This window comes from Neolamprologus multifasciatus, chromosome 6 (genome assembly GCF_963576455.1).
Source record: "Neolamprologus multifasciatus chromosome 6, fNeoMul1.2, whole genome shotgun sequence".
Lineage (NCBI taxonomy): Eukaryota > Metazoa > Chordata > Actinopteri > Cichliformes > Cichlidae > Neolamprologus > Neolamprologus multifasciatus.
Window position 1 is genome coordinate 36,321,670 of NC_140444.1, and position 142,320 is coordinate 36,463,989.

Here is a 142,320-nt window from a genome sequence, read left to right on the forward strand (position 1 = left end):
CACACCACATTTAAGGAAAACAAGATATTTCCTTTCCCTTTTTAGTTCAGTAACTTCTGTTAATTTATCCTATTTATCTCAAAACCTTTTATTTGGCTTTAAAAGGATGTTATTTTCAACCTAGGTTACTGTTTTATTTATTTTAAGGTCTAAGTTCGAGTTTATACTTTAATCTATTTGAATTAACACTGTGTTATTTTAAATCAAGTTTAGTTCTTTAGGCCCAAGATTTAATTTAATCTTGGTCTAGTTCACCCTTAGATTTCAACCATTTCTTATGTTGTTTTAACCCAACAAAATTATTTACATTTCCGTTAACACCATTACAGTGTTAAAATATGAGGTTGACCAAAGTTAAATTACAAAGAACAAAAAAATGTAAAAAACTGAAAACAATTCAGCAAAAGGCTGAATAACCCCTTAAACAAACAAACAAACAAAAAGAAAAGTTGTCTCTGTGTCCTTTAACTATTAATCCCGGAATCACTCTGAATGGTTTTCCAGTGCTTTGAGAGTCCACTGTTCTTTTGCAGAGGTGTATGGATTATGGATTGTGTTGTAACTGCACATGATCTATGTTGTGTCCACTTGCTTGTGCTTCGACCAGCTAGGTCAGGTGTTGGGTTCGTTATTGAACAGGTACCACAATGGTTCTGGTGCGTACAGCAATCAGGGCAACTCTAACATTAAACCCCTTCTGCTGTTACTTTGGGTGTTAACGTTAAATCTCTGAGCTCTCTTGCTTTTATCACTCAAGAAATATTTCCAAGTCGCACTTTAGTGTGTCATGCTCAGAATTACTGTTATTCATGCCTTTATTTCATCATGTCTGAATTATTGTAATTCATTGTTCACTTGTCTTTAAAAAAAAACCAAAAACCTTGGGATGTCTGCAGGCTTCTGACTAAGTCTTCTGCTCACATCTCCCTGTTGCAAATGCAGTTGCTAGTTCAACTGATTCAACTGAAAGTACAGTACTGTGCAAAAGTCTCAGACTATCCTCATTTCTTTATATTTTGCTTCCAAGGAGCCAGACCTACTTCTAGGACTTCCTTCTTTCAAAATTTTCTTTGAACTCTGGCTGTTTTTCCACTTATTTTCAGACGAGTCCTTGTGCCTGAGCAGTTTCAGTGGAATGGTTTTATTTGTTAGGGCAATTTACGCTGACATATTAATCATTCGAGCATTTAAGAAAAAAAACTAACTTGTCAAGAGATTTATTCTAAAGACACTTCTTCAGCTAAGAATCTAAAGGTAGAAACACACAGACGCTGCAGTTTTTACTTGCAAGGGCGATCACAGAACGCTCACACCAGAGTGGGGGCCCTGTGATGTGCGCTTTGTTCCTGCACTTGCCTTTATTTATATACAAAAGTAATACAACAGTGAATACGTCTATTCATTAACAGAGGAATGTTAGTATGTAGGGAGTGAAGATAAAAGTGGTTCAGGTGTATGTGTGTGTGTGTGTGTTATTCTGAAGGACGTTGCCCCTCTTCTTGAAGATAAGAGCTTCCAGCTCCCCTCATCCTGGCAGGAGTGAAATGATAACAGCTTGCTCAGCTATTATCACTGTGAGAAAGAATTTATAAAGCAAGTCTTGATTCCAACAACAGTAATAAAAGGGTCATCATGTAGTATTCTATAATATGCAAACTTATATATCACAAAAAGATTATACTGACTACTAAGTACAATTTTATATTGACATAACTCAAGAGAGGAACCAGTTAACTTATCTTTAGGCACTTTGTTATTTGCAGCTTGTTCCAGAAAAAAATAATTTGTTCCCATTTATTTTGTTAAATCTATGAAAAATGACAAAAAAGCACTGTTTGACATACATAAATCAATATTTTTGCACCAGAAGGTGATTTCCAATGAGCTGTTAGTCAAAAAGCTGGTATAACTTAGTATAATCTACAGTTCTTAAAAAAATGAAGAAACTGAACAACAAGTGATTGGCAGACCTAAAGAAAAAACAACAACAACAACAAAATAAAAAACAACCTACAAACAGATTAACTGTATCTGAAAGCATTGCCCTTCAGAAATGAGAAAAAATATCCAGAAAAAACCCTGACACAGCCGGTCCATCTACCGTTTACCATTTTCAAGGAAAGCTGAAATATGTAAAGTTACACAAGAACTGCACTGAATATCAGTGGCCACAGGTCTTATGGAGAGATGAATCCAAATTTGAAGTTTTTGGTTCAAACAATTCTCAACTTCTTACTGAACAATATTATAGTTATATTATAGACACAATGTGTAGACTCTCATCTTTCATTTGAGGGTATCCACATTCAAATTGGATGAACGCTTTAGGAGTTTCAGCTACTTAACATATGCCACCCTCTTTTTAAAAGAACTACAAGTAATTGGACAATTGACTCAAACGCTATGTGCTATGCAGATGTGGGCAATTCCTTCATTATGTCATTATCAATCAAGCAGATAAATGGCCTGGAGCTGATTTGAGGCGTGGTGCTTGCATTTGGAATATTTTGCTGTGAACAGTAGTGTTGTGCAGATCAATATTGAAGTTTTTGGTTCAAATATCGATTCCTCCAGTAACAGGTATTAATGTGCTAGAATCAATTCTCATATTAAAATATCAATTTTTTAGAGTAAATTTGTAGTTTATCACTAACTAGAGATGGCACGATACCACTTTTTTATGTCCGATACCGATACCGATATCATAAATTTGGATATCTGCCGATACCGATATGAATCCGATATAGTGTGTTTTTTAATCAATAAAACTGTTTTTTTAATATCTTGCTGCTTTTTGTATAAGTTCATACTCAAGTTAAAAAACAACAACACTAAAGCTATTCTGTTATACCTGTATGTAAAAAAACAAAACAAAACACACTGCACCCAAAATATTTCATAGTTTAGCAACACTGATCAATCTAATAAACTTAAACCTACTCCATCCTCCCTACTCTGATATTTTAAAGAGTACTTAGCAGAAATATTAAGCAACCTAACTAATAGGGTTGCAAACTCCCAGCAAAAGAAAATAGGGAACCACCCTCTTCCTCATGATGCTTAATCAATGTAATCAACTTTAATTTGATGCAGGGTGAAAAAAAATCACAGAAAAAAATTATTTTTCAAGAATAATTAAATAGATTCAACATCTTTCTTCAACAGAATCGCAGAATTCACAGATGGTATTTTCCCAAAGGAAAAAGTACTACATACAGCTTACTAGGGTATATTAGACTTAACAGTTACTATATACAGTAATGGACTTCTATACATTTTACATCAGATTAAAACTTTGGGTGTAAGATTCAGATAATTATTAAATAATTAAAAGCAAGATATTTTAAATGAGAATAAGAAAGAAAAGTATGTCTTTGTGCCCCCTTTTCCCTGTTCATGCCCTATCGGCCCCCCTGGCTAAACTTTGCTAGATCCGCCCCTGCACAGTTACCAGCCGTCAGCTGTAGAAAAAGATCCTGGTCTAGAAAGTAATATTAAATAAATTCTAACAACAGCTTATCAAGCTTAATAGTGCTGCTGTTGTTCAGCCGCTGGTTTCCTCTTTCTGGTGCAAAGTGAGCCAAAAACAAAGAAGAGAGACGGACTCGCGACAGAAAAGCCGATCAGCTGATCATTAAGCAGTTTCACGATTGAAGTAGCAGCAGGAAGGTGAGGGAGAGAGAGAGAGGCAGTTGCTCTATATATCGGTTAAGCTTAACGTGGGAATGTTTTACAAACATTCAGAGATGAACTTACACACTTGCTTTACTTCTCTCTGAGATAACTTCCTCGGAGATGAAATGTTTGCTAGCAGGCTACAAATACACACAGCTGCTCTATCACGTGACCACACTGCTCCGACGTGCTACGGTTATGAGCCGAGTTACGCCTTGTCGCAAATTGTGTGAGGTGCTTTTTTGATATTTAATGGATCGGATTACATTTTTTATTTCTCTCCGATATCCGATCCAGTAATTTACGTCAGTATCGGACCGATACCGATACGTAATATCGGATCGGTCCATCTCTATCACTAACAGGAACATGGTGGAAAGAAACTATATTATTTGGATCATCTAACTTGGAAGATGATTATATGGAGGTATTCCAATAATTGTTTTCTTGTACTCACAACAGTCATATGCAAAATACGGCTGTATAAATGTGTCGCAACCCTTTGGCGTGCACACTCAACAATGGCCAAGCATAAATGGAGTCATGTGTGGATGTATTTTACCTCCACAAACAGCCAAGACATGGTTTGCGATACATGTGGCAAGACAGTGAGGTGTTGTGGCAACACCACTAACCTCATCAAACACCTCAGAGTAAATCATATCACAGACTATGACGAGCTTATGTTGAGGGGAACTGAAGATGTAAGTGTCACGGAAATGGCTTATGTATAAAGAAGTTTAATAATGGTTCCAGCAGTTAAAATGTTCTTGCTTGTACATTTCTGTGGTCAATATTGTAAAGGTGTGTTTATCTTGTCACAAGAACAAGTTTTGTTACACCGCTATTATCGCGAGGTTTGGGCGTGATAGTATAGGCTGTGAGCCCACGTTTAATAATCACGCTAAGGAGTTCAGCGAGCTATCTGCAAAGGCCTGGTTAGTCTACCAGCTGTATAAGGTATTTGCTATTTGCCATAACTGTATTGTAATATTGTGAAAATTTGTAATGTATGGTGTTCTAATTATTTTATGTTTTAATTTAGAATGAACAAGACTGTAAAGGTATTCTTCTAGGACCTCCGAAGTGGCAGGCGGCCACAAGGTAATTTTTTGTTGTTAAGCACGAGTGTTACTTTTGATAGACTGAAGCGCTTAAAGCCTTTGTGTTTTATGTTTGTAGTTTTCACGGCGTTCAATAAATGCAGCGATGCACCCATCTTGAAGAAGCCGTGCCTGTGTTGTCATTTCGGAGTTACAGAAGATGAGGAGAGGACAGGGAAGGTGCAGCTAGGGCGAGACAGACATCTTCATCTTGTAAGAGTCCTTTAGAGCTGCAGGAAAGCAAGTGTTCAAATAGCACACAACTTCAGGGTTGTTGTTTTTTTATTTCTATATAATTCTGCATTATTAAGCAATAAGAACAAGTAGTCTGATGTCCTGTAATCATTATGAAGCTATAATATAAAATACAATAAAACATTACATTTTTGTACAAAGTATCGGATCAATATTGTGGATGCCACCCTGAATTTTACTTAGTATTGGATCGGAAAGGAAATCAGTAGTATCGCACATCACTAGTGAATAGACAACGTGCAGTCAAAGCAGCTCTCCGTGTAGGTGGAACAAGCCATCCTCAAGCTCTGAAAATGGGAAAATCCCATCCAAGAAATTGCTACAATATTAGGAGTGGCAAAATGTACAGTTTGGTACATCCTGAGAAAGAAACAAAGGATTGGTGAACTCAGCAATGCAAAAAAGACCTGAATGTCAAAGAAAGACAACGGGGGTGGATGATCGGAGAATCATTTCCATGGTCATGAGAAAACCCCTTTACAACAACCAGATGGCTTTGTTTTTCAGTGAGCCGATGATCCCAAACACACCGCCAGAGCGATGTCTCAATACTGCTGGGTTACAGCACAGACTATAGATGTCTCTGTCACAGCTAGACGGTCCTCACCGGTCGCCTTGCCAATTTTTGTTGTGTTTGTGTGTACTTTGTGGTGTTCTCCTCTCCATCCTGTGCGTGTGTGTTTGTATGCGGGAACACGTACTTCCGGAAGCCGTGGCACGGAACGGCAGCTGACCCGGGGGGAGTATCCTGAGCTGGAATCGCCACACCTGTGCTTGATCACGTCGCCGGCTGCTACTAATCTGAAGCAGACCTATTTAACGGCGCGGTTGGGTCACAACCAACGCTGGAACGATGAGCTAAACCGGGTAGCGTAGTCGCGATTAGCATACCTAGTTTGTGAAGGAGAGAGAACGTTTAAATTACCGTGCGTGTGTTTTTCTCATCTGCCTCCAGGATCCAGGGATCGGAGGAGGAGCAGGCACAAGAAGTAGTTTTGGATAATCACTGCACTGTCACCGAGGGGAGAAGTCACCCTATCAATGCACTGCCCTTTTGGATTACAGACTCGAACTGTTGGCTTATTTTTTTTCACTGTGAATAAATTCACTGTCACTCTGCAAGAAGTCTCGCACCTGAGTCCTTTAACCCAATTCACCATGACAGTCTCACTATTTTACAGCTCTTTTTAAAGCATAATGTTTATTTCAAACGTATTATCTGCTTCACTATGGACAAAAGTAGATGTTTTATTTACTTCTTTGAAACTGCGCTGGTTATCCTTGCTATTCTGATGGCATCTCTGAAGTGAGTCACATAAGTGGTGAATTGTGAGTCAGTTCAATTCCCCAACCAATCACATACTTTAAAAATAGCCCCTATGACCACAGAATGTATCTTACAATTACACACACACACACAGAAAAAAAAAATTCTGCTTTATTTATTTACCCACCTCGTATTTAACTGATCTAGTTTGTCTTATTTCCATTATCCTCAGTATGTTATTATATGGAAACAAGGAAAGCTTTCCCCTCATGAAGAGGCAGGTTATTAATGAATTACAATGAGACTACTGTGGGCACTGATGCTTTGGCTGGTTCGTTCTCCCATTAGAAGTACGCAATAGTGTCATGTTGACTCTTGGGGTGCTGCAGTCTGGTCAGCTGGAGCGTTCCTCCATAAGCCGGGAGTTTCTTGTAAACACGAAGGTGAACATATTCGCCTCCTCCCACATGGACCTGCAAGGAAATACAAGGAAACTTAAAGGAGATGCTTAATGTGCACATAGAAGTAATCCTGATCATTTTATCACAGCTGTGGTAAAGTAAGCCACAGCTGTGAGCCAAACAACATGCCAAGATGTGAAAAGGAGAATCCACGTCTTCATCTATATAGAGTGCACGATGTTTCTAGTGTTCACAAACTAAGATGAAGGAGGGCATTACACAGCAGTTTTGTTTGCTATCAATTTTGACAGCCCTATTAAAGATTAATATCAGTTTGTACACGCTCCAGATAGCTTTTCTTCAAATTCTTTCATTCTCACTCACTTTTGCAACTTTGTACTTTTGTGTTACTCGCAGCAATAACTCCACCTCATTGTTAGTCCATTTAAAAAACTCGGTGCTTTTCCTCAACATTTTACTGCGAAGTTTTAAAGAGCTGTTAAGTAAATAAACCATCTTACAATGTGGAAAAGTGGCATCCACTTCTTTGGCTACATAGTGCATGATGGCTAGTGTTCACAAACAGAACATTTTTTGAGCTCTGTTATGGCTGTGACAGTTTTAACCATAACAGTTTAAGTTTTGTATGAACCTCCATATAAATTACCACATAAACGCTTGAATTACAAACATTACCTTAATAAAGTAGTTGGTCCCAGCTACGAGCTGCGTTTTGTAGCTCTCTGCAGTGAAAAGTGAAAAGTTTCTCCCGGTTTTCTGCTCTGCGAGAGGCTTCATCTGAAGAACAATAACAGCAACACCAACATGAAGCACAGGCCCCGTGTGTGCGAGTGTCAAATCTCACTTTTCTACTCACTGCATCACAGATCTTCTGAACTGCTTCATCAGCCTGCTTCTCCTCGGTCAACCCTCCGATCATTTTTACTCCGACAACATTTTGTTGGTAAAAAACAACCGAAAAGGTTATAAACACACTCCAATTCACAAGACTCCACATTTTGGACCAGCGCACGGAAAGAGATGCGTCTGTTTGTAGGCTAAAAAACCCCCCCACATAAACACATTTTGGACCGTACCATCATCTTAGGAAGAAGGGGGTTGTGGGCGGGGCGGTATTTGCAAAAATTATGAAAAAAAAGAGAAGCACACTTACATACGGAAATAATTACTTTTGTCAATTTTTTGTCTGTTTTTTACTGCATGTGTGGGTTAGTCTGAGCTGACGCTCGAGTCTGCCGGTGTTGTACCAAAGAATGATCGTCTGCCAAAAACTGATTTCCTGTATTTACTAGAAACTGATTACTGTACTGCTATAAATTGTTGCTCTATGCAAAACATATGTCAAACGTATCCCTCACGCATCAGTGTAACTTTGTGCTGAACATTGCCCTCACGAATAATATCAAGTCATCTTGAGCCACAAACAACATTTCTGTAACAAGGTAGAATCCGCAATCAGTTTTTGGCACTGACTTTTATATATCCTTTATTTATCTAGTTAAAAATAATCTCGCGTTGACATTAAAATTGTCTTTTTTAAGAGTAATCTGGCCAAGAGGACAGCAGAAACTGCAACAAATATAACAATAGTTCTGTAAACATAGTTTAAGTGGACACATACGGACCTGATTGGTTACCATGTAAATACAATAACACAGAGTTATACAGATACCTGAAAAACAGGCCATTTTTACATTTTATATATAACCCCTATGTAAACCAGGTCTCTCTTGAAAATGAGATTTTTAATCTCAATGTACGGTGGCCCTGAGAGGCCAAACGGACTGCAACTTCAGAAAACACTTGCAAAAAGAAAAATGCTGCAAAAAGAAAAACGCTGCAAAAAGAAAAATGCTGCAAAAGCACACACAACACAATGGAAATAGGAAAAAAGACGGAAATGTTTCTGGGGAGACAATAACCGGACGGACCAGTTGCACGAACCAAAACATGTATGTATGGCTGTATCCCAATTCAGGGACTGTTTCCCAATTCAGGGTCTGCAGCCTTAAGGTAAGCAGCCTTAACGGTCCTCAAGGGCCGCGTACTCAAAGATCGCTGCGGCCGGAAGTGCGAGGCTTGTAGGCTTGTGAGATGGGACGGTCTAGCCTCCATCGCGCTGCCCAGGTTGCCTAGCAACCACGATACTAACAGCTGGAAACGTTTCATACAGCTTTGTTTGACAGAAATGAAGAAGAACATATTTTGTACATTTGTTTCTACACGAGCTCTGTGTGATTTAATAAGTATCTGAGGCTGAGACCACAGGACTGTAAAACATGATTGTTGGGCTTCATTTCTGTACTGAACAGTTATTTAAGATTAGCTAGTAAATAACAATTAGTTAATGTTGTTCATGAGACTAAAGTCATCTCACTTTGGTAATGTAAATATAATATGGCCAATATTATATTAATCATTATTAGTTATTACAGCAGTGAACATGAACTCTGTGCCAAACACTGAGCTTCAGTAAAGATTCAAGTTGCATTTATTTATATTTCCTATCACCTTAAATCTTCACTTAAAGACAAGTATCTGTGAGTGTGTATATATATATATGTATTATATATAAGAGACAAATATTGTTCTTTTAATATGTTGGCATTACTAAATTTGGCTCAATGCTTACATATATGTGTAAAAAGCAAATGTACGAGCTGTGATAACTGTTTCTGATAAAATGAAGAGTAGACTGATATATTAAATATTCCTTTATTGGGCGAGAAAATCAGACCATGTCATAACTGCTTTAAGTCATACAGAATAGATATCAGAGCCTTAAACAGGCTGACTTCTGCTAAATGGGTCAAACTGGGCAGAAAGTCTACAAACACATAACATCCTTATAGAATATGATGTAACACTATAGATCAACTTACCTCAGAATATATAAAGCATATAAACAATTACAGCAATATGATGCAACAAACACAGCAGTGCTACTAATCCAAAATACTCAAAGCTTCATTGAACTGAAACAAACATTTATTTTTAGCTCCATTCTGCTGCTGATACATACTTTAGGTTTCTGAATATTAAACTTGTTTCTGCCTTTCATAGTGTGTAACTTGAAGGCCCTGAGTACTTTCTCCCACACTGAAAACACTGGGATGATCAAATTATTTGAACATTACCTAATAACACTGATTCAGGACAGACAATTAGTTATGTTAAACTTTTCTAGCAGTCCTTCACAAACAGGGAACAGTCTGTCTATTCTCTCCATCTGTCAGCTGCTGCTGGCTCTTCCTCCTCCTCTTCCTCACACACTGCTGAGTTTGTCCTGGTGGATCATCGGGGGTGCAAAGCCTCACAGATGATGTGCAGCAGTGGGTCCCTCAGTCTGTCCTCACTCTGGACACTTGCAGTCGTCACACATGGAAATCAAATGTGTGATAAGCTGCAGGATTCAAACACAAGTGTAACTTATAAACACATGTTCATACTTTTATTCCACAATCAGAGAGAAAGAAACAGAGAGAGAGTGCAGGACAGACACACAGGTGACAGTCTCAGGTGTACACACTGCTACAAACAGAAGTATTTAGTGTTATTACGAGTCTTAAACAAGAAGAGTTCCCAGCTGGTACAGTGGACACATGTGTGACTGCTGTGATTAAAGCATCTTTCTTTCAGCTTAATGAGTGTAGGAGCCATAATTAAATGTATTGAATTTTTTGATGATCACTGGGTTTTCATTTGTTTGGTTGCTATGGTGATGTGTAATGGGAGTCACAGGGGTGCTAGCGGTGACATTAAGAGGGCGTTGTCAGTCTGTCATTCACTGGTTTTGATTTTGACAGAGAGGAGGGCTGGGTAGCCGTAGTTTTTGTTGACCGCTGCACAACATGTTTCGTCTTGTTACATTAGAGCCTGTGACGTTGTAAGAGTCCAAATCTCGAGATGACATTACTCTGTAAACACTTTAATAAACAAGCAAACAATTCCACCTCTGGCATTATTGCGTAAAGTTGACAGCGCGTCAGGCAAATAGGCGGGCTCCATCCCCGGCCTCTAGCGACGAAGTCGCTACAATGAGTGAACCGTCAGCTCGTTCAAACACACGTTAAAGTCCGTTTGGCTCAACACCACCGAACAGAGGCAGCAATATAACTTAGCTAACATTAACAGTGCAGTGAATCCTGCTTGTGCCGTGATATTCAGGAATGCAAACCAAGGTTATTATCGTTAACGAAAACTAACGAAATAACAAAAACTAGAAATGAAAAAACATTTTCGTTAACGGAAATAAAAATAAAAACAAAAAAAGGAAAACTAACTAAAACTATAATGAGTGTTCACAAAACTAACTAAAATTACCTGAATTTATAGCAAAAATGTGTTTAGTTTTCATTGATGTGTGCGTGTCATACAAGAGACAAGAGTCAACTAAAATGGAGTTTAGTTTACAGATTTTTTTCTTGCTGTGTCTCATTATGCCAGCAGGTGGCAGTACGTTAGTCGAGTCGTCTGTGTTGCTGCTCCGTCCACGCACAGAATCATGTCAGAAAAAGTCGGGAGCCAGAGTCCAATTTGGGATAACTTTGAATATGAATGTGTTTTGGATAAAGCAAGTGTGTTGTAGTGGAAAGAGATAAATTATGAGGGACATTTCTAAAGGGAAAAAATCCCACAAACCTTAAAGTGCACTTGAAAAGCTCAAACAAGAAGGCTAACCTAGCTTACCTTGAGAAGGTAAGGGAGCACACTCAACCCTCATCCCCAGAAAACAGAAGCTAACCCCAGGCAAGGCAGCGTGATGCATCCCGAGACAACAGGACGGGGATATCTACACAACTGTGTGAGTCAATTGCCTTCAAAAAGTTTATCAATTCACTTGAACCAAAATTACGAACACCCGGTGCTGCAAGAGTTAATAGTCTCATTGGGGCCAAGATATACATTTTATAGTTGCCTGGTATCAATGGTTGTTCATCTGCCTTTATTTATTTATTTATTTAAAGAACCCATAGGTGGGAATGTGAGTTGTCTGTCTTTGCGTGTTAGCCCTGCGACAGACAGGCGACCTGTCCAGGGTGCAGTATGGTAGCTGGAATAGCAACATACCCAAGGATGAGCAGAATGACTGATATGATGAAACTGGGATTTTGTTACACTTAATTATTGCAAACACAACTAAAACTATAACTGAAACTAATCAAAACTAAACTGAAACTAAGGATTTTCAAAAAAATAAAAACTAAACTAGCAAACAATTGGTAAAAACTAATTAAAACTGATATAAAATTGAAAATCTGAAGTCAAAACTAAATAAAAATAAAAACTAATGAAAATTGCAAAACTATTAAAACCCTGCTGCAAACCGAGCAGCATCACTGACTTTCAGCCTGTTGTGTTTGTGGATATATGACTGACTTTAATTATCCACAAAATCATCACATTCTCTGTAAGATTAAGGTCGACTATCGAACGGCGTATAAAGTAAAGACTTTAAAACAAAGTAAACTCTGAAAGTACAAACATCGCTAATGTCACATAACTTTGCCAGCATGTGGCCAACAGTAATGTTTTAATGTTCCTCATTATTAAACATTTGCACATAAATAAGTGACATAATATTCAGAACTTACTTTTGAAAATTTACTCTTTGGCCGCTCCGCTGCCACTTTGTTGAAGTGTCTCCCAGTCCCAGTGCACTTGTTAGCATGTTTTGGTTCGTGCAACTGGTCCGTCCGGTTATTGTCTCCCCAGAAACATTTCCGTTGTCTTTTTTCCTATTTCCATTGTGTTGTGTGTGCTTTTGCAGCATTTTTCTTTTTGCAGCATTTTCTTTTTGCAGCATTTTTCTTTTTGCAAGTGTTTTTCTTTTTGCAGCATTTTTCTTTTTGCAAGTGTTTTTCTTTTTGCAGCATTTTTCTTTTTGCAAGTGTTTTTTCTTTTTGCAGCATTTTTCTTTTTGCAGCATTTTTCTTTTTGCAGCGTTTCTCTTTTTGCAGCGTTTTTCTTTTTGCAAGTGTTTTTCTTTTGCAGCATTTTTCTTTTTGGAAGTGTTTTTCTTTTTGCAGCATTTTTCTTTTTGCAAGTGTTTTCTTTTTGCAGCATTTTTCTTTTTGCAAGTGTTTTTCTTTTGCAGCATTTTTCTTTTTGCAAGTGTTTTCTGAAGTTGCAGTCTGTTTGGCCTCTCAGGGCCACCGTAGTTTTCCTTATAAGACGCTGTTTTTACCGTTTCTTCCCGCAGTAAATATAAACAACGATAGAATTCAGGAAGAAAACCAAAAATTGCAGATATTTTTATCATAACTCTGGTTTTACGTGACCTATCAACACAATTTAAAAACTGGTATAAAGTCCACACTTTTTCTGTCAATTGTTCCGTCTGTCCTCCTCACATCTCCAGTGGTTGTACACGTTGTCATTAACGTCAGCCATGCCGCTTTGCTCGCTAAAACACCGGTGTCGGCACATAAGGACGCTGTCATAGCCTGTCAACGACGTTGATTAGCTGCGTATATACGAGTGTGAATCGCATTATTGGCTGGACTATGGGATAAGGTGGCATCGTTCTAATCCCATACGGGAGCAGCCAGTCACTTACTGACTAACACTGCAAAACAGAATTGTTATCGTTTTAATTTTATTTTCAATTCAGGTTAGATTTTTTTTTGTACGCAACGCAGATTTTCTGTGTGCAGAGACCGTGCCAGCAGTGCGCAATTGCACATGCGCGCAGCTTAGAGGGAACATTGGTCAAAACCCATATGGTGCTTTTTCTTACTTTCTTACTTTACCTTTAGATTTACCTTACTTTACCTTAAGATTACTTTGCGAATTCCTTTTATTAAAAATGTTTTTCGTGCCCTTAATAGAGGAACGCCTTGGATTAAGGGAAATGAAACACAATGAGCTAAATTAAAAGGTTGGGCTAGATCGAATATACCCTATTATAAAATTCTTTTTGGTGTCATTACTGAGTAATGGAATGATCTAAATATTAACTGGACACAAACATGCACTAAACAAGTATATAATGTGATTAATAAAAGATTAATGAGGAAAAAATAAAATATAAAGATGCAGCATAGAATATCCTATGATAGTTGAAAATATCTATGATAAACTAATATCAGAAAATATGAGAGACACAGTTGGGTTGATCTCCGTCAGGCGTCTTTTGGTTAAAGCAGTAGTTCAGTGGAGCTGCTATGTCACCAATAAGGAATGCCCAATGTCACACTGTGTCGAAGATGAAACCAGGGAACACCTCCTGTTATCCTGCTATAGAATGGTAGAGATTAAACAGCAAATGGTTAGAGTGGGCTTTGATATTGACAATAATATAAAAGCTATAATATATGGACTGTTTAAGGAAAAAATGTATGATAATAAAAGAAGCCTTTTTTGCCTAATCATGTGCATTATCAACACCCACATTTGGAAAACAAGAACGAAGATGGTCATCGAACAAAAGACGATCGATTGTGTGGCGGTTTGTAACCGGTTCTTGCAGATTTGAGGAGGAGGAAAACTCTTGAACAGAAGAATAATAGCCCTTTAGTTTGGGATCTTTGAAAGATATGATTAATTTTAAAAGTTGGTGTTATTAATTGATATTTACTTCTGTGTACTTTGTTGTAAATTACCACGTTTGTCTGCATGTATTTTGATGGAAAGTACTGTGTTGTTTTTGATATGATTTGTCATGAGTTTTGAAAATTAAGGCTAAAAAAAAAAACAATGAAGCAACTCCTAGTTTATCCTTGCCCTCTGCTGGTATTGCTCCACTAACAGAGCCTATAATGCCCCCCTATGCCCCTACACCGTATGCCTTGAAGTTTGGTAATTTGTGGGTAAGATTGAAATATGTTGGAGACAGAGATCCCCCTACACGCAAGTATGTCGCTGAGGAATTGTTAATCCAGTCTTTCTGGCTCAATCCTCATGATATCTACTCCTTCATCTCCCAGCCAAAGAGAAGAGATTTTGAATTGTGCTTCTGTCAGGAAGCTCCACTTCGCTAAGGTGGAACATGCACCCACAATGTCTGACAGGAAGTTTTGATTTTGTAATGCTTTTGTTTTGAAGTTCATATACCACTCTCTCTCTCTCTTTTGACGTCAACTTCCTGAAGGCCTAAATCATGGAGTGCACACATGATTACAGCCTAATGATGTTCACCTGAAAGGAGTTCTCCAATTATCCACCAATAGTGGGTTAAACCAACAGATGAGAGCTGAGGGTGGGAGTGGGCTGAAGTTAGTTAGTTTGTATATTATTTAGCTGGGGTGTGTTTGTAATCAGATATATGTGAGGTGTGTTAGAATAACTGCAGTATTTCACTGTATATGTTTTTTGTAGCTGGACTTATTATTGTAGGGTCTACCTTACAATTAGGGATGGGTATTGATAAGATTTTCACGATTCCGATTCCATTTTCGATTCTGTTTAACGATTCGATTCTTTATCGATTCTCTTATCGATTATTTTTTTTTTAAAAAAAGGAGAACACTAAGGTCAATTAGCTTAGATCTTTGTTTTATATCTTCTCTTTGAACAAGATAGAAATTTAGGAGTAACATGGCCTTACAAACCCAACAGTGAGATCTTAACAGATCCAACCTACGGCTCTTCAATGGGGTGTCACAGGGTCCCCAGGAAAAAAAATTGTGAATGTAAAATAATAAAATAAATATTCTTCTGTAGCAATTACACAAGAATATCCAATAATGTCCCTGCCTACAATTAAACACATTCACTTACCGAAAATCGGGGGCATCTGCTGTGGCAAATGGGTGCAAGCCTTTTACCACAAACTTATTCACTGCTCGGTGACATTCGTCTATCCTGGCCTGAAAGGAGACGCTACCGGTAGACTGTAGCAAGAACTGCCAGCATCTGAGCCAGACTGTCTGTCTCTCTCATCATGGTCACCTAAACGCACAGTAATGGCAGGTTTTGTAATAAGGCAGATCGCACTAACATAATCTGCACTGTTAGTTGATTATTTACCTGCCGCATTAACAGGAGAGGACGTGCAAACGTTACCGCTGCTGCTGGGTTGAGATTCACGAGTCCGGAGCGGAATTAAAAACACGACATTCATTTAAGGTCATCGTGTGTTTTGTGAGCAAATGCTTTTGCATATTCGTAGTGTTTCCTCCCTTAAATGAAATATCTACTTTTCAAGTATTGCAAGTTGCCCTGTTGTCATCCGTTCTCGTAAAGTATAACCAAACTTTTTAGCGTTTGAGCCGCCGTGTTTCCTGCCAGGTAAATGACGCTCCGCAACGTGGTGACGTCATTCGGGGCGACTGGAATCGATAAGGGAATCGTTTGCAAAAATGGCAAACGATTCCAAGGAATTGAAACAGTGGGAACCGGTTCTCAACAAGAACCGGTTTTCGATACCCATCCCTACTTACAATATAAAGCGCTTTGAGGTGACTGTTGTTGTAATTTGGCACTATATAAATAAAATTGAATTGAAGTGAATTGAATTGACTGTGTCGAAGGGGAAGTCTTTTAAATTTTGGGGGGTTCATTTTTAGATGTGTCGCTGGTGAGCATGTTAAACTTCTGTATGTGGAAAAAAGAATGTTTTCCCATCTGGTCCCCTTCACATTACCTTGCGACCGCGTACATTTTGGTGTCAGAAGTGGGATGTGGTGTTTCGTGAGTGGAAGTAGACAATATTAATAGCTGCAACATGGGTCCAAAATCGCAGTGCAGTGCAGCGCAAAATTAACAGATAATCTCTGTTGCCAAAATCATAGCGACTGTAACTGACAGTAAATTACTTTGATGTTAGTCACTGTATTTGTTAGAAGCATTTTTGTAATTTTCCTTTCTGAGAAAAAAGTCGGAATTCTGAGAAAAAAGTCAGAATTCTGAGAAAAAAAAGTCAGAATTCTGATTTTTTTTCTCAGAATCCAGTGGCCCTAATCCTCTTCCGTAGAAGTGACATCCAATTTAGTAACCTACCTTTTAAATGAAGTGCAGCTGCGGCAAACTCTATGGCAGGCAATAAGCTGCGTTTATTGTGTCTCTGTTAATTTGAGTTTCTATGAAGGTCCATAAAGGCTGAAACAAAGAACTTGTCCACGTGGTGGCTGACGTGAGTAAACGTAACTCCTGAGATAATTAACTAAAAAAAATAGGTCTATATTTGTACAGTCAATAGGGGACTAGAACATTGTTTTGCTCATAACAAATAACTTGGATATGGATGAATCCGTAGGAGTTTTTGGAAAGGGAAACAGGACACAATGTTATACAGTGGATTGAGGAAAAATGAGAGGTGTTCATTTGCAAACAGAGTTAAGTTACTTGCAAAACAAATAAGCTTAAAACAAGACAAAAGAAGAAAAAAGTTAATGTTTGGTTCCAAATCTGTTGTTTTCTACAAATTACACTGCTCACAAAAATAAGACATCCCAGATCTGAATGAATGAAAATTTCTTATTAAACAATTTGTTCTTTAGATATTTGAATGTGCTGACAACAAAAATTACACATAAATTATCAATGGAAATCAAATTTAGCAACCCATGGAGCTCTGGATTTGGAGTCACACTCAAAAGCAAAGTGGAAAAAACACACTACAGGCTGATCCAACTTTGATGTAATGTTTTTTTTAAACAGGTCAAAATGAGGCTCAGTAGTGTGTTTGGCCTCCACGTGCCTGTATGACCTCCCTACAACACCTGGGCATGCTCCTGATGAGACTGCAGATGGTCTGAGGCAGGGGTCTCAAACTCCAGGCCTTGAGGGCCGGTGTCCTGCGGGTTTTAGATATCACACTGGGTCAACACTGGGTTAATCAAATGATTAGTTCATTACCAGGCCTCTGGAGAACTTCAAGACATGTTCAGGAGGTAATTTAGCCATTTAAATCAGTTGTGTTGGATCAAGGACACATCTAAAAGCTGCAGGACACCAGCCCTCGAGGCTTAGAGTTCGAGACCCCTGGTCTGAGGGAACTCCTCCCAGACCTGGACTAAAGCATCCACCAACTCCTGGACAGTCTGTGGTGCAAAGTGATCTTGGTGGATGGAGCGAGACATGATGTGCTCAGTTGGATTCAAGTCTGGAGAATGGGGGGCCCAGTCCATAGCGTCAATGCCTTTGTCTTACAGGAACTGCTGACACACTCTAGCCACATGAAGTCTAGCATTGACTTGCATTAGGAGGAACCCAGGGCCAACCGCACCAGCATATGGTCTCATAAGGGGTCTGAGGATCTCATCTCGGTACCTAATGACAGTCAGGCTACCTCTGGCGAGCAAATAATTGCCACCCCACACCATTACTGACCCACTGCCAAAATGTTCATGCTGGAGGCTGTTGCAGGCAGCAGAATGTTCTCCACGGCGTCTCCAGACTCTGCCACATGTGCTCAGTGTGAACCTTCATTCATCTGTGAAGAGCACAGGGCGCCAGTGGCAAAGTTGCCAATCTTTGTATTCTCTGGCAAATGCTAAACGTCCTGCACGGAGTAAGCACCAGTGTAAGTACAACCTCCACCTGTGGACGTAGGGCCCTCATTCCACCCTCATGGAGTCTGTTTCTGAACGTTTAAGCAGACACATGCACATTTGTGGCCTGCTGGAGGTCATTTTGCAGGGCTCTGGCAGTGCTCCTCCTGTTCTACCTTGCACAAAAGTGGAGGTAGCAGTGCTGCACCTGGGTTGTTGCCCTCCTACGGCCTCCTCCACGTTTCCTGATGTACTGGCCTGTCTCCTGTTAGCACCTCCATGCTCTGCACACTACGCTAACAGACACAGCAACCTTTTTGCCACAGTTTGCATTGATGTGCCATTCTGGATGAGCTGCACTACCTAAGCCACTTGTGTGTAGACTTTGTCTCACGCTCCCGCTAGAGTGAAATCACTGCCAGCATTCAGAAGTGACCAAAACATCAGCGAGAAAGCATAGGTACTGAGAAGTGGTATGTGGTCACCACCTGCTGTCTTGCTAATTGCCTATAATTTCCACCTGTTGTCTATTCCATTTGTACAACAGCATGTGAAACTGATTGTCAATCAGCGTTGCTTCCTAAGTGGACAGTTTGATTTCACAGAAGTGTGATTGACTTGGAGTTACACTATGTTGTTTAAGTGTTCCCTTTATGTTTTTGAGCAGTGTAGTTTAAGAATTGTGGGAAAAGATATGGTGAATTGTTTTTTGTTAGTTTTTTTTAAAATTACTATGCCAACCCTTTTTTTTTAGTTTTGCAAATATTGTCTATATTGAGAAATCCTATTTTATTTCTACTTCATTTTGTAAATTTATTTAAGAAATAGGCTACCCAATTAAGATAGTTTCAGGGGAAAAATGAAATTTTAGTTTTCCCCCTGAGGGATTGCCACCTTAATGTGATCAGGGGGTTTGTGTGCCTCAGTGACCCTAAAAGCTAGATCAGCAGAAGCTTAGCGTTCAGGTGGGACACCCAAGTTGGTCAAGTCTTAGGGTAGAGGCCTGACAAAGTGCAATCCAATTACATGACAAAAGCAGTTATCCACGCTTTTCCCGCTTCCATTGCCACCATGTGCCCCCTTTACATTTCTGTCTCCCCCCTCATGTAGGCCTGTCTAAAACCGGGGTGTGTTTGTAATCAGATATATGTGAGGTGTGTTAGAATAACTGCAGTATTTCACTCTATAGGTTTTTTGTAGCTGAACTGTGTTGAGGGGGAAGTCTTTTAAATTTTGGTATGACTATCTATTTAAGGACCATCTATTTAAGGAGGGGGTTTTCGAGAGGCTGTGGGGTTGATTTTTAGATGTGTCGCCAGTGAGCATGTTAAACCTCTGTACGTGGAAAAAATAATATATTCAGAGCTCTGAAAAATGACTGAAGGCTCGTGTGGTTGTTTTTTTCCCCATCTGGTTCCCTTCACATTACCTTGCAACCACTACAGCCGTTTTTTAGAGATCTCTCCTGCTCATTGTGGCCATCCTGAATAGAAAGAGTGGTCTATAGAATCATCTTTTCAAATAGAAGTGACAACACTCGTGGTCAAGTTTTGGACTGGAAGAATGCCTGACCAAGAAACTGAATTATATCTTAAATGATATTGTGATGTGTTACAACCACCTGTCAAACCAGTTGATAAATCTGGCCTCTGGTAGGGAGTATGGAAATTTTAAGTCAGTTTGTGTAGAGATGACTTTGGCCATCTCATCGAAATTCCAAACTCTATCTCCTTGGGCCTGTACAATGGGTGTTTTATTTAACCCAGACAAGTGACCAGATGTTTCATCTGTCAGGCTTTGGACCATCAAATGAAGGAGTGTCCAACAATTAAGTGTAGAAAGTGTGGAAATTTAGGACATAAAGTCAAAACTTGCCAAAACAAAAATGAATGCTCTTTGTGTGAAAGAGCATTCATAGCATACTTTCTTCAAATGCCCAAAATCCTATTCCAACATAACCAAGAATTCTCAGCAGCTCTCCTCTGCCCCTGTGACGTCTGATCCACAACAAACAACTGCTCCACTAGAAGACCTGGATAGGGACCGTTTGATCCCGACCCAGCAGAAGATCAACAGATTTCAGCCCAACCGGTAAACTTGGTAGTGCTTGAATCGCAAGCTTCACTTAATCCAATGATGCAAAGTACCCCAGGTCTAGCTGAGTTTTCTGCCGATAGTAACACCCCAGAAGAAGAGTATCATGTCATACAATTGCAACCAAATGAGCCTGGGGAAGAACAAGGAGACAATCATGTACAGGATCCAGCACTGATGATGTCTGAGAAAGACAGTGAGAATGATAGTGACTGGGAGGAAAATGGAAGTGATGATGACGCCACGTCCGAATGCTACGAAAGCGCGAGTGATGGTGAAGAGTCCACTGTCCACTGTCGTCCCTTTTGGGAAAATCTACAACCTGCTGCTAGATCAGCCAACGCAGATTCTCAGAGCACAGTTTTTATTGCCAAGAATCATCCTGCTATGGAGGAGCTTGTTGATGATCCTCCCAACGGGAGCAGAAAGAAGCGCATTTCCACCGCATCCTACAGCAGGGAGAAACAAATTCAATTCAATTTTATTTATATAGCGCCAAATCACAACAAAAGTCGCCTCAAGGCGCTTCATAGATACAGAGAAAAACCCAACAATCATATGACCCCCTATGAGCAAGCACTTTGGTGACAGTGGGAAGGAAAAACTCCCTTTTAACAGGAAGAAACCTCCGGCAGAACCAGGCTCAGGGAGGGGTGGGGCCATCTGCTGCGACCGGTTGGAGTGAGAGAAGGAAGACAGGATAAAAGACATGCTGTGGAAGAGAGACAGAAATTAATAACAGATATGATTCAATACAGAGTTAATACATAGAGAGCGAGAAAGGTGACTGGAAAGGAAAAACTCAATGCATCATGGGAATCCCCGGCAGCCTACGTCTATTGCAGCATAACTAAGGGAGGATTCAGGGTCACCTGGTCCAGCCCTAACTATATGCTTTAGCAAAAAGGAAAGTTTTAAGCCTAATCTTAAAAGTAGAGATAGTGTCTGTCTCCTGAATCCAAACTGGAAGCTGGTTCCACAGAAGAGGGGCCTGAAAACTGAAGGCTCTCCCTCCCATTCTACTTTTAAATACTCTAGGAACAACAAGTAGGCCTGCAGTGTGAGAGCGAAGTGCTCTAATAGGGTGATATGGTACTACAAGGTCATTAAGATAAGATGGGGCCTGATTATTTAAGACCTTGTATGTGAGGAGCAGGATTTTGAATTCTGGATTTAACAGGAAGCCAATGAAGGGAAGCCAAAACAGGAGAAATCTGCTCTCTCTTTCTAGTCCCTGTCAGGACTCTTGCTGCAGCATTTTGGATTAACTGAAGGCTTTTCAGTGAGTTTTTTGGACGTCCTGATAATAATGAATTGCAGTAGTCCAGCCTGGAAGTAATAAATGCATGAACTAGTTTTTCAGCGTCACTCTGAGACAGGATATTTCTAATTTTAGAGATGTTGCACAAATGGAAGAACGCAGTCTTACATATTTGTTTAATATGTGCGTTGAAGGACATGTCCTGGTCAAAAATGACTCCAAGGTTCCTCACAGCGTTACTGGAGGCCAAGGTAATGCCATCCAGAGTAAGAATCTGGTGAGCATCATCTGCTGAAGAGTCTGGAGGATCTTGCTGTAGTATTTCCTCCAGAAACTGCATGACAGCTGGGAGGATCTTCCTCATTGTCTTGAGGGCAGCTTCTCTGCAGGCCCACCTTGTGTCTGACAGCTTCTGCAGCTCCAGTGGGCGCTGCTCGGGGTACAACTTCTCCTGCATCTTAATAAATGCAGAGTGTCGATGAATTGAGCACAAAAGTGTAAAGCTTTTCGATTAGGTTGAAAAAGCTGACAAAACACGTTTGACTTTGCGCTCTCTATTAAAACCAGATTAAGGCAATGTGCCTGACAGTGGACATATAAGGCCTATTGGCCTTTTTTTGTATTCTTGACTGAACTCCCTTAAAGCGCCCGCTCATGTTTGCAGCCCCATCATAACCTTGACCCCGAATGTTGTCAATCTTCAGATTATTTTCTTTCAGTAGAGCTATTAGTAGCTTTTCAAGAGCATCTCCAGTTGTTGACTCCACATTACACACCTGAAGGAAGCACTCCTTGATTTCCATGTTGTGCACATATCTGACAACAAAGGAAACCTGCTCTGTGTGCGACACATCTGTGGTTTCATCCATCATGATAGAAAAGGTTTCACACTCTTGAATTTCTGCTTGGATGACACATCTTACTGATGTGGCCAAAGCTTTGATTATGTCGTTCTGACTTCTGTTTGAGAGGAGCGAGACGAGAGGTCTTTGTCCAGATCCCTGTCGCTCTTTTATGGCATCAAGGTGTAATTTAATTACACTGTCAAACTTGCTGAACAACTCAACTAACTCTAAGAAATTTCCTCGATTTTGGCTTGACAAGGCCTCATCATCTCCCCTGAAAGGCATACCCTGTCTTGCCAGGTAAAGAGTGATGTCTATCAAACCAGACAAAATTTCTCTGTTTCTCTCTCTTTCTTTGTCTTTTGCAGCTTGTGACACTTGGTCCGCTACTTCAAAAGCTGCCTCCAAGGTTTTTTTTGTTAAATGAGTTCCACCTCACCATACCACACATGTGAGACTCTGATGCACTGTGCTCTTTAATCCTTTCTAAAGCCCTTCTCCTCCAGCTCCGCACCACCCAGCCTGCAGAAGATGCGTGTGCATTTTGCGAGCTCGTACCCGGCTCGTAACGAGCGCGCTCTGCCCTCAAGGGTGACCATTGTTTAATGGTAGTCATGTGACTGATGCAAGCCAGATCCTTTTATTTAGCAAAATTGAGATTAATAGTTACATTTTATTGTTGAGGGGAAAGACAGGGCTCCATACTTTTACTAATTTCACATTCCTTTTTAGACCAGTTTAACAAACAGGGGTCCCCTTTGTTGGTCCAAATTCCCAAGACTTTCATTTCGTCATTTACTTGTATGTTTATTTTCGGCTTTTGTAATGAGGAACCAAACCACACGCCTTCTGTTTTTTCTGGGTTTAATTTTGCCCCTGATGCCAATTCATATTGTTTGAGGTGAAAAAGTAGCCTGTCCAACTCGTCCTGGTTCCTAATGATAACCGTAACATCATCGGCATAAGCCATAGCTGTCACTCTATAGCCGTCATTAAAACAGTATCCTTTAATATTAGTGTCTTTATTAATTAGTTTCAATAAAGGATTGATGGCTAAAACATACAAAGCAGCGCTTAGCGGACATCCCTGTTTCACTCCACACGAAGCATGGAATTGTTCGGTCAAACTTCCATTTACTTTGACTTGTATGATGGATTTCTTGTATAACAATTTTACCATTGCGATGAAACCGTCCGGCATCCCATAGGCTTTCATAACTGCCCATATATACGAATGAGAGAGATAATCAAATGCTTTCTTTTGATCTAAGCCAAGAATAAAAAGGTCAGAGTCTCTTCTGGAGTATATTACCTCTCTCAGGGTGCACAGATTATCCCACATCTGGCGACCCTTTATAGCACATGTCTGTTCCTTCACAATAATTTTATCTAATATATCTTCTAATCTGTTCAGTATTATTTTAGCTAATATTTTATAATCAACGTTCATTATTGTTAATTGTCTATAATTATTTATTATCACTTTTATCTCCTTTTTTATATAATAAACACATCAGGCCAAAATAGAAAGAGTCACATAATACTCCTTTTTCAAGCCCTGAATTCAAAGCTGAGGTTAAAAGTTCATTTACTTCCTCTATACCCAACTTGTAAAACTCAGCTGGGAGACCATCTAGACCTGGAGTTTTATTGTTATTCAGTTGCTCTATAGCAGCTGCAACCTCTTCTTTTCTTATCACCCCAAGGAGTGGATCAAAAACAAAAGGTTCAAGAGGTTCAATAACATTTATCTTAAAGCATTGCTGTCTGAAGGTAATGCAGAAAACATGGATGAGCATTGTTCTCTGACAGCATGTCTTTTCTCGCTCTCATTGACGGTTAATTTTCCGCTTCCATCCCTAATAGAGGGGATAAAGTTGCTACCACGTCTCCTCTGACCAGAGACAATCGCAAAGTCAGTGTTTCCATTTCCATCACACCCTGCTGTTATCTGTGTATTAAATAATAATTCATTATTTATCAATTGTATTTCTTTTCTTTAATGTTCCTCTTCTTCCTTTCTTTTTTTACATTTTACACTTATATGATTTTACATCTTCATTATAGTTCATATTCTTGGCATGATTTAACTCCAGACATTTGAATTTGAAGAAATCTTTCAATCAGCTTTTAAGCAAATCCCACAGTTCTATCTCAGAACTTACCAGAACTCTTAATTGCAATATTTTAATTTCACATTTTAGTTCTTGTGTTAGCACTAGATTCCTCAAACACGCCGTATTTAATTTCCAATAGCTTTTATGATAGTCAAGACCACACTGCATTGTAGCTTTAAGAATCATATGATCAGATAGATCAGTCATAAAGGTGTCATAATTAAGGGCGCGTATTGAAGAAGAAATATAGATCCTATCTATTCTAGTTTTGACATTTGTGTCAAATCTAGTAAAATGAATCTTTGTGGGGTGTAATACTCTATAGAGATCTCTAAGGGAAGCATCTGTGCAAACTTGCGCTAAAAATTTACCTTCACGATTGATCTTAAAAGGCGTTGTAGCAACTCTATCGCTTTCTTCCGTTACAATATTAAAATCGCCACATATTATTAAATTAAAACCCACTTCCAAGAGCTGCTTCATTTTTTTTTAAACAGCCTCATTTTCTTTGTCCTTTCAGGTGCAGTATAAACATTGATGATCCGCATCTTCTTCTATTGTCCATGATAAAAACAGTCAACTAAAAGAAGTCTTCCAGGAATAATGTCTCTTCGTTTGATTATATTCACATTTGAGTCATTAAAAAAGATACCAACTCCATCTGCACTATCCTCCCGATTGTCATGGTTGGCTGTGTGGCAGGCAGGCAAGCAGGAGTGGTGGACCCAAAATGCAGAACTCAGACACAGAAGTGAGACTTAAAGCGCAGCTTCATTGCTGGGAGAAACCTCGTACTAAATAAACTCACTAAAAGACAAACAAAGGTTGTAACTGAGGACTGAAACACTAGAAAAGAAACACTAAACTGGAGCAGGAGACTAAACACTAGAAACATGGAAGCAGACCACACAGCTAGTTGAGGGTACGACACAACACTGACACAGAGAAACACAGGGCTTAAATACACAGACGGCAGTAATCAAGGGATGAGAGACAGGAGGGCAACACACCTGGGAGAAATCACAGCTGACGAGACAGGGAAAACCTAAACTGAGCACACTCACATAAGACACAGACCTTCACAATAAAACAGGAAACTCAGACACAGGGAACCAGACAAGACGCTGAACTGAACAGACAGATTCACAAACAGACGGGGTGACACCATAGACAGACAGAGATACAGACGCAGACTCAGGGGCAGACCAAAGAGAACTCAAACAATAATAATCATCATAATAATAAACTAGAAAATGATAATAATAAACTTAAAGCGCTGGGTCACCGGCCCAGGACCATGACACTGATTGAAATTATCGAGTGCCCCGGACACCACATTTGAGTTAGGGCAGATATATCATTATCACTTTTCAGTCTCATCTCTTGTAGACAGAGAATATCATAATTTAGCTTTAATAAATAATCAGCTTTCCTTTTTCTGTATCTTTCTGACTGTAAACCTCTGATATTCCAGGTCAGTACTCTGAGGAGACTTATATTCGAGATTAGTATAAAGCAGGTTACTTACGAAGGGCTGGGTCTGACGTCTTTCCGTTTCTCCCTACTATAGGAGACTACAGAGACACTCCTCTTTCTGTATACACTAGGGGAATCATTAATCAGCTCACCCATTGCAGGGTGATCCTTATTGGAAAAAACTGCCCACTGTAGCTCTGCTTCCATCTGATCATCATCATTGCTTACTGTAATATTTCTCGTTGGTATTTCCCCAGGAGATCCTTCACTCTCACTCGCGCTTTCATAGCTCTCAGATGTGATGTCCTCATCGCTTTCATCATCCTTCTCTTCCTTGTTGGTACCATTCTCACTGATACTCTCTGATGATATTAAGTTGGATCCATCTGTATCCCGTGTGTCTACTTGCTCCTCCTCACAACCTTCCTCGTTTTCCTGCTGTTCTAAATGTAGACCCAGATGGTCCTCCTCCTCCGGTACAGCCGGTTCAGTAGGTCCTTCTGTTGTGATGGTTGTATTTTGTTCAATCGGAGGAGGCACTTGAGACCCAGGTTATAGGAGGTTTCCTGACTGTTCAGGAAGTGTTTGTTCTCCTGCTGGAGCTTGAGACACAATCAAATGGACCTCAGAGCGTTCTAGAGTTCCTGCTGTTTGCTGTAGATCAGATGTCTCAAAAGCAGAAAGATGTTGATTCTTAGCCATGTTTGCATATGATCTCGGACATTTGAAAAAAGTGTGTCCTATTTGACCACAAAGAGAGCATTCACTTTCGTTTTGACATGTTTTAGCTTTATGTCCCAGGTTTCCACATTTCCAGCACTTGATCGTGGGACATTCTGTTACTTGATGATCAGAAGCCTGGCAAATAAAGCATCTAGCCGTTTGACCGGGATAGATAACTCGACCATTGTACGGACCCAGAGAGATGGAATTGGGGATATGGATGAAATGTCCATCTTTATCCCTCCGAAGACGAACTTTAAACTTCCGAACCCCATACCACAGGCCAAATTTGTCCACCGGCTTAATAGGTGGATGTAACACCTCACAATATCTTTTCAAATATAATTCGATGTCATGATCAGGGGTTCTTCCTGTCCAGAATTTGACCACAAGGGTGGTTTTTTCAATTTGAAGAGATGATTCTACCATCCACTCTTTCCATTTTGGTTGGCCAGAGTTTGAAGCAACAATCTCCATGAAGCGTCGTAGAGGAGCTTCCTGGAAAAAACACAGTTCAAAGTCCCTTCTGTTTGGGAGGGAGATGAAAGAGTAAATGTCCCGAGGATTCACCAAAGAGGACTGAAAAAGCAATTCCTCCGCAACATAATCCCTAGTGGGAGGTTCTCCTTCCCCAACATATTTCAATCTGACCCATAGATTGCCAAACTTGGAGGCATAGGGTGCAGGTGTATATGGTGGCATGATAGATTCTAACACTGGGCACAAAAGGAGCAGGTGGGCAAGGATAAACTAAGAGTTGCCACCCTTACCCCCTTCCACTCATTTTGGCTGTTCAGAAACAAATGTTTATTGATGTGCTCCTCTTAAGTACATGGGTACACCGTAGAACTGGTGAATACAAATGTACAATAAAATTATATTTCACGATTAAAACACATTACCATATAAACAAAATATAACAAACATGCCACTTTGGCCTGCAAGTGGACAAACCGTATATTTGGGGAAAAAAAGCAGAGTTAACTTAAGATCCAAATGGCTGGAAGAAGGTGAACAAAACTCCAGTTATTTCTTCAACCTAGGGCAACATCACTCCACCATTAATGCTGTTGTTAAGCTAAACATCAGTGGGGTTATTACTGAAGATGATACCAAATGCTTCCGTTAATTTTTGTTGCAATTTCTATAAATATCTTTACCGATCTCACAGGCCTCAATAGACTCTTTCCTGAGCTCCATTTCTATTGGAGCATTATTAATCTTCTCAAAAATAACAAATCACCAGGAATGGACGGTCTAACTGCAGAATTTTATAAGGTTTTTGCTACTGTGCTGGCCCCGTTTTTGCATGACGTTTTTGTGGAAAGTCTTAATGAGGGAAGTCTTCCACCCACTATGACCCAGGGACCTACCACATTGACTCCCAAACCCAATAAAGAGTGTTTACTTATAGATAACTGGCACCATATTGGTCTGCTCAATAATAATTCTAAATCTAGCAAAAACACTCAAAATGGTCCTAAATTCCATCACAGCTAAAACAGTCAGGTTTTATGGCTTATCGACATAAACCAACAATATAAGACTATGCTAGACATTCTAGATTACGCTGAACTTTTTGATGACAATGGATTCATGTTATTTTTAGATTTTTAAAAAGTCTTTGACAATGCGGAACACCAGTTCATTTTACAATGCTTACATAAATTTGGCTTTGGAAGTTACTTTTGTTCATCCATAGAGACTCTTTACAGAAATGGTAATGGCTCAGTGAAACTAATTGCTGGAACTTGTCCTAGATTTGATCTGTCAAGATGCATTAGACAAGGATGCTCTGCCTCTGCGTACCTCTTTTTACTAGTTGCCCAACTCTTAACAGACCATATTGGATGCAATTTTCAAGGTATTTCTTTGCTGGACATAAATAAATATTAACAAGTGTGAACTTATAGCTATTAAGGAATGTTTCAGTACATCTGTTTGTAATATAAAAGTTAAAAACTAAACAGTCAGAACATGGTATATTACGTTTAGGTAAAGGTCTGAATCTGAGGGCAGCTCCTGTCATTGCAAAGACAAATGAATCATCATTTTTTTTAATCTACTGAGATTAGATGAGATGAGATAACATGAGATGAGATGAGCCTTTATTAATCCCACAAGTGAGAAATTTGCTTGGTCACGGCATAAAGTGGACAGTACAAAGTTAAGAGCAGCAAAAATTAAGAAAAAACAATAAAATTGAATAAAATAAAATAATATGTCAATAGAAGAAAACAATATTTCAAAATGCAGCAGAAAAATTACACTCAGTAATATTGCACATAAGAGAGACCAAGTTAACTAAGACTAAGTGAAGGCTACCATAGTGTGTGTGTGTGTGTGTGTGTGTGTGTGTGTCTCTGTCTGTCTGTCTGTCTGTGTGCGTTTGGTCCAGGGTTTTAATAGTTTTGCAATTTTCATTAGTTTTTATTTTTATTTAGTTTTGACTTCAGATTTTCAATTTTATATCAGTTTTAATTAGTTTTTACCAATTGTTTAGTTTAGTTTTTATTTTTTGAAAATCCTTAGTTTCAGTTATAGTTTTAGTTGTGTTCGCAATAATTAAGTGTAACAAAATCCCAGTTTCATCATATCAGTCATTCTCTTCTGCTTATCCTTGGGTATGTTGCTATTCCAGCTACCATACTGCACCCTGGACAGGTCACCTGTCTGTCGCAGGGCTAACATGCAGAGACAGACAACTCACATTCCCACCTATGGGTTCTTTAAATAAATAAATAAAGGCAGATGAACAACCATTGATACCAGGCAACTATAAAATGTATATCTTGGCCCCAATGAGACTATTAACTCTTGCAGCACCGGGTGTTCGTAATTGTGGTTCAAGTGAATTGATAAACTTTTTGAAGGCAATTGACTCACACAGTTGTGTAGATATCCCCGTCCTGTTGTCTCGGGATGCATCACGCTGCCTTGCCTGGGGTTAGCTTCTGTTTTCTGGGGATGAGGGTTGAGTGTGCTCCCTTACCTTCTCAAGGTAAGCTAGGTTAGCCTTCTTGTGTGAGCTTTTCAAGTGCACTTTAAGGTTTGTGGGATTTTTTTCCCTTTAGAAATGTCCCTCATAATTTGTCTCTTTCCACTACAAGACACTTGCTTTATCCAAAACACAGTCATATTCAAAGTAATCCCAAATTGGACTCTGGCGCTTTCTCCCGACTTTTCCTGACATGATTCTGCGTGTGGACGGAGTAGCAACACAGACGACCCGACTAACGTACTTGCCACCTGCTGGCATAATGAGACAGCAAGAAAAAAATCTGTAAACTAAACTTCATTTTCACCCTTGACTCTTGTATGACACGCACACATCAATGAAAACTAAACACATTTTTGCTATAAATTCAGTTAATTTTAGTTAGTTTTGTGAACACTCATTCCAGTTTTAGTTAGTTTTCCTTTTTTTGTTTTTATTTTTATTTCCGTTAACGAAAATGTTTTTTCACTTCTAGTTTTCGTTATTTTGTTAGTTTTCGTTAACGATAATAACCTTGGTTTGGTCATCTGCAGTCTTTGTTGTCGAGTCTGACAGCAGTTGGAAGGAAAGACATGCAGAATTTCTTCGTCTCACATCATGGGTGCCGCAGCCACTGAAGGAGCTGCTCAGTGCTGTCAGAGTCTCCTGCATGAGGTGGGAGATGTTGTCCAACAGGGATGAGAGCTTAGTCACCATTCTCCTGTCACTCACCACCTCCAGTGGGTCCAGAGGGCATCCTAGAACAGAGCTGGCCCTCCAGATCAGTCTGTTCAGTCTCTTTCTGTCCCCAGCAGAAATGCTGCTGCCCCAGCAAACCACACCGTAACGGTTTTGCTGACAGCTGACGTGTGACCTGACAAAGAATAAACTCTGTATACTAACAGATTATTGAGCACAAAAGTTTACCTTCGAATTGTTGATGCTTTTTAAATAGACATCTGCAATGGTTTCCATTCATGGTTCAGTCTGAATCGTGGTCAGCTGCAGGAAACTAAACAAGCATGTTGAGCTATTATCACGAGTCTTTAAGCTGCTGCCTTAGCATATAAGCAACATATCTTGATGCTATAATAATAATAATTCAGACTGCTTTTTAACCTATAATATAAACAGAAATATATTTGTTGGTGCTGAAAATTCATTAGTGGAAAAACTAACATTTCAACTTAATTTGATTTGTATTTAGACTCTTTTTATCCAATTGGTCTTTTGAGTTAGCTTTGGTGATTACTTCCTCCAAACCATCAACATGTCATTTAGACCTACAGGACTGTTCAAGCCTTCAAGCTGGCAGTAATCAACCACTTTCTCAAAAATTCCTGAAAGAGTAGTTGTAAAACGGTTAACTCATCATCTACAGAAGAATGGTTGATTAGAAGACTTTCAGTAAGGCTTCAGAACTCATCAGAGTAAAGAAATGGTGTCAGCGAAGGTCACAAATGATCTTTTTTTAGATCTTCTTACCCACCTTGGATATAATATCTAATATAATTTGGAAAATTAACATGAATTCTTTGACTTGAGTATCATTATCATAGCCACACTTTACTGTGTTGTCACGGCATAACTATTGTAGGCTGACTAATGATGTTAAGAGTGCTAAATCTGAGTAGCTGTTAGTGAGATGCACATTCATTTGTTGTAAGGAGATACATCATCAAGATTCTTGTAGAGTTGAACTGATACATACTGATACTAATATATAAATAAATATATCCTCCAACACAATGTCCGGCCCACTGTGCAGCTCAGCCAATGAGAGCCGAGGGCCTGCGCAGTGATATTAGCATACAGCCTGTATAAAGGGAGCTGCTCTCTGTCACACAGCTCATTCGTTGCTGCAGAGTACTGAAGGAACAAAATGCCTGAACCCGCAAAGTCCGCGCCCAAGAAGGGCTCTAAGAAAGCCGTGACCAAGACCGCCGGCAAGGGCGGCAAGAAGAAGAGAAAGACCAGGAAGGAGAGCTACGCCATCTACGTGTACAAGGTGCTGAAGCAGGTCCACCCCGACACCGGGATCTCGTCCAAGGCCATGAGCATCATGAACTCGTTTGTCAACGACATCTTCGAGCGCATCGCTGCCGAGGCCTCTCGCCTGGCCCACTACAACAAACGCTCCACCATCACGTCCAGGGAGATCCAGACCGCAGTGCGCCTGCTGCTCCCCGGTGAGCTGGCCAAGCACGCCGTGTCTGAGGGCACCAAGGCCGTCACCAAGTACACCAGCTCCAAGTAAACTGATCCTGCTGTCAGTCAACCCAACGGCTCTTTTCAGAGCCACACACTTTGTCCTGAAGAGCATACGATCTACCTTCAAACGTGCAGTTACTATGTTGCCAACTACAGCAATCGCGGAAATGCTACTTTGTCACAAGGTGCTACTGATCCGCTACATTGACTCAGGAAATGTCTTCTCGTGTGTGTTTATTGTGGAACGACGACAAAGTAACTACAAATACAACATTAATGCAACTTTACATTTGACAGTCTTTGTGTGCATTTCAATGACTCCCCTGTGGGCGGCGCCTCCGCTGCATTTCCTGCAGGACTGAGAGGAGGAGAGCCACCTCTGTCCCAAAGCCACTCTGCTTTTAACTCAAACCCTTAAGACCATTTCCCACACCTGTAAACATAAACTACTCTACGCTCTTTTTGTACTGCTGACACTTTATTCACTTTATGTCGCTTAGTTATTTAGTCACCTATTCAGTCACTTTCATTTTAAAACTGTGTGTATGCTGTGTATTTATCTCATTCTTATTGCCTGTTTGTGCCCTGTCCTTGTCTTCAACGTCATGCTGCTCCATTGTATCTTCATTGCCCCTTGGGGATAAGGGGTTATTATATTATTATTTTTTATATGTATATATTCTGATTTCCAAATATATTCAATACAAAGCAAATTCAAAAACGAACTAATTGAAAACAGTACTTTTTCCACAAACCTGAACACAAATGTTGCTCTGGCCAGTTAACTCATTTTGACAGTTTCTTTACTGAGTGTAAAATGGAAGTGTGGTTTTTTTTTTTGTTTTTTTTTTTATTTTAATATATCCAAAGTTTTGTCATTTCACAAAAATTTTCCACAGCAGAATCCAAAGAAGCAGTAAACTTAAACTTTAGTATCAATTTGTCTGTATTGTTCTGATCTGGGGTTGCACCGTTTTTCTTATGTTGTACATTTGCACTTTATGTGGTCCTGTGTTAATTGTCCTATGTAGCACCACAGTCTTGGAAGAACACTGTACTGTACCACTGCACATGGTTGAAATGACAATAAAGCTACTTGACTTGATGATGTGCACGTTAACACTATAATCACACAACTAGACTAACAACTATGATAAAGGCGTGGTTTGTTTGGACTATTAGAGGGCAAACATTAGCTACCCTAGATCCCCAAATGGATACTAGGAAAGGTATGAATTACTACCATTAATATAATTTTTTAGATTAAGTTATTAATTTTTCTTATTTATTATTATAAGAAAAGGAGTCCAATGTGTTTTCTCTTCCCCCACTTGTGGTACCCCTGGATGGAAGGCATCTTTACCATTTGCCTAGACTGCCTATCCCACAGGCAGGCTCTGCTGTGTCCTACCATCCAGCTTTCCTAGCCATGCTCAAAGAGGAATTTCCGTCAAAGCTATCTTCAATATAATTCATCATTTGTTGGCTCCGTAGCCACCTTTCTATATGCCTTTAGATAGTACAACTATTGTAGCAAGTGCTGTGAATAAGATATATCTATCTGCTCGGTAACTGTAGCTGGAAGGAAACAGACTGATGCAGACTAAGAGATCAGGGCCAAAGTGTGGAAGCGAGCTGTCGTAAGGTGACTAACTAATGGTGATTTCTCATATACAACAACGTGAGTGAAACTCGAGGCCGCTGTGCTTTGGTTAGAAGTGAGCAGCTCTCACACAAGTCTCGCTGCTCCGTGGGCCTCCAGCTGCATCGGTGTGTTTGCTGGGAGTTCGCGGCGTCACTTTGTCCCACAGCTGCGCTCACCAGATGCTGCTTTTAACTCGGAGTGCGTGAACGAACATGTGTCTGAGCTGGAAAAGGGCTTTTCACGGAGCTCTGCTGCGGCTCCTTTGTTTTAGGAAAGAAAAGAGCGCAAAAAGCCGCCGAGCAGCGCTGAGCTCCGCACTGAGTCGCTGAGCTTTGGAGGCTCCACAAAGCAAGAGCAGAGAGCACCAGAGCCCGACACGAGGCCTGCCCGAGGAGACACGAGTCCGCTGTGGACTGCTCCACTGTCGGCCTGCAGTGCTGCTCACACACTCACTTTGAGCTCTTTGATCCCGAGACACGAAACACAAATTGAAGCTTTGCGTGGCGCACGCGAGAGCGGCGCGCGCTACATTCACTCTCCACGGTTCTCGTGGTGCGTTTAAGTGCAGCGTGACGCTTCCGAGTTGCCACCACTGCACCGTGACTCTCGATCAGAAGCGAAAGGGAAAAATGTCAGAGGAAGCACCCGCACCTGCTGCTGCCGCCGCCCCGGCCAAGGCGGCCAAGAAGAAGACGGCGGCTTCCAAGCCGAAGAAGGTGGGCCCCAGCGTGGGCGAGTTGATCGTGAAAGCCGTGGCCGCTTCCAAGGAGCGCAGCGGCGTGTCCACAGCCGCTCTCAAGAAGGCTCTGGCTGCCGGAGGCTACGATGTGGACAAGAACAAGGCCCGCGTCAAGACCGCCATCAAGAGCCTGGTGGCCAAGGGCACTCTGGTGCAGACCAAGGGCACCGGGGCCTCCGGATCCTTCAAGATGAACAAGAAGCCTACCGACAGCAAAGCCAAGAAGCCCGCAAAGAAAGCCGCTCCCAAAGCCAAGAAGCCCGCTGCTGCTAAAGCCAAGAAGCCGGCAGCAGCCGCTAAAAAGTCCCCCAAGAAGGCAGCCAAGAAGCCCGCAGCTGCTAAGAAGTCCCCCAAGAAGGCCAAGAAGCCCGCTGCGGCGGCCAAGAAGCCCACCAAGAGCCCCAAGAAGGCACCAGCCAAGAGCCCCAAGAAGGTCACCAAGAAGCCCGCCGCAGCCAAGAAAGCCCCCGCCAAGAAGGTCGCCAAGCCCAAAGTCAAGAAGGCGGCCACAGCAGCCAAGAAGAAGTGAGCTGGCTGACAACACTCTCTCCTCGCACTCAACAACGGCTCTTCTCAGAGCCACCACAGCAACACGCCAGAGCTCCTTCCTCACAATCACGCAACACTTACTAATAATAATAATAATAATAATAATAATAGCATTATTGTTAAAGCAACATAAGATACTTTTTGGCTTTTTTTTCTCATAACATTTGCAGCTTGTATTACTATCATGGCTCACATTTCATAATCACAAAGACTTTTATTGCCAATTTGGGGGGGGGGGGGGGGGTTATGACATTAGGAAATTGTTGCGATACTTGGTGCAAAACGTACTGTAAGATAACCCTTAAAAATTAAAAGTGCTCAGGAGGGGTGTGTGTGTGTGTGTACATGTGCGCAGGTGATGATCAGCGCACACGCACAGTATAGGGTCACGTGTTTGTGATGGCAACAGTCACATGTACACGAGTGCTGTGTCTTCACAAATCTACAACTATGTTTACAGTCATACCTTCATAGTCAATACATCACACCACTTCTTATCTCTTACTATGAAGCATTATAATACAAGAAACCTTTAAAACTCATCACCTACACTTTTTTAATGAACAACTTCCTTGGCGTTAAGGATGCGTGGGAATTCCCATTATTTCAAAATATAGACATAAAAACCTAAGCCTAGACGGAAGTGACTTTCCAAAATTTCCCAAATTCAGCAGCAGCGCTGAACACGTCGCAAAAGGCTCCACATTTTCCTCCCTCTGCACCTGGATAGTTCCTGCAGCACCAGAGTACGTCCACCACACGTCCCCCTCCCCCTCCTCTGTGTTATGGCTTTTGCGTTTGACAAAGTTTGTGGTCTTGCCTCATGTGTCATAAACAATGTTCCCTCTATGCTGCGCGCGTGCGTAATTGCGCACTGCTGGCACGGTCTCTGCGCACAGAAAATCTGCGTTGCGCACAAAAAAAATCTAACCTGAATTGAAATTAAAATTAAAACTTTAACAATTCTGTTTTGCAGTGTTAGTCAGTAAGTGACTGGCTGCTCCCGTATGGGATTAGAACGATGCCACCTTGTCCCATAGTCCAGCCAATAATGCGATTCACACTCGTATATACGCAGCTTAATCAACGTCGATGACAGGCTATGACAGCGTCCTCATGTGCTGACACCGGTGTTTTAGCAAGCAAAGCGGCGAGGCTGACGTTAATGACAACGTGTACAACCATTGGAGATGTGAGCAGGACAGACAGAAAAAGTGTGGACTTTATACCAGTTTTTAAATTGTGTTGATCGGCCACGTAAAACCAGAGTTATGATAAAAATATCTGCAATGTTTGGTTTTCTTCCTGAATACTATCGTTGTTTATATTTACTGCAGGAAGAAACGGTAAAAACGGCATTTTATAAGGAAAACGCCCGAAAGCCTGTGAGCAAAAACAACACCAAAAAAACTCCACCCTTTCCTATTGGTCGAAAAATGTACCATGTCAACCAATCAAAAAATGATATGGCAACAGTTGTTTAGGAAGGGGAAAAGTTTTAGGAATGTTTTGAGATGTGAGAGATTTGCGACGTTTAGCGCAAATCTTGTGTAGTTAGTGTGTAGTGTAGTCAATAGTTTTGTTGTGTGTGTCAGAACAATGAGGCGACTGCTGAATGTTACAGGTGTTACAGCAGTGATACATCTCCTGTTGTCAGGCCTGCAGGTATCAGGCTGTTGTTCTCCTTTATCTCATAGTGGACAGAAACTATTCTTTGGAGTGAAACAAATAATTTGTGTGGCATCAGATTTGATGCAGAACAGCTGATTGTTCTGAAAATAGTTTGAAATGTTTATTTAAAAAAACACCTTGGCTGCATTTTTAGGTAAACAGCTGCAAAAAACGTTGTTTGTAAAACTCAGTTATTTTTTTGAAGAACTATATAATTAATTGCCAAACATTGGTCATTATATGCTGTATTTTGCAGACAGAGTTACAGACTCATTATACAAGTCAGAGCTTTATATTAAAAAAAAATTGTCTTTTCAAAGTTGGAGTTCAAGTTATTTTTACTTCCAATAGTGTTAACACACTACAAAGGTCTTGAACAAGATTTTTTTAAATTTTCATTGTAAGTGGGGCTAAAGCAGTTAAAAGTAGTCTAACATAAATGTAAATGCTGTAATTTGATTACTTTAATAAACCATGTAACTTGGATGGATTCGATGCCCGCGTGACCACAGTGCACACGTCTGCTGTTGCTCACAGTGGTCCAAGTGTCCGCTCAGACACATGAAATATTAGAGGGAACATGTGTCATGAACCGCGTCGTGTCTGTTTACACGAGCTTAGGATCTGCTTTTAATGTCAACCATGATGCATTTCTACGGCCGTAGTTAGCATATCAGTAACGAGTAGCTCCGAATTGTTAAGAACGTAAAAACGTGATGTAGTCAGTTGTGTTGAACCTGATCTTTTGACTTGAGCAAGTTTGTTAGAATAAAGTGAAAGGAGTCTTCTCTCACCCTCGTTCTCTGCTTTCTGCTGGAGCAGGGGGGCTAGGAGGAGGAGTTGGCCGTCCGACTGGGGTCCGGAGTGTGGGGCCTCCCTGCTGCTGCGGAGTCGGGGCGGTCTGCTTCTCCCCACTGCAGGGAAAAGGGTAACACAACCTGGGTCTGGGTGCAGTTCCCCCCTCCAGGGGCAAGGGTACCTAGACCCGGTTCGTAGAGTACGCTTGGGGAGTGTGATTGTGTGTACAGCGTCTCTTTATGTCTGTCTCCACGTTGGTTGAGTGTGGAGTAAGTGCATATGAGAGCATGAGGGTGGGAATGGATGTTTGTATCTGTGTGTGCCTGTATGTCTGTGTCTGTATGTCAGGTTGGGTATCAGATGCCACCTCTCTGAGGACAGCTCAGGCCCTCCAAGGTTTGGAGGCCTATCTCCCCCCACCACTTCCCCTGCCGGGGGCGGACTCCCTCAGACGTCGGTGCGTTGGTGGTTCTTTGTGTCCGGGGGTGGGCGTCCGGGTACACACCAGCTCACTCCTTGGCGGCTGCTTATCGGGGCCTGGAGCCTGGGGCTCGCTTGGGCCACTTCGGAGGTGGGGTGCCCCCGGCCTCTCGGCCTGGGGCTCGGTCACTCAGGCACAGCTGGCTGCCGGCGGAGCTCACGGGCACGTCACTGCAGCCCCCCCTGGCTTCTGCTCCGTGGCTGCTGGGTGACCCCTCATCTGGGACTCTCTTCAGCTCTTTCTGGGACAGTGGCGCGGCTGCCCCTCTGTTGGTCTTCCTTGGTCTCTTGTGTTCTGGGGGCCTCTGGATGTCTGGGGTTTTGATCTCCTCCATACCTGCTTCATGCCCTGGAGGACGGGGCAGTGGCCCCCCACACCCTCTAGCAGATCATTACATGAGGGAACCTTTTAAGAAAACAAGCGCGTCCATGCTCACAGGTGTACACACGGGTGATCACACACACAAACTACACCCTTTTTGGCTCCTACCTCAATGCACACTGTGCTGTCGATCTTACGTGCTGCACAATAATGTTTAATATTTAGTATTTACTGTCATATTCCCATATATCATTGTGATGTGGTTTATTGTATTACTCTCGTTTTCTTCTGCTTGTTTTCTTTTTTCTTTCTCAACAGGTGATCCAGGTGATCGATATATGTATTTTTTTATATATATTTTTTTTTTTTCTTCTGCTTATTCTGTTGGTTTTTGTTTTTTGCCCTTCTCCCCCGTCCCTCTTCTCAACTGTTTTTCTTCCCCTCTTTCTTTCTCCCTTTTCTTTCCCCCAGTCAAGTCTGTCCCGTATTCAGCAAGTGAAAATAAAATAAAGAATAAAAGGTGAATCAAATGGACCATTACGGCAAAGCTGGGATGGTCAATTTGGTAAAGAAAATCCGTTGGGCATCTTTCTTCGCCTTTAGACAATAATTCTGATGGCAAAAGAACCAAACGGGACAGGAAAAAAAAAAAAAAAAAGAATAAAGTGACAGATTTGTGAAAGATGCAAGCTAACGGAGGTGAAAAGTGCATGGATCATGCTGCGAGAAAGACTGCAAGTGGTTTTGATCCAAGAAAAAGTTTGCAGTATTACATTAGTCCTTTATTTATCCAGGTTTAAAAAAAAAACAAACAAAAAAAAAAAAAAAAACACCCTCATTGAGATTAAAATCTCATTTCCAAGAGACACCTGGCATCATGGAAACAAAAGTCATAACATTAAAAACAAATACATGAGTTCATGAAAAGAAATATACCTTCTGGAAAAATTTTGTAAGAGTAATAAGTAGTAACTAAAAGGTAAGGATTACACACTTGGAAGTTGTCGAGAATAAGGTGATACTACATTTCCATATAGCAGATGAAGAGGCACGAGGATGTTTGCTCAGAAAGAAGTGTGTGTGGCTCTGAAAAGAGCCTTTGTTTATTAGTTTGGTGCGCGAAGCAGAGGCTTTGGCATTTACTTGGCCTTGGCAGGCTTCTCGGTCTTCTTGGGCAGCAGCACGGCCTGGATGTTGGGCAGCACACCACCCTGGGCGATGGTGACTCCGCCAAGGAGCTTGTTGAGCTCCTCGTCGTTGCGCACAGCCAGCTGCAGGTGACGTGGGATGATACGAGTCTTCTTGTTGTCGCGGGCTGCGTTACCAGCCAACTCGAGGATCTCAGCGGTCAGGTACTCGAGCACAGCTGCCAGGTAGACGGGGGCGCCGGCACCCACGCGCTCCGCATAGTTGCCTTTGCGCAGCAGCCTGTGGACACGACCCACGGGGAACTGCAGCCCGGCACGGGATGAGCGGGTCTTAGCCTTCGCTCTGGCTTTGCCTCCGGTTTTGCCACGTCCACTCATCTTGTAACTTCTCTTCACAGTGTTAACACTCAAAGGAAATGTGGCCCGATCGGCGCCGAGCCTGGCTTATATTTCCGCAGAGCGCGGGCAGCTTCGACACACACCAATCGCAGACAGGCTCGCGGCAGCGCGCGTTTTCAAAGCACCTTCCTCCAATGAGCAGCACACACTCAGGCGGGGCGGTGCTACTCTGAGCGGTGCTGAGCACCACGTGGAGCCCCTCACCAATCACGAGCCGCAGCGGCGCCACGTCACAGCCAGTCACACACTTTAAGAGCGGCGAGTCTCCTCCGGTTGTTACATTTTCTGTTTTGCACAGAGAAAAGGCAAAGAGAGAAAGAATGGCAAGAACCAAGCAGACCGCTCGCAAATCCACTGGCGGCAAAGCCCCCAGGAAGCAGCTGGCCACCAAGGCCGCTCGTAAGAGCGCCCCGGCCACCGGAGGCGTCAAGAAGCCTCACCGTTACAGGCCCGGCACCGTGGCTCTGCGCGAGATCCGCCGTTACCAGAAGTCCACCGAGCTGCTCATTCGCAAGCTGCCCTTCCAGCGCCTGGTCCGCGAGATCGCTCAGGATTTCAAGACCGACTTGCGCTTCCAGAGCTCCGCTGTCATGGCTCTGCAGGAGGCCAGCGAGGCTTACCTGGTCGGACTCTTCGAGGACACCAACCTGTGCGCCATACATGCCAAGAGGGTCACCATCATGCCCAAAGACATTCAGCTGGCTCGCCGCATCCGCGGAGAGAGGGCTTAAGCTGTCTGCACGCACTCCTTCAAACAACGGCTCTTTTCAGAGCCAACACACTCACACTGAGAGCGCTCCTTTCTTACGATAACATTTGTCTTATACTAGACAGCACAATGTTCTTGATTTGTTTTTAATATAATAGAAGCCATATTGTTGGTAAGCACCACTACTTACAATTCTTTCCTGCTACACACAACTTTACATTACTTACAGTACAACTACTACTTCTACAGTAAGTGACAATCATTCTTAATTGCTGTGTACCAGGAATTATGGGGCTTCATCAGCAGAAAAACTACACATACAGTTACAATTAGGAAATGTCTCCCTCCTTTATTTTACAACGCTGGTCACATTGGAGGGCTTTATGCTATGCCATATCATTGACACCCCTGCTCTAAAGTACCTTTGGGAAACAACAAGCCTAACATGGATCACATATTTTTCACAGTTCATGTTCACTTCACAGGTGCATTTTTTTTTTTCACTCCCCAAAGATATATAAAAAAGAATCATTTAAAATAATTCTTTGAAGTAACTTTGAGCATGGAAACACAGCATCGTCATGTTCCACTGGCGTTGATACAATACCTAGGCCACATCGCTGATGTTGCATTGATCTTCCCACCTCCAACACCAACAGCTGACTTTTGGCAACTCTGTTAAACTAATCTCACTGCACAAACTCTCTTCACACTTTCACATTGATAACATACACAAAAATTATACTGTGAAGCTGTCCACAACTGTCCAGTCAAGTAGACATCATAGTGCTCCCACAGTATGACTCGCCGCCACTTTCAAGTCAGAAAATATACTATTGACATTCTGAATAATCTGTTGCCATCATCTGGGAATGCTATTGCATGTAGCAAAGCCAATATAAACACACTTCTAAAACTACATTGATTATGGAAGTTCTGGAATTCAGAGTTTCAAGGTAAAACCGCATTAACAACCTATTTGACCTGGGCACAACTAATAATATTTCATGGCATGACCTTTCCCCCCTTTTCTGGCTCCGTTGGAGGCACCACTGCTTATTGGCCTTTAATAAACATATTAACTGGAAAACTGTTGGATTGTCTCTGTGACACATGTAGTACTCAATCTCATATCGTGTACAGTACACAGCTACTGCACCCCAGGCACAGTCATGCTGTTCCTCATTTCCGACAAAGGCCAGTAGATGGCCGTAGTTTCAAGCACTCCTGTTTTCTTTTACGTCCTCAAATCACATGTAAATTCACCAGTCCGTCAAGCAACCCTTCACATTCGTTTCTAAACAGCCAAAATGAGTGGTCGCGGGAAGGGAGGTAAAGGACTCGGAAAAGGAGGCGCTAAGCGTCATCGTAAGGTGCTTCGTGATAACATCCAGGGCATCACTAAGCCAGCTATCCGCCGCCTGGCTCGCCGTGGTGGTGTCAAGCGTATTTCTGGTCTCATCTACGAGGAGACCCGTGGCGTCTTGAAGGTCTTTCTGGAGAACGTCATCCGCGACGCCGTCACCTACACCGAGCACGCCAAGAGAAAGACCGTCACCGCCATGGATGTGGTGTACGCTCTCAAGAGACAGGGCCGCACTCTGTACGGCTTTGGTGGTTAAGCTTACAGCACTCCTCCACAACAACAACGACAACAAAGGTCCTTTTCAGGGCCACCCATCTCTTCCGTAGAGCTCATCCTATCCCTTTTGTGTCTAGTCAAGTTCTATCAAACCTATTTTCATAGAAATGGTCAATCCCACTTGGAACCTGTATTGAAAAAGCTTTTGATGTGTGATGTGCTCTACAGTAGTTGCTGTGTGGGTGGGGTTTTTTTTCCTTTTCTTGTCCTTTTTTTTTTTTTCTTTTTTCCTTTGGAGTGTTCAGGCAGACATGACAATATTCTCAGTTTACTGCCACAGCTTTATTCTCTGCATAACACCTTCCGCGTCACCTGCATCCAAATCAACAACTATTCATTCATGCATATATGACATGTAGCACACTCAAATTCTGAATGTGTTTCCAACTTATTTTTGGCCAGAACTTCACTGCTCAACGTACCACGTGGCTAACAAATATTTTGTATTAAAGGAAGGAGGTAGTAAGTGTAATTATATACAGGCTGCTTCAAAGGATTACTGCCATAAAGATGACTGCTGCCTGAGGCTCCACTGACTCAATCAGCAGTGAGAGAGCAGCCGCTCTGTCTTTTACTTTTTCTACTTTCAGGTCACAATAAGCCTGCGCTAATTTAACGAATTCCTACCTTTTCAGACATTTCGTCTCTTATTTAAATATTTACATTTGAACTTACTGAAAACAGTTTCTAGCCTTGACTGTGTACAACAATTCTGATGACACAAACTCCGAGAAAGATTAAAAACCGGTGCAAAACAGATGCGAACCTGTGATTATCAACATTAAAAACACTTTTTTTCATTTTTGTTGTACATTGCACTCAAAATGAAAAAAAAAAAAGTGTTTTTAATGTTGAGCAGCAGCAGCCTCCTGCTGCCCCCGCGACCCGGCCTCGGATAAAGCGGAGGAAGATGGATCGATGGATGGATGTACATTGCACTGAATTAAGCCCATCAAGCAGCTGAAACAGTTCTAGGGAATGTGCTAATTATCAAAACCTCTTTGTGATTCAACAGTTTTTATTCATTATCACCACAAAGTGAAAACAAAAAACAAAACAGAATCCCATACATTTCAAGTCATTACATACATTTACAAATACATCAGCAGCTGTTGCTGTAAATTAACGTCGTTTCATGCCATACCACAAGGTGGCCCTATCTGTTAACATGGGCATGCGAGCTAAGAAGCGGTGAGATACTCTTGTTCTTCCGGCTGGCTAAGATTGAATAATAAAAGTACGTTGTAGATCATAAAAGGACGCTTTCTTCATAAATAAGGAGACAAACAAAACACATATATGAGAAAAGGAGGAGAGAAAGACTGCCTGACTCGGGAAGACTTTTGGAGCCTGGGTTTGGAACGATCCATGGAATCTACTGTAAGTATATCCTGTTACTTTAGCTGATGTACAGCAAAGAAAATACCATGTAATGCAAGATTTTAAGAATAGAAACTGAAACCGTATTCTGTTGCTTTTTGCTGTTTCTTTCAGATTGGGATTGCTTGCCTGAAGATTGTGGGGGATGCTGCACAAAGACATGTAATCTGTTGTACTGGTACATTTTTTCTTTGGTTAAAGCCATGAATGGTTGTTGTTTATTGATTTTGGGTTTTTGTGTATGTGCGTTTCCTTTAGGGAAAAGATGTTCACATAGCTGACCTCTACGTCGTGGCCACCTGGAAGGATCCACAAGTCATCCTGCTTCGTTGCTTGCCAGTACGTTTTTTGTTGATTTTTCTCCTGTGTGTGCATTTTTACTCATTTGTACCAATACCTGTAGGAAAACTTTAGGTCCAAGGACATCCTGCTTTTTCCAGCTTGGAGCAGGCATGCAGGTGAAGCTGACCATTATCTGCTCTGTGTCAGTGCCCTTGGTCTTTCTTGCGCTGTGTTCTTTCATCTGATAGAAAATAACGGAGGTTGAAATGTCATGTTTTCATGGATGATGGTAACATGTCCATTTCAGGATTTCAGGCTATATTGGTAGCTGAGAGACAGATACTCTTTCTGGACTCACTTCGCCCTGATGGTTTTGGAGATTATCTCTACCGAGCCATATTTAGGTTGACACTAAAGAAATGACAAGTTTTTCTGGCCTTGTTCAATGGCCAAGTGTGTTCTTTGGCTAGATCATCTAAAAGCAGCTTCATTCTCAGGCTTAAAAGTTCAGGAGGGAGCCTCGTTCCTAGGCTACTTCATGATAGGGATGCACTGATACTGGTATCCGGTCCCATACGGTTCAAATGAAATCGTATCCATATTTTTTGTTAACCAATACCATGAACAGATACTTGAAATGTGGAAAATCGGTAAATGTTTCACAGAAAATGTTTATTTTTCACTGTAAGGAAGAGGACTCCCTTACTAGATTTATTTATATTATATTATCTGTATAGCACTTTAGAGCACACCTTTCACTTTATTAAAAGCACTTTATTTAGCATTGCACTTTAAGTATGGATTTGCACACAAGAAGTTTAAATATTATTTGACGATTTATTGGGAATATTAAAGTCAGTTGGTAGCCTTATTTCAGATCCTGCACAGCTGGAATGTGGTGGTTGTCTGTCTGTGAGGAGAAAAGAAGGGTGATTGAGATTGTGATTAAGGTTTACCAGTAAGGAAAACTAATGCAAGTGTGTGTGTGAAATCTAGGAATAAACGTGGTGCAAATAAGTGTTTGTAAGATAATGATTACTCACCTTTCTTGCTTGTGTCTACGTCAAGGTGTTTGGGCAAATGTTTCCCCGAGGGTCCAGACACCATTTAAAGGTTCCAGGAGAGACCACTGGTAAAGAGAGTTTGGTGAATCTTTTTGTGCTTGGGTTTCTGGGTTTTTATAATATTGGGTTTGGTGTAACATTAAATTGTGAACTATTTATTAATATGAAAATGTGAAATGTATTTATGTATTTATTTATTCTAATTGATATATTGTATACTGTGGTGGAAGGTTGGGATTTAAGAATTTACCTGAGAGTGGAATAATGGTTTAGTCTGTGACAGCTGAACATATTTAAGGCTGCCGGTTGTCATTAGAGGTGGATTTGTGCTGTGAAGAAGCTCGATGAGTTAATTGTTGTAAGGAGAGCTGTATAGAAAATAAATACTTTTTGTTCCACTACACTTGCCTTGGTCCATCTCACTGTTTCCAGCCGCTAAGGGCCGCCTTGTTACAAGTGGTGTCAGAAGTGTGTCACTCATGCCACAGTGAGAAAATGATGACAAGAGGTGGAAGAAAGGCAGGCCAAGAGGAGCAGCCTGATGAAGGAGTTGGAGCTTCATCTGAGCTAGAGGCCATGGCAGCAACAAGCCCTGAGGACAAATTGGAGGAGTTGACAGGGTTGGTGAAATCTCTTATGCGGTCTCAAGCAGCCAGAGAACAAAAGTGGGAGAAGGATTTGTCACGTCAGGATCAAAGGTAGAAAGGCATGCAGCATCAATTTCAGCAAATCCAGTTACAAGTTAACGCTGTAATTGATAAGCCTGATCCACCAGAGGCACCAGCGCCACCTACAACATCTGAAGAACAAGAACATGGATTCAATGGTGAAGACATTCCAGTGGCCAGTGGGTTTTTAATTAATTTAATTGAACTAAAACTTTTTCCTCTGTCAACAGAAGATGACATTGAACGTTTTCTGACTACGTTCGAAAGAATGGCAAACATGTGTCGATGGTCCAGAGATGAGTGGGCTATTCGTTTGGATCCCCTGTTGACAGGTAAAGCCCGCACAGCCTACATTCTTATGGATTTAACAGACTCTGAGAATTATGATAAAGTGAAAGAGGCAATTCTGGCAAAATATGAGATCACTGCTGACACCTACAGACGCTTATTTATGAAGAAAGACACTACGGTCAATATATGGCTCACTTATCTCTTTTTGTAGATAACGGAGGGAACATATGGGCACATAGCCTTCTGATAACTCGCCTTTTATCTACTTTGTTTACAAAGGAGTTTCCTCCCTCATCTCTTATAGAAGAAATAAAATCATTATTACGTTTCTTTTGGTTAACACCAATCATATAATTTATTTATTACCATTTATATCACCTCCCATAGATTTTTGCATGTTAAATAATATTTCATTATTTACTTTTTCAATACTAACTAAGTTCTTCAGTCTGGTTCTCTTCATCCTCTTTTCTAAATTTTTTTTTATTCTTCAACAAAATATATTGATTTACTTGTTCGTTATACTTGATATTTTTTGCATAATTTATTTAAGTTTTGCATACGTTCTTTCAGTATCTCCCACAATTGTATATCAGATGTTGTGAGTTTTTTAAGTTGCAAAACTTTCTCAATTTCTGCCTTTAATTCCAAAACTAGTGCCCCGTCACTTAGACAGCTCGTATTTAATTTCCAATAAGTGGAAGGGGGGTCAGTGCCACACAAAATCGTAGCTCTGACTACCTTATGATCAGAGAACTCAGTTACAAAATCATTATATCTTAAAGCTAAAATCTCGGAAGATATATAAATCCTATCTATTCTAGTTTTAGAGGATGAGTCAAACCTTGTAAAATGAGTTGTCTGAGGATTTAAGATCCTATATAAATCCCTAAGAGATGCGTCATTACATATTTGTGTAAGTAGTTTGCCTTCCCTGGACTCTTTGAATGTCGTACTAGCAATCCTATCATTCTCTTCCGTAACCATATTAAAATCCCCACATAAAACAGTATTAAATCCACATTCCAACAAATGTCTCATTTTCTTTAGCAATTGCATTTTCCTTGTTCTTTCGGGTGCAATATACACATTAATTAACTGGAACTTTTGACCACCATAATGGCAATCCACAAGTAAAAGCCGTCCTGGTATTATATATTTTCTTTATGATATTCACATGAGTGTTTTTGAAGAAAAAGCCCACTCCGTCAGGGCTGTCTTCCCCTATCGATATTATTGAATGACCAGTATTCCACATTTTATTTAATTCATCTATATCTGCGTGTGTTTTTAATCTCATCTCTTGAAGGCACAAGATGTCATAATCAAGCCTTTTTAAGAAATCAACCTTCCTTTTCCTGCTCTTTTCTGATTGAAGACCTCTAACATTAAATGTTATTATTTTAATGTTACTCATAGAGTAACATTAAAACATTTCACTAAAGGAAAGTCCATTTCAAAATTATTACCTCACGGAGGACTTGGCATATTATCCTTCCGCTTATCTTTTCCACAGGTAGAGGCAGAAACACTCCTTTTTCTGCCTCCTCTCATGTCCTCGTTGACAAGCTCATCAAGGGCCGGGTGACTTCCACTGAAGAAGGTCTTCCTTTTCTCTTTCGTTTCGTCAGGCAGAGCAGCAAAAGCCAGAGACGCCGCCTCTGTAAGAGGGGAGGATCCAAGGTCCTCGCCGTTGTCATCAGATGTCTTCTCACTGTCGATTTCCTCGTCATCACTATCGCTCTTGTTCTCGCCATCAGATGTCTCTATGACCAGGTTACCACCCAGCTCTTCATTACTCTCGTTACTTTTTTCACTTGACTGAGACAGTGGAGATGGTAACTCATCTTGGATAGGGCTAGGTTGGTTATCCTGATCATCCACTTGTGGATTATCTAATCCAAGCAAAACCGGGAGTGGCAGTGAGACTGACGTCGGGGGAGGAGGGAGAGGGGGGAGCCTCTCTCTCCTGGGCATTCACGGGGGCATCCATTGCTTGAAAAGGATCCTCCAAAGACGGGAAATCCAAAGTGTCTGAAGGTCGAGCTTGTCGGGAAAACTTAAGTATGTTCACAAAAGACTTTGGGCATTTAAAGAAAGTGTGCCCTTTCAGACCACAAAGGGAGCATTCACTTTCATTATGACAACTTTTAGCCTTGTGGCCCAACTCACCGCATTTCCAACATTTAATTGTGGGGCATTCTCTCGCCTGGTGGTCTAAATCTTGGCAGATAAAACACCTCACTGTTTGTCCTGGATAAATAATCCTGCCATTATAGAGGCCCAACGAGATGGAATTAGGAATGGAGATTATGTGTTACGCCCCAGTCTAGGGGTACAGGAACGCAACATAAGTTTGAAAAGATTGCCCTGCCCTGGTCCCCAAAACCATACACAGAGGGAAAACCAATTTCTTAGTGAACGGTGGTTTATTACTCTACACTGCAAAATGAAGCTCCGGGGTGAACAAAGGCCAAAATAACAAACAAAACAAGCTAAGTCAGGAGGTGCTGCTATCTAAAACCCTATGTGAAATCAAACCTCAAACAAAAGAAAAGCGCTACACCTAACTCCCTAACTGAAATAAACAGGAGAAAACAGTGCAAGGGAAAACAATAAGGCAGCTCACCCCTTCTGTTCCAGTGCTATTTACAATGAAAACTAATGTACACACTATATACAGAACTGAGAAAGTCACAGGTTTTGGAGGCCAGGGTCAGGTCTGCTGCTGTCAGTGGCTGCCCCGGGACAACTGCTGGTGAGGGATTTTGAATGCGACCACATGATCAGCGGACCAATCGGCAGCCGTCAGCTCATCAAATCCGGGGCCTGCAAAGACTTAAAGACACAGACAAAAACAGCCACCAAAACAGATTATGGACAGGGCCATAACAATATGTCCAGCTTCATCTCTACGCATCCGAACTTTGTATTTTCGGACTCCATACATGAATCGGAATTTATCCACTGGCTTGATGGGAGGTTGAAGAATCTCGCAATACCTTTTAAGATATTTTTTTTCTGGACTTTTAAGTCCAGAATTTAACAACAAGAGTCACTACCTCTACCTGGACAGAAGACTCCACTTGCCAGTCTTTCCATTTCGGGTGCGATGCGTTGGAAAAGGAAATCTCTAAGAAGCAACGTAAAGGCGCCTCTTGGGTGAAACACAGCTCAAAATCCCGTTTACTGGGAAGAGCGATGAAAGAGTATATATCTTGCACATTCACCCATGATGTTTGTAATAGCAGTTCTTCAGCAACATAATCACGGGTTGTGGGATCCCCGTTTCGGATGTACTTAAGTCTCACCCATAAATTGCTGAATTTAGAAGCAAACAATAATGGGGCATACGGGGGCATGATTACAGAACTACTAATAACGGTCAGTAACCTCCACCCTTGCCTCTTCAACTCATGGTTAAGGTTTCTTCTTTGAACGAACAAAGTTACAGTGAAAAATAAACATTTTCTGTGAAACATTTACCGATTTTCAACATTTTAAGTATCTGTTCATGGTATTGGTTAACAAAAAATATGGATACGATTTCATTTGAACCGTATGGGACCGGATACCAGTATCAGTGCATGCCTATCATGAAGTAGCCTAGGAACGAGGCTCCCTCCTGAACTTTTAAGCCTGAGAATGAGGCTGCTTTTAGATGATCTAGCCAAAGAACACACTTGGCCATTGAACAAGGCCAGAAAAACTTGTCATTTCTTTAGTGTCAACCTAAATATGGCTCGGTAGAGATAATCTCCAAAACCATCAGGGCGAAGTGAGTCCAGAAAGAGTATCTGTCTCTCAGCTACCAATATAGCCTGAAATGGACGTGTTAGCATCATCCATGAAAACATGACATGTCGCCCTACGTTATTTTCTATCAGATGAAAGAACACAGCGCGAGAAAGACCAAGGGCACTGACACAGAGCAGATAATGGTCAGCTTCACCTGCATGCCTGCTCCAAGCTGGAAAAAGCAGGATGTCCTTGGACCTAAAGTTTTCCTACAGGTATTGGTACAAATGAGTAAAAATGCACACACAGGAGAAAAATCAACAAAAAACGTACTGGCAAGCAACGAAGCAGGTTGACTTGTGGATCCTTCCAGGTGGCCACGACGTAGAAGTCAGCTATGTGAACATCTTTTCCCTAAAGGAAACGCACATACACAAAAACCCAAAATCAATAAACAACAACCATTCATGGCTTTAACCAAAGAAAAAATGTACCAGTACAACAGATTACATGTCTTTGTGCAGCATCCCCCACAATCTTCAGGCAAGCAATCCCAATCTGAAAGAAACAGCAAAAAGCAACAGAATACGGTTTCAGTTTCTATTCTTAAAATCTTGCATTACATGGTATTTTCTTTGCTGTACATTAGCTAAAGTAACAGGATATACTTACAGTAGATTCCATGGATCGTTCCAAACCCAGGCTCCAAAAGTCTTCCCGAGTCAGGCAGATATTGTCTTCCTTCACTAGGAGATCTCCTTTGGTCCAAAACATATTTGAGCTAAAGAGCACATCATTTGAATTTGCTTCAAAATATTATAGAAAATAATAAAGAAAAAGAATGAAAGGGAAAATACTAAATAAGGCTGGAATTACTCTCATGCTTCAGCAATTCTAAAAGCATCAACGACTTGGACTTATAAAGATTTAACATGACTGCACAGAAATGTGCCTTACCAGACTGGACTGAAGAGGTTCCAAGTCTTTCTGCCACTTTGCTCCTGGACTGGCATACTGATGATCAATCTGCCATTCCGGAGTCCCATATGAGTGGTCCAGGAGAAACTTCCTCCCAGTTGGTGGATCTGATAATATGCAAATATGTGGCATGACATACAAACTTTAATCCATTTTTAACATTGAATCAAAATGTAATTGCGACTACTTATTGCATGTCATACTCTTACTTTTTGATCTGTGGTAGTTCCTCAGCCTGGACACGTTTACCTTCTGGCAAGTTGCTCCCTTCACAATAGTGGCCACCCCCTTTGGCGTGATGCTGGCCACAGTGGACGATCCTTGGTGTTGGCTCAATAATGCATCTCCAGTGCGTCGTCTCTTTGGATCACCTGACAAAAGAACATCATCACCTGCTTGAACAACACACTGTCTTACCTGCTTCCTTTTCCGTGTTCCAAAGGTCTTCTTCTGGGTGTCCTGTGCCCTCTCAATGTTGCGAAGAACCTAAACAAATTACACAAAAATCAGAGAAATAAAATATTTATTATTCACCAAATTGCCGTGGAAATGCTCAATCTGTAAATAGAGAAAAGCTATCTACTACAGCAGAAAAAGTGCTGAATACACAATAAAAATGAGAATTGTATCAACCATATTTTCCCTTTTTTCCTAAACAAATCTCCTTTCCCTGTCAGCCAGCCCCCTTCAAATGTACAGACTGTTTCATTCAGAACTGTCATCTCCTCAACTCTTGTGTCGATGTCCTCTTCAGGGTTTGCAACCTCAAAGTCATCGTCCATGGGACAGGCGTTCATCACAGCAGGAAGATGTGGATGTCTCACTAAGAGAACCGTACGATTTGTTCCTCAAAGTTTGGTCTCCCTTGCTTTTTATTTGCCAGATGAATTGTCCCAATTGTTGAGAGGGGCCAGTTGTCTTTAGTGTGCCTCCAGGTAAATTGGAAGTCAGCACAAAGGATGGGAGTTCTGGGAGTTCACTTTTGTCTGTCAGTGAGACTGACAGACAGTCTCACTGACAGTCAGCACAAAGGATGGGAGTTCACTTTTGTCTCTTATTTTTTAGAAATCTGTGGGTGAAAAGATTGTAAATACTTGAGGGGTTTTCCTTCTGGTGGGGGGGGGGTGTCTTTCTCTCCTGCTTTTCCCATATATGTGTTTTGTTTGTCTCCTTATTTATGAAGAAAGCGTCCTTTTATGATCTACAACGTACTTTTATTATTCAATCTTAGCCAGCTGGAAGAACGAGTATCTCACCGCTTCTTAGCTCGCATGTCCATGTTAACAGATAGGGCCACCTTGTGGTATGGCATGAAACGACGTTAATTTACAGCAACAGCTGCTGATGTATTTGTAAATGTATGTAATGATTTGAAATGTATGGGATTCTGTTTGTTTTTTGTTTTGTTTTCACTTTGTGCTGATAATGAATAAAAACTGTTGAATCACAAAGAGGTTTTGATAATTAGCACATTCCCTAGAACTGTTTCAGCTGCTTGATGGGCTTAATTCAGTGCAATGTACATCCATCCATCGATCCATCTTCCTCCGCTTTATCCGAGGCCGGGTCGCGGGGGCAGCAGGAGGCTGCTGCTGCTCAACATTAAAAACACTTTTTTTTTTCATTTTGAGTGCAATGTACAACAAAATGAAAAAAGTGTTTTTAATGTTGATAATCACAGGTTCGCATCTGTTTTGCACCGGTTTTTAATCGTTCTCGGAGTTTGTGTCATCAGAATTGTTGTACACAGTCAAGGCTAGAAACCGTTTTCAGTAAGTTCAAATGTAAATATTTAAGAGACAAAATGTCTGAAAAGGTAGGAATTCATTAAATTAGCGCAGGCTTATTGTGACCTGAAAGTAGAAAAAGTAAAAGACAAAGCGGCTGCTCTCTCACTGCTGATTGAGTCAGTGGAGCCTCAGGCAGCAGTCATCTTTATGGCAGTAATCCTTTGAAGCAGCCTGTATATAATTACACTTACTACCTCCTTCCTTTAATACAAAATATTTGTTAGCCACGTGGTACGTTGAGCAGTGAAGTTCTGGCCAAAAATAAGTTGGAAACACATTCAGAATTTGAGTGTGCTACATGTCATATATGCATGAATGAATAGTTGTTGATTTGGATGCAGGTGACGTGGAAGGTGTTATGCAGAGAATAAAGCTGTGGCAGTAAACTGAGAATATTGTCATGTCTGTCTGAACACTCAACAAAAAAAACAAAACAAAAACAAAACACTACTGTAGAGCCGTATAATACATCAAAAGCGTTTTCAATACAAATTCCAAGTTAGATTGACCATTTCTATGAAAATAAGTTTGATAGAACTTGACTAGACACAAAAGGGATAGGATGAGCTCTACGGAAGAGATGGGTGGCCCTGAAAAGGACCTTTGTTGTCGTTGTTGTTGTTGAGGAGTGCTGTAAGCTTAACCACCAAAGCCGTACAGAGTGCGACCCTGTCTCTTCAGAGCGTACACCACATCCATGGCGGTGACGGTCTTTCTCTTGGCGTGCTCGGTGTAGGTGACGGCGTCGCGGATGACGTTCTCCAGAAAGACCTTCAAGACGCCACGGGTCTCCTCGTAGATGAGACCAGAAATACGCTTGACACCACCACGGCGAGCCAGGCGGCGGATAGCTGGCTTAGTGATGCCCTGGATGTTATCACGAAGCACCTTACGATGACGCTTAGCGCCTCCTTTTCCGAGTCCTTTACCTCCCTTCCCGCGACCACTCATTTTGGCTGTTCAGAAACAAATGTGAAGGGTTGCTTGACGGACTGGTGAATTTACATGTGATTTGAGGACGTAAAAGAAAACAGGAGTGCTTGAAACTACGGCCATCTACTGGCCTTTGTCGGAAATGAGGAACAACATGACTGTGCCTGGGGTGCAGTAGCTGTGTACTGTACACGATATGAGATTGAGTACTACATGTGTCACAGAGACAATCCAACAGTTTTCCAGTTGATATGTTTATTAAAGGCCAATAAGCAATGGTGCCTCCAACGGAGCCAGAAAAGGGGGGAAAGGTCATGCCATGAAATATTATTAGTTGTCCCCAGGTCAAATAGGTTGTTAATGCGGTTTTACCTTGAAACTCTGAATTCCAGAACTTCCATAATCAATATAGTTTTAGAAGTGTGTTTATATTGGCTTTGCTACATGCAATAGCATTCCCAGATGATGGCAACAGATTATTCAGAATGTCAATAGTATATTTTCTGACTTGAAAGTGGCGGTGAGTCATACTGTGGGAGCACTATGTCGTCTACTTGACTGGACAGTTGTGGACAGCTTCACAGTATAATTTTTGTGTATGTTATCAATGTGAAAGTGTGAAGAGAGTTTGTGCAGTGAGATTAGTTTAACAGAGTTGCCAAAAGTCAGCTGTTGGTGTTGGAGGTGGGAAGATCAATGCAACATCAGCGATGTGGCCTAGGTATTGTATCAACGCCAGTGGAACATGACGATGCTGTGTTTCCATGCTCAAAGTTACTTCAAAGAATTATTTTTGCTGATTCTTTTTTATATATCTTTGGGAGTGAAAAAAAAAAAATGCACCTGTGAAGTGAACATGAACTGTGAAAAATATGTGATCCATGTTAGGCTTATTGTTTCCCAAAGGTACTTTAGAGCAGGGGTGTCAATGATATGGCATAGCATAAAGCCCTCCAATGTGACCAGCGTTGTAAAATAAAGGAAGGAGACATTTCCTAATTGTAACTGTATGTGTAGTTTTTCTGCTGATGAAGCCCCATAATTCCTGGTACACAGCAATTAAGAATGATTGTCACTCACTATAGAAGTAGTAGTTGTACTGTAAGTAATGTAACGTTGTGTGTAGCAGGAAAGAATTGTAAGTAGTGGTGCTTACCAACAATATGGCTTCTATTATATTAAAAACAAATCAAGAACATTGTGCTGTCTTGTATAAGACAAATGTTATAGTAAGAAAGGAGTGCTCTCGGTGTGAGTGTGTTGGCTCTGAAAAGAGCCGTTGTTTGAAGGAGGGCGTGCAGACAGCTTAAGCCCTCTCTCCGCGGATGCGGCGAGCCAGCTGAATGTCTTTGGGCATGATGGTGACCCTCTTGGCGTGTATGGCGCACAGGTTGGTGTCCTCGAAGAGTCCGACCAGGTAAGCCTCGCTGGCCTCCTGCAGAGCCATGACAGCGGAGCTCTGGAAACGCAAGTCGGTCTTGAAATCCTGAGCGATCTCGCGGACCAGGCGCTGGAAGGGCAGCTTGCGAATGAGCAGCTCGGTGGACTTCTGGTAACGGCGGATCTCGCGCAGAGCCACGGTGCCGGGCCTGTAACGGTGAGGCTTCTTGACGCCTCCGGTGGCCGGGGCGCTCTTACGAGCGGCCTTGGTGGCCAGCTGCTTCCTGGGGGCTTTGCCGCCAGTGGATTTGCGAGCGGTCTGCTTGGTTCTTGCCATTCTTTCTCTCTTTGCCTTTTCTCTGTGCAAAACAGAAAATATAACAACCGGAGGAGACTCGCCGCTCTTAAAGTGTGTGACTGGCTGTGACGTGGCGCCGCTGCGGCTCGTGATTGGTGAGGGGCTCCACGTGGTGCTCAGCACCGCTCAGAGTAGCACCGCCCCGCCTGAGTGTGTGCTGCTCATTGGAGGAAGGTGCTTTGAAAACGCGCGCTGCCGCGAGCCTGTCTGCGATTGGTGTGTGGCGAAGCTGCCCGCGCTCTGCGGAAATATAAGCCAGGCTCTGCGCCGATCGGGCCACATTTCCTTTGAGTGTTAACACTGTGAAGAGAAGTTACAAGATGAGTGGACGTGGCAAAACCGGAGGCAAAGCCAGAGCGAAGGCTAAGACCCGCTCATCCCGTGCCGGGCTGCAGTTCCCCGTGGGTCGTGTCCACAGGCTGCTGCGCAAAGGCAACTATGCGGAGCGCGTGGGTGCCGGCGCCCCCGTCTACCTGGCAGCTGTGCTCGAGTACCTGACCGCTGAGATCCTCGAGTTGGCTGGCAACGCAGCCCGCGACAACAAGAAGACTCGTATCATCCCACGTCACCTGCAGCTGGCTGTGCGCAACGACGAGGAGCTCAACAAGCTCCTTGGCGGAGTCACCATCGCCCAGGGTGGTGTGCTGCCCAACATCCAGGCCGTGCTGCTGCCCAAGAAGACCGAGAAGCCTGCCAAGGCCAAGTAAATGCCAAAGCCTCTGCTTCACGCACCAAACTAATAAACAAAGGCTCTTTTCAGAGCCACACACTTCTTTCTGAGCAAACATCCTCGTGCCTCTTCATCTACCTTGTTCTCGACAACTTCCCTGTGTGTGTACTGATTTCTTTTCCAATCCGATACCAAGTAATATTCAGGATGGTATCGACGATACTGATCCGATACTTCGTACAAAAACTTATTTTATTTATTATATCTCAAATTATAGCATCATAACTATTACAGGACATCAGATTACTTGTTCTTATCACTTAATAATGTAGGGTTCATCATACAGAAATAAAAAAACTGAAGTTGTGCTATTTGAACACGTTGCCTGCCTGCAGCACTAAAGGACTCTGAGAGACGTCTGTCTCGCCCTAGCAGCACCGGTCCCTCTCCTCCTCTTCAGTTCACCTCAACATACGCGCCTCATATTCTGTGATATGATTTACTCTGAGGTGTTTGACAAGGTTAGCGATGTTGCCACAACCATACATGCCAACCCTCCCCATTTTTCCGCGGGAATCCCGAAGCCACCATTCTCCGGAATTTCCACCTGGACAACAAAATTGAAAAATCATATCGCAGAATTCATAGCGCGGCCCAGCCAATTCGCTACTCGGGTTAAACATGATATATAAGTCACTTTGATAACTTAAAAATGTTATTGTTTGGCTTTTTCAGTGTTTTATTTGTTCGTGAGTAAAGCGGTTTGGCTGAGATTAATTTTATTAGATTAGATTAAATTAAATTTAACTTTATTAATCCCTCAGGAGGGTTCCTCCGGGGTTTTCACACAGCTGAATAAACGTCAAACAGAAAACTAATTAAAGAAAGTGTGAGACGGTCGAGAGTTTACGCCAGCACCCGGTTATATTTTAGATATATAACCCTCCACCGAGGGAGCTCGTGACGTACTACCCGGCTTTCTTTAGACCGCGAAGGCCGGGTCCTCAGGTGGAAGCAGCCTCTGAATTTGGACACCCCCGCTGTTTCCGGGCCGGCCAATAATAACGGTGATATTTAACGTATTTTATCCGATAAATAAACCCTGTAAAATGTATTTATCACCCCCCCCCAACCGCCCTTTTGAATGTCTCCCTAATTCTGCGGTCTCAAGGTTGGGAAAGTATGGCCACAACACCTCACTCTTGGAGCACTTTTTTGCCACATGTATCGCAAACCATGACTCAGCTGTTTGCGGAGGTAAAATACGTCCGCACAATTACGCTCAGCCATTGTTGTGAGTGCGCGCGCCAAGGGGCTGCGAGACATTTATACAGCCGTATTTCGCACATGACTATGAAAGGCGGAAGAGGAAGTAGTTCCTTTGAATGTAGACAATCCGAATGTTATAGTTTCTTTCCACTGTGTTCCTGTTAATGATAAACTACAAATTTACTCTAAATTACTAAAATATCGATATTTTAATGTGAGAATCGATTCTAGAACATAAATGACTGGTATCGGAGGAATCGATATTTCAGGATCGATCCGCACATCACTAGTGTATTAGCTTTTAGTTACTTAACTCTTATTAATCTTACAAAATTATCCCAGGAAGTATATTTCTTTTCAGCAACACCTCGTCTTGGATCAAAACCACTTGCAGTCTCTCTCGCAGCGTGATCGATGTCCGTGCCTTTTTCACCTCCGTTAGCTTGTATCTATCAGAAATCTGTCACTTTATTCTAACAAACTTGCTCAAGTCAAAAGATCAGGTTCAACACAACTGACTACATCACGTTTTTACGCTCTTAACAATTCGGAGCTACTCATTACTGATATGCTAACTACGGCCGTAGAAATGCATCATGGTTGACATTAAAAGCAGATCCTAAGCTCGTGTAAACAGACACGACGCGGTTCATGACCAATGTTCCCTCTAATTTTTCATGTGCCTGAGCGGACACTTGGACCACTGTGAGCAACAGCAGACGTGTGCACTGTGGTCACGCGGGCATCGAATCCATCCAAGTTACATGGTTTATTAAAATAATCAAATTACAGCATTTACATTTATGTTAGACTACTTTTAACTGCTTTAGCCCCACTTACAATGAAAATAAAAAAAATCTTGTTCATGACCTTTGTAGTGTGTTAACACTATTGGAAGTAAAAATAACTTGAACTCCAACTTTGAAAACACAATTTTTTTTTTTTAATATAAGGCTCTAACTTGTATGATGAGTCTGTGGTCTGGGAGAGAGTCTGTAACTCTGTCTGCAAAATACAGCATATAATGACCAATGTTTGGCAATTAATTATATAGTTCTTCAAAAAAATAATTGAGTTTTACAAACAACGTTTTTTGCAGCTGTTTACCTAAAAATGCAGCCAAGGCGTTTTTTTAAATAAACATTTCAAACTATTTTCAGAACAATCAGCTGTTCTGCATCAAATCTGATGCCACACAAATTATTTGTTTCACTCCAAAAAATAGTTTCTGTCCACTATGAGATAAAGGAGAACAACAGCCTGATACCTGCAGGCCTGACAACAGGAGATGTATCACTGCTGTAACACCTGTAACATTCAGCAGTCGCCTCATTGTTCTGACACACACAACAAAACTATTGACTACACTACACACTAACTACACAAGATTTGCGCTAAACGTCGCAAATCTCTCACATCTCAAAACATTCCTAAAACTTTTCCCCTTCCTAAACAACTGTTGCCATATCATTTTTTGATTGGTTGACATGGTACATTTTTCGACCAATAGGAAAGGGTGGAGTTTTTTTGGTGTTGTTTTTGCTCACAGGCTTTCGGGCGTTTTCCTTATAAAATGCCGTTTTGACCGTTTCTTCCTGCAGTAAATATAAACAACGATAGTATTCAGGAAGAAAACCAAACATTGCAGATATTTTTATCATAACTCTGGTTTTACTTGGCCGATCAACACAATTTAAAAACTGGTATAAAGTCCACACTTTTTCTGTCTGTCCTGCTCACATCTCCAATGGTTGTACACGTTGTCATTAACGTCAGCCTCGCCGCTTTGCTTGCTAAAACACCGGTGTCAGCACATGAGGACGCTGTCATAGCCTGTCATCGACGTTGATTAAGCTGCGTATATACGAATGTGAATCGCATTATTGGCTGGACTATGGGACAAGGTGGCATCATTCTAATCCCATACGGGAGCAGCCAGTCACTTACTGACTAACACTGCAAAACAGAATTGTTAAAGTTTTAATTTTAATTTCAATTCAGGTTAGATTTTTTTTGTGCGCAACGCAGATTTTCTGTGCGCAGAGACCGTGCCAGCAGTGCGCAATTACGCACGCGCGCAGCATAGAGGGAACATTGTTTATGACACATGAGGCAAGACCACAAACTTTGTCAAACACAAAAGCCATAACACAGAGGAGGGGGACGTGTGGTGGACGTACTCTGGTGCTGCAGGAACTATCCAGGTGCAGAGGGAGGAAAATGTGGAGCCCTTTGCGACGTGTTCAGCGCTGCTGCTGAATTTGGGAAATTTTGGAAAGTCACTTCCGTCTAGGCTTAGGTTTTTGTATCTATATTTTGAAATAATGGGAATTCCCCCGCATCCTTAACGCCAAGGAAGCCCATTTGTTGAAATGTACAGTAATCAAAATGGTCATGACATTAGTCATGAAATAAATACATGCAACAGTAAATAGCTGCATGGGTTCAGCTTGGAGTAAAGTGTGTGCTTGAAATCACCTAATATCAGTTCAACTGGCCTAGATTTAGTCCGGTCGGGTTGTAGAGTGGAGCATTTAATTTGATTATATTGTCTCGGTATTCTTAAAATATACAGTGTGTTTCCACTAAAACAGCAGATTAGAAATAAAAATAGAAGAGAAAAATATTCCATACGTAGATGATAACATGCATCTATTAATTTATTTCCAGTCATATTTGTTGTTTATTTAAAAAAGTGTAGGTGATGACTTTTAAAGGTTTCTTGTATTATAATGCTTCATAGTAAGAGATAAGAAGTGATGTGATGTATTGACTATGAAGGTATGACTGTAAACATAGTTGTAGATTTGTGAAGACACAGCACTCGTGTACATGTGACTGTTGCCATCACAAACACGTGACCCTATACTGTGTTCTCTGCATCCGTTGCATTGTTGCGCTGATCATCACCTGCGCACACGTACACACACGTACACACGTACACACGTACACACACACACACACACACACACACACAACTCCTGAGCGCTTTTAATTTTTAAGGGTTGTCTTACAGTATGTTTTGCACCAAGTATCGCAGCAATTTGCTAATGTCATAACCCCCCCCCCCCCCCCGTTTGGCAATAACACTCTTTGTGATTGTGAAATGTGAGCCATGATAGTAATACAAGCTGCAAGTGTTATGAGAAAAAAAAAAAAAAAAACACCAAAAAGTATCTTACGTTGCTTTAACAATAATGGTATTATTGTGAATAATAATAATAATAATAATAATAATAATAATAATAATAAGTGTTGCGTGATTGTGAGGAAGGAGCTCTGGCGTGTTGCTGTGGTGGCTCTGAGAAGAGCCGTTGTTGAGTGCGAGGAGAGAGTGTTGGCAGCTCACTTCTTCTTGGCTGCTGTGGCCGCCTTCTTGACTTTGGGCTTGGCGACCTTCTTAGCGGGGGCTTTCTTGGCTGCGGCGGGCTTCTTGGTGACCTTCTTGGGGCTCTTGGCTGGTGCCTTCTTGGGGCTCTTGGTGGGCTTCTTGGCCGCCGCAGCGGGCTTCTTTGCCTTCTTGGGGGACTTCTTAGCGGCTGCGGGCTTCTTGGCTGCCTTCTTGGGGGACTTCTTAGCGGCTGCTGCCGGCTTCTTGGCTTTGGCAGCGGCGGGCTTCTTGGCTTTGGGAGCGGCTTTCTTTGCGGGCTTCTTGGCTTTGCTGTCGGTAGGCTTCTTGTTCATCTTGAAGGATCCGGAGGCCCCGGTGCCCTTGGTCTGCACCAGAGTGCCCTTGGCCACCAGGCTCTTGATGGCGGTCTTGACGCGGGCCTTGTTCTTGTCCACATCGTAGCCTCCGGCAGCCAGAGCCTTCTTGAGAGCGGCTGTGGACACGCCGCTGCGCTCCTTGGAAGCGGCCACGGCTTTCACGATCAACTCGCCCACGCTGGGGCCCACCTTCTTCGGCTTGGAAGCCGCCGTCTTCTTCTTGGCCGCCTTGGCCGGGGCGGCGGCAGCAGCAGGTGCGGGTGCTTCCTCTGACATTTTTCCCTTTCGCTTGTGATCGAGAGTCACGGTGCAGTGATGGCAACTCGGAAGCGTCAAGCTGCACTTAAACGCACCATGAGAACCGTGGAGAGTGAATGTAGCGCGCGCCGCTCTCGCGTGCGCCACGCAATGCTTCAGTTTGTGTTTCGTGTCTCGGGATCAAAGAGCTCAAAGTGAGTGTGTGAGCAGCACTGCAGGCCGACAGTGGAGCAGTCCACAGCGGACTCGTGTCTCCTCGGGCAGGCCTCGTGTCGGGCTCTGGTGCTCTCTGCTCTTGCTTTGTGGAGCCTCCAAAGCTCAGCGACTCAGTGCGGAGCTCAGCGCTGCTCGGCGGCTTTTTGCGCTCTTTTCTTTCCTAAAACAAAGGAGCCGCAGCAGAGCTCCGTGAAAAGCCCTTTTCCAGCTCAGACACATGTTCGTTCACGCACTCCGAGTTAAAAGCAGCATCTGGTGAGCGCAGCTGTGGGACAAAGTGACGCCGCGAACTCCCAGCAAACACACCGATGCAGCTGGAGGCCCACGGAGCAGCGAGACTTGTGAGAGAGCTGCTCACTTCTAACCAAAGCACAGCGGCCTCGAGTTTCACTCACGTTGTTGTATATGAGAAATCACCATTAGTTAGTCACCTTACGACAGCTCGCTTCCACACTTTGGCCCTGATCTCTTAGTCTGCATCAGTCTGTTTCCTTCCAGCTACAGTTACCAAGCAGATAGATATATCTTATTCACAGCACTTGCTACAATAGTTGTACTATCTAAAGGCATATAGAAAGGTGGCTACGGAGCCAACAAATGATGAATTATATTGAAGATAGCTTTGACGGAAATTCCTCTTTGAGCATGGCTAGGAAAGCTGGATGGTAGGACACAGCAGAGCCTGCCTGTGGGATAGGCAGTATAGGCAAATGGTAAAGATGCCTTCCATCCAGGGGTACCACAAGTGGGGGAAGAGAAAACACATTGGACTCCTTTTCTTATAATAATAAATAAGAAAAATTAATAACTTAATATAAAAAATTATATTAATGGTAGTAATTCATACCTTTCCTAGTATCCATTTGGGGATCTAGGGTAGCTAATGTTTGCCCTGTAATAGTCCAAACAAACCACGCCTTTATCATAGTTGTTAGTCTAGTTGTGTAATTATAGTGTTAACGTGCACATCATCAAGTCAAGTAGCTTTATTGTCATTTCAACCATGTGCAGTGGTACAGTACAGTGTTCTTCCAAGACTGTGGTGCTACATAGGACAATTAACACAGGACCACATAAAGTGCAAATGTACAACATAAGAAAAACGGTGCAACCCCAGATCAGAACAATACAGACAAATTGATACTAAAGTTTAAGTTTACTGCTTCTTTGGATTCTGCTGTGCAAAATTTTTGTGAAATGACAAAAGTAACTTTGGATATCAGAAGAAAAAAAAGGAAAAAAAACAAAAAACTTCCATTTTACACAAAGTAAAGAAACTGTCAAAATGAGTTAACTGGCCAGAGCAACATTTGTGTTCAGGTTTGTGGAAAAAGTACTGTTTTCAATTTTTTTTTTTTTTTGAATTTGCTTTGTATTGAATATATTTGGAAATCAGAATATATATATTAAAAAAAAAAATAACCCCTTATCCCCAAGGGGCAATGAAGAGACAATGGAGCAGCATGACGTTGAAGACAAGGACAGGGCATAAACAGGCAATAAGAATGAGATGACACAGTATATACAGTTTTAAAATGAAAGTGACTGAATAGGTGAATAAATAAGTCAGTGACTAAAAGTGAATAAAGTGTCGGCAGTACTAAAAGAGCGTAGAGTAGTTTATGTTTACAGGTGTGGGAAATGACGTTAAGGGCTGAGTTAAAAAGCAGAGTGGCTTTGGGACAGAGGTGGCTCTCCTCTCAGTCCTGCAGGAAATGCAGCGGAGACGCCGCCCACAGGGGAGCCATTGAAATGCACGTAAAGACTGTCAAATGTAAAGTGGCATTAATGTTGTATTTGTAGTTACTTTGTCGTCGTTCCACAATAAACACACACGAGAAGACATTTCCTGAGTCAATGTAGCGGATCAGTAGCACCTTGTGACAAAGAAGCATTTCCGCGATTGCTGTAGTTGGTAACATAGTAACTGCACGTTTGAAGGAAGATCGTATGCTCTTCAGGACAAAGTGTGTGGCTCTGAAAAGAGCCGTTGGGTTGACTGACAGCAGGATCAGTTTACTTGGAGCTGGTGTACTTGGTGACGGCCTTGGTGCCCTCAGACACGGCGTGCTTGGCCAGCTCACCGGGGAGCAGCAGGCGCACTGCGGTCTGGATCTCCCTGGACGTGATGGTGGAGCGTTTGTTGTAGTGGGCCAGGCGAGAGGCCTCGGCAGCGATGCGCTCGAAGATGTCGTTGACAAACGAGTTCATGATGCTCATGGCCTTGGACGAGATCCCGGTGTCGGGGTGGACCTGCTTCAGCACCTTGTACACGTAGATGGCGTAGCTCTCCTTCCTGGTCTTTCTCTTCTTCTTGCCGCCCTTGCCAGCGGTCTTGGTCACGGCTTTCTTAGAGCCCTTCTTGGGCGCGGACTTTGCGGGTTCAGGCATTTTGTTCCTTCAGTACTCTGCAGCAACGAATGAGTTGTGTGACAGAGAGCAGCTCCCTTTATACAGGCTGTATGCTAATATCACTGCGCAGGCCCTCGGCTCTCATTGGCTGAGCTGCACAGTGGGCCGGACATTGTGTTGGAGGAAATCTATGAATTGTGCTACAACAGGCGCGCATCTAACGAAGAAGTCATTTGTATTATATGAGCAGTAAATGTAGTGCTCTGTGTGGCAAATATGGAGGAGTTAGGGAGACACAGACTGGAAGCAAGAATATGCTTAAGATGTGACTACAGTCTACAGTAGTGAATTGGGCCTCAGCAGCAGCAGTGTTTCTTTGGAGCAGTGAGCTTTGTTATCTTCACACCATGCTGGCGTTTTCAGAGTGATGATGATGACATTTAAGAACTGTAGAACACTCGATGCTGACGGGCTTACGAAGCGCAGTAGTTTTGAAACGCTGCGCTGAAGCGTGCTTGAAACGGCTCATGTCACGTGTAACCAACATGTTGATGTGTTTCACTGCAGTTTCAACAGCTGCAGTGAAAGTGCTTCAAATAAATGAAGCGCTTTCATATATTAGTATCAGTATGTATCAGTTCAACTCTACAAGAATCTTGATGATGTATCTCCTTACAACAAATGAATGTGCATCTCACTAACAGCTACTCAGATTTAGCACTCTTAACATCATTAGTCAGCCTACAATAGTTATGCTGTGACAACACAGTAAAGTGTGGCTATGATAATGATACTCAAGTCAAAGAATTCATGTTAATTTTCCAAATTATATTAGATATTATATCCAAGGTGGGTAAGAAGATCTAAAAAAAGATCATTTGTGACCTTCGCTGACACCATTTCTTTACTCTGATGAGTTCTGAAGCCTTACTGAAAGTCTTCTAATCAACCATTCTTCTGTAGATGATGAGTTAACCGTTTTACAACTACTCTTTCAGGAATTTTTGAGAAAGTGGTTGATTACTGCCAGCTTGAAGGCTTGAACAGTCCTGTAGGTCTAAATGACATGTTGATGGTTTGGAGGAAGTAATCACCAAAGCTAACTCAAAAGACCAATTGGATAAAAAGAGTCTAAATACAAATCAAATTAAGTTGAAATGTTAGTTTTTCCACTAATGAATTTTCAGCACCAACAAATATATTTCTGTTTATATTATAGGTTAAAAAGCAGTCTGAATTATTCTTAATGAGGTATTCACAAATTTACAGGTGTATTACTCTGTACAGCTTCCATATTTTGAAAATAATATTACAAAGCATCAACATATGTTGCTTATATGCTAAGGCAGCAGCTTAAAGACTCGTGATAATAGCTCAACATGCTTGTTTAGTTTCCTGCAGCTGACCACGATTCAGACTGAACCATGAATGGAAACCATTGCAGATGTCTATTTAAAAAGCATCAACAATTCAAAGGTAAACTTTTGTGCTCAATAATCTGTTAGTACACAGAGTTTATTCTTTGTCAGGTCACACGTCAGCTGTCAGCAAAACTTTTACGGTGTGGTTTGCTGGGGCAGCAGCATTTCTGCTGGGGACAGAAAGAGACCGAACAGACTGATCTGGAGGGCCAGCTCTGTTCTAGGATGTCCTCTGGACCCACTGGAGGTGGTGAGTGACAGGAGAATGGTGACTAAGCTCTCATCCCTGTTGGACAACATCTCCCACCTCATGCAGGAGACTCTGACAGGATTGAGATCAGGACAAGCGTGTTTGCTTGACATCCATAAGCCATGTTGGCTTGACTTATTTTTGCAGTCCAATTCAATTGCCATTTCATGCCAAACATCATCCCATCTTGTGCATCTATTAGTATTCCAAAAAAACACATGAAAAGTGGAAAATATATAATTATGTCATGCAAAATCCTTCCAACCAATTTACAATCACTCCAAGATCTTCACTGTAGGCCTTAATTTCCTGTCTATTTGAGTAGGCATGTTGGTCATGTTGGCTAGGGGCTTCACTTTGTGCAGTGTCTCCTAAATTGATGGTGTGCCCCATTTACGTGGAAGATATTGTTTGATTTGAGTGACAAATTAAATAAATCCAGTTTTGAGATCCCTTCCCAGATGCCTTAACGCCCATTCACATCCTGGGCCATCTGACCTCAGGGAATCACATGATAGGATGGGGCCAGGTTTCACAATGAGCTCACCCAAAACCTTGGCTGATTGTGACCTACACCCGTTTTCACACCTTGGCTCATGTGATTAGGTAGAGGATCATTAGGTGGTCCATTGTCCCTCGTGGGGGGAAACGCCCACATATTGCCATGGCTGGTACATCAGCACACTGACACTAAAGATACATTGTGCCTAATCCGGTTGTTAAGTCTGACGTCACTAGCCGTGTCTGGGCCTAAACTCCGCTGCAGGTCCATATATCAAACGATCACTATGGCATTACTGAGAGTTGAAAAACTGTCTAAAGTCTTTCATCTGTAATAAAATGATCAGCGTTCTGCTCTACCAGGTGTAACAATTGAGTTTAACATCCAGGCGTCCATGAAAACGGACATTTATGACATTAAACGGAGTTAGATGTTAGCAGGAAGTTAGCTCGCTAGCTTCTATCTAAATACAATATAGCATATCCTGACTGTGGGGTTTTGGAAACAAATTAAAATGTACAGCTCTGTTATCACTTCCAACATAAATGAAGACAGAAAACTAAACAGCAGTGACGTTTGTAGGGTTACTGAAGTTTGGCTAGCTGGTATATAACGATGTGCTACGTGACCGCTAGCGACACAGCTATGTTAGCATAATATAAACAAGCTAACTTTTTTTCCATTCGATAAAAGTTAACGTGAGTGTTCTCGGTGGTCAGGAACAAATGTAATCGCATGGCAGGATGCTGTAAAAGGACCAAACTTCAGCCAGGAGAACATCTGAGATAATCCCTCCACAATACGAGGTTAGTCATTCATATACTGCTGCATGGGCTGGGCTGTAGTTACATCCTGTGGTTTTAAAAACTGAGCTTAAATAAATGATTAGCGGTAATAAAAGCCGAGGGAGGTCAACAGTGATCAGTGACTGTTTTAGGAGCTTTTTGAGATTAAATAGAATAAAATACAAAACATTAAACATGTTAACAACACAAAAGCCATATTAAACGCAGACTACTTTAGGCCCGGAAGTAGGATTCGTCACGTCATTGCTTAACGATAGGATCATAGCCAGAACAATATGAAAAAAACATCATAATACTATGTGCTGGTATAAGAAAGCAATGGCTTCTGACAGTTACAGCTCAATATCTCACTGGTAGAAATGTTTCATCAACATACCTTTATTCTCATTGCTCATTCATCCATTCTCTGCCAGACTGCAAAAAGTATTTATAGTGGTTGTTCATGCTAAGCACACTCCCTTTACTTACCTGGAGTACTACACGTGACCTAGCCCTTTGAAATGTGACAGCCAGCAATTTGCCATCTACAATTCTGGATCCTGTCATTAGTAAATACCCCCCCCCCCCCCCAGACTCAGTCTTCATGTGTTCACAACAACAAGTTCACAACATCAAGTTTATCACCAGAAAATGTTGAGGTAAGGAGTGAAGTTTGGTTTAGATGCTTTCAGTACCATAAACCATGTGCATATAACCTGTGCCCCAGACTACATCTTTGTTTGTCTTTTTCTCATGAAGCCATGAAGAGGCAAAATTAAAAGAGGAACTAGTCACCCATCAAGCAGAAGTCTTTATCTTATCTTCATCTCCAAATGACACCAAGCCACAGCTCACCCAGCTCATGCTGGGTCATACAGCAATAGTTTATTTCCCCATATATGGTAAATGGCCTACATTTGTATAGCGCTTTACTCAGTCCCTAAGGACCCCAAAGCGCTTTACACTACATTCAGTCATTCACCCATTCACACACACATTCACACACTGGTGATGGCAAGCTACATTGTAGCCACAGCTGCCCTCGGGCGCACTGACAGAGGCGAGGCTGCCGGACACTGGCGCCACCGGGCCCTCTGACCACCACCAGTAGGCAAACATAACACATACACATGTAAAACACTGTCAATATTTTCCATATCTACTTAAGTTTTGTCTAATTTCTTCATCCATCTGTTTCCTGTTCATGTCTTTTCAGTAATCTACAGAACTATAGCCCTCACGTCTGAAGTCATGAAGTGTTTTGAGCGGAAAGTGTCGCAGCACACCAGAAACTGTCTATCCCCCTCCCTCGACCCCTACCAGTTTGCTTACAGAGCAAATAGGTCAACCTAGGACACCATCACCATCACCGCACACAGAGGCTGAGCCATCTGGAGAACAGGAAGAACTAAGTGAGGATGCTCTTCATGTGCTACAGCTCAGCATCAACACCATAAGCCTATATTTATTTTGTTTCCTCTCACGTAATGAAAAGCAGAAACATGCTGTTTGATAAGACTCACTTATAATCCTGCACTGAATTCTTTTTGTTGCTCCCATCATGAGCAAAACGTGACAGAAAAAAACCATGAACAATAGCTGCTTTTACTAAAACAGAGGAGACACAAGGTTTCAGAAACAACTGAGGCAATGCAGAGACACAGAGTTATGAAAATGAGTCACTGTGGGTTATTGCATGTTATTTATTGTAGGTCTTATCCTTGTGTTAATCAGTATATTCTGCTTTTATGGCATATTATGACCAAGAAGTCTAATAAGTGTTTTGAGAGCAATGATGCAAACAGGTCGTAGTATGCACAAGAGATAGAGAAGGATTTCTTAATTTATATCTGTTATGCTGTCATCATTTCTGTTCAATTGTTTTCTGTTTGAACTCCCAAAGCAAAACATTTTCTCTTCCTAAACTTAAATTGTTTAAAAATGTCTGCAAATTACTTTAGAAATTTAAAGTAATCTGTGAAATCCTAAAAAGCTGATTCTGTTCATGTGGACAAAACATTTTTAGTGGGAGAAACATTTCCTGTTAAATCCAGAATTGAATTCAAAATCCTGCTCCTCACATACAAGGTCTTAAATAATCAGGCCCCATCTTATCTTAATGACCTTGTAGTACCATATCACCCTATTAGAGCACTTCGCTCTCGCTCTGCAGGCCTACTTGTTGTTCCTAGAGTATTTAAAAGTAGAATGGGAGGCAGAGCCTTCAGTTTTCAGGCCCCTCTTCTGTGGAACCAGCTTCCAGTTTGGATTCAGGAGACAGACACTATCTCTACTTTTAAGATTAGGCTTAAAACTTTCCTTTTTGCTAAAGCATATAGTTAGGGCTGGACCAGGTGACCCTGAATCCTCCCCTAGTTATGCTGCTATAGACGTAGGCTGCCGGGGATTCCCATGATGCATTGAGTTTTTCCTTTCCAGTCACCTTTCTCGCTCACTATGTATTAATAGACCTCTCTGTATTGAATCATATCTGTTACTAATCTCTGTCTCTCTTCCACAGCATGTCTTTATCCTGTCTTCCTTCTCTCACCCCAACCGGTCGCAGCAGATGGCCCCGCCCCTCCCTGAGCCTGGTTCTGCCGGAGGTTTCTTCCTGTTAAAAGGGAGTTTTTCCTTCCCACTGTCGCCAGAGTGCTTGCTCATAGGGGGTCATATGATTGTTGGGTTTTTCTCTGTATCTATGAAGCGCCTTGAGGCGACTTTTGTTGTGATTTGGCGCTATATAAATAAAATTGAATTGAATTGAATTGAATTCATCACTCATCCTAGTGATGAGTCCTTACAGTGAAAATATATAAATATGATTCCAGCAGCAAACAGAGAAAACAAAATTAACATTTCTTCAAAAAATGATGCACTGTAACTGCAATAACACCTCGCATGTCCATAGCTTCTTTTCCAGCTTTTAGTTTAGCTATTATCTTTATCTCTGTTTTCTGTGCATTGTTCTCTGCATCTCTGCAAAAACATCTTAGTCATGATGTGGCCAAAAACCTAAATGTTTTCTTCCTCTTTAGTTGAATTTCTCTCTTTCTGTTATTTTTTTCTCCTCCAAAATGAAGATGACAAATAAAAAAGCAGTTTTTTTCTATTATCACATACTGATTTCATAGTTTTCTACAGACATGTTCAAATATGGTTATGGTGTGCCTACCAGGGGGTGGTCACTTTGTTCTCTATAAAAAACCAAAACTTCCCCGGTACTGTGTCTATGTTTTTAGCATCTCCCTTTTACACACTTGAAATTAACCAGGAGGTGTGTGCATCGTCTCTTTTTCCAAGAAAGGTAAAGCAATAAAGTTGTTTGCTCTTAGATTTTTAAAATTTTTGCTGGTAAAAATCAAGCTGTTCAACTACTTTTTGTCATTCTCTGTTTTTGTCACCTGTTGGTAATTTCCTTGATTAATATTTTTATGAAACAAAATTTCAAAGAAAGTGCAAAACCGGAATAAAAATGCGATAAACACCATCAATGAAAAGCTGAAAGCTTGTATGCTTTGCATTTCTGCATAAAAAACTGTTTGTCAAGTATTGCAAACTGATTGTTCTGTAAACTGATGAATTAATTTATAAACTAACTATTGATCTACATAAAAAGGTCTATTTGTGTTATTTCAACAGGGGGTTATAACCAGAAGTAGCTGGCAACACATGTGAAGGTAAGTGAGGCATCTCGATATCATGTTAAATGTTTGTGTTGTTTCCTTAAAACATTCACTTGGTTTAATTGTTATGATTGTCATAGTTTATTGGTTAAGACACAACAGTTTTGTTTGTGAAAACCACTGTGTTGTTAAATCTGATCTGATTAGATGGCTGGCCTGTGCTGGCTGGTGATGGTGCCAGCCTTCTTCCTGTCTCCTCCAAACATTTTGGCCGCTGTAAACCAGGACTGGCTCACGGACATTGTAGCAGCCGTCAAGAACAAGTGAGTTGACAAAAGGTTTTTATGTGTGATATTATATCTAATCACTGCTCTTCTAATCTGCTAGTGCTATTATCGATCTGTTGAGTCACCTGAAGGCAAGACATCTCTCTATGACTTCAGCTTTTATTTCATGTATAGTTGTAATACAAAGTATGTGACTTTATTTTACAGTGCGGTTTTTCTGTTGTTTAAAGCAGCGGTCCCCAACCCCCGGGCCTCAGACCGGTACCGGTCCGTGAGTCGTTTGGTACCGGGCCGCGAGAGTTGAGGCTCAGGTGTGAAATGTATAGTTTTCAGGGTTTTTATCGGTTTTCAGCGTTATTTTGTTATCGTTAACTCAGTTTTCCTGAATCTTTTCACGCGTGTTATGAATAACTCTTCTATTTTTCAGTAGCGGTACTAGATTTATTTTGTTGTATATTTCTGTGACACCTTAAAGGCCGGTCCGTGAAAATATTGTCGGGCATAAACCGGTCGATGGCGCAAAAAAGGTTGGGGACCGCTGGTATAAAGTGATTATAATGAGCTTTAAATCCTAATAAAAGATTATTATTATTATTAGTAGTATTATTATTATTATTATTATTTATTAATTTGCAATAGTATGTTTTAGTTTAATAATGATATCACTATTATTATTATTAATAGTGATACTAGTAAGTAATTATTAATGAAAATCTATAGTAATAGTATATATAGAATACAATGTACACGTACAACAAAATTATGGGTGCTCCATGTCAAGTGTGCAGGAATAACATCTAATTATTAGACAGCAGGAATAAATAGCAAACAAGAGACATATAAACAAAAATAACTTTGGAGAATAAAATAATTGCAAAGTGCTTGTAAGTAGTGCAAAGTAAGATTTGGTCTGAATAAAGTCCATGTGAGTGGCCTGAGTGATGAGGGTTACTCAGACTGGTGAGCTGGGTGGATTGTTAACGGTACGAATGATCCTTTGGAAGAAGCTGTTTATGAGTCTCGGATTGTGAGTGTGAGACCTGATTGACCTGAGGCCAGGGCTGGACTGAGACAAAAAATCGTCCCGGGCATTTAGAGACCAGCCCACCAGGTATTATAGGAAAAGCCATGAAGCCTTTGAATGAAAACAAACGCCGTTGTAACAGTGATGTACGCTGTCTTGTTGGTATATGTATGATTTCTATACATTTTATATCAGATAAAAACTTTGGTTTTAAGATTCAGACAATTATTTATTAAAAGTGAGACATTTTAAATGAGAATAAGAAAGAAAAGTATTTCTTTGTGGCCCCCTCTCCCTGTTAATGCCCTACCTGGCCCCCCTGGCAAAACTTTGCTAGATCCGCCACTGCACAGTTACCAGCTGTCAGCTACATAAAAAAGGATCCTGGTGTTATTTGTCTCTCAGAAACAGTTGATAACTTCCCTTCAACTCATTCATGTGACCTAAAAGGTAAACCTGTTTCTCCATCACCTGTTCAGCTCTGATGATTCAGTAAGGACATCTCCTGGTTTCATCTTCATGTTTCCCTCTCACCACATATCTAAACCAACATCATGACCAGCAGCTTTACAGCTGTGGCTCCAGCAAACATCAGCTGATACTAGAAATTAATATTAAATAAATTCTAACAACAGCTGATCAAGCTTAAACGTGCTGCTGTTGTTTAGCACGACATCCGCTGGTTTCCTCTTTCTGGCGCAAAGTGGGCGATAAACAAACAAGAGAGACGGGACTTGCACCTGAAATACAGATCAGCTGATCATTGATCAGTTTCATGATTGAAGTAGCAACAGGAGAGGGAGGGGAGAGAACGAGAGAAGAAGAGGCAGCTGACACCGTAAAGAAAACTAAAAATCACCATCGGCCGATGGCCAGTCCAGCTATGCCTCAGGTTATATATAGTAGATCAATAATTGGACTCCGAGGTTGCTCAGGGTCTTTTGTTATTCATTAGAATAAAATGTACCATAAAATGAACTTGTTTTTTAATATGGAACTTTTAAAAAAAGAGAAAAAAAGAATTTGATGCAGAGGATTGCTTGTTATGTCTAGTGTCCCATTAGTGTCCCATAAAATACATTTTAATCATCTGTGTGAGGCATTTATGGCTCTTTTTTTCTTGTTCCCTGGTACACTCAAGACACTCAATGCAAAATATACTTTTACAACTCACTGACAAAGCCCAGATCATCACTGGTAGTCCGAATTTAGTGTGCAGTTTATACTTATTATATTATATTTTTGGCAGGTATGAACTAGGTGATTCCTTCAGCGTGGCTTTGAACATCCCACAGAATCAAGATCCAAGCAGTCTCCAAGACGTCCTTCAGAATGACCCAGCAGACAGAGTGAGAGGAGCCATTTCACAGGACCAAGTGTACAAAGGCACCAGGGTGGTGGCAGCAACACAGTCACAGGCACTATCACATGTTCTTCATAACATACAACCATTCATAAAAAGTAGTGAGGGTAACGTTCTCGTCATCTACTCTGAAAACTCTCCAATTTCAAATGACAAAGGTATCACTTTGATCATTAGTGATATCACTCATAACTGGAGCGGTTATGCGTTTGTTTTTTCTAATGTAGCTGATGTTCCTGCTTCAGACACATCTCAGCTGACTCAATCATTTAAGCATCTTGAGATTACCAAACTTGGGCTTAACAACATATATCGTTGTTATGCACCTCCAGATGATGCTTTTCAGTGCACAAGATGCTCCTCGGGGGGAGATGTTACACCCACATGTGTTGCAAACACAGCCCTGTCAAGTCAAGAACAAGGTACAGATGTAGAAACACCTAAACCAGGCCTTGACACTGGTCTATTCAATGACATAGGCAATGACATAGGCACGGGTATAGGCACTGGTATAGGGACTGACATAGGCACTGACATAGGCAGTGGGATATCTCCAGGCTCAGGTAGGGGAAAAGAGGGTCAAATGAGCAAGTGCAAAGGAAATCAAAGAGGAAGCTTCAAACGCAGGGGAGGCAGCAAGCTTAGAGGAGGAGGTCGATGTAAAAAAAGAAGCAAGCTTAGACGAGGAGGTAGACGTAGAAAAGGAAGCAAGCTTAGACGAGGAGGTAGACGTGGAAAAGGCAGCAAGCTTAGACGAGGAGGTAGACGTCGAAAAGGCAGCAAGCTTAGACGAGGAGGTAGACGTAAAAAAGGAAGCAAGCTTAGACGAGGAGGTAGACGTAGAAAAGGAAGCAAGCTTAGACGAGGAGGCCGACGTAGAAAAGGCAGCAAGCTTAGACGCGGAGGTAGACGTAGAGGGAAATGGGGGATGGCATGGTTAAGGTAAAACAGGTCTGTCAAAGCCTCAAACTCTGACAAGCAACCCAGTGAAGCTGGGAAGATCCTCTGAGAAACTGCATTATTTTTCCTTTTCGTAGATTTAGTTGTTGTTTTTTATGCTAGCATAACTCTTATTTTTTGGCCTTTATAAACAAAATAACTTGCTTTCGAACTTGTCAGTGAGTTAATATGATCATGTCCCACGTCACCTGCTGTTTAAACCTTCAAGGAGCTGCCAGAAAATGTTGGTTTTAAAAAAGAGTAAAATACATTTGAAAATAATAAAAAGAAACATGACACTAGAAATTAAAAGAATATGTCCACTTCACGAATTTTACAACCTTTTAATGATTTAATGAGCTTTTGTGAAACATTCTTACAGATCTGTGGTAGGAGCAATCGACTTGAAACTTTTGTCTTGAATCATGAATTGGAGTCACAAAACAGGGACTTTGAAGAGATTTGACTACTATTTCATTTGGTCAAAGATTAAACATTATCAAAACTTTAATGTTCTGCTCTTCCTGATTAAAGCTTGGCTTGGCATGCATTCTGGTCTCTGTGTCAATTATTTGGAAACTCCTGTGTTATGGTACCATTAGACTTGCTTTGATAAATAAAGGACTGCACAAGCTAGAACTTTCTGGACATCCTGAAACCAAATTCTCTGAACTATTGCTCATGACATTTAAAGTTATGTGTTTAATGAACAGAATAGTGCATTGCATATAACATTTAGCCATTGTATACATGTTTTCTGTTAAAGCTGTTTTATCAAAATATTACTCCTCAGTCTCTACAGTTTGTACTGACATTACTGTTTCACTTTGTATTTCTTTTTTTAGATGGACATAGTCAGACTGCAATGTGATTCAAATGAATTGAATCAATGTCTAAATGCTCTTGATTTAATAATTATGCAGCATTGCTTTTAAAATGCATTAAAGATTTAAATAAATAACACATTTTAAAAAACAGGGGATATTTCAGGCCATTTAAAAAATGTCTATATTTTCTCTTTTTTTTCTTCTTTTTTGGCCTCTCTTGACAGTCTCTCTGTAAAGAGCTCTTATCTTCTTTTCTAACTAACTGTAGATTTGTCCCTTCTTTTGCTGACACCCTTTCTAGCTCCTTGTTGCTTTCTGAAATTCTTCTCCCATCTTTGTTCCTTTCTTTTAGACATATTGTCTGTAGTTACTAGTTTAACTTTAGTTCGGTATATATTACATAAGCATGCCTGTTTCACCTTTTTCCCTTCTCAGTGAACATGGGCTCATATGTTCATAATACTCCTATTTGTGCTTATGCACACACAAATGTAGAAATCTTTTCAAATCCACACTAATGCGCACTGTCAAAACATCTGATAAAACTCAGCATGTTGCCCGTTTTAACATTTTATCTGATAAATCGTCCTTGTAACTGAAAATGATTTTTCATAATTTGTCTAGCAAAGTTTCTGATGTTCCCTTTAGGAGGCTTGGATGAAACGATACATGTCGAGCGCTGCCGTCGGAATCTGCAACTACAAGTCCCACAATGCCGTGTTGTACTGCAATTCATGTGACCACAAGAGCAAACATGGCGGAAGTAGACGCGACGAAGTCTCTGAGCAGCTTGTTAAATGGAATCGCACAGAAAGTATATTACAACAACAGCGAGATCACGGAGGAGCTGCTGAAAAGCGAGCTCTACCCCGAGATGTCGCCAGACGAGTTCACAGCTTTGCATGACAAAATGAAAGGCCTTTTAAAGGTAACGCAACACGGCACCCTGCGCTACTGATGATCCTGATGCTGAAGTGGCAGTCGAGACCAAGCAATTCTGCTCTAGCTTTCATTTCACTAATATTCACTTCAGTTTAGGAGAAAGGGTTGTGTCTGCGTGATAGTGCATGCTTGTGCCCATCCAGAAATGCACAACACGCAAACAAACGCACAAAAACGTGAGAATATCTGTTAAAACGCAACTCAGAACATTGTTCGAATGTTTCTCTCGGCCGAACGAAGAAGTCTTCATGAACACGTCTGTCAAATGAACTGTCTTTCTTTTTATGGATGAGTGTCACCATGTTTGGACTCCCAGCATTTAAAGTCAGGACCTGCTGATCCAGCTTTCTGTAGTTTGGATGCTATTTCAGTACTTTGGCCTTGGGTTGCTTCCAGTACAAGTGAAGCAAAGATTGAGTCAAATGGGTTGCTGGACTCATTGCCAGGAAGAAATTGGAAATTATTCTTTTATGTACAAGGCAACATAAGGCTAACCTATGTTGGGGGTAGGGGATGTCAGCTCCTTAACATCTGACAGCATCTTGGACCACAAGTTCTATGTTGTGAATGATGCAATTAATGGTCAGGGTTGATATTTTCACTTGGTGAGGAAAAGCCACACAACTATCAGCCCATCACTTTCATAACTACATGATGCTAAAGACAGCAGCCCTGGTGCATATAAAGCTACACAACTCATCTTTGTAGGAAATTCTGGTGTCAACAATCAGGCAAGAGGCTGACACATAGTAGGTATGTTTCTAAAAAAAAATTTAGTCGATCTCTTGATGCCCTGATGCAGACTCTTGTAACTTTAAAAAACATAACATTTGATACAGTTGTGGTCAAAATTTCACATACTCTCATCACGGTCATGGTAATTTTGGGCTTGTAATGATTTCTTTGAACTATTTTCTTCTAGGTTGAAATGATTGTGAACCATATTTGTTCAATGACTATATAAAAACATGAGAAGTCGATGTAAAAGGATACATTTAATTAGGATTTTCTCTAATACACACAGAGTCAAAAAGATACAGGGTGGGCCATTTATATGGAAACACCGTAATAACATGGGAATGGTTGGTGATATTAAAGTCCTGTTTGTGGCACATTAGTATATGTGAGGGGGCAAACTCCTCAAGATGGGTGGTGACCATTTAGAAGTCAGCCATCTTGGATACAACTTGTGTTTTTTCAATAGGAAGTGCAGAACCCCCAGCAATACTTATTAAAGCATCTAAGTGAGTGTATGTATGTATTTCAACCTGTATGTATATTTTTGACCCTGTGTGAATTTGAATTTCCTTTGGAGTTTTTCTAACTTGTGCACATAATTCTCTTGAAAAAATAAGTAATTAAAGATGTATGCCAAAATCATTCTATCCTGGAATAAGACCAGTTGAAAGAAGTCATTCAAAATCCAAAATTAACATTGCATGATGACATGATGAGAATATGTAAACTTCTGATCGCAACTCTAATGTCTTATTCCGACTGAACAAATACAGTGGCTTGCAAAAGTATTTGAACTTATATTGAACTTTTGCACATTTTGTCACATTACAGCCACAAACATGACTGATAGCTGTAATTGCAGCAAAAGGTGGTTCTACAAAGTATTGACTCAGGGGGCTGAATAATTACGCACACCCCACTTTGCAGTTATTTATTTGTAAAAAATGTTTGGAATCATGTATGATTTTCATTCCACTTCTCACGTGTTCACCACTTTGTGTTGGTCTTTCACGTGGAATTCCAATAAAATTGATTCATGTTTGTGGCTGTAATGTGACAAAATGTGCAAAAGTTCAAGGGGGCCGAATACTTTTGCAAGCCACTGTAACAGCCGTGATAAAATATCTCAAAAAATCTCATAAAAATACTGTTTAAACAGACTTATTACTCATAACTTTAAATGTTATTATGTCACTCTTTCTTTTTTCTTTTCCTCCTTTTCCTTCTATGTTTTTATTAATGAATTTTTGTTTGACTAGTGTCTTTAAATACATTTAATGTTTTTACTCCATGCTAGGCAGAAATATTCCATTAAATAACAGCTTAACACATTGTTTTCAGATAAAATAGCTGGACTGTCTTAAATTTAAAAGAATTTAAAACATTTAAAATGTATTATTATTTTTGTAATTTTTAAGGTAAGGGTGACAAACCATTTACTGGTTTGTAATTTTTCCACTGGTTCTTCTCTTTTGTCAATAGGGGGCAGCACTAACATGAATATCCTACTCAGTACCTACAATGCCCAAAATAATTGTTGTTTTTGTTGTGGAGGAGTTGGTTTTGTTGTTGTTGTTTTTTTGGAAACAAATAAAGTGCCTGTGAAATGTATTTTTCGGGGCAGATTTGGCCAAACAGGGAAAATACAAATGTTAAAAGTACAGACTGTCTAAATGTATAGAAAGACCAAATACACTGTCCAGTTAAAATGCACCCAAACTTACTTTATTCTTACTTTGGTTACATGGGGCTTCCAACTAAATGTCATGGGGAAAATACTTCTTGTTTTGGAAACAGTAAAGGTAAAAAGAAAGTACACACTCTTTAAGTTCTAATTTTATATCAAGTCATAATAAAAATAAACTGGTCCTTAAAAAGTCTTAAATGAAGCAAAGTATTTATTAATATTAGTAGTATTATATAAGTATTAAAGTAAACTGCTTGCCTTTTCATAAAAGTCACCACACGACACTGCTGTACTACAGACTTTAGAGCTCCAGGTTTGTGTTGAATTTCATCGTCCTCTTTTCTGCATCTCTCAGTCCATCGCCACAGCAGACATGGACCATGCCCAGCTGGAGGCCTTCCTCACAGCTAAGACCAAGAAACAAGGTGGTGGTGGCTTGAGCGCTGAACAGGCCGCTGCACTCTCTCGTTTCTGGAAGAGCCAACGAGTTCGAGTTAAGGAAAGTTTGGTGGCTCATAGCCGCTGGGAGCCCAGCCTCAGGGGCCTTTCCTGGAGAGTGGATCTCCAGGCTGCAGCCAGCAGACGGGGAACAGCTCACAGCGGCCCAGTCGCCCTGGTGGAGCTCGAGCTCGGCAGAACAGGACAAGTAAGCTATAGTTCCAGTTCCTTTTTTTCTTTGACACAAACTATCATTCTTAGCTTCCAAGGATGTAGTGAGGTGCTAATTTACGTTCGCCTGTTTTCATTTTTATTAAAAATAAATGTGCCACCATAATTAAAACTATAAAGTATCCTAAAAGACTTTTCTAATAGTACAATCCCATTATCTCCAAAAGTTGATTCTGTTCATCTGGACGTAGCGTTTTTAGTTTCGTCACTCATCCAAGTGACTTCTTCAGTCTCAGCTGACTGCAGGTTTCCCCAACCTTATAAACAGTGCATTTGCATAATGACTGAAACCAGCCCACTGAAGGAACAATGGGCTGGGAGGTCAGTTCCTTCATCGTAATTGTGCAAATTCTTATGACCACTGATCAAAGCCCACTGATCAATGGCCATGAGTATCATTCACAGAGAGTTGGAGAATGGCTGCAATCACAGCATTGTAAGATGGTGAAAGATGTATCCCTAGTGGGCTGGTTTCATGCATCAAGACATACAATCACATTAGAAAAACCAAAACTTTTATATAAGCCAATTAATTACGCTTCAGGATTTGAGTTTGTGGATGTTTAACAGTATTTTCTCAAAGCAGAGCTGGAGCACAAATGATCATATTTTGAAAATGACATTAGCTCAAGGGGAAAACAGTGAGGGCTATAATATGTTACAAAGGACTGAAACACTATTAAGATGCCTTTAGTGGCCTGAAATCATTAGAGATATAAATATAGGCATACTGAGTCTCAGACGCCACACAGAAAGACTGCAGACTGGATTCAAACCCAGGAACTTCTTGTTGTGGGGTATTGTACTAACCACCGCACCGCTTCTTTACTGCAGCACTCCACACATTTATGAGTTTATTGCTAGCAGTTCAAATGGACATGTCAGCGCACTTACACAACATAAAGCCAGAGGAGAGTCATGAATTGTTTTGCCCTTTCGATATGGGTGGGACGTGACTATACTCTGTCCAGTAGAGTTTGACAGCAATAGCTTTGTCATTTACTGTTATGCAACATCAACTCTAAGTACCCATTTATGATCTGACTGATATCCATTCCATAACTGGTTCTGTAACCTTTGGGGTGAAACGGAGAGGCCATTATGGAACTAACCACATGGTGGTGTCATCCTGTCTAATTAACTACTGCTGAAAGAGCAGGTTTCAGTGTGGCCGTACTGGATAGCTTTAGTGAGCCTCAGTCCCATGAGAGCTTTAAATTTACTCTGTGCCCTGAACAGTTTTAGAGCTGAAAAAAAGTTCTGTAAAATTGGTAATATTAGCTTACTTTTGTAGTGTATTCAAATGTATATTCAGATTTAGGAGAAGGAGCGTTGCCTTCTCCTTTAAATTTTGGATCACTGTTGGATATTTGCTTTTTAAACAATTCAATATTGTAATAATAGAAAAAAATCCCCAAATCTATACTGCCACAGGCACTTCTACCACTACATAAAGAGACTGTAAAGAATTTAAAAGTTGGATCATGTCTATGGCTTTGATTTTTTGCCTATGATTGATTTAAGCTGTTGTTGCTTTGTGAAGAAATCCATTTGTCAGTAAAAGTCATAGAAAATCACATTTACGTTACTATGAGCCCACATGACCATAGCAACGTGTGTGTGTGTGTCTGTCTGTGTGTGTGTGTGTGTGTGTGTGTGTGTGTAATGAGCAATGTCCAGACTACCAGGATTTCTTGTCCTCTGAGTTTCTGCAACATATACATTATATACTGCATGTATATACTGCATTATATACATGCAGCTGCATTTTTACGTGCAGCTATGATTCTTCTACCTGCAAGAACTATTCCTGTTTTATCATGAAGTACCCTTGTAGTTCTAGTTCTTGTCACATTTGGAACCAAACTAGGTATGCTCTATGTCCTCATGGACGTACAGACTGCAGTCAAATAATTGCTTTAGCACCATAGAAAGCTGATATTAATGTGTAGAGTTGATGCTGGTGTCATTTCCTATGACTTGCTGTCTGATTTAGAATCCATAATGACCTGACAGGAAGTGGATCAGTCAACCATGGTGTAAATGCCAAAGCCTGCATGACTGTTTTTCATGTATTTTGGATACAGAATGAAACCTAGTTTAAGATGGCTTAATGTGCTGTAACACTGAGCAGCTGCTGACACCGAGGAGTCTATTCAATTTGGTGTATTTTTTTCTGCAGGTTCCTAAGGTCAGAGAAAGCAGATCGGCAGACCAGAGCAGCACATACTCTCAATGTGCACAATGCCACTGAACTACTGTTCAGCAGTATTATTGCCCCATTCAAGTCAATTTAAATGTAGCTAATAAAAGCTCAAAGGCTGAGGAAGAAGGTGGAGGAGACTGGTAACTGGTGAAATGAATTGCTAAGGTGTCTTTCAAGTCTTGAATCCCAGAAAAGGCCTAATGATAGGATGCCCATCATCACTGCAGAATCCCCTGTTTTTCTTCAGCTTCACACTAGGAAGTTTTTCCATTTTTAGCTGCAATCACTGAATGATGTGCAGGGAATCTTATATTGCTTCCTTCAGTAATTATTTATTGATTAAGAAGTAGACTGAATCATTGTTTTGGAAAATAATATTTAAATTCTTTTTGGAAATATCATTAGTTGCTGACCCGTTATGTTCAATCCGTTCACCGGCCTCTAACACCTCCGTTCTTTTGTCTTTCTCAGGACTCAGAGTTTGTGTGTCTGGAGTTTGATGAAACCAAAGTCAATCAAGTGTTGAAGAAGATGGCTGACATCCAGGAGAGCATCGACAGAATTGTTCACAGTACCTGAAAGTACTTCCTGAAAGTTTATCTCAAACAGCAGAGACGGAAAGATAACTGTGACTAAGAGCGCAATGTTGAGGCATAGTTTTTCCACTTGCTCACAGATTTATCAGAAATGAAAGTGGCGTGTACGTGTACAGATATACACACCACTATCACTTCTAGTAGATAATACTTGTGGTCGTCCTCTGAGAGTAAGTGGTCATTAAAGAAGAACTATTCCTCTTTTCGCAATGTAGTTTGCAAAGCTTTGGGATTCTGGGATTATGAGAAATAAGAAATGCGATGAAACTAAAGTGAACAAAAGCAACGTATTACAATATAATTGTAGATATTGTAAAACTAAATAAGAGGTATCCCACGTGTAATTGTTTTTTTATTATTATTAAAATGGACAGAAAGATTAAGTTGTTTTTTTTTGTTTGTTTTTACTATTAATATCTTTTTATCTCTATCACCTTCAGCATCACCTTCATGGCCATAGTGTTGGATAAAACTGTGTTTAAACTACATGTGAAGTAATAATTGGAAACTCTTTCAACTGTCTACAGCCTGACAAAACTAAATCAGAAGTGTGCAAATTTCATTAGACAGATTCAGTTATCAAATTAGGGTATTATTACATTCAGTTGTTTGTATGAACATGCTAACTGTATCTGGTAGCAAGGAGCATATTTCCCAAACAGTAATTAGCTAAAAAAAAAATTATAACTAATGCTAATCGTGACATCTTCAGTTAAAATGACTAAAGTAGATTTTTAATTGATGTAAAATAAATTACATGGGGTGTATCCTACCAGTGACTGGACAAAGCTGGACTGAAAGATAACACAGAGGCACTGATCATGGCAGCACAGGAACAAGCTCTGAGCACAAGATCCATAGAGGCTGGGGTCTATCACACCAGGCAAGACCCCAGGTGCAGGCTGTGTAAAGATGCCCCAGAGAGAATCCAGCACATAACAGCAGGGTGCAAGATGCTAGCAGGCAGGGCATACATGGAACGCCATAATCTAGTGGGCGGCATAGTGTACAGGAACATCTGTGGGACTTCCAGGTACAGACGGACATAAATGGTGGTGGCTAACCAACTGGACATAGTAGTGGTAGACAAGCAAAGGAAGACGGCCATAGTGATGGATGTAGCGAAACCGAACGACAGCAACATCAGGAAGAAGGAACATGAGAAGCTGGAGAAGTACCAGGGTCTCAGAGAAGATATGGAAGGTGAAGATAACAGTGGTCCCAGTCGTAATCGGAGCACTAGGTGCAGTGACCCCCGAGCTCCCAGGCCTCTGGTAGAGGACCCAAGCTTGAAGAACAAAGACTAATATATATACACACACACAAATATGGATAGTAATCAGGCTCTTATCATATGATGTTAGGTAAGCACAGTAAGCACAGAACAGTCCAAAGGTAAAAGGAGGAAGTCTATGTTACACAGATAAGCACTGCACAATTGTTTTTCCTCAAGCAAATAAAAGAAGTTTAGGTTACTTTAAGGCAGTGGTAATAAACTACAGCCCCGTACATTCTTGGTGTTTCATTAACTCTTAAGAGGAAAAAAACCTTCAGAATCTCAGTGCTTGATTTCCAGTGGCACATCAAAACTGTAATACAATAATTCAAATCTTAATGCAGGGATAAGGAGAAAAGACTTCGTTTCATTTGGTGTATTTAAAATAACGTCATGCTGCAATTCAACCTTTGGTACAGTACTTAATATAGTTTCATACATATTTAAATGTAAACCTGGAGACCTTACATCTTTAAAGATGGTTAATACATGTAACATTAAATCATTATACTTTTCTGACGTCTTTTGACCTTTCATTTAGTCCTAAACAGTGTTATTGACATTATACTACTGTTGCTGCTGCACCTCATGTAGTTCTGTAGGATGGATCTGAGACAGCATAAAAGAAGTCTTAACTTGATTCTCCATCTTGCATCAGTCCTTACTCTTCAGATGTAATTATTGTGTTTTTAACTGCAGTAACACCAAAAAGCTAGCATTCACATTTTCACAGCAACCATCTCTAGACAATCCATAGTTTGGAGAAAGGCTAGTAAGACTACTAAAAGTCCAACTTAGTATGTTTAAAAAAAAAAAAACATGAAGTGGCCTGGAGAATGATTTTTACCAAGTGGTTATTATCCTGATAATAAATGTGAACTGGTGAAATAGTCTGGTTTTTTGACTGACATGACATTATAACAGTATAAAGTCGCTTTGAAGCAATTCATACTGTATATAGTATTTTGGAAGATTCTTTCTAAAATGTCTCGAGGATCCCTAAACCAAAGATAGAGATGGCCAAAGCAAAGATTTGGACCAAAACAAATGAAAAAATTCACTTATTAAAAACTTTCACGTTGATCTTGCAAGTTGGTTCATTCATATATATATATATATATATATATATATATATATATATATATATATATATATATATATATATATATATATATATATATATATATATATATATATATATATATATATTTAGGTCTGTTTTGCCAGACTTGGGCTCAGAACAGCAACCAACAACCAGTGGTGAATCAAATCTTTTGTCGAGGGTAAGCACGGCCTAAACCTGTATGATTTTTGATTTGCATACACTTTTGTTTCCATCAACATTTCCCAAATGCAAATTTCTCTCATATTCCCGGCACTGAAACATTTTAAGTACTAACTGAACTGCCGGATAGTCTGTTGAGCCTGGGGACCCGAAGCCTCTATCCAGCCTCTTGAGCACGCTCTTGAAATTAGGGAGGAGTCACTACCCGCAACACACAGGAAGGACGGACGCTTCTAGTATTAGCCTTGTTGAGGATGGTACAAAGGAGATATTTGCGAGGTTTGATCATCTCTGATAATTTACGAAGCGTCCGATTCGCAGATTTTAAAGGAGATTCTGGAACGCCGAGATGTGTAAAACGCGATCCCTCCGCGGGATGAGGAAGGTGCAGGTGCCGAAGTAGTAGCCTGATGATAGAGCGAATCTGAAAGGTATGTGTGTTACTAATTTAAATAGCTGCCAGAAATTTCCAGTCTTATGCTGCATGAGAGGACAGTTGTGCGCTCTTCAAGATAATATCTGCGGTCTAAAAGTAGGAATTAAAATAAAAGTGTCGTGAACTTTTCTTTTTGTTTTCTTTTGGTTTTTGCATTTTTGTTTTTTTCGAGCAGCGATCCTATAAAACATAGGTGGACAGATGTGTTTAAAAATGTGCACATTATGGTCATTCTCAACACATCATGAATTCTAATTAAGATAATTGCATTTAATTGTTTTTAACACAAAACCAGGAGACGGCAAGGTGGTGTCAGGGAAAAATTGAGCTTGGCAGGGTCAGATGGTAGTCTGAAATGAATGCAGATATAAAGATTAAGTTGAAGAAAGAAGAATATTGCGCAGAGTTCAGGGAAGACTTGAAATAGGCTCTGGGTGGTAGGGAAAAGTTACCTGATGACTGGGAAAGTACAGCTGAATTAGCAGCTAAGAAGGTATTTATCCTTTGGACGGAGGAAAGAGCACAAACAGACTTGAATGAAGTACAGGGAAGTATTTAAAGGAAGAGTTTAGCAACAAAAAAGTGGGAAAACTATGTAAGTGGAAAGGTTATTGGGACGCTAGGCACACAGCAAAGGGAGAGGTGGCAAAGGAGAAGGCTCATACTGAGTTCGATGTGAGACTGAACACTAATGAAGAAGAAAAGGACTATTTTTGATTTTTTTAGACAGCGAGATCGGGCTGGGAAGGATGTGCAACAGGTCGGGATGTTCCAAAAAGTTGATTCTGTTCATCTGGACGCAGCGTTTTCAGTGGGAGAAGTGTTTCATCACTCATTTCATGATGATGGATTTCCTCGCCTGTATGAATGAGAATGTACCAAGACAGGTTAAAGTGATTAAGGACAGGAATGGAAATGTGCTAACAAGTAAAGCAAGTGTACTGAGAAGATGGAAGGAGTAATTTGAGGAGGAAGGGGTTGTTAAGGAGAGAGTTGATGATCAGCGAGCAGCCGTATGATTTCCCCTTTTGTTTGCTATGGTGATGGACAGACTAGACGTCCTAAAGCCATCTACAGACTACCGTCTGATGCTGCCAAGCTACAATTTTTGTAGCAGATGAGGTCAGACTCCGTAGACTCCGTAGACTGTAATGTTTACACTGCGATCTGTAGTGAGAGTAGAGAGCTGTCAGAGGTTAGGTTGGAGAGGTTGAGCTGGGAAAATGAAGCCACTAGAAGCAAGACAGAATACAAGTACCTGAATGAGATGGAAACAGGTCTGACAAGGAAGTTGTAAGGAGTAGAGCAAGTGAAGATTGATGAGGGTCAGCCATCCAAAGATCAGGACAATATTAGAAATTAATATATCAGAGGGACAACTCAGGCCAGGCATTTGAAATAAAGTTAGAGAGGCAAGTTTGACACGTACAGTGGCGTGATAGTGGATATATTGAATAAGGGACGTTAAATGTGGAGCTGCAAGGCAGGAGAAGAGGAGAGAGACCACAGAGAGCATTCATGGATGTACTGAAAGAGGACATACAGAGGACTGGTGCGGCAGAGCAGGATGCTATGAATAAGGTGAAATGGGGGCAGATGTTCCAGTAAAGGGAGCCGAAATAAATATTTCCACAAGCTTTGTTAAAAATAGCACCGATGTGTCACTTATACTTTTAAAAGTAAAATTTTAGCAAAATAAACAGCATTACAGTAAGATGAATGATTCGAATTTTTAAAGAGTCGCTTATCTTGTCCAGTTTAACGTTTATTTATTTTCAAATAAAAGCCTTTTATATATTTTATTAAAATGATCTGAAGATAGGAGCATATTGATTGCAGCCTATAATTAGTGAAATGAGGAATGCTTTAATTTTGCTCTTTGCCTATTGGTTGAGAAGCTTGTATTTAAATAATACATAAATAAAATAGGTGCTGTTGCAGCACTAAATATTGCACAATGAAAGTGGGAAGAGCAAAAAGGTTAGACGGGGCCCAATGCTGCACACCTCTACAAGATGTTAGTGAGGAGGAATGATCAGGAAAGAACAATGAGTTTTCGCATCTTTATAGACCGGACCAGCTACAAAACAGCATTTTAATCCTAAACACCAGGGAAAAGGATAGGGACTATTTTCAAATTGTTCCAATAGCTTGCAATTTATTTATTTTTTTTACCAGTATTAAAGTAATAACATCATTATCAGTCAAATTAGTAAGATCGATCTGGATTTTCACCATATTCATCAAATAAGTTTATCTTACTTGAAGGATTTTGTGAATAATTAAGCTCACACATGAACATACCCGACAGTTTGCACCCTCATTATCAGCTGTAAGCTGTAAATCAGGTTTGATTTCAAATGAACTTTAACAGACTGTGCGTTGGGTGTTTTGTTTGTTTTTTTGTTTTCCCAGTGTGATGAGCGTACACAGATGCATGCAGGTTTATTTACTACTTGAGTCTCTTATTAAAAACTCCAGCACTGAGATAACCATAAACATTGACTGTTCGATCAGTTATCTGAGTAATACATGTATATCCATATATAAGCTTTGTAAAAGTCGAAAAACACAACCTACCAAATATATACTGTAGGCGTACTACTACCAGAGAAACAGTGACATCAAGTGGTACATATGTAAATTTTATTTATGAGCAGGCAGTACACAGATTGGTGTCATGTGCACTGCTCAATTGAAAATGTGTGACTCCTGTCTGTCAAGATGAGCGGAAAAATGTTCGCAGGCCATTCCTCGAGGATTAGGAATGAAAATGGAGCTTTGTGTGCAGCCAGTCACAGCTCTAAAACAAAACCAGGGGAAATTAAGCTTGCCACTGGCCTGCTGTCACAGATTCGTTCAGTTTTACTCCTGTTAGCGCCTTCAGGCTCAACTTAATAGTCTCCATGTTTCCAAGTGCTCCTTTGTATCCTGGCTTTGTTGTAAGTTTGCCTGTAATGCAACGACACTGCAGATGTTTTTTTTCTCTATCTTTTTGAAAACAGAATATCTTTTCTCATGTCTAGATGCAGAGGGGAGGCAGCGTGGCTCTATGTCGCCATAAAATAAAGGCTTTCTGCTACATGATGATGCTTAACGTCTTCATCTGTGTCGTGATAAGCGTGTCATGGAACCTTGGACACAAGACAAGTGGCCATCACAAAGTTCACATCCCATCCAAGAGGTTTTGGAGTAAACACATACTGAATGAAACCTTCTGGAACAAGGAGCAGCAATGCTTGGATTTCATTTACAACCCCAACTTTAACTCTGTGTTCTCCAGCACGTCACGCAACACACTGCCAGATTGGCTCAATGACACTGGACCTCTGGACCCGTGTGAACCGGACTACAGAGTGCCCAGGCGTATCTTTGACTACAACTCCCTACCAAAGCAATTCCAGGACTTTCTTTTGTACATGCGTTGTAGGACATACCCTATGTTAATAAATCAGCCCCATGTTTGTAGTGAAAAACCTTTCCTACTGCTGGTTGTCAAGTCCTTGATCTCTCATTTTGAAAGGCGGCAGACCATTCGTGAAACTTGGGGACAAGCAGGAGTCTTAGCCAACCAGACTGTGGTAACAGTGTTCCTGCTAGGCAACGTCTTGTCGTCAGACCACTTCCCAGACTTGCAGGAGTTACTGAGTCATGAGGCAAAGCTTCACAAAGACATACTTCAATGGGACTACAGAGACAGCTTCTTAAACCTAACTCTGAAAGAGGTCCTCTTTCTGGAGTGGTTTACCAAACACTGTCCTCAAGCTCGGTTTGTTCTTAAGGGCGACGACGACGTCTTTGTGAACACCTTAAGAATTGTTAACTATCTGGAAGGCCTGCCAGAGGGTGAGTCCAAGGATTTGTTCATAGGCGATGTTATAATAAATGCTGGGCCACACAGAGACAAGAAACTTAAATACTTTATCCCAGAGAGTGTGTTTGTGGGTAACTATCCTCCCTATGCTGGCGGTGGAGGATATCTGTACTCTGGGGAGTTGGCGATACGCCTACACAATGTTTCTCAGCAAGTAGTGCTGTTTCCCATTGATGATGTATATACTGGGATGTGTCTCAAGAAGCTGGGTCTTGTTCCTGAGAAGCACAATGGCTTCAAGACATTTGACATTGAAAAGAAGTATAAAGACAATCCTTGTATCCACAGGAACTTGATGCTGGTTCACAGCCGAACTCCACAGGAGATGTTAACAATTTGGCCCTTTGTTGTCCAACCTGAGCTGGACTGCCAGTGAAAGCTTTATTAATGGCTGTTTGCAATACTGAGTTCGTCAGTCATTTTCAATCCTTCCAGTCTATATTTTTCAAATCAAAGTTCAACAGGGTTGCTACTTTTTATTTACAGGATATGTGTTGCATTTTACTGTTTAGTTTTATATGGAGCATTTTTTTTTTCTGAATCTGTAGTATTTTGTTGAAAGAGACATTTGATTGATCTGATGCATTTTTACAATTTGAGGCATTCAGTATGTTTAAAAACACAATAAACGCTTTGAGAACTAACATGAAGTAAAAATGAACATCCTGAAAATGAATGATGTTAGTACATTTTCCTGATTTAAAAAATGCATAACTATATGTTGATTTTTATACAGTACTGATATCAGCACCTGCCTACTAGGTTGAAAAGTGAATTGCTTGATTGGTAATTTATTTCAACATGTGAACAATATACAAGTACATTTAGAAAAGAAAATAAGAAAGAAAAAAAAACTATACAAATTACATACAAAAAAAACGTTCTGATTAATTTACATGTTGAAATTGCATTAGTAATAATATATAAAATCATTTCTGTTCATTTAATGGCATGTATGTCTGTTCCATTCACAGATGACTCTTTGTGAAGCTTTGCCCCCAACATTGTTTTAATCATTAAAAAATTCCAGTGTCTCTGAATTTTGTATGCTTCCTCAAGATGCAGCAAATTTATACAAAATAATGTATTTTATGTCAACAGTATAAAGGGCATAAATGAACCTCACTCGACTAAAGTTAAAACAGATGTAATCTAAAAAAAGTCCAAAGATATTAAAGATATTAAATTTGCTTCACAAGCAAGTTCCACATAGTGAGGCCTTCTCTGCATTAGCTGTCTTGACAGATCCTGAAATCCGTGGCTATCACAGTATCAGATTTCTTTGGTAGCTCAGGCCTTCTGCTTCAGGCTGTGGGGGGATTTGATGTGTCATTTGACTCTTCTTCCACAAAAAATGTATCAGATGAGAATGGTAAATGGAGTGGTTCTTATATAGCGCTTTTCTACTCATCTGAGCACTCAAAGCGCTTCACACAACTTGTACATTCACCCATATCTTTCTAAGTGCTTCATAACTAACATTCACACATTCATACTCCGATGGATGCATCGGAGAGCAATTTGGGGTTAGTATCTTGCCCAAGGATATTTGGCATGTAGACTAGGGGAAGCCAGGAATCGAACCACCAACCTTCCGATCATGGATGACCTGCTCTACCACCTGAGCTACAGCCAGAATTAAATCTAGCTTTCAACATGAGTGACAGAGAACACTAAAGATTCAGAAAGAAATGCTGCATATAATATAAACAGTAAAATGCAACACATATGCTGTAAATAAAATACAAGAGTAATGTGCTGTTTTGTCACTGATCCAGGTGACTTGTTTTAGCTTGAGTTATTTTTATTTTACCGCTCTGTGTGCTCTTGGTGTTGCTCTTTATTTCTAACACAACTTCTAACAGCTTTGTATTTGAACTCTGAAACTTTGATACATTTAATCAGTAAATGTTACTCAGTGTGTTCAGGTCTGATACTCTTCTGTAGCCTAATAAAGAAGACATTTTGTTTGTAGTCAGATGAAAGTGAAATAAATGTTATTGATTGGAAATCATTGATCATAAATCATCTACAAATGCAACTATTCAATTTTCTAATCTATGTTTTATTAGCTGCATTAAAACAATGTTAAAGAGACTTGGCAAACAGACCAAACCTTTATACAGTTTGTGCAATTGAATACATGCATTACACATGACACACCGTTTGCACTGCTGTAATTTCACAACTGGGCTTCATTTAGTGACGTGAGTAAAGTGAGGTTAAACAGATTGTATATACAGATACCTTCAGCAGAGAATCTATAAAAGACAAAAAACATTCTTTAAATAAAAGTATTATTGATCATGTGATGCTTCCCGCCAAATTTAAACTGAAATTCAGAACTTAACCTGGAACTTGGTGTAAGTTATGCGGTAAGTATATGTTACCATGGTGATTTATGCAGGCAAAAAGAAAGCCACCTTCATGACAAAGAAGCTCAACATAGCTCACTACTTTGTTAATATTTGTTGTTTAATGGATGTGTTTGCTGGTAAACAGTCCAGCTGTTATTTCTGTTTTCATCCCACTTTTATTTGGTCAAATCCAAATCTTCACCACTTGCTAATAAAATGAACAAAAGCAGGTAACTCAATAAGGTAATAGAGCTTGAGCATCAAACTGTGGCTGAACGTTTGCACAATGTATATAACATTTAGAGCTACATTTTTAGATTTGCAGATGGCGCTACATTTAGTAGATGAAATAATAGATCAGACAATGTCTGAATATCACTGCTATTACTCCAATATAACAGCCGTGCCACAAAAAAAGAAACAAAAAACATGATTATCATGCGCATGTTTGCTTTTACATTTTCTTCTTAATACACATTTTCACTTTTCACACATCTGAAGGCTCTTATAATTCAAAGCATCATAAAAACATGGATAGAAGCACCAGGAAAAATATAAGCAGGAGTCTTATTTTTAATATCACTGCTTTTCAGCCTTAACTGACATGACCAAGTTAAAGAAATGAAATAAAAGTTAAAGTGATCCGACACTGGGTGTTGCTGTGACAGAAACATGACACATATTTTCACAGACTTCCATAATTCAATTTATGAAATATTATTTTAACTGTTTTTCTTGCTTATTTGTATGTGTGTATTTGAATAAGCAGTAAAGTGAGTTTGGCTCATATGCAACAATTTTCCATGGTTGACTGAATAAGGATTAAGTTTTGTTGACATTGTTTTAGCCATTACTCCCACCCATCTGCTCCTCACTCTCAATAAATGAAAACTGTCTCTTGTTATTGTGTGTTGTTGTGGTAAATTTTAAACTAATCTGTATTTGAATGTCCGACAATAAAGTGTTCTAATCTCATAAATTATAACATGTGATTTTTGGTATTATTTTTTTGCCTGGAAAAAATTAAAATAAATAGTTTATGAAACTCAAACACAGCAAACATCTGTAGCAGATAAAACCTAAACCCCTAAATAAAATAGGTGCAGTGTCTTCAGCTTTGTCTTTAAAGCAGAAAGCGCCAGCCCAATAATAAATATTACACTGCCCTCTGCTGGATAAAATGGATATTACTAGCCAGTAAAAGGAAACTTAATCAACTAACTGATGCAATTCACCTGCAGAGACAGGAAAGGAAATAGCTGTTGAACTGAATCTGAGAGGATCAGATTGACTTTGTTGCTTCCCAAATTTCAGTAATTTAACTGCATACGAAAATGAAACAAACAGCCGTCATAAACTTCAAGTGTGTGCTGCTCATATTTTTGTTGACATTTGACTGTAATGCACAGGTAAGTTATTGTGCTTCACTGATAACCTCTTTCGGATTTGTGTTAACAGTTTAATTGTGTATTTCTTTCTGTCTTTAGGTGAATGAAGAAGATATTGAGCAGCCTCCAGGTGAGTCTGCAAATGTTTAACTTGTTTATATGTTATTTTGTAAGTCTAAATGTTTCAGCCTGTGCTAACAAACTGATTTTAGTTTCATAAAACCTGATCACCAACACACATGCAAACTTTCTTATGAAATCTGACCATTATATTTGAGCTAATTGGATTCTAAATAAACTGTACCTCATTTTGGTAGTTTGACATCGCCCATATGGATTTATGGGAGAGCCTTTCCTTATACAGGTTAATATTTGATTGTTTTTATTCAGTGTGAAAGTGAATTATGTTGGTATATTTTCCTGATTTTAAAATATGCATAACTATATGTTGATTATATACAGTACTGAAATCAGCACCTGCCAACTAGGTTGAAAAGTGAATTGCATTAGTAATAATATATAAAACCATTTCGGTTCATTTAATGACATGTCTGTCTATTCCGTTCACAGAAGACTCTGGAGCTGAAAACACTTTCTTTGCTTTGCGGAGTTGTCACCGGTTGCTATACAGTGACAGTGGTGAGTTTTTCTCGCCGGACTACCTATGCTCCAATCCTCCCCTGTGGTGCAACTGGACAATCCAGGTGGATCCGAGTAAAAGGATTCATCTCTACCTGGAGGATTTGACCCCTGATGACATCTGTAACCTCAAACAGGACCAAATCCACATTGACGAGCCAGTTGGAGATTTAGCGGGACACAAAGTCTTACAGAAGTGCTGGCAAGAGGCCAAATACACCTCCTCCTCCAATATTCTGTATGTAGTGCTACTGATTAGTGGCTGGCCCAACCCCCTGTACAGGGGCTTTTATGGTCGCTACCAGGCATTTGGATCGCCAGTCATTTATAACCCAGGGGAAGGCTTTACAGAGACAAGCAATGAGTCAGAGACATCTCCTGGGCTGATGGACTTCACTGAATCTGGACCAGGTACAAAGAGGGAACAGATGAGGTATGGTTATGATGAGGAACAATTAGCAAGGATGACTGAGCTACCCACGGAGCCCAAGATGCCTGCAGACACAAACACTTGGGTGAGTGGACACAGTGTTAGTCTTAGACGCCTTACACTGCCTGGCAATATTTCTAACACTGGCAAAAGCTGCATATTCACTATTAAATTTAAGAATGGATAAAAAGTGTCAATGTTAACGCATCATCACAATTAACGCAATTAAAAGTTTTAACCCATATGGAGCACAGACTGGACAAACTGCCCAAAATGCGTTGACAGAGACATTTCAGAAATTCAGAAATTCTGAGCTCCAGATGGTTTAATTGCCTTAAAAATTGTAATCTTGTAAATTGTGATGATGGATTAATTGGCGTCAATGTTGACAGCCCTAGTAAAATTACTGTCTAATGTTAAAGATTTCACTCACTGATTAAAAACATGTAGAAAAAAGTTTAGCAACTTCTTTCAGTTCCTCTGCAGTGTAAATCATTTAGGCTTTTTTCTGCACTTTGTTTTGATTTTCTCTTTAATAAATTAACTTTCTAAAATATTTTTCTTTTAAATGTCACATTTTATGTCATATTTCATACATTAAGTGAGGTCACGCCATTACTGTGTGAGTTAGCATTAAAAAAAAATCAAGGCTACATAGTTTTCTTTTATTTTCCCATCATTCATATAATCTATGTAGCTCAAGTAACAGTGACATAGCTGTTTGGTTAACTGTAATGTGACAACTGAATTTAATAAAATACTGAATTACACATAAATGTAATATGATTACAATAAGATCCAACATACATTACTTAATCATCAAATTGCCATACTGGATACTGCTCAGGAACTTAAAACATTAATGGTAATGACCCTATATGTCAAAAGGAAACCCAGAGAAGTATAAACATGATAAAGACCAGATAATCTTGCAAAAATCTGCAGTACTTGTTTTTTATTTTGCTTGTAAATTCCAGAAAACATTGTAAAACTCTCCGTCGTCTGTCCTTCTTCAGGTGGATAAAAACAACCCTCTGTCCTTGGCTGGGAACTACACGACCATGCCAACTGCACCAGTGTCCACCCAAAGGACCTTCAGATCAGGGAGAGGTATCACTCGCACCCAACTGGAAGTCACCACTGACACTACAACAGCAAAACAAATGAATGAGGAGGAATCTACTGTTGCAGAGGATGAGACCACATCTCTGAGCTGGACAGTGAAGGAGAACATAACAGAGGTCAGTCAGACCTCAGTCCAGCTTTCTCCATCCTCTGACAGACAAGAAATACAGCACACTGATCAGACTCATCCTCAGCCTAACGTGGTGGAGCCGCTGTCGGACCACAGAGGGAACTGTGAGTACATTTGAACACAGACACTCTCCTGGACCTTTCAGGTACTTGTCTTTTTTGGATTGACTAACTGTAATTATATCGCTTGATAAAGATATGTTTAGTTCTTTGAAATGAGATCATGACCAACCAAATTTTCAATGAACATTTTCAGGTTAAACAGCTATTAAAATTTGAACTTGCTCTTTGATTTTCTAAAAGAGCTATACATGATCCATACGTGAGTAAAAATAAGTTCCACATGTTAAATGTTTTCCTGTTATAACCTTTTAATTAAGGCCCCTTCAACCCTAACACAAGAATACACTGTATCCAGAAAGTATTGCCAGTGCTTCACTTGTTCAACATTTTGTGACGTTATAGCCAAAATGGGATTGATTCATTTTCACCTCAAAACTCTACACACACCACAAAACAATACAATGACAAAGTGAAAAACTTGAAATTTTTACACTTTAATAAAAAAAAAGAAAAACAAAAATAGAACATGTAGATAAATATTTATAGCCTTTGTAATGACACTCAGAGGTGAGGTCAGTTCACCTGTGGTAAATTTAGTTGATTGTACTTGTACTCTGAAAAGAAACTATATAGTTGATTTTATACTTTCATGCTTTTTTTTCCTCTTATTTCTAAAATTTATTTTGCCATGTTTTATTATACTGTATTGCTGTTATTGTTTGTGCTATTGTAAGGTGACCTTGAGGGTCTTAAAGGCGCCTATAAATAAAATTTATTATTATTATTATTATTATTATTATTACAGTGCATGTGAAAGAATATGTCAAAATGTGGAATAAGTGATGCACTCTAGATACTTTTGGATGTACTATAAAGAAATGTTTTTTTTGCCAAACAAAAGCACACAAATAATCTATATGGTCGAGTGGTATTGAATTATGTTAAGTGTAGATAAGCACTGGATTACACAACTGGTTCATTCGTGGGAAGTCGGAGAGGGGTTTTGTTTTGTGTTTTTATTGTGTCGTTTTTGTTTTGTTTTTTGTCCCTCATAGCAAACATGAAAAATGACTCAGAAATTCAACATTTTCCTGGTGGTGAGTATCGAACAAGAATGTCTTATTTATTTATTTTCTGAAGTGTGGGTTCTCTTTTTATCTGGCTAAATTGCCATTGTACCTTATGCTGAACACACAGTCTGGTCATGAGCAGGATTTTAAAAATGTTTTATAGATAGATTTACTCATTAAAAAAATGAGTAAAATGCATTTTTTACTCATTTTTTTTTTGAAGGATAGACCACCTGCAGGTGGTCTGTTCTTCAAGCTAGGGACCTCTACCAGAGGCCTGCGAGCTTGAGGGTCCTGTGCAGTATCTTTGCTATTTATATGACTGCGCTGTTCTGAAAAGAGTTCTCAGATGTTATTCCTCAGATCTGCTGGAGCGAATCACTTAGCTTGGGAGTCACTGCACCAAGTGCACCGATTACCACTGGGACCACTGTTACTTTCATCCTCCAGATCTTCTCGAGCTCTTCTTTGAGCCCTTGGTACCTTTCATGTTCCTTCTTCCTGATGTTGCTGTCATTTGGTATTGCTACATCTATAACTACGGTCATCTTCTTCTGCTTGTCCACCACTACTATGCCCAGTTCGTTAGCCATCACCAGCTTTTTTTTATATAAGTCCCACAGGATGTTGGCTCACTCATTCTTGACCACCCTAGGGGCTTCTCCTATTTTGACCTTGGGACTTTCAGGTTGGCACAGATGTTCCTGTATACTATGCTGGCCACTTGGTTGTGGTGCACCCTGCTGTTATGTGTTGGGGCATCTTTGCTTAGGCTGCATCTGGGATCTTGCCCAGTGTGGTAGACCCCCACCTCTCTTGTACTTAGGGCTTGTTCCTGTGCTGCCATGATTAGAGCCTGTGTGCTGTCTTTCACTCCAGCTTTGTCCTGCTTCTGGTAGGATTTCTGGATATCAGCCACTTCCTCTGTCTATACCATACAGGGGCTCGTCCTTCCATGATGCTTCTTCTCCTTGCTCCTCTTCTTTCTTTCTGCTGCCTGAGGTATTCACTAAGTACACAATTGGTTGTAGCTATTGGTTGTGCTCATGGATGTTTGTCTCAGCTTGGATGGTGGTTCTGGAATTCACCAGTCCTCAGCCTCCTTACTTTGACTTGTTGTACAGTCTCTGTGTGTGTCCACATATATAAACTACCACTCCAACGTTTGGACACCTTCTCATTTAATGTTTTTTCTTTATTTTCATGACTATTTACATTGTACATTCTCACTGAAGGCATCGAAATTATGAATGAACACATGTAATTTTGTAGTAGATAAAAGTATGAAATGACTCATAACATGCTTTATACTTTAGAGTCTTCAAAATAGCCAACCTTTGCTTTGATTACTGCTTTGCACACTCTTGGCATTCTCTCGATGAGCTTCATGAGGTTGTCACCTGAGCTGGTTTTCCAACAGTCTTGAAGGAGTTCCCAGAGATGCTGAACACTTGTTGGCCCTTTTGCCTTCACTCTGCACTCAATCTCAGTTTTTTAGGTCAGGTGACAGTGGAGGCCAGGACATCTGGCGCAGCACTCCATCACTGTCCTTCTTGGTCAAATAGCTCTTACACATCCTGGAGGTGTGTTTGGGGTCATTGTCCTGTTGAAAAATACATGGTGGTCCAACTAAATGCAAACCAGATGAGATGGCAGGATGCTGTGGTAACCATGCTGGTTCTGTGTGCCTTTTAATTTTGAATAAATGCCCAACAATGTCCACTACTTGTGTTTGTTGGCACAAACAAATCTCTTCTGCTTGTTGGTCTTCCTTAGTTGTGGTTTCTTAGCAGCTATTTGACCATAAAGGCCTGATTCACACAGTCTCCTCTGAACAGTTGATGTAGAGATGTGTCTGCGACTGGAACTCTGTGTGGCATTTATTTGGGCTTAATCGCTGTTAACTTCAGATTTCTGAGGTTGGTGACTCGGATGAATAGTTGACTCTTGGTCTTTCTTTCCTGGGGCATCCTCATCCAGTTTCATCATAGTGCTTGATGGTTTTTGAGACTGCACTTGGCAACACAGTCAAAGTTTTAGCAATTTTCCAGACTGACTGACCTTCAGTTCTTAAAGTCATGATGGACTGTCATTTCTCTTTATTTAGCTGATTGGTTCTTGGCATGATATAATTTCTAATAGTTGTCAAATAGGGCTGTCAGCTTTGTACCAACCTGACTTCTGCAAAACACAACTGATCATCCCAACTCCATTAAGAAGGTATGAAATTCCACAAATGAACCCTGACAGGTGATTACATCCTGAAGGTCATTGAGAGAAGGCCAAGGAATTGCAGTGCTGTCAAGAAAGCAAAGGGTGGCTACTTTCAGGAATCTAAAATATAAAGTACCGTAATTGTCGGGCTATAAGCCGCTACTTTTTGCACAAGCTTTGAACCCTGCGGCTTTTAGTCAGGTGCGGCTTTTCTATGGATTGTCCATGATTTTTGTGATATCATAAGACGATTTGTTTTGTTTGTTCCGCTGTTCTCCGGCACTACGTTGCCTGGCGGAAGGAGTGGTATGTTGGTCACATGTCCGTCCGCCAGGCAACGTAGTGCCGTACGAAGTAGCGCGAAAAACAAACTTCAAAGTAGCGCTACACGTTCAGCGGGAGGCCTGGATGATGAGCGGCGATAAACTTGCGAAAAGAAAGTTATGCCCAACTCCACCAGTGGATTCTGACAACGTGGAAAAGTGTGAAAACATCCATGATCACCAACGGATTTCGAAGGGCTGGACTGCTGCATGATGGAGAGGAGGACACTGCCACGGCCCTTCAGAGGGTGCTCGACTCCGACACTGACAATGAGGATTTGTTTGGTTTTGAAAGTGACAACGAAGGAGAGAAGCGGAGAGTGGATGACGTAGCCATCCTGAGCCTGAGGACTTTATGGGTTTTAGTGCGCAGGAAGAAGAGAAAGATGGTGGTGAATGACTGACTTTTCTTCTTGTTAAAGCCGTGTCACTGCACCTGAGCCTAAAAGGTAGTCCGAATCTCTTTGTCTGGTGTGCTGTAGGTTATTGTTATGTACTACATTTGTTACTCGTTTATGAAGCACAGTACATGTTTCGTACTTGTAATTACCGGTACTTGTACATATACCTAAAAAGTTATGCAAATATGTACCCATAACTTGTTTTTCAAAATATTAATAAAAGGGGTGTGTCTCCAAACAGCCATCTCTTTCCTGACAATTCCCTTTGTGCATATTCTCTTACATATGATAAGTCAACATTGAAACACCTGCGGCTTTTAGTCAGGTGCGGCTAATGTATGTACAAAACAGGATTTTCCCCTGATTTTAGCTTGTGCGGCTAATATTCAGGTGCGCTTTGTAGTCCGGGAAATACGGTATATTTAGAGGGTTTTTTTTTTTTTACATACATCTTGCTTCATATATTTGATGTCTACAGTGTAGAAAGTAGTAAAATTAAAGAAAAAACATTTAATGAGAAGGTGTGTACAAACTTTGTGTATGCCTGTATGTCTAATCTGGAGATCAACTTTAATTTATTTTATCGGAGCTACCAGTGAAACTGTTATTATAATGACTTTGTTTTGGTCTTCTGAAATCTCTCTGACAGATCACCTGTTTGAAGTGGCTATAGAGATCAACTTTAGTCAGGATTTGCTGAAGTCTTGGGACAACCTGGCCAGATCACTGCTGCTTTCAGTAAAAGCTTTGGTGTGTGTGTGTGTGTGTACGTGCGTGTCATATGTAGCACGTGCATGTTTTTTGTTTTTTTGGGTGTTTTTGTAATAAATATTAAAAACAACGCTTCACTGACGCATTAAGAAATGGTGACGGCCCAGACTAAACTTTGTACATGGCTTTTGTTTCTGTAGATCAGCAAACAGCTGGAGGCTCTGCATGCACAACTGTCAGTGTCTTCCAAAAGAATAAAAAGGTTTGTAGAAAACATCCTCACAAGTCTTTCCATTAATGCTGAAGTATAAGTTTGTCTTTGAATACATTTAAAAACATTTGAATGAGACTGTCTTTTCTGAGTGAACCTATGCAGAAAAGAACTGCAACTCCACACTGAATACTTCACACGTAAATAGCATTGGTCTAATCTTGCAAAACCGACCACGACTGGATGAAAGTTTAGATGGGATCAGATGTAAAATGTAATTTGAACACTTGAGATATTTCTTCTGCTTCACTACAGTTTTGCCACTTTGTTTTGTGTCAATTGTTTTACAATTTTTATGCTCTTGTGCTGTGTTGTGTTGATTTTGAAGTTGCTGAATTTGGGTTTCTGTTTAGGGTTTTACTTTTATTGTAGTGTTTGAAGTTTTAAATTGTATTATTTAAGTCCCTGTTTAGTTTCTTTGGAGGGTACCTGTTTAGATTGCCTCATTGTTCTAGTGTTTATAAATTCTGGTTTGTATTAAACCTTGGCTCCAATTTTGATATTCTTATTTCTTATGTGTTTAACTTGATCAGTTTCCTTATTTTGGTCCTCCTCTGTCTTATCTTTCTGTTTATGCTTTTGTCCCCTAGTTATTGATTCTGTTTTCTTTAGTGCTCTGTGTAAGTTTTAGTTCCTGTCTCTGTCTTCCCATGATTGTTCTTATCTGTGTTAATTATGCTCAGTGTCTGCTATCGCCGTTTCATTGTCTGATACACTTTGTTCTGCTGTGGTTGTTGGAATTTTCATTTGCTTCACATTTTGGACATTTTGACTGTCACTCTGGGACTCCATGTCCAACTTGGGAAAAAAAGGGTGCCTTTTACTTTGTATCCAGCATATAGGAGCAGACCTTTTCCCCACCTCTCTCATTCTTTTTCCTCTTTTGCTACCATACTAAAAACAAATCCTGGAAACTCCACTTGAGAACTGTGGACTGGTGTATTTATTACATTAAACCTCACTCTGCAGCGCCTGAACTTATGTCATTGTGTAGTCTGACTGTTTTAGACTACACAATGAAGCGGGATCTATGGACCATAAAGCTGCTTTACTGTTAAGGTATATTTTACGGTACATAATTACAGGTTTTGTGCACAGGTTGCATGCAGGAGTGCTGTACATCCTCTGGCTGCAAGTTAGACAGGGACCTAGAGGCATGCATGTCCACAGGGGCATCCACTCCGCTCTCCAGGGGCTCATCGCCACTGGTATCAACTTGAAAGGAAATCTGAGAAAGGCAATCATCATGTCTGTGTCGACTGCAGGTATGGAAGTGTCCAAAATTGCTTGGTAATGTTAACAAATCTGTAAACAGGAAGGAGTCAAAAACAGTGATTACTGATAAATATATTTGATTACACTACATAGTTTTTATAGTTTTTTGCATATAATACTAAACACATTATCAGCTAAAAGTTCCGTGCATGTCTGTTTCAGATGTTAATGAGTGTGGGACCCAGCTTGTTCAATGTGACATCAATGCAGACTGTGTGAACCAGTTTGGCTCCTACTCATGCCATTGCCGGGCAGGCTTTCAGGATAACTCCCGCCTGGGATCAGGAGGAACCATCTGTGTGGACATGAAGGCTGCAGGTATGCTTGACCCATATCAGAAATCTTAGTTAGACTTGCAGATATTCTGCTTTAATTCAGCTGCTGATCTCCTGTTTTGTTTGGGGGGGTTGTTTTCCCTTCAGGTTGCAGCTCACGCCTGTCCACTGAAGCTAAAGGTGTATACGTCCTTTTCTTCCTGCTCAGCTCACTAATTCTTGCGCTGCTGGTGGTTGCCGGCATGTTCTACCATCGTCACCACCGGGGAAAATTCCTAGTTCGCTGCCACAGCAACAGCAGCTTATCCCCTTCTGACCCCAACAACAACCACCAGCATCCTGAGGAAAACTACTCCAATCCCGCTGACTCTGACCCGCCTCCCCCATCTCCACCTGCCTGGGGTCCCAGAGAGTGCTGGGGCCATGTAAAGGAGCAACGGCAAGTTGTGGATCTGCAGCTGCTGCGTTTCAATCTGCTGCACCCTCCAGACAGCTACATGGATCAGCGGGAGGGTGTGAACAGTCAATGATAATCTTAATTATATTCAGTAAAATGTCTTCATTAAATTTACTTTCTTTTTTTGTCTGCATTTTGCACTATTTGTAAATGGCACAATTAAAGTCACAATGAAAAGCATTTTTATTCCTTGTTTTGAAATTTCCATGGGGTCTTGAAAGGCCTAAGGGACATATTTACTAAGTTGTCGCAAATTATTTGCAGTGAGTGACAAAATGTTCCACATCTAGTTTTAGTTGACCTGATACCTGATACTAGTATCAAATGAGCATATTTGTCACCAAGTCTGGTAAGCAATGAAGTGCAAAACATGTCTTGAGAGAAGACTGTTGTAATAATAATAAATCTTATTTGAAAGTGCCTTTCAAGACACCAGAGGACACTTAACAATAGAATTAAACTCTAGCCTCTCGGCCTGGGGCTCGGTCACTCTGGCACAGCTGGCTGCCGGCGGAGCTCACGAGCACGTCACTGCAACCCCCCCTGGCTTCTGCTCCGCGGCTGCTGAGTGACCCCTCATCTGGGACTCTCCTCAGCTCTTTCTGGGACAGTGGCTCGGCTGCCCCTCTGTTGGTCTTCCTTGGTCTCTTGTGCTCTGAGGGCCTCTGGAGCCTGGATCTCCTCCATACCTGCTTCATGCCCTGGAGGATGAGGCTGTGGCCCCCCCACACCCTTTAGCAGATCATTACATGAAGGAACCTTTTAAATACAAGCGCGTCCATGCTCACAGGTGTACACACGGGTGATGACACACACAAACTACACCCTTTTTGGCTCCTACCTCAAAGCAAAGTGTGCTGTTGATCCTACGTGCTGCACAATAATATTCAATATTTAGTATTTACTGTTATATTCACATAGATTATCGCGATGATGTTCTTTATTATATTGCTCTTTTTTTTTTTTGCTTTTTTTTTTTTGCTTGTTTTCACTTTTTTCTTTGTCAACAGGTGATCCAGGTGATTGATATATGCATTTTTTGTCTGTTTGTTTTGTTGGTTTTTGTTTTTTGCCCTTTATCACCATCCCTCTTTCCCTCCCTCTCTTTCATTCTCCCTTTTCTTTCCCCCAGTCATGTCTGTCCTGTGTGTAGCAAGTGAAAATAAAATAAAATAAACAATAAAAGGTGAATCAAAAATACCAATACAGCAAGGCCGGGATAGTCCATTTGGTAAAGTAAATCTGTTGGGCATCTTTCTTTGCCTTTAGACAATAATTCTGATGGCAAAAGAGCCAAGCGGGGCAAAAAAAGAATAAAACACATAATATAACAATGACGACAAAGGAAAAATAAGAAGAAAGAAGCACAAAATAAAACGATAAATCCAAGTCAAAAAATGTACCGGTCAGTAGCGGCAGCCAGACGCACCAGCATTCAAGCCAGAAGTATTCACCAGCTTGAGTGAATGTGGGATTTTCATGGAAAAAGCCTATAAAACATAAAATTTAGGATACTAAAACTATAGATCAAAACAAATCGCCAATACAACTTTGATACATAAGATATTTGAGCTGACTTTTATAGTGTCAGGAGAAGATGCCTGCCTGGGACAGCTCATAGGGGAGCAGTAATATAACACATGTTTACACATGTATAAATGTATAGTGTATGTGTCTTTTAGATCCTGTAGAAGTCCATCATTAAGTGTGTGAAGAGGGCTCTCCATTTACATCAACAAATTGGGGTCTATTAAATAAGATTCAAACTATTGCAGCTGTACCTTTAATGCCTTTTGAAAGCTCTAATCGCTGTTAAAAGCCATAAGATTCTTTGTAACTGTTACCAATGCTGTTTTTGTACTGTGATGAAATCTGAATCTTGAGTGAAATTCTTTAAATAAACATTCCTCTGCAGTTAGCTGTTTTGTAACTAGTCTTTTTTTTTAGAATTGTTGGGATAAAATGAATGTCTGCATGCAGCCTGAGTCCACCAAAGCCTGGCAGCTTACCCGAACACTGTATGTCCCTCTTGGGACCCCAATGACATGTGACCAACCTCCATCAATGGACACTCCCGCCGCAGATGTCCTGTCACCCACATCTCTAACACTTCTGCCTTAGCATTGGTGTGGCCCTCTGTGGGTCAGCGCTGGCAGGACCTGGTGAGGCAGATCTGGGAGAAAGGGGTTAGTGTCCCGTAGCCAGGGCAGGGCCGTGGGGACCTGGAAATAGCCTCGTCCCACTAGCTGCCGGCTGCAACCCTCCGCCTCTTCTGGCTGTGTGGCCGTCAGCATGACCTGACAGCTGCGCCTCTCTTTCCAACGGCACAGGTAGCCAGGTAGCCTGGCATGCCTCTGCCATTGCCTGTAATGTTTCAAGGAATACCTGAGGGTCGTAGCCCGCCCCCATCCCACCCCCTACAGTGGCAGTGACGTGGTGTCAGGGGAGGTGCAGTGGGAGAGTCAGCCCGACCAGCCTCTCCAGCACTTGTTCTGGTGTCAGCCTGGTCCTGCAGCTTATCCAACTGAGCTCTCTGCATCCCATTAAAAGAACATTGAAAGGACTGTGGGGATGCGTCTACCAATACCATGCTGGTCAAGGACACTCCTACAGGACACATGCCGTACTGTGGTCGCAGCTTCAAGCTAGCCTGCATCATTGCATGTAAAGAGTGAAGTGTAGACTGTGCTGGCCCACCCAGTCCAAACCACTTTAATAGGCTTACAGCAGCTAATCCAGCACAGTGTGCTGACACATTGGGAGTCTGCTGACCTTACTCTGCTTTATTACAGGGTACTTGTTCCCTCAGTCCTTCACTGCTCAAAACAGGAAATCAGCTACAGTTTCTCTACATCTTCATTCAGGGGGAAATATTGGAACGATTTTCGTCAGGTTCGCATAAAAAATTATTCAATTTGAATGATGACAATGACATCTAAGTTGATCTCATTTTTGTTCTAACACGTTAAAACTATCAGCTTTTTAAAAAAGAAAATCTGTCTGTTAATGGGGGGGGGGGGGTAATTGTTGACTGATAATCAACTTTAACTTACAGCCTTTGACTGCATTGGAAAGCTAGTTTTCAGGAAAATCTGCAATGCATTTGTCATCTAATGCAGTCCACAATTAATTAAGTCAGCTTCCTTTTTACTTCATTGATGGTATTAAGATTTTTTCTAGATTTTTTTCCACCATTTATTCAGATCCCTGCCTCCTGTTAAAAGAAACTCCTTCTTTGTCCTTTGACTGAATGCTCCTCATGTCTATCAGGTAGATTCTCCAAGGACAGCATCACTTGGTTGCTGTCTATAAGGTAAGGAGGAGTGGTTGTTGGTGGTGGTAATAGTAGATCCACCCTCTACACTCAGCTATCTTCCTCACTTGGAAACCTGAGGTCACTCCTCCTCTATCGCTCTCCAACCAGAGAGGCATGCTGAGCATGACCTTCCAGGCAGCATCCTCCAACCTTAATCCTGTGCAACCCTCCCACACATGCACAGAATCCCAACTGTTTTTCACTGCCCTAAAACAATAATAAAGTCCTACAGTAAAAAAGCATCTCTGATTCCATTACCTTCCTGTATTGCATTTATGTCGTTTTATTGTAGTTTATTTTCAATGTGTATCTTGTTTTTCTTTGTCTCGTCTTTGATTCTGAGAAAGTTATGTCACTGAAAACATTTCAGATGACTAAAGCATTAGTTAATTTTCTTGTGGGAAGTGAAGACTGGAATCCTTATGTTACTAGTTGACAAAGTGATAAAGAAGGCATTAAGGCATTAGAAATTTAAAATGTTTCTAATTACATTTCTGACGTTCAACTTAATAGAAGAATAATGAAGGATTACTGTAATACATATTTTTTTCTTTATCATCTGGAAAGGAATTAAAACTCGTAATTGTATTAATTTGATTTGTCTATATTATTTATTTATATTGTTCACTAACCATATTTATGTTCTCAGATGTTTTAACACCTCCAGCACTTGAATGCTCTCAAGCGAACATGTCAAATTCACAGGAAATATTTTCATAGTAATGGCTATATTCATAAAGTGATATTCCTGTATTCATGGCCTACAATATTTCAATTTGAAAAGCTCTGATCTCTCTTCTTGATTCTCCATCAGATAAAAACATAATCACTTAACACAAGACAATACTCATCCATCCATCCATCCATCTGAATATATATATATATATATATATATATATATATATATATATATATATATATATATATATATATATATATATATATATGAATTGAAAAATGGAAAAACCAGTGTCAAAGTAATTAATATTTCTCATTTGAAGTACTTGATATTGTGTTTCATTTCCAGCATCTTTTATAAAGTGTATAGTGTCTATCCTGGGAGGAACACATATCTAATTAGAGAAAACAAAGAATCTAAAATATGTTGATAACAAAAAAAAACAAAAAAAAACTGCTGAATTAAAAGGTGAGCAGTGAGTGACATGGTTAACTGTCAATATCCATGGGGGTTTCTAGATATTCCTAGACATTCTCATAGATGCTAATCTGAAAGTGCTGCTGAACTCAACTTGCCTGTTTGTCCTCTGTAGAGGACCTTTCTAAACCTGAATATCTCCCATCTGCTGCATACTACAGAATTACCTCCTTTTGGTATCTACAGAGGACATTTAGGGCTTTCCAATGATACCAAATATGAAGGGTGGGGCTCTAAGGACTTTAGTGTTTTCATCAAGGAATATGGCGGCCATCGCTGCAAGCACATTTTATGGGAAGAACAAAAGTAAAAACTGTTTGTTGAGCAATTTTTGGCTATAAATGTTGTTAACATATTTTAGATAAGTCTCTTAATAACACATTAAAACATAGTATGCTTAATTCTAACTTTATTTTAGTATAGCATTGAAGTGTTTAAAAAATGTCCTCCATAGTGGACATTTGTAGTCATTTCCTCCATTTTGTTCTGTTTTTTTCAAATGACCAGAAAAGGAGTCATTTTTAGAAGCAGAAAGAAATTTATTGCAGTTTGTTGAGGGAAACTCAGATCTTGAGTTGTCTGATGAAGAAGGTACATAGGGAATAAGCCCTTCAAGAAGAAAGAAAGTAGCATCAGAGATGGTACTCAAAGTCCTCCTGAACTGGCTGTCATTAAGTGGTTGGACAAAAGCCAGTTGTCATGGCAATCAACCTCAGGACAGACGCACAAGATGGTCCAAGAAAAACAAAAGGTTTGTCCATGTGCCAATGCCACTGGCAATTGCTGAATACAATACCAACATAGGTGGCGTGGACCTATTGAGTTTCTACAGGATGGTCTCTCACACTCGGAAATGGACAGTACGTGCAGTTCTCTACTTTTCTGATCTGGCAATCACCAACGCATGGCTTCAGTATAGCAGTTACTTGCAGTTTTGGGGGAAGATACCACTAAAGTTCCCTGACTTCAAACTGCTCCTTGGTGAAGAGTTGAAGCAAATGTTTGCCATAAAAGTTCAGTTTTACATGCTTGGCCTTCCTATGTCCTCTGCGGTGGACACGTGATATCTGAAAAATAAAAACTTTTTTTTCCCAAAAAAAATATTTCAGTCTTCTGATTACCTTACAAACATTGGGGGATTTTTAAAAAAAATGATTGGATAACATTTTTTTCCTGGTAGTCAGGAGGTTAAGGACATTAGCTTTCCCTGCTAATGTGCTCAAGGAATTATTAACAACCTTTTCAAGCTCCATCTTCTCTATATCACATACATTGACCAAGATGATTAGCAAGAAGAAACTTGTCTGTTAGATGCTAAATCATTGGAGCTCATTTACTTGCTAATGTGTTTCCATATGAAGTGCGGATGGACCGCCTGTGTTACAGAGAGAGCGACAGTTTTCAATGAGGTCAAAATAATTGCAGCTTTCAGCGACAATAGTCAACTGCAGCCACAAGATGGCACAAATGTAAAGGCTGCATGGACATATTAATTGACAGGCAAGAAGCTTCATGTCAGTAGTGTCTTAAAGGAGAAAGATCTTTACTTTGGTACATTTTATGCCTATTTTTAAATGTGTCAAGGCAAGCACTACTTCCTTGCTTATCCTGAGGGAACACTACTGATACTCAAAAGCCATATTTCCATTAATTAAATACAAAAAACAATGATGCCTGAAATTTGATGACTCAAATTTCTGACTTTATGTTTTCTTTATTCGAGCAATCAAAGGTTCGAGTTAAAAAATGGCTGTCATCTCTCTTTGCTTCCTCAGGAGAGCCAAATAAACAAAAAGCCCCACACCCAGAAAGTAAATGCTTTTTTATTATGTGTGATATTATGTGTGATAAACAGGGCACCAAGGTGATTGGTCAAAACAGTTTAGAGTGGTCTTGGGTCTGATGTCGACTCAGGTTTCTTCTTCTGCAGCTTTCTGGCCACTTCTTATTTGGAGATGACCCATCTGCCGGCAACGCTTCCGTTACCATTGCAACCATCTCTTGTCCTCCAGTGTAGGGTTAAGAAGGGGGTATAGTGCATACTATGGGGTGGCTGGGGCTCAGGTGGTAGAGCAGATCAGCTACTGATCGGAAGGTCGGTGGTTCGATCCTTGGCTTCCCCAGTCTGCATGTCAAGTATCCTTGGGCAAGATAGTAACCCCAAATAGCCCTCCGATGCGTTCATCGGAGTGTGAAAGCGTGTGAATGCAGGTTAGTTTGCACTTGTGTATAGAAGTGCTTGTTTGAGTGGGTGTGAATGGGTGAATGAGGCATGTTGTATAGAGCACTTTGAGTACTCCGGGAGAGTAGAAAAGCGCTATATAAGAAATAGTCCATTTACCATATAACAGCATATTTATGACCAAGGCCAAATTCCTGTGTGGGGCCTTAGTCTTGTGTCTGTTAGTATCAGGGTGACAGTCTACTTCCAAAACTTCTCTACAATACACTGTGTGCAGTAAAAAATTAAGTCTCTTTTCCCAAGAGACATGCACAACATAACAGGTGCATGTGCATCACACCACAAACATAACTAAATTATTATGTTCCTGATCAGGAATCATCATCAGGAAGAATTATTTTTAATGATTCTACCTACAAATACACTAAGCTTGATTGTTAACTAAGTTGACTATTGCTTCAATCAGAAGCAGGAGCAGTGCACTGCATTCCCTATCTAACATTTGTGAAGAATGGGTCACTCTCAGAGGCTCAGTAAATTCCTGTGATAAGATGCCACCTGTGCAACAAGTCCAGTCATGAAATTTCCTTGCTACTAAATATTTTCCATTCACTACAAACCTCCAAACTTGAGCTTAAGATTGGCTCAAGAACAGTCCATAGAGAGCTTCATGGAATGGGTTTCTGTGGTCGAAGCAACTGCATCTTACATAACCAAATGCAAAGCAAAGCAACAGATACTTAAGGTAAGGTACACCACCACTGGACTCCAGATCAATGGAGATGTTCTCTGGTTTCAAGAATCACACTTCTCCATCTGGCAGTCCGATGGATGAGTCTGGGCTTGGCGGTTGCCATGTCAACTGTACTTATCTGACTGCATTGTGCATTGTTGGTGGAGGGGGTGTTATGTAATTTAGTTGTTTATTCATGAGTTGGGCTTGGCCCCTTAGTTCCAGTGAAAGGAACTCTTAATGCTCCAGCATACCAAAACATTTGCGACGATTTACTGCTCTCATCTTTGTGAGAACAGTTTTGGGGAAAGTCTTTTCCTGTTCAAACATGACTGTGCGCAAAGCAAGAACTTGATTGTACTGAACACTAATTAAATGTATAAAATGTTATGTTTCAGAGCTTTACTGTGCAGCTGTCATGTCATGTTAAAAAAGCAACACTGAGACCAAGTTAATGGTAAAAAGACTGATTCCTATGTAGCACATTTATGTGCTTTTTAAGCACTCAAATCACTTTTAACACAATGAAGACGTGGGAGTCCCCGCGTCCCACGATGTGGGATGGAGAGATTTTGCAGGTCTTTCCTTCCCACTGCTGTCAGACTCCACAACAAAGACTTCAACTGATCAAACACACACATGTGCAATAGCAATAACACTAAATGCAATACTCTTTTCTGGCATACTCAATTGTATATAGCATTTGCATTCTATTTTATTCTATTTTATTCTATTCTGTTGTGTACAGTATCTTATTCTTATCTTATTTCAGTGTTTTTTCCTAATTTTCTATGTAACTTTACTTTCTGCTGTAAGAAAACAAATTTCCCACGTGTGGGACTTATAAAGGTTATCTTATCTTATCTTATCTTATCTTATCTTATCTTATCTTGTTTTACACACTTCATACACTTTTCTCAGACAGGCATTGGCATTTTCACACATTTCTCTCTGGTTTAAACACTGAAAGTCCAAACCTTCGTAGAAAAATAAGTCCAGTATTATAGAATGAAACCAAAGATCAAACCCTGTTTTCAGGTCCAGAACATGGGAATAAAGCAACTGCGAGAGAATTCAACATTAATGAATGCTGTTCTGTGGCAGCAGCACCATGCCCTCCTGTGTTTTAAATGCACTTTAGTACAACACGCAGCAACACTACACATGAGCGGGAGGAGGGAGGTATGGGGTCTTCACACGCCCCCGTTCTCTGCTGGCCATCGGGGCGGGGGGGCTGGGACGAGGTGTTGGCCGTCCGATTGGGATCTGGGATGCGGGGCCTCCCTGCTGCTGCGGAGCCGGGGCGGTCTGCTTGCCTCCACCCCGGGGGAAAGGGTAACATCTCATGGGTCTAGGTGCCGTTTCCCCCTCTGGGGGCGAGGGTATAGAGTATGTTTGGGGAGTGTGATTGTGTGTACAATGCCCATTTGTGTCTATCTTTACGTTGGGTGAGTGCTGAGTTTGTATATGTGTGCATGAGGGTGGGAATGCATGTTTGTGTCTGTGTGTGCCTGTTTGTCTGTGTCTATATGTCAGGTCGGGTCATAGACTCCACCTCTCTGGGAACTCCCAGGCTCTCCAAAGTCTCCAAACTTAGTTAGATTAATGCGATGGTGTTGTGTTTATTATGTTGCTCTTTTTTTTTGCTTGTTTTCTCTTCTTTTTCTCTCAACAGGTGATCTTGGAGTTTTTGTTTGTTTTTCTCTCTCTCTTCCTCTTAAGTGCCCTTTCTCACTGTCCCTCTTCCCCTCTGTTTTTCTTTTCCTTCATCTTTCTTTCTCCCTTTCCTATCCCCTAGTCATGTCTGTCCCGTCTGCAACAACTGAAAATAAAATAAAATAAATAATAACAACAAAGGTCGATCAAATGGACCAATACGGCAAGACCGTGATGATCCATTTGGTAAAGTAAATCCATTGGGTATCCTTGTTGGCCTTCAGACAACAATTCTGACGGCTAAAGAACCAAATGGGACAGGCAAAAAAAAAACATTAATGAATCAATGGTACGGATATAGAGGAAGCAAAAAGAATGACTTGAGTAAAGTTTGACTTATCTAACTATTTTGTTTTGCTTAATGCACCTTATAATCCTTTGACGTCGACACTGTTGTGTTTGTTGTCTTCTGCTAGTGAAGATTTATGTAAATTTGACAAGCGGAACACTTTCTGTACTGTACAGGAGACACGGCATGAGATTAATTGAAAATGGTGTACAGCTGATCAAGATGCAGAACACAATGTGCTGTAAACCCCCCCCCCCCCCCACCCAAAAAAAAACAACAACAAAAAAACAAAAAACTAAACAAAACACAATTGCACCAAAAAAAAAAATCTGCGAAACAGTGAGGCCGTGAAAAGTGAACCACGATATAGCGAGGGACCACTGTATTGTCATTTCAACCAGCAGTGGTACAGTACACAGTGAAGCAAGACAACTTTCCTCCAAGACCATGTACATATAGCAGACAATGAACACAGGACCACATAAAGTTTGCGTGTGCAAAAATTGCAAAAAAAAAAACCAAAACAAAACCCCAAAACATAGACATTGCAACACCAGACAGAACAGAGCAATTCAGACACAAGATAGTGTCTCTTGATAGTCCCTCAGCAGAAGGCGGTGAGAATGGGTGGTGGGCATTTCTCAGCTTCCACAGGAAGTAGAGATGCTGTGGGCCTTCTTAGTTATGGAGCTGGTGTTGAGGAACGTCTGCCAGGTGAACACCAAGGAATTTGATGCTCTTTACAACCTCCACAGAGGATCGATGTTAAGTGGACAGTCATCATTCCATCAACTCTTTTGTTTTGTTCACATTCAGAGACAGGTTGTTGACTCTCACCAGTCCGTTAGCTGTTGCACCTCCCCTCTTCATGCTGACTCATCGTTCAGTCATTGCTCACTCACTAATCACTCCTATCTCTTCTGTGGGTTTTGGGATGTCCAGTGCTGCTTTGACTTTTTCTTGGTCAGGCTGAACACCCTGTGCAGTGAGCTCAAACTGGCACTTACTCTTGCCGAGTCTATATTTGTGTACTCGCTCAGGCACCCTGCTCCATCTCTCCTTGTGTTCTTGCATTATAGAGCCCCAGAAAATTATCTCATCCACATAAATCTGGACATCTTCTGTTCCATTGTTCCATGTTCCATGCCCCATTGCCATGTGAAATATCTCTGAGTTTATTCCAAAAGGTAGTCTTAGGAAACAGTATCTGCCAAATGGTCTATTGAAGATGCAGTATGTGGTGCTGCTTTCATTCAGCTTTAATAGCCAGAAACCTTGTGAAGTGTCGAACTTTAGTAGTACAGGGATTCTTCTTGCAGCATGCACAACTGGTGCATGCTTTGCGTCATTCTTTAGCACAATTTTATATGTGAATGGTTTTTTAAATACATCTGCAAAAATGTGAACTAGGTCATCAAGAGAGTTATTTGGTGATTGTACGTCTGCACTGATATAGTACACTCGTCTCACAAGTCCAATATCTTTACAAGCTTTTTCACAAGCAGTGATTCGTGTTCTTCAATGACTACTGTACTTTTTTTTTTCACTATTACTTTAATCTACATGTGCCAAAGTTTTTAATATTTTGTCTGTTGTAGTCTTTCAAGGTAGATTATGTTGTTTATATTTTGGGCCTTTCTTTCATTCCTTTGATGTCAGATAAGCTGATCAGATTTGCTTTCGCACACCAGCGTCTAGTTTCGGTGTGACAAGTGTCCCAGTTACCAGTGGTACTGTCCATTTGTCTTTTACCATGGCCTTTATTTCTGTGTCTGGCTCATTTTAAAAGTTGCTCAAACTAACAAAAATGTCTCACTTAAATCAGTATTTTCAACCAAGTTTACTGATCATCTTTTCATTTCCTCTTTACAAGAAGCATTGCCTGGCAAAATGTTTCTTCCCATGGCAGATGGACCATGTCTTACCATGGGCCACTTACCACTGTTTAGTCATGTGCTTTAAGCCACAGCATATGTGGTCAAACATCCTGTTCTCAGACTGTGGCTGTATGTGTTTCCCTCTCTGATTGGAAACTGCTCACAGTAACACTGCCACTGACTGTATTAGCATGCGGTTAACATGCTGTTGTGACAACTCACATGATTGACAAATCTTTATAGCTCCTTACAGTGTCAGTTCAGCCTCCCTCTGAAGTGGTTCTCTGACTTTTCGTTCACATTGCCAAAGACAACCATGGAGTGAGGTAGTGTAGCACGTTTGAGCTTCGAGCTTCAGGTCTGTCAAAAATTTATCAAAAGACTCACTTGGCTGCTGAATGCTTGAGGAAATATGTATATAAATATATATATCTATCACGAGCCTGGTGATGTACACGTGATGTACAGTTTAACAGAGAACCACAATTGCCCCAGTGTTTTAAAGGTATGGAAACCCTACTAAGTCATGTTTGGTGTTGTCCACAGAAACCCGAGTCTTTAGGCTGCTTCTAGTTATTTTTTATTGAGAACATAATGTGTCACTACACATGCATACTTACAAACTACTGTGTGTGTGTGTGTGTGTGTGTGTGTGTGTGTGTGTGTGTGTGTGTGTGTGTGTGTGTGTGTGTGTGTGTGTGTGTGTGTCTGTGTCTGTCTACTTTCGGTCAGAATAGCTGAGGAATGCTGACACTGAATGTGGAATCAGGATGAGCTAAGTAATCCTATCTGTGTTTGATAACCTAATCCCAGCGTTAAAAGCTCCATTATATTAGAGGAATCAGTCTCTAGATTCGTCTAATTCCACACAGTTTTGGAACCTCCTCTGCTGCAATTTATTTTTCTATTACCCAAGCTATGTGAAGTATGATTGGGTGGTGAGCGGTAGGTTGGTGAATGTACTGCTTGAGCTGATAAGAGATCCAGCTCAGCACACTGACTTTCTGCTCGCATTGGATGAAGATACAAGGCAGAAGATTGAACACCATGCAAACGTGAAACGCAATGTCAACCCCCATTATGAGAAAGACACGCAACAGTCTACAACAGTCTTTATTTTATATCATTTTATATCATTTTTCTTTAGGGCTTAACCCTAAAAAACATAAGAAAAATGTGGACACTTATTTTTTGTTGGTTATCATCTGAGTATTTTTAATCCCACAATAACTGCACCTCTGCTGAAACCAAACATGACATTTAAGACATGGTCCCGAATTTATTTAGAAACTATAATGTTGAATGAGGAAACAAGTGCAATCTAAATACAACATAAACCAAATTGACAATATAGTAAAAATATACAAAACTGTGTATATTTGTTCTTTAGAATATACATAAAACATATATTTGTGTTTTATGTCACGACACGAGTTCATCGGCATCAGTCAGACAGAAACACTGACACTTTGTTACAGTAATAATTACAGTTATTATTAAACATTTTATACACTGACTAAAGCTCATTGTGTAACTCTGAGTAATTTGAAAAAAATTGTCTATGTCTGTTTACTCTGAAGGATCCTGGAGGATACATCATTAGTGAAAATTTCTTTGAATAAACTGTCATACAATTTGAGAATATAATCAATATTATCAAACTGTTTATTGTGTGACTTAAAGTGTGACTTTTAGGAAACATTTACATTAACTGGCATAATGTTAGCTTATAGCCACTTACACTTGGCTTACCAGTTCATTGTACTGCTGTCTGGGGACGAGGAGTTGCTGGCTAACACTGACAGTAAGTAACTGTGACAGTACTGGGAATAAATAAGAATGTTTATGCATGTTTTCATCTATTAGAGCCCAGACTTCAGTTCAGGAGAGAAGCTTGAGGTTTTCTCTGTATTACTGTAGGTGCTTTATTTTACAATATAAATCAGTTTGAGGCAACTGTTCCTGTGATTGTGGCTAGATAAATAAAACTGAATTGAACTGAACTGAGGAGAAAGAGGATGGATATTTTATTCAGATGTCAGTTGTCTCTTTCCTTTGCATTTCACTTTTTCATAAAGGGGACCTCTTCTCAATGTTAAAATTATATGTAATCCATCAAATCTTGAGCTTGAAGGTGCAGACATCAATTAAAATTTCCTCCATTGCATGCAAACACCTACAAGGTCTCTTCTCCTCCACCTTTGGTATAATACATATGTGGCGGGTCTATAGTCATATACATATAACGTGATTGGGCAGAATGGGGCAATATGTCTGCTACCACAAACTGGTGCTCACTCTATGTATTTTAATTTAATCTGAGTATATGAGAATAAATCAAATTGGTAGAAGATGTAACAACTATTAATTTATTAGATAAACTCAAAAAATAACTAACTGTACCTTCGAGATTTGAATGGATTGCCATGTAGTTCTACTTGCAGCTGAAGTTTTGCTGTATTAATTGTCATTGAAATGTAAAAAGTCCTGAATTCCTGAATCATGAAGTTGTGTCTTTCAATAAAAAATTTCTTCATGTAATTCAGTAACGAAACATGGAAAAACAATCACTTTAATTTAAATAATGAATGTCCTCCATCTCTTTTCTTCTGTTTATCCAATTCATGGAGCCAACCCCAGCTGGCAGAGGGCAAGAGGAAGACAAATGGACTGATTCTTATATAGCGCTTTTCGACTCTACCTGAGCATGCAAATTGCTTTATACAACAAAAACAACAAAAATAAATTAAATAAATAAAAAACACAACAAGCAAGGATTGAGCCACCAATATAAGTTAATGCCTTGCTCTATCTCCTGTGCTACAGCCACCATAAGGGTAACACCACTACAATATAGTTTTTGTGTGTTTGTATGTTGTTGTTGTTTTCTTAAACATCTGTTCTTAAACTGCTCAGGGTCCCTGGGTCGCTCAGACCCAGGGACCCTGAGCAGTTATCGACTAATATTATAATGTATGTATTTTGTATTGCTGTCCCTCGTTCTCCCTGCTTGTAGACATACAGTATGTGCATGTGGGTGTGGCCCTGGCAGGTGATTGGCCACACCTGAAGACCTTGACACACCTGCAGCTGATCAGGCCTGTCGGAGGAGCTACATGAGAGTGTGGTGGAGCTCTCTCCGACGCTGGATCATTGCGTGGCTTCACGTCAGTCTCTCAACCAGTTCCTAGTTTGTGTCTGCTGCATTATTGTGTGTCTGACGGCTTCCTCTCTCTTATGTCCCCAGGAGTTACGGGGAGACGAGAGGACAGCGAGCACAGGGGTGCTCATCATGGAGAAACGGAGACAGGAGCAGTAGCACTGGGAAGAGGACACGTCACGGGAGTCGGGAGAGCACGGGATTTATTGTCATGTCTGTCCATCACTGTAAATAAACGCACTGCTTGTACATAGAGCACCGCGTCTGGGTCCTCCTTCCCTACACCCCCACGGTCTGCCACACAGACCGTGACATAAACTATATTTTAAAATAATGTTGTTTAAGGAAGGAAAAAAACACACTGTATTAAAACTCAGCCACAATACAGGAAACAGTAAACCCATTCATAACAGCAATTACACTCAATTGTATACATAAATTGTACATAAACCATGTCACCGGGAGCAGCACTACCATTCAGGGAAAAAGCCAAAAAATAAAAAAAATACTGTGAGCACAATTTTCCTGCAGGTGGCAGTGTATAGCCTCTGCCTCTCTCTGCCTCCTGGTTTTAATCATTCCTGTGGCATAACAAGAGAAGCACTTATAGTTATACCCCTGTAATAAAGGAGGTGTCGCTTTGTCCTTTTTCATTCAACACATTGTCACAATCCAGAGCCTTAATCCTGCAAACTAACACAGTTGCATCTTGGGAAAAGAGCTGCATGCCATTGTTTGAGTGAGTCAAATCTGTTAAGCCTTAATTCTTTTGTGGGCATTTGCATACTCGGAAGTATTCTTTTATTCAAGGGCCAAATCCTCCTTATGTGTGGTGCGAGGCATTTTTGGTATCATTTGTGAAGTATCTACATGCTCTATTAGCACTGCATAATACCTTCATATAATATAGCTGCGTAATCTTGCAGATAAGAAGGGTTTTTCTAAAGTGTAGCCTTACATTGGGATGAAATGCTCAATTTCAAGCAGATTCAAACAAGCTCAAATGTCATCACAAATGTCAAGTGCCTCTGCAGTGATGGGATACCAGAATGCCTTTTTTTTATCAATTTCATCACCCATCTGATTCCTCAAATTTATCACCCTATTGAAAGGCACAGCTCGGCTCAGACAGTTGCAATATGAATGGTCTGCTGCTTTAATAAACATTCCCTTGGCCTCTTTTATTTTATTTTTTGCTGCATTTTAGTCTTTTTCTGTTTCTTTTTTCCTTCACCACTCCTACTTGTTCCCATCCTCCACTGATTATTGCAGGATGGCTTTCCTTCTTCCAACAGAGTTTCTCTGGCTCACTGATAAACTGTTTGTTATCTGTCTGTGGCGTTGGTCACAGTGTGCTTCACACATTCACATTGTCTGCAGGCCTTTTCTCTGCTGCTTCTCTGGAGTCCCTTCTGCAAAAGCTCTGATAAGATTGTTCAGTCAAGATGGCAGATGGAGACCTCCAGAGTGAAGGTGTATTGCTAAAGGGAAAACTTTAGCTACCAGAAATATATAATATCCATGAGCTGCTTTATTAGCTTACAAGCCATTGACATTAGTGTTCAGCTTTAAATGTCCAATGTTGAAATATCTGTCAAAATATCAATCAATGCTAATACCAACTGTTTAGATCAACTATGTATCTATCAATGTCATGCAACTTCTTCAATCATATCAATAAACTAGATGCAAATTCATGATGGAAAACTGTTCAATTCCATTTTATTTATATAATTCATTCAATTAATTCAGTCACCTCAAGATGTTTTGCATCTTAAAGTAAAGACGCTACAATATTAGAACAACACCCCAGCAATTACACAACCCCCTCTGAGCAAGCATTTGGTGACAGTGGGAAAGAAAATCTCATTTTTAAAAGAATTAAATTTTGGACAGAACCAGGCTCAAGGTGGTTCAAACATCTGTTATGACCAGGAACAGAGACAGAAAGAGACAAAGGGCAAACTATGGAAGAGAGAGCTGGAGTTTAATGACTGCTAATGACTGAATAGCGCAGTGGTGTATAGACATACAGATAGTGAAAAGAGAAGAGAAGAAATGCTCAGTGCATCATGGGAAGCCCATCAGCAGCCAAAGTCTATCGCAACAAAACTAAGGAATGGCTCGGGGTCATCTCATCCATCTCTGAATTACAATAGTACAGCCTAGAATTAGAATACATGAAGAAGCTTTTCACCATCACTCTGAGACTTTTATCAATGTATGGTCAGTATGTCTTTATGAATGGGTTATGTTCCACAGGCCTTTAAGGTGAAAATCATTAAACTATTATTTAAAAATATGTGTTAGCTAATTATAGGTATTTCCAAGCTTTCTTTTGCCTAAATAAGTCTTGAAAGAGTAGTTGTAAAACAGCTGATCACCTGCAGAGGAATTCATTATTTGAGTTTCAGTCACAATTTAGAATTTATCACAAGAAAGAAAAAGTGCAATAGGTTGTAAATGTACCTCACCAAACCACTGTTTAATATATGTCTGATAGATGACATTTGGCCACGTGAATGAGGAGTCTTCTGCACACATTAATGTTAATTACAAAGTTCCACAGGGTTCTCTACCAGCAGTGTTGGGAAGGTTACTTTTAAAATGTATTCCATTACAGATTACAGAATACATGCCCCAAAATGTATTCTGTAACGTATTCCGTTACGTTACTCAATGAGAGTAACGTATTCTGAATACTTTGGATTACTTAATATATTATCATGCTGTTTACAACTACATGAATGTACTATTGCTGTGATTTATTACTGTTACTGAAGGTCCGCGGCGCCGAACCGTAGTAAAGGGACCTCTGACTAATACGGTGGGTTCTGTGTCGGGCTCGTAGCTGAAAACTAGCTTTACTTTGTTGTCTGGGTCAACTTTGCTAGCAGAGACAGAGAGAGGCGTTGAAAGGCTGCTCCAACAGAACTTATTGTTTCAGAGGAAAACACGAACACGGTGTACAGTCGAGTCTTAATAGCTTACTTACAACTGGGCTCGTCAGGCACTCTTCTTGGCTGCAGTGGTTATTATTATATTTACATGCTTCCAGCTCCCGTTTTTGCTTGATGACAGCTCGTACTTTTCCTTTTTCTCCCTCCCTCGCTCACAGACACATAACGGGTATGGCAGTCCATTCTCCCTGCAGCACGGACTACACTGCCTATGATGGTACATTCTTCAGAGCTATACCTGTAGCATTCTGCCTATTAGCTTAGCACAACAACAACAAAAAGGCCTCTCTCACCCAGGAAACACGCAGAGAGAGAGCGTCACCCTGTAACCATGGCAACCGTAACGCTGCCGCCTGGAACAACAGAACGTAGCCGTCAAACAAAACCCAAACAGTCCTGACCCGCGACAATATGAAACAGGGAAGTACCGCCGTGTAATCCATTTATTTCAACAAAGTAACTGTATTCTAAATACCACCTTTTTAAACTGTAACTGTAACGGAATACAGTTACTCATATTTTGTATTTTAAATACGTAACGGCAGTACATGTATTCTGTTACTCCCCAACACTGTCTACCAGGACCACTTCTATTTACAATAAACATGCTTCCCTTAGACATTATTACTTGAAGGCATTAGCATGCATTGCTACACGTGCAAGTCCAGTCATGAAATTTCATCACTATTAAATATTCCACCGTCAACTATTAAGGCTGTTATAACAAAGTGGAAATGACGGGCAATGACAGCAACTGAACCACAAAGTGGGAGGCCACATAAAATCATAGAGCAAGGTCAACAGATTCGAAAAATGGTGCAGTCAGATTTCAATCTGCCATGCATTACCACCTGGAAAGCATCTGATTGGTAGCAGCTTCATTTGTGTGACAATGACTCTAAACACACTGCCAATGCAAGGAAAGCATATCTGGGTAGAACAACATAGAATTGAAGACTAACACTGATAAATTCACCTAAAAAAGTAATTATTTGAATGAACATTAAAAAAAAAATCATGGATTATTTTGCAGTTTTTCATTTAAAGAGTTATTTTTTGGAGTTTTCAACAAAGCCTAGAGTTTTGGTTAACATAAAACTTGTCCACTTGTACATGTTTTTTGTTCCATTTTAATGGATTTCGGACATAGCTGCCACTACATCCTTTTCTGCTCATCCTTAGATTACCTATTTATCACAGGGAGACAAACAACCGTTCACACTCATATTCACACCTATAGACAATTCAGAACCATCATGCATGAACACATCGCATGTACACAAACACAGCACCACTGATAAATACCAATAGCACATATGTGGTGTGTGTATGCTTTTCTGCCTCTTATCACTCCAGTGATTTTCCTGTGGTTTGAAATCTCACGTGATCTTGGATAAAGCGAGTCCAAGCAACTAGCCTCTCTTGCATCAGGACATTTCAACAAGAATATATTTAGCAAGTTTTAAGTTGTTGAATTTCACGCAGATCATAAATGATTTAATTAAGTTCACCATAGAAACCTAAAATAATTATGTTAAAATTACATGTTAGACTCTTGTAAATGTAACATAGACTCTGTGCACCTTAGCATATGCTACTTCCAGTGGGGAAACTCCTGTATAGCGCTTCGTTTCCGGTGTAATATTCGCTCCTTGTTTACAGTCAGGTTTTCCAAAACAAGTCAACCAAATGGATGAATCAAGCGATTTACAATTCTCAAGATGTCTTGGGCATTTACCGAATATATCTGTAGATGATGTTCATCGACTTGTCAATATTTTTTACCCCGTGCTTCAGAGCAAAAGCAAGAAAGGATTTAAATTCTATATTTCTCAGTATTTGTATACAGCAGTCCCTCGTGTATCGCAGGTGTTATGGTCTAAACAATAACCAGCGATGGGTGAAATCTGTGAAGTAGCCAACTTTATTTTTTACAATTATTTTAGATGTTTTAAGGCTGTAAAGCCCCTCACTACACACTTAATACACTTTTCTCAGGCAGGCATAAACATTTTCACACTTTTCTCTTTTGTTTAAACACTCCCAAAGTTCAAACCTTTGTAGAAAAATAGGTCCAGTATTATAGAATAAAACCAAAGATCAAACCCTGTTTTCAGGTCCAAAACATGGGAAAAGAGCAGCTGCGAGAGAAAATGAATCATTAATGAATCAATGAATCAATCAAGTCCAGCTTTTTGTGCAATGGTTATCTTCTTCAGAGTCACACTGCTAGCGATCGATGTAGCGATTCTGTACTGTAAAGAAGAGACGGCACGGAGGAGATCGACAATGGTCTGCAGAACACAATGCGCTAGAAAAAACAAGCATGCAAAATTGCACTACGCGAAAGGTGAACTCGTTATAGCGAGGGACCACTGTAATTTGTAAGGTAAGCCACAACATACCCTTCGTAAATACTAATATATAGAGACCCTTACCAGCAATCATTAAATTTTTTTCTGGCTTTTTTTTCACGGTTTGTTGACATGCTGTGTACGTGTGTACTTGACTAGCTGATATCGACATAACGGGGAAACATTTGACTGTTGTTCACCTGTAGTTTGAATGCTGAACATTTGCCTGTTTAAATCCTAAGAACTGTCACTATACAGAGATGTGCTTCTGAATGTGGACGATGTGTCTTCTCATTTTGTAATGCAGTTCTGCTTGTGTTGAGTGATGTAAACAACCAATCGATCTACACTCTTCAAATGTTGATCATTTGATTTTTTTATGACACAGCAGTGGTGTGTGTTCCCGCCTTCTGCTCTTTATAACTTAACACGATCTTTCCATTTTCGTGTTTTGGACATGATTTAGGAGTCCATCTTCACGGTAGGATCTTACCACGGTCATTCTCGAAAAATCTAGGGGGCATCTAACCTCGGGACTTCCAAACCATACTTGGCACAGATGTTTTTGTTCAAGCCACTTGGTTATGGTGTCCCATGTATGCCTTGCCTTCTAGTATCTTGCACCCTGTTGTTATGTGCTGAATTGTCTCAGGGGCATCTTTACGCAGCCTGCACCTGGGGTCTTGCCTGGAGTGGTAGACCCCAGCCTTGTTCCTGTGCTGCAATGATTAGTGCCTCTGTGCTGTCTTTCAGTACAGCTTTGTCCAGCCACTGGTACGATTTGTGGATGTCAGCCACTTCCTCTATATGCTGGTGGTACATACTGTGCAGGGGCCTGTCCTTCCACGATGGTTCCTCCTCTTGCTCCTCTTCCTTCTTGGGTTTCTCTACACTTAACGGTGACTTTTTCTATTGGCTTTATGTTGGTCTCTAGTGTTGTTCACCACATCCCCACTGAGTTGGCGATGAAGGCTCTTAGGGTCCTGTTGATCTTTTAAAATCCAGGCATTCCAGGATCTACGTGTGGGGCATCAAGTCATAGGCCTTCTTGTAGTCAATCCAGACAGTGCACAGGTTGGTCTGTTCTTGCAGTCTTGAGAGACTCATCTGTCTATCAGGAGCTGGTGATTCTCTCCTCTGGTATTCCTGCCAGTTTTTGCTCTGTGCTTCTATGCTTTCATTTCAGAGTGCAATGAGACATTAATCTGCATAATATTCAATAAAAAACTGAAAAATTGGGGTTTTCTAAAACCTTTGACCAGTAGTGTGTTTTTTTTCCTTTCGTAAGAATACTGCTGTCAATTTGCAACTTTCTCTCCTCATTTTGATTACGTAAAGAAGCAATTTGAGAGAAATTTTAAACTTATCCTAATCACTCAGAAGTAAAGACAAACAAAGCATTAAACAGTTTACTTAATCATTTCTTGCTTCAACCTTGACCTATTACATTTAATTGTAATAGTAAGAAATTGTAGAAATAAATTTCAAAAACAAAGCTGTGAGAAACCTTTATGATACAAAGCCACAATTTGTATGAGTAAGGTTTTATCTGTTTTCCATGTACAGCTCATGTACAATGCATATGCAGTCTTGGTTTGCCTTTCAAAATCTGCTTTGTTGTGAATGATGTTTCACTGTGTTGCACCATCACTTGTCATCCCTGTTCTTTCCAATGTCATACAGTAAGAAAATTTGCAGTTGGTCTGCATCTGTTCTCTGGCTGCTGTTTGTCTGTTTGTTTTGTTTTTTCCTCCTGTGTATTTAAGCATCAATTTTTGCTGGCAAGGGACACATGAAAAGAGCCATGGCACGGAGAGAAAACAAGCCCTCAGAGACGAGAAGGAGGAGGATGAAATGAAAACATGTGGAAAGAAACAAGGCTCAGGAATAAGCAGTGATTAAACAGCAAAACAATCAAACGGTGGCGATGAGAAGGACAAGAACAGGAGAAAAAAATAGATAAAGACACACACAATAATACGATCAAATAAAACAGGCAAACAAGGAGTGCTATGTGTTTGTGGACAGACCGCGGTGAATCCATATCACACCAACTGCCAGTTCTGGATGCCTGGCATCCAAGGGATCAGAAGAGTTTTGTTGGAAAATTGAACTGTTTTTCACACTAAATGACACCATAAATATTACTGCATGTTACCCACAATAGGATCAGTGAATGCCTTAGTGTTGCTATAACCTCTGACAAAATTAGATCCTCACATCAAAGAAAATGGTGTGAAGGCCCTGCCAACTCTAAATCGGATGAATATGAAATATAAAAATGATTCTTCTGTAGGTTTGCTTCTGTGACCTTTGATTAGGTTTTCCTGCATTTTAGTTTTAAATGAATCATAATTAGCTCACAAGTAGTTATAGATAATGTCTCCAACTGGGTTCTGTGTAGCTGAAATTGCAGAAAATGCAAAAATGCCTTCTAAGGAAAAAATGTCAAAACTGAAGCATCTGACAGTATTATCTTGTGAGTTATTCATCATCATGTCATGAAATTCATCACAGCATAGCATAATCACTTATTTCAACAGGTTTGTTTGTTCTTTAGCTAAATATTTAACACCATATTGATATTTAATGATTTTATTTAAACCAGATTATTGTCTATTATGGGATTTAAAAAAATATATATATTATGTTAAGGTCTGACAGCTAAAATACTCCAGGTTTGAACATAACATGCTCATGAGAAATCATTTTACAGGTATTTTGTTTGTTTGTTATTTTTATTGTTTGTTTGTTTGTTTTGTTGTTTGTTTTAAGTGACTTTATGATGTTGGTGACAAACAGAAGATGAGCGATCTAATTGGGAGTAGATAAATTAATACATATAGTTAATGTATTATTAGGGTTACATTTAGCTATTGGATTAGCTATCTCATTTCTGAAATTCCAAAGCAATGCAAATTAGCCACGTGGCACGATGTAAGAAGCTCTCTGATTGGTTGAACAGACACAGCTCTCCATTTCACTGCAGAGTCCGTTAATTCTTCACATATCCCCGTTGGGCAGGGTGTAAATCCAGAGGTCCAATGGCCTTTGTACAAGCACACACGCTTCTCAGCAGTGCAAAGCTACGAGCACAAACAGCAGGTTAGAAAAATCTAGGCAGCCAGGCCATGTCTGTCCAACCAATCAGAGAGCTCCTTACACTGCGCCGTGTGGCTGATTTGCATTGCTTGTTGTCCTTCATATAGGTTAATGACCTCTGATCATGCCCTTGCTTGGGAATGTAACAGATGGCCAGTGTAGCTAGGATTATGCATATTATTAGGGAAGAGTAAGTCAATAGAACTAAATGTCAATACAATGTAACTTTAACTAAGGGTTAAAGAATTCTCTAAAAACTCTGCAAAGACATGTTTGTAGTGGCCAAAGCAGAGAAAAATGACTATGCTAGGGCTATGACTATGTGAAGTACCAAGATTCTGAAAGTGCTATAAAAAAAACAAGAAAACATCAATTATAAAGACAAAACAGGTTAGGTTTTAAAAGACTTCTGAAATAAAAATATGTAATTGGCTGAAGTTCTGTATTTTCAGAATGATAATTTTGGAAGAATCTTAACCAATTAGCTCAGTTCATTAGCTTAAAATGAGCTAATGACGCTAAAGGCCACTCTGTAGCAATGCCGAGAACAGTTTATCTGAATGTGTAGCTTATGAATAAATTTGACTGCACTTCTTTTGTAAGTGCTGTCTGTCTTGTACTTTGTCTGTCCCTCCAGAGGTGCAGCTCTCTGGTTTTTGTGTTGTTCCAGTTCAGTGGCTCTCTGATGTTCCGACACTGACTTTTATGACAGACTTTTTAACCACCTCTGTGTAGAAGCAGTGAACTGGCTCCTCTTAATTAGTGCTTGGTCTCTGCTTTGAAATGACCTTTTCTCTTATGCACTTTGGTTAAATTGACTCCTGCTTCTTAGCTGTGTGTTTGCTCTGTTTTACATGGCTGCTAGTGCATTGCTTTCTTCATAAAACTGTAAAACCTAATGTGGTCAAATTCATGTCTTGGGTTATTGATGTATTGGGCCCATTAGAATTTGAATATTTTTGATTCATTTTTGTTTTAGTGTTGTTGTTAGTGTTTTTAAAAGTATAAAGTTTTGCTCTGTTATTCAGCTAACCGCTATACTGAATAGGTAGCTAGGTCAGCAAGGTGCTTGAATTTACTGATATTAAATGCGATGCTTAGGAGTGGCTACATCAGAGGAATAGCGCAAAGGGAGCACTTTAGAGACAAAATAAGACAGAAAAGGTTGAGATGGTTTGGATATATGCAGAAGAGGGGCAGTGGATATTTTGGACAAAGGATATCAAAGCTGGAGCCTCCAATCAGGAGGAAATGAGGAAGCCCACATAGAAGATTCATGGATATAGCAAAGAAGGACATGTGTGTGCAATTAGCCTACCAACGATGCATAAATGAATGCCCCCGGGTTATGTAAAAATTTACCCCTTAACCAAAACTGTTAGCTGTTTGACTAATATAAATATAGACAAATTGAAAATATAAACATGGTCAGAGGTCAGTTGCAAGTGAAAACAAGAAAAAAAACTGTTTCAAAGGGACACTATGAGCTGAACAATTTTTTGTGTATAATATAGGGACTGGATTTGTAATAGACCGGTAGAAAACTTGCATGAGTTAGGAGAATATAATGTGAGGGAGGAGACTTTCCAGGAGGATGCCCACATCAGTTTAAATGTGCTTTAACCATTAGTACTAATTCTATAATATATACAAAACAACACAGTTTTTCAGACACCATGACTTCCCACTTCAGAGGCCTTCCACAACTATTGCCTCCCCCATTTGGAAAATCAGACATGACCTTTGAATAAAGTCAAAGAGGATTAAGGCAGAAGAGACCTTCGCAATGTCGGCCGAAGGGAGAAGTCAGAGGATCCTCCTTTGAACGTGGCTTGAGTAATGATTTCTTCACCTGCCTAAAGGCCACGCTTTGTGTGGGTTTGAGAGTGGGATGTGCTTGCATGAAGGCTGCGAAAAAATAAAATAAAACTAACTTTAATGAAATATTGAAAGAAACAGTCTAGCTCTCCTGTACATTTAAATATTAGTGATGTTTTTAATCCCTCTGTGAAGAAGCAAATGCTCAATTGTTGTTAGTCATTCATCCATTTCACTGGGGGCAATGACACCTCTAGTTAATATTTTTATCAGATTTATCTAGTGCTTTAACTAATCATATGATAATGCTATCATTTTTTTTTCTTTAAAGTAAAAGTACCTACGTGTATAAATAAAGTAACCTTGACCCTTTTGTAAACTGAGATTTTCTGTTTTCATTGTTTTTTTAAATCACATCCACACAAAAAACTACAAAAAATGCAAAAAAAAAAAAAAAAACCCAACAAAAAAGACCTACACAACCCCCCCACCCCCCAGCAAAAACACTTACATATACACATAAGTGTGTAAAAAATGTAAAAACTGCAGATTAAGAGCGACAGTATTTTATATCTGCCATCGTAGAAATTTATCTCATGTAAACAATAACGTGGCGCACAGTGTGATGTCAAAAAAGGCCCACACCTTTGACGCTGCATGACTACAACTCCGCTTTCCTTGTTCACATGTAAATGCAAAAGCTGAGTTTTCGAGAATCTTCACAATGGCAATAGTTCTTAAAAATCTCTGTTTTCAGTGATCCAAAACGCTGTTTAGGTGTCAACAAAAGGCTTAAACGACTGAAAAAGCTGCTTCAAAAATACCCATGTGCCTGTGGATGTAGCCATAGAATCTATTTATTAGGGTGAAAGATCTCTTCATAACACAGCTGGGATTGGTGCATTGTAGTCAATGTTGGGAAGGTTACTTTTAAAATGTATTCCACTACAGATTACAGAATACATGCCCCAAAATGTATTCTGTAATGTATTCCGTTACGTTACTCAAAGAGAGTAACATATTCTGAATACTTTGGATTACTTAATATATTATCATGCTTTTTACAACTACATGAATGTACTATTGCTGTGTGAATTATTACTATTACTAAAGATTACTCACCATACCAACACCAACTAGATTTTTAAATAAAATAAGTAACAGTAGGGTGGACATTAGGGTAAGGCTGCAACTTTTTGCAACGATCTCATATATAAAACTATTCTGTGCGTATATAATACAGGTCCGCACTGTAAAGGCGTAAAACCGTAAAGGGACCGCTGACTAATACGGTGGGTTCCGTGTCGGGCTCGTAGCCGAAAACTAGCTTTACTTTGTTGTCTGGGTCAACTCTGCTAGCGAGAGACAGAGAGAGGCGTTGAAAGGCTGCTCCAACGGAACTTATTGTTTAGAAGGAAAACACGAAAAAAGTGTACAGTCGAGTCTAAATAGCTTACTTACAACTGGGCTCGTCAGGCTCTCTTCTTGGCTGCAGTGGTTATTATTATATTTACATGCTTCCAGCTCCCGTTTTTGCTCGATGACAGCTCGTACTTTTCCTTTTTCTCCCTCCCTCGCTCACAGACACATAACAGGTATGGCAGTCCATTCTCCCTGCAGCACGGACTACACTGCCCATGAGGCTACATTCTTGAGGGCTATGCCTGTCTAATGCCTTTATATTAAATCATTTTTGTGAATAATTTTTTTAAATATTTCTTCATGCCATTATGCGGGTCGCAGGTAGAGGTGACATGGGCCGCGAGATTAAGACACAGGCATTAGAGCCTCTTAATGCGCGTTTTGTTTGGGTTTCCACCAGCGTGGAATTACCAAAATAGAGAGGGCATAGCCTATAACATATGAAACAGGAATCAGTGTAATCAGTTTATTTCAACAAAGTAAATGTATTCTGAATACCACATTTTTAAACGGTAACTGTAACGGAATACAGTTACTCATATTATGTATTTTAAATACGTAACGGCAGTACATGAACTCCCCAACACTGATTGTAGTTTAGCAGCCTGTCTTTTCTAGTTTGTCAGGATTTAATGGAATTCCATTTTCTCATTATCACAGCTTCACCTGGATTTTAAAAGTGTATCATTGGACAACAAAAGCCATATGGAAAAGAAATAGTAAAAACTTATATGATTTACTCATGAAAGTGGCCACTTTCTCATTACTTTCATATATTGTTTTAGTAAGTATCCAAAACATACAAGTTTCATTATATAATTTTTCAAGGGATCTTATATCTGTTTTCACTCTTGTATGCTTTTCATACAAGTTTCACACAAGACAGATACAAACTTTATAAGATTTACATATATCTTTTCCATATGGGAAGCCTTTTCAGTGTAAAATTATAAACATTTGTAAAGGTGGGGGTTAGAAAATCTTTTTTTTTTACTTTCTTAGAATTTAGGAAATCTGATCAGAACAGACTTCATGCATACATCAGCCCCTCTGTTTGAAGGCTGTTCATATCATTGGACCATATTCATCTCAGGTCACTGTTAGGGTTAGTGCATTGAGATGTCGTGACGTAAGTACATCCCAAAAAGTTGATTCTGTTCATCTGGACACAGCATTTTCAGTGAGAGAAATGTTTTGTCACTCATCTGAGTGACTTCTTAATTCTCAGCTGACTGCAGGTGTCCCAACCTTATAAACAGTACATTTGCACAATGACTGAAACTTGCACAACTTCAATGAACAATGGGCTGTTCGTTGAAGTGGTGCAATGGTCAGTTCCTTGATCATTAATATGAAAACTGTCATGACCATTGATCAACAACCACTGATCAAAGACTGTGACCATGAGTACCATTCACAGAGAGTACGGGAGCGGCATTGTAAGATGGCGAAAGATGTACTCTTAGGCCCCCTCCTCGAGTCAGAGATGGTCTTTCCCTTTTCATGTAAATGGCCTCCTAGACTTAACCCTTTAAAGCCGGTCGGAGCGGGTACGCTCCGTTTTGCGTAACTATTTTTAAATCCCGGTAGCTCTGCAACCACGTGAGCTAGCGCAATAATTTTTTTTGCATATGAAACCGGAGGAGTTGTACTTACATCATATGCCATCAGTTTGTCCTAAGTCACAGTTTCCTTCCACATATAGCTTTGCAAAAACTGCATAAAAAGCGCTTGCAGCAACAAAAACATAATATTCCAGAAACACGCTTTGCCGATCCGATCAGCTGTTTGTAACACTTCCTAGTCCATCAGCGTGAACTATCGCATGTCCTCCATGTCCTGCCCGAAACCGAAAGTGACGGGATAAACCTCTTAAATACAACTACAAATATATGTTAAAAAAAACAAAAACGATTTTAAATCTTTTTGTAGTTTATTGCACTTTTTTGCAATGTATGTAATTACTATGCACTTAATGCAGACATATTATTAAAATTTGGGCTATAATGGCTGTATTGATGTATATCAACTTGAAATGCTCCCAAAAATGGCACTACAGCATGTAAAAATATGATATAAGCTCTGGCAGACTTGGTTCTATGGTAGGTCTTAAAGGGTTAAACCAGCATTCCTCCCTGTCCAGGATGTGTACATCCTCATCATTGAAACAGTGTCCACTGGCCTGTAGGTGTAAATAGACTGCAGAGTCCTGGACTGACGAGGTAGCTCTTCTATCTTGTGCCATTCACTTAGCCAGAGGTTGTTTGGCTTCCCTGATATATAAAACACAGCAATCCCCCTGGCACTTAACAGCGTACGCTACATTACTCTGTTTGTGTTGGGGGATCCGATCCTTGGAGTGGACCAATTTTTGGCGCTGTGTGTTTTGGGGTTTAAAAGCCACAGAGATGTGTTGTATAGAAAAAAATGTGTCTCAACTGTTCCAATACTGCTGATACACAGGGGATCACTAAGGGTTTTCGCTTAGGCAGCAGTTGTCCTTCTCTGTGTAACAGGACATTACGCAGTTTAATAAGTTGGTAACAGCAAGATTTAGCCAAAGTATTTTAAAGCCTCCCAATTGCCTTTGGGAGTCAACAGTTGGTATCTTTTGTTAATTCTTTTGTTGAATCATGTATTTATAATATTGTTTAAAAAAGATTAAGAAGTATTAGCCCCCAAATGTACTCTTTAAAACAAAAAATTAAAAACCTAATTCATATAAATATTTATTTTATTAGTTATTTATAGAGTAACATTTATATCACTAAATGTGAGCACTTCTATTTTGACCCTTGTAAGGGCTGTGCTAACCTTTCATTAGCCCGGGCTATAAAGGAACTGTGGTCAGTATTAGGACCCTACATTCTGTTTCTTTTAAATACTGCATTGACGACCGGAGTCTTCCCTGAATGTTTTAAATCAGCTGTGGTAGTGCCAATCTTGAAAAAGCCTGGACTAGACGTTGACATGGTTGCAAACTATTGACCCATCTCACATCTGTCTTTTTTGTCTAAGGTCTTTGAAAAAGTTGTTTTTAAGCAGCTCACTGAGCATCTGTCAACAAACAATCTGTTTGAACCATTTCAGTCTGCTTGTAGATCAAATCACTCCACAGAAACAGCTTTAATCAAAGTGGCAAACGATCTGTTGGTAAACTGCAGACAACAATCGCACTTCAGTTTTAGTACTACTAGATCTAAGTGCTGCGTTTGACACTGTGGATCACTGTATTTTATTGGATAGGCTTGAACATTTTATTGGAGTTACAGGAAATGTTTTATCATGGCTGAGATCTTACTTGTCCGGGAGATCTCAGACTGTTAATTTTAAAAATGATCTCTCTGAGACCTGTGCAGTGGGGCATGGGGTGCCTCAGGGCTCTGTACTTGGCCCATTGCTCTGTATCTGCTGCCTCTTGGTGTTCTTTTACGTTCTTTTAATGTAACTTTTCATTGTTACGCTGACGACCTGCAGCTTTATGTTCCTTTAACCATTGGAAATTGTGCTGAAGTGTCTAAATTAGAATTGTGTCCATCTGCAATTAGGGGCTGGTTATCGGATCATTTCCTGCTTCTTAATACTGATAAGACAGAGTTGATAGTCACTGGACTACAAAAATTTTAATACTTGTCCCAAAATTTCATCTTGAAAATTGATGACTATGTCATAAATTGCAGGGACAAGGTTAAAAGCTTGGGTGTGTGGTTCGACATGGTGCTGTCTTTCTCATGTAAAAAAGATAACAAAGACCGCCTTTTATCATTAAGGAACATCAAATCAGTCAAGTTTTATCAAGCGACACTGCAGAGGTTCTTCTTCACGCATTTGTGTCTTCACCAGAGATGGGCAGTAACGCGTTACTTGTTACTTGTAACGCGTTACTGTAATCCGATTACTTTTTTCAAGTAACGAGTAAAGTAAGGGATTACTATTGCAAAAACGGTTACGTTCCCGTAGGAACGCTGCGATACTGCGTTACTAAAACCGTGATTTTTTTGCGAGGAATTCACAGAGAAACTCGCGGATTCTTCCACTGACCGCTGCGGCACACCTGCACCAGAGCACACCTCCGCCTACCCCACTCCTGCTTTACAGGTGAAAATAGAGCAAAAGGACCGCTAGTCTTTGACTTTATTTGTTTTCTGCTGTGTTTTACTTGCATCTATTTGAAAGAGTGAGTGTAAACACACATAAAAATTATTTTATGTGCTGGAATGTGCAGAAAATAGGTTTAAATATTAAACAAATTTCTTCCAGTCAGAGAATGTTGCATATAATTACATTTTTGCTTGATGCATAAAGTTAAAAGATTAAAACTAATAAAACAAGTTTTAAAAAGAGACTTTTCCATTTGATTACATTTTGTATGATGGATTATGCAGAAAAAGTAGAATTGGGCTGAAAGATCTATCACTTTATCACCTATTCAGGTTGTAAATCATGTTTTTAAAAAGTAACTAAGTAACTAAGTAATTAATTACTTTTGAAAATAAGTAATCAGTAAAGTAACAGGATTACTTTTTTGGGGAAGCAATCAGTAATTAGTTACTGATTACTTTTTTCAAGTAACTTGGCCAACACTGGTCTTCACATATCGATTATTGTAACGCTCTCCTTTCTGGGCTACCAAAGAAAAGTTTTAGAGGTTTACAGATGGTGCAAAATGCAGCTGCTCGCATTTTAACTACAACTGTAAAATTTGAGCACATTACCCCTGTATTGAAATCCCTTCATTAACTACTTTGTCAGGTTCGAGCAGATTTTGATTTTAAGGTCCTGCTGCTCACCTACAAGGCTTTAAATGGTTTGGCACCTTCAAACCTCTCTGATCTTTTGCACCCTTATCTTCCATCCCGTGCTCTCCGATCTCAGGATTCTGGCCTTTTAAAGGTCATTGAGCCAGAAAAAAAAAAAGTACTGGAGAGCGTGCTTTTTCTTTTCGTGCCTCATTTTTGTGGAACAACCTCCCTCAAGATATTGGGGGGGGGGGGGGGGGGGGGGCGTGCTCGCAAGCCACAGCCCTGAGGTTTATCCTCCTAGTGTTACATGGATTAGCAGCAGTCCAACCTTTGACTCCTGTTAGGGATGACTTGACTTGTGGGTCTTTTCAGGTAGGGTCCAGTCATTGTTGTATGTGTACTGGAGATGGAAACTACTTCCATCAGAACAAGGCCTTTCCTTTTGCTGTACAGAAGCTGCATTTTATAAGTGTGGCTTCTATACAATTGTATTTAAAGGATTATAAATTATAAAATGCATTTCATTTTGCATTCAGTAAGATGCAAAATTACAGACAGAGGGAATTATCTCCTAAAGAAAATGTTTAGAAGGGAAGAAGGGAATCAAGGGTTTCTTTTCCATAGACTTCTTTACAACCTCCAGTGTTTTTGCAACAAAAGAAGCCACTTGTACTTCTGCATAAGCTTCACTTTTAGACCCAGAGACTACATCCATCTTTTATTTGTAGTTTGTTTAACTGAATCAGTACAATAGTAAACATGTCAAAATGGTGGTGTTCAGCTAGTTGGAAGTATTTCATTTTCAGGAACAGTGTAGCTTTCATTAAGCTACATCCATGAGTGTGTGAGTCTGGATGGAATAGTTAGAAAACACTTCAAGGCATAGAACAGAAGTGCTACATGAATGTAGGTGTGATTGGAAGAATGTGGTATGTGCAAGTACCTTTACTTTTAGCATGGTGGCTTTAATGAGACCATAATTAATACTTGTGATATGTGCCCATATCTGTCACACCACCTTAAACCACAAACTGTCATTGTTACACTTTTGTTTTGAATACATATTCAGCAAACAATCATTAATCTGTAGAAGTGTTGACAGTTCTTCCCATTAAATTTGGGGGAAAGCCAAATTAAAAGTCTCCCTTTTCTGCCAGTCTTTATGTTAGGCATAAAGGGGACTCGGAAGAGCACACAGTTATGTTTGACTCTTGTATGTGTGTGTGTCTGTATGTGTGTGCCGTGCTTACTCACTTCTTGTGTTAAGTGTCTACAGATCCTAAATAACCATGCACATGTGTATAGAAGCAATTTACAAAGCCCTGTGTAATCTTCCTTTTTACTTTGCTCCTGGTTTCATCTGCAGGGGATTACAGTAGCACTTTTTGTGTGGAATGTGCAAAAGGAGGAGGGACATACAAAATGGTGGAAAAAGGAAAACAAATTGTAGCATAATCTCTGCAGAAAAAAGATGACTGAGTGAGGGAGTCCCACGGACCCTCCATCTTTTTGGGGGGCTAGAAAATCCCATAATCCTTAATGTTTGATGTCTCAAAGCTAATGGCGTTTATTAGGACAGCCCAAAAGGTGCTTTGTCCACAATGTGGTTGCTGTTGAGGTTTTGAATGACATTGCAGGGAGAGAGCTGGTAACTTTAGCTTAATCTGGGCTTATCCAGCCCTGATGCATGCACAGGTGTGTGGCCCTTAAACCCACAAAAGGCCATGCTCTCCCGTGCGAGCCAAAGATCAATCCTGCTCCAGGGGCTGAAGATGTCCAGAGGAATACATGCTGCACCTTTAACCCAGCAGGTTTTAGCCCCCTCATGAACTGAACTGCCTATTATCACATTTTAATTAAAAGGCTGCTCATTTTTCCCTTACCTGCTCAATAAGATATGGAATGATCTTTTCCTGCTGAATCACTTTACATTTCTTAAAGCAAGTCATGGAGGTTGAGTTGCTCATAGTCAACTGCAGGATTTTTGTTTTGACCTCGCCATTCAACCCTGAGACTTTTGTTTTGTGTTTTGACCATAAATCCTGTCAGTTCATAAATTCAGCAGCAGTGATTTGTGTCGCACTAGAACATTCTAGTGACTCTGTCAGTGCGCCCCAGGGCGGCTGTGGCTACACTGTAGCTTGCCATCACCAGTGTGTGAATGCGTGTGTGAATGGGTGGATGATTGTGTATAGTGTAAAGCGCTATACAAATACAGCCTATTTACCATTTACCATATTCAGTCACTATGGATGGTAACATCTTACATCTTAACTTAGCATCTTGCCCTCAGAAAACATGACCTTTAAAATGTAAATCAAATATGTCAAAGTTGGTTTGAGTACCCAGTGTATATATCAGATTGCACCAGTCTGAATATAGTATCACTAAATTTCCAGGGCATTTACTGCTAGCAAACAAACAAGAGTGGCTGTAGCTTAGGAGGTCGAGCAGGTCATCTGCTGATCGGAAGGTTGGTGGTTCGATCCTCCATGTCAAGCATCCTTGGGTAAGATACTAACCAAGTTGTTCTCCAATGCATCTATCAGAGTGTGAATGCACTTAGAAAGCACTAATAGAGCACTACAGAGAAAGTGCTTATGAGAATGGGTATGATCGGGTAAATGTGGCATGTTGTATAGAGCAGCGGTCCGGTACTGGTCCGTGAGTTGTTTGGTACCGGGCCGCGAGAGTTGAGGCTCAGGTGTGAAATGTATAGTTTTCAGGGTTTTTATCGGTTTTCAGCATTATTTTGTTATAGTTTTTATCGTTTACTCGGTTTTCCTTGGTCTTTTCATGTGTGTTATGAATAAATTTTCTTTTTTTCGGTACCGGTACTAGTTTTATTTTGTTGTATTTATCCGCGACACCTTAAAGGCCGGTAAGTGAAAATATTGTCGGGCATAAACCGGTCCGTGGCACAAAAAAGGTTGGAGACCGCTGGTATAGAGTGCTTTAAGTACTCCAGGAGAGTAGAAAAGTGCTATATAAGGATCAGTCCATTTGCATCATGTTTGCTGCCTCCTGTGCAGTCTTTCAGAGAGGACACAGAGCAACAAGATAATCCAGTGGAAGTGGTTCTGGTGGGCTATAGGTTGCACCTGAGGCAAGTGAAAAATTATTGAGATCTTGTATAATTTGTCTACATATTGGTGATAGGTATCCCAGTCATTTAAGTTTCTGAAGGAGGTTCCATATGAAACAGCTTTGGATTTGTTGCATATTGATGTAGGTGCCAAGTTTTGAAAGCGAAAACAAATATTATATCTCTGGTTATTCTGTTTATTGAAACTGCTCATAAAAGGTCTGAAATTTTTAAGGTACCCACTGTTACTGTCACAATTTGCATCACATCATGTTACATGCTAGGTGAAGTCAGATGTCTACTTGTATTAACTTCACAGAATTTTTTTAAAACCCTCTGAACTTTTCACCAGAAATATATAATTTCCCACAAAAAAACAACCTTTATCTAATCTCTGTTCTTTTAAGAAACTCACTATAATTAGCTCGGCACGCTCTTCATGTGGTTCATTATTCTGACCAATTTGTCAGAGAATGAATGACATTGATGTTGCCTCTGAATGTTGAAGGACTGCTGACTCTCTTATTGGATTTGCAAAGCCACTCCTTCAATAAAATTCCATATAATTCAATAACAGAAATCAAGGCTAGAGGCCCAGTGATCCATAAACACTATGATGATGAGGTCATCTCTTACCACATGCCAGCACATGATGCAATAACAGCATCATCTTCAGAGTGGCTGCTTTATTAGCCTACATAAAGAGGTACAATTATATCATGTGTTTCATTCTCAAACCTAAATACATTATATTATATATGTGAGTAATTTGATCGCTCTGGATATGTGATGGTGTAGAAACTTTGTCGATGTAATTAATGAAAGACGAAAGAACAAAAATACAGAGGACTCTGTGTTGTGTGGATTTGGGGATCCATAACATTTTTACTAAAACACCTCATGATATGTCCAAACCCTGCATTTCTTCAATTGCTACCATCTTCCTTCAAATAACATGCTTGGTGGTTTGAATTTCCTGCAGGGGTGATTCTGCCCCCTCAGATTTGTGGTCACACCCTGCTGACTAAAAGATCCCCCCTCCCCCTTTTTTTTCTTTTCCCACAGATAGAGCCATATGTATAGGATGAAATACCACACACTACTTCCTGTCAGGTAGAAAATGTTTCAGCATCATCCCAGCGTTACCATATCACCTTTTGCCTCTGAGATTATTTTTGGAGCTAAACTTCTTTACACCATTTATGGGCAAAGCAAGATGAAGTCTCTCTCTGTTCAACAGTTCATGTTTACAATTACAAGGACTACAAGCAACAGGAGGCATCAGCTGGCGGCTGTACATGTACATTGTGCAATTGCCAAAGCAGTCAACAGCATGGTTTTATTGTTGTTATTTGTTTGTTTGTTCGCCTGTCATAATAAGATTACTCTTTTGAGTTACGACATATTTGTACCTTGTTATGTTCACCAATCCAACACTCAATAAGGCTTCAAAGAAACATGTAATTAATAACGTCTCAGATATTATTTAGTCACATTGAGCAAATGACCCTTCATTATGAGCTGCACTCAACATTTTGCTCTTGAATACAAGTATGCCTGTGGGGCTATGGTGCTTTGCTGAAGATGACAGGGAAACCGTTTCTGCCCACTGGGGACTGAGAGGTCAGCGTCAAATCAGAGTGTGCAGATTGCACTGATGTTACTTTGGTGTTAAGTAACCAGAGATAATACCTGAGAAGGTCCTTCATTGCTGTTTTACATTTTACAGCAGTGTTTTACAGGTGACACTACAATAGTTAAAAAATAAACATGTAAACACTAAACATGTGTCGGAGTGAGAATGTTTGTTTAAAGGCAACATTTTTAATGTTAAAATCTATAAATATTCATGAATTGTAGTCCGAGATGGCTGGTGAGCATACATGCCATCCAACAAAGAGGACTGATTGAGCCAAAAGACAATTTTATTTAAGTCTGGATAAAGGGTTTGTTGATGTTAGCCAACTGCTGCCAACATCTAAACATAATCATAAAACTGAACTAAAAACTGTTTTGTGGTGATACTGGGTAAGGAAGCAATATGTTGACAATGAATATCTCCATGGTATGTTTAGCACCAACGTCATTGTGACTTACCAGATAAGTCAATTAACATTTTTACATGTTTAGATAGAAAATACAAAATATGGGAATTTCATGTAAATTCACAATATTGTTCATAAACACCAGTCCAATACAGAGACAAAAAGGACATTTTTACAGGACTACGTAGCTATCTTGAACACAAAGTGCATCGTTATAGAACCGCCTCTTAGCAGCAATAACTTAAATACTTACATAATTGTCTTCTGTATCAGTCTCTCATATGATTATAGAGGAAATCTGGCCCACTCTTTCTTACAACATTACTTCAGTTCATTACTTCAGGTTTGTGGGCATACATTTATCCACAGCTCTCAGTGTCGTGATCTGTGATGGCAGACCGTGTGGAGAGCAGTGGACCCAAATGCAGACGAACTAAACGTGGAAACGAAACTAGATTATAACAAAATAGCGAAAAACAGAATATTAATCAAACACAAAAACCACCTAATTAAGAAATTAATTGCAATAACCTAAACTGGGAAAAAGAAATATACATGAAAACCAGGAACATACATGACCACTTGAGATATAGGAAGGTTAACAGATGGTGAGTACTCTCCCAGAGTACTCAAAGCGCTGTACAACATGCCTCATTCACCCATTCACTTCCTTCTTTACTTCCTTCTTTACTTAAGTGCAATCCAACCAACATTCACACACATTCACACTCCGATGGAAGCATTAGAGAGCAAACTTGGGGTTAGTATCTTGCCCAAGGATACTAGGCATGCAGACTGTGGAAGCCAAGGCTTCCAAGGCGGGTATTTTTGAAAACGAAGATTTTCCGTTTTCGTTTATAAAAAAAAATCCCGTCCACATATAAAAGCCAAAAACGAAGGAAAACGCTGCTAGGAACATGCCAAAGCAGCAGGTGGCGCTATATTCCTATCCGTGTAGAAATGTTGGCCAATCAGAAGTCAATAAGCCTCGGTGGGAAAGAGTAAACAAAGATGGCGCATAGAAGCAGAACTGAGTCTTATGTGTGGAGGGACAGTAACTGTGTGTGTATATGTAAGCATTTAAACACTGCAGAGAGAACAATTAACAGTAACAGTATTGTAGAAATTCATTTCACCGAAACAATAACGTGGCGCACAGTGTCACGTCAAAAAATGCGCACACCTTTGACACTGCGTTTTCTCCGTTTACCTTGTCCACACGTAAACGCAAAAAAATAGAAAAATCTGTGTTTTCAAAAATACCCGTGTACGTGTGGACGTAACCCAAGAATCGAACCACGGACCTTCCAGTCAGTGGCTGATCTGCTCCGCCAGCTGAGCCACAGCCACCCCATGTGGTTCAGTGGAAACACACGGGAACACAGCTGAAACAAATGAACATGACGCCACAGAGGAAGCAAAACTAAACAAATCGAATATGGAACATGAGACTGTCAAAATAAAACAGGAAAAATAGTGAGACGTAGACTGTGATAACGCAAGCTACATAATAGGACATGGAGCAGACATGAAACACATGACAGACAGAGGAGACAGGAGGCATGGAATGAATGTGAAGAAGGAAACATGGGAACAGAAAGGAGAAACAAGACGCGTACATAAACACAGCCTAATGGACAAGTAACAAGTAACTAAACTGATCACAAGTAAACTCAGAGACGTAAAAAGAATGAACAAAGAACTAACCAGTTAAACCTCAATAATTATATATAACAGTCACCAAAACACAACTGGCCCAGAATCATGACAGTCAGATTCCAGCACATGATTTCCATCACATTCAGGTATGGACTTTGACTGGGTCATTACTATAGTCAAAGTCTATCTTTACTATCTTTTTTTAGCCAATCTGTTGTAGATTTGCTACTGTGTTTGCCGCCCTTTTTCTTGACCCAGTTTTAGCTACATTTAGCTGTCAACAACCAGTCTTTCTCGTGGTAACTTTAGGGAAAACCTAACCTGAACTACTCATATTGTTTCAGTTTTTTTCTAATTGTGCTTTCATTAACTTTATCATTTAAAACTTTAAGTGAGGCCTGTGGAGTTTTAGGTGTAGCTCCTAGGGGTGAATTTACTGCTACGTCAAGTGCTGGGAAAATTTTGGCATTGTGTGAAACGTTCCACACCAGCAAACTACCCAAACTTCTCTGTTGTGGTCATGCAAGATTAATTAAGTGCATTTGATTAGTAGCAACTGCTTGCCCATTGTCCTTTTAAATCCTGTGGAAACAGTAAAACTGCTGTTATTTTTATAAGACTGTATAGAGTTCTGTGAAGATGTTCTTTTTCTCATTACTGCAAATTATATTTTAGTGAGTTTTCAATTTGAGCCCATTTGGTTCAGTTAAACTCATTTCCACAGTTTCATGATGTACCATGGAACCAATAACTGGTACTGGTCATCTGATTGGACAACTCTGATTTTTCTTGTTCCTTCAACCTGTATTTCAAAATATCTTTGAGCAAGATACTTGTAGTACCAGGTAAATGATAAGAGGTAGGAATGTTTGTGCTGGGTTGTTGTTGGGAGGGGGATATAAAAATAATAAAGGACACTGACAGGAGTAATGGCGGGTCTCGTGTGGGTATGAGTTATGTCTCCAGTTAGATAGCACACACAACCTCCAAAAATGGAACAATACTGAACCCTGAGATCGTGTCTAACCAGATACTTACTCTGCTGAAAAACTGGTTAATGCATTTGTTACTTCTAAACTTTTTTATTACTATTGTAATTTATTAGTATCAGGGTTTTTTTTTTTAAAAAAACTCCCTGAAAAGCATTCAATTTATCCAAAATGCTGCAGCAAGAATACTGACAGGGACTAAAAAGACCGCCTGATAACTTCTGGTTCCCTGTTGAATCCAAAATCAAATTCAAAAGTCTTATCATCTCATATAAGGTTTTGAATAATCAGGCCCCATCTTAACATAAGAACCTTACAGTACAGTATAACCCCAGACACGTCACTCTTTGGCTACTGGTTTACTTGTGGTTCTTAGGTTGTTTAAAAGTAGAATGTGAGGCAGAGCATAGAAGACAGACATCCTCTTATCTTTTAAGATTAGGTTTAAAACTTTCCTTTTTAAGATATAGTTTGGCTGGATCAGATGACCCCAAATCTTCTCTTAGTTGCAGAGTCATAGACGTAGATGCTGGAGATTTCCAGAAATGCAGTGTTTCTTCTTCACTCATCCTTGCTCACTCTCTTTGTGCTTATACACCGTTCTGCATTTTATCATTAGTTATTACTATTACAAAAAAACGATATCATGACAAAGCATGTAATACACATGCCAATGTTGTTAATGTTGTTGGTTTTTACTTTAACCATCTTTATTTATTTATTTTTGTTTTCTAACAGTGAAACAGACAGTAGTGATTTTCGTGCAATTGTCAACTTATTATGGGATTTCTCAGGGTGAACTGAGTATATGGACATGATCAGTTTGTGTTTTTTGTTCTCAGTTGGATTGGTTTCATGGTGTCAGGTTGAGCCTTAAAGTGTAGAGTCTCAAAATCCCAAAGCCTTAATCTTAAAACTAGCAGTTACAGAAGATACCACATTCACCATTTTTTTGTAAATAAAATCTACATATATGTAGTGTTGGGATCCCATACAGTTGCCCTGGCATGTACCCCTAATGTGCAGTGCTAATTGCAGCTTTTTGAACCAAATCAAACTCCTCCTCTGCTGCTTCTGAGGTGACTAATTTCCCCTGTAAACTCTTGCTCCAGTCACGCATGGCTTGCTGTTTTCTCTGCAAGCCTTTGATAGTGGTGCAGTAGCATTAATTGTTTTGTACTGTTTGGTCACCACTCCCTGTAGGTGGGCTCCATTATCTATAACAACTCCAGAGTTAGACCCCTGTGTCATGTCAGGGCCCCCTGCTCGGAGAAAATTGGCAATTAGGAGACTGGCATCTCAAGGCTTATACTGGGGTTTCTGTTTGATGGCGTTTCTGAGTCATTACTATGGGTGAATTGTTATAAAATGTTCCATGGCTACTGGTGCTATACTTAAAGGTCTTTAGACATGCAAAGATGCCACAGAAGTCTCAATAGGTTTGATCTAGTCACACAAGTATGAGTGCAAGATTATGACTCTGTATGTGTCTGCTACATCTTAAGTTCCAAATTTTGGTAAAAGACAGGTTATTTTTAGAGAATGTCCTAATATATATATATATATATATATATATATATATAAACTGAGCCCAAACTAATCTCACAGACTGCTCAGTGCTCCAGCTTGTGTGTTACACAGACCATTTTATAGTTTATTACCAACCTGCAGCATCAGATGGGTGCTGATTCATGCCTCTCCAAAGAAAGAGAGTTACACGTATTTAAGCATTTGGCAGAACAGTGTTTCTTTCATTATTTTGATTAAATTATTACAAATTATTATGGTGACCTCTTGTGATATATTCAGTCATCTACCAGCAAATGATATGCACTACTTAAATGGCCTGTATTTGTATTTGTATAGCGCTTTTCTAGTCCCTAAGGACCCCAAAGCACTTTACACAACCTGTCATCCACACATTCACACACTGGTGATGGCAGCTACATTGTAGCCACAGCCACCCTGGGGCGCACTGACAGAGGTGAGGCTGCCGGACACTGGCGCCACCGGGCCCTCTGACCACCACCAGTAGGCAACAGGTGAAGTGTCTTGCCCAAGGACACAACGACTGAGACTGTCCAAGCCGGGGCTCAAACCGGCAACCTTCCAATTACAAGGCGAACTCCCAACTCTTGAGCCACGATCGCCCAGCTGAACTATCATTTGCATAGTTTTTAGTTTATCTGTTTACTAAAGTGGTGAAGATGTAAATGGACTGATTCTTATATAGCACTTTTCTACTCTCCCGGAGTACTCAAAGCGCTCCATACAACATGCCTCATTCACCTATTCACACCCACTCAAACAAGCTCTTCTAAACTCATGCAAATGCAAACTAACCAACATTCACACACATCCACACTCCGATAAACGCATCGGAGGGCAACTTGGGGTTAGTATCTAGCCCAAGGATATTTGGCATGCAGATTGGGGAAGCCAAGGATCGAACCACCAACCTTCCAATCAGTAGCTGAGCCACAGCCACCCCAAATGAGATGTGTTCTCATAAATACAAACATATAACAGCCAAAATAAGAAAACTCTAACCTAATG

The 142,320-nt window shown here is 40.3% G+C and overlaps 13 protein-coding genes, 3 long non-coding RNA genes and 3 pseudogenes across 23 annotated transcripts; 9 read left to right on the forward strand and 10 right to left on the reverse strand.

Annotated features, from left to right (window-relative positions):
* Nucleotides 1-5,854: 5,854 nt before the first annotated feature.
* Nucleotides 5,855-7,796, reverse strand: LOC146517569 (cystatin-B-like). Its single transcript, XM_085163632.1, has 3 exons — nt 7,579-7,796; nt 7,398-7,499; nt 5,855-6,773 (listed from the first exon to the last, which is right to left on the reverse strand). The coding sequence occupies exons 1-3, from the start codon at nt 7,717-7,719 to the stop codon at nt 6,645-6,647; spliced, it is 372 nt and encodes a 123-aa protein (XP_085019758.1). The 5' UTR covers nt 7,720-7,796; the 3' UTR covers nt 5,855-6,644.
* Nucleotides 7,797-15,114: 7,318 nt separating this feature from the next.
* Nucleotides 15,115-16,107, reverse strand: LOC146517570 (uncharacterized). Its single transcript, XR_014874508.1, has 2 exons — nt 15,693-16,107; nt 15,115-15,614 (listed from the first exon to the last, which is right to left on the reverse strand). It is a non-coding gene; the product is annotated as an uncharacterized LOC146517570 (long non-coding RNA).
* A 15,381-nt stretch (nt 16,108-31,488) lies between these two features.
* LOC146517571 (histone H2B 1/2) lies at nt 31,489-32,006 on the forward strand. The gene has a single exon (XM_085164087.1). The coding sequence runs from the start codon at nt 31,533-31,535 to the stop codon at nt 31,905-31,907; it is 375 nt and encodes a 124-aa protein (XP_085020213.1). The 5' UTR covers nt 31,489-31,532; the 3' UTR covers nt 31,908-32,006.
* Nucleotides 32,007-34,085: 2,079 nt separating this feature from the next.
* On the forward strand, nt 34,086-34,876 carry LOC146517572 (histone H1 pseudogene; annotated as a pseudogene).
* Nucleotides 34,877-39,125: 4,249 nt separating this feature from the next.
* On the reverse strand, nt 39,126-39,652 carry LOC146517573 (histone H2A). The gene has a single exon (XM_085164086.1). The coding sequence runs from the start codon at nt 39,589-39,591 to the stop codon at nt 39,205-39,207; it is 387 nt and encodes a 128-aa protein (XP_085020212.1). The 5' UTR covers nt 39,592-39,652; the 3' UTR covers nt 39,126-39,204.
* A 231-nt stretch (nt 39,653-39,883) lies between these two features.
* Nucleotides 39,884-41,719, forward strand: LOC146517574 (histone H3). The gene has a single exon (XM_085164085.1). The coding sequence runs from the start codon at nt 39,933-39,935 to the stop codon at nt 40,341-40,343; it is 411 nt and encodes a 136-aa protein (XP_085020211.1). The 5' UTR covers nt 39,884-39,932; the 3' UTR covers nt 40,344-41,719.
* Nucleotides 41,602-41,956, forward strand: LOC146517575 (histone H4). The gene has a single exon (XM_085164090.1). The coding sequence runs from the start codon at nt 41,632-41,634 to the stop codon at nt 41,941-41,943; it is 312 nt and encodes a 103-aa protein (XP_085020216.1). The 5' UTR covers nt 41,602-41,631; the 3' UTR covers nt 41,944-41,956.
* Nucleotides 41,957-48,058: 6,102 nt separating this feature from the next.
* On the reverse strand, nt 48,059-52,432 carry LOC146517576 (uncharacterized; annotated as a pseudogene). Its single transcript, XR_014874701.1, has 9 exons — nt 52,390-52,432; nt 51,066-51,211; nt 50,574-50,850; nt 50,344-50,471; nt 50,059-50,167; nt 49,897-49,944; nt 49,720-49,800; nt 49,575-49,655; nt 48,059-49,469 (listed from the first exon to the last, which is right to left on the reverse strand). The product of XR_014874701.1 is annotated as an uncharacterized LOC146517576 (transcript).
* A 324-nt stretch (nt 52,433-52,756) lies between these two features.
* Nucleotides 52,757-53,140, reverse strand: LOC146517577 (histone H4). The gene has a single exon (XM_085162441.1). It carries the CDS (start codon nt 53,103-53,105, stop codon nt 52,794-52,796), a length of 312 nt encoding a protein of 103 aa, XP_085018567.1. The 5' UTR covers nt 53,106-53,140; the 3' UTR covers nt 52,757-52,793.
* A 1,207-nt stretch (nt 53,141-54,347) lies between these two features.
* Nucleotides 54,348-54,846, reverse strand: LOC146517578 (histone H3). Its single transcript, XM_085164084.1, has one exon. It carries the CDS (start codon nt 54,802-54,804, stop codon nt 54,394-54,396), a length of 411 nt encoding a protein of 136 aa, XP_085020210.1. The 5' UTR covers nt 54,805-54,846; the 3' UTR covers nt 54,348-54,393.
* A 247-nt stretch (nt 54,847-55,093) lies between these two features.
* Nucleotides 55,094-55,594, forward strand: LOC146517579 (histone H2A). The gene has a single exon (XM_085164093.1). It carries the CDS (start codon nt 55,146-55,148, stop codon nt 55,530-55,532), a length of 387 nt encoding a protein of 128 aa, XP_085020219.1. The 5' UTR covers nt 55,094-55,145; the 3' UTR covers nt 55,533-55,594.
* Nucleotides 55,595-60,000: 4,406 nt separating this feature from the next.
* LOC146517580 (histone H1 pseudogene) lies at nt 60,001-61,131 on the reverse strand (annotated as a pseudogene).
* Nucleotides 61,132-62,917: 1,786 nt separating this feature from the next.
* On the reverse strand, nt 62,918-63,363 carry LOC146517581 (histone H2B 1/2). Its single transcript, XM_085164088.1, has one exon. The coding sequence runs from the start codon at nt 63,335-63,337 to the stop codon at nt 62,963-62,965; it is 375 nt and encodes a 124-aa protein (XP_085020214.1). The 5' UTR covers nt 63,338-63,363; the 3' UTR covers nt 62,918-62,962.
* A 5,995-nt stretch (nt 63,364-69,358) lies between these two features.
* LOC146517582 (uncharacterized) lies at nt 69,359-74,168 on the forward strand. 2 transcript variants are annotated; one of them, XM_085164052.1, is made up of 6 exons: nt 69,359-69,563; nt 69,899-69,936; nt 70,090-70,205; nt 72,443-73,142; nt 73,191-73,209; nt 73,354-74,168. In XM_085164052.1, exons 3-6 carry the CDS (start codon nt 70,090-70,092, stop codon nt 73,500-73,502), a joined length of 984 nt encoding a protein of 327 aa, XP_085020178.1. In that variant the 5' UTR covers nt 69,359-69,563; nt 69,899-69,936; the 3' UTR covers nt 73,503-74,168. The 2 variants fall into 2 exon arrangements, with proteins under 2 accessions (XP_085020178.1, XP_085020177.1); XM_085164051.1 differs by having other exon boundaries at nt 69,360-69,563; nt 72,443-74,160.
* An 866-nt stretch (nt 74,169-75,034) lies between these two features.
* On the forward strand, nt 75,035-81,558 carry commd1 (copper metabolism (Murr1) domain containing 1). Its single transcript, XM_085164073.1, has 3 exons — nt 75,035-75,250; nt 78,045-78,335; nt 81,036-81,558. The coding sequence occupies exons 1-3, from the start codon at nt 75,035-75,037 to the stop codon at nt 81,141-81,143; spliced, it is 615 nt and encodes a 204-aa protein (XP_085020199.1). The 3' UTR covers nt 81,144-81,558.
* A 2,101-nt stretch (nt 81,559-83,659) lies between these two features.
* Nucleotides 83,660-91,497, forward strand: LOC146517584 (N-acetyllactosaminide beta-1,3-N-acetylglucosaminyltransferase 2-like). 2 transcript variants are annotated; one of them, XM_085163493.1, is made up of 2 exons: nt 83,660-83,719; nt 87,184-91,497. In XM_085163493.1, the coding sequence occupies exon 2, from the start codon at nt 87,184-87,186 to the stop codon at nt 88,405-88,407; it is 1,224 nt and encodes a 407-aa protein (XP_085019619.1). In that variant the 5' UTR covers nt 83,660-83,719; the 3' UTR covers nt 88,408-91,497. The 2 variants fall into 2 exon arrangements, with proteins under 2 accessions (XP_085019619.1, XP_085019618.1); XM_085163492.1 differs by lacking the exon at nt 83,660-83,719 and adding an exon at nt 83,728-84,152.
* A 112-nt stretch (nt 91,498-91,609) lies between these two features.
* Nucleotides 91,610-101,339, forward strand: LOC146517585 (uncharacterized). Of its 5 annotated transcripts, XM_085163491.1 has the most exons (12): nt 91,610-91,797; nt 91,876-91,906; nt 92,347-92,930; nt 93,862-93,955; nt 94,037-94,086; nt 94,165-94,204; nt 95,218-95,259; nt 98,820-98,920; nt 99,082-99,143; nt 100,251-100,417; nt 100,590-100,745; nt 100,850-101,339. In XM_085163491.1, the coding sequence occupies exons 1-12, from the start codon at nt 91,723-91,725 to the stop codon at nt 101,230-101,232; spliced, it is 1,785 nt and encodes a 594-aa protein (XP_085019617.1). In that variant the 5' UTR covers nt 91,610-91,722; the 3' UTR covers nt 101,233-101,339. The 5 variants fall into 5 exon arrangements, with proteins under 5 accessions (XP_085019617.1, XP_085019613.1, XP_085019614.1 ...); XM_085163487.1 differs by having other exon boundaries at nt 93,862-94,086; XM_085163488.1 differs by having other exon boundaries at nt 94,037-94,204.
* LOC146517586 (uncharacterized) lies at nt 97,786-103,586 on the reverse strand. Its single transcript, XR_014874646.1, has 2 exons — nt 103,169-103,586; nt 97,786-100,457 (listed from the first exon to the last, which is right to left on the reverse strand). It is a non-coding gene; the product is annotated as an uncharacterized LOC146517586 (long non-coding RNA).
* Nucleotides 103,587-130,441: 26,855 nt separating this feature from the next.
* On the reverse strand, nt 130,442-132,711 carry LOC146517587 (uncharacterized). The gene is made up of 2 exons (XR_014874365.1): nt 131,933-132,711; nt 130,442-130,544 (listed from the first exon to the last, which is right to left on the reverse strand). It is a non-coding gene; the product is annotated as an uncharacterized LOC146517587 (long non-coding RNA).
* Nucleotides 132,712-142,320: the final 9,609 nt, after the last annotated feature.

Coding starts and splice junctions, on each gene's coding strand:
- LOC146517585 (XM_085163485.1), top strand. CDS start 91,723: ATGAAACAAACAGCCGTCATAAACTTCAAGTGTGTGCTGCTCATATTT. Junction 91,798..91,875: donor CATTTGACTGTAATGCACAG/GTAAGTTATTGT, acceptor TTCTGTCTTTAG/GTGAATGAAGAAGATATTGA. Junction 92,931..93,861: donor CTGCAGACACAAACACTTGG/GTGAGTGGACAC, acceptor GTCCTTCTTCAG/GTGGATAAAAACAACCCTCT.
- LOC146517581 (XM_085164088.1), bottom strand. CDS start 63,337: ATGCCTGAACCCGCAAAGTCCGCGCCCAAGAAGGGCTCTAAGAAAGCC.
- LOC146517577 (XM_085162441.1), bottom strand. CDS start 53,105: ATGAGTGGTCGCGGGAAGGGAGGTAAAGGACTCGGAAAAGGAGGCGCT.
- LOC146517575 (XM_085164090.1), top strand. CDS start 41,632: ATGAGTGGTCGCGGGAAGGGAGGTAAAGGACTCGGAAAAGGAGGCGCT.
- LOC146517578 (XM_085164084.1), bottom strand. CDS start 54,804: ATGGCAAGAACCAAGCAGACCGCTCGCAAATCCACTGGCGGCAAAGCC.
- LOC146517584 (XM_085163493.1), top strand. CDS start 87,184: ATGCAGAGGGGAGGCAGCGTGGCTCTATGTCGCCATAAAATAAAGGCT.
- LOC146517571 (XM_085164087.1), top strand. CDS start 31,533: ATGCCTGAACCCGCAAAGTCCGCGCCCAAGAAGGGCTCTAAGAAAGCC.
- LOC146517582 (XM_085164051.1), top strand. CDS start 70,090: ATGGCTGGCCTGTGCTGGCTGGTGATGGTGCCAGCCTTCTTCCTGTCT. Junction 70,206..72,442: donor GTAGCAGCCGTCAAGAACAA/GTGAGTTGACAA, acceptor TATTTTTGGCAG/GTATGAACTAGGTGATTCCT.
- LOC146517569 (XM_085163632.1), bottom strand. CDS start 7,719: ATGTGGAGTCTTGTGAATTGGAGTGTGTTTATAACCTTTTCGGTTGTT. Junction 7,500..7,578: donor TTCAGAAGATCTGTGATGCA/GTGAGTAGAAAA, acceptor ATTGTTCTTCAG/ATGAAGCCTCTCGCAGAGCA. Junction 6,774..7,397: donor GGACCAACTACTTTATTAAG/GTAATGTTTGTA, acceptor ATTTCCTTGCAG/GTCCATGTGGGAGGAGGCGA.
- LOC146517574 (XM_085164085.1), top strand. CDS start 39,933: ATGGCAAGAACCAAGCAGACCGCTCGCAAATCCACTGGCGGCAAAGCC.
- LOC146517573 (XM_085164086.1), bottom strand. CDS start 39,591: ATGAGTGGACGTGGCAAAACCGGAGGCAAAGCCAGAGCGAAGGCTAAG.
- commd1 (XM_085164073.1), top strand. CDS start 75,035: ATGCCGTGTTGTACTGCAATTCATGTGACCACAAGAGCAAACATGGCG. Junction 75,251..78,044: donor AAATGAAAGGCCTTTTAAAG/GTAACGCAACAC, acceptor TGCATCTCTCAG/TCCATCGCCACAGCAGACAT. Junction 78,336..81,035: donor AGCTCGGCAGAACAGGACAA/GTAAGCTATAGT, acceptor TGTCTTTCTCAG/GACTCAGAGTTTGTGTGTCT.
- LOC146517579 (XM_085164093.1), top strand. CDS start 55,146: ATGAGTGGACGTGGCAAAACCGGAGGCAAAGCCAGAGCGAAGGCTAAG.